Below are 143627 nucleotides of genomic sequence, written 5' to 3' on the forward strand. Positions count from 1 at the left end.
GCAGGGGGAGGACAGTGTGGTGTGCTGTATATGATTGTGGTTAGCGGTGTGTGGGTGGGGGGGGGGGGGGGGGGGGGGGGGGGGGGGGATGGGTGTGGGTGTGGCGGAGTGGGGCAACGGTTCGGCAAGTAGAGTTGTGTTTCGGGAACACACATTGATGAGGCCAAATTTCTGTGATTCGTCATCTAAATAGGTTTTATTCAAAGCACTCACACGCACACTCGCACACACATACGCACACTCACATTGGTGTAAAATTACAACGTATTACATGCACGCACACGCACACTCGCACACACACACACATTGGCACATTGGCATTTGCAATTTCTGGCAGCTGCCGCATAAAATTATTAAATAAATAAAAAAAAAAAAACAAAATGAAGCAAATTTTTAAGAAACTAACAAAAATAGAACTTAAGTATAATAAAAAAAAATACGAATTTTATAATTATTGCTTAAAATTGAGTTAAATAAAATAAATATCTAAGTACATTCAAATAAATTTTTCTATATTTACGTGAATTTAAGAATTAATTATAATCAGATATTTGAAGAGATATCGAACTTGTTCAACGCCCTGAACAAAAAAAATCCTATTTATAAAGACATATTTATATTTTTACTTTTTATACCCTGAACCCATTAAAAATGGGTATAAGGGTATATTGTATTTGTGCAAAATCCAAATGTTTGTAACAGGCAGAAGGAAGCAACTCCGACCCCATAAAGTATATATATTCTTGATCAGCATCAATAGTCGATTCGATCTAGCCATGTCCGTCTGTCTGTCCGTCCGTCCGTCCGTATGTTTGAACGCAAGGATCTCAGAACCTATAAGAGCTAAAGACTTAAGATCCGATAATCGATAACTTACTCCGTTCCAAGAAATCGATAAAAATCGATATCGATATCCTGTTTTTTGGGTAATGTTGGTAAATAATAAAACTTGACATATAGCTTCTAAAATAGAATATATATATGATATAGGATTTTTCTTCATGGTTTTCCCTCTAGATTAATGTGGCATTCAAATCTTAACACAGATTTTTTAGTCGAAATGCATGTCCAAATCTTACCCCAAGATTCGTATATAGACATGGGTCAAAATTTACCACCCCCATAACTCGGTCAAATCTCATCCGATTTTCACGAAGTTTGGCTTTTTCTTCATGGTTTTCCCTCTAGATTAATGTGGCATTCAAATCTCGACACCGATTTTTTGGTCAAAATGCATGTCCAAATCTTACCCCAAGATTCGTATATAGACATGGGTCAAAATTTACCACCCTCATAGCTCGGTCAAATCTCATCCGATTTTTACGAAGTTTGGCTTTTTCTTCATGGTTTTCCCTCTAGATTAATCTGGCATTCAAATCTGAACACCGATTTTTTAGTCGAAATTCATGTCCAAATCTTACCCCAAGATTCGTATATAGACATGGGTCAAAATTTACCACCCCCATATCTCGGCCAAATCTCATCCGATTTTCACGAAGTTTGGCTTTTTCTTCATGGTTTTCCCTCTAGATTAATGTGGCATTCAAATCTCGACACCGATTTTTTGGTCGAAATGCATGTCCAAATCTTACCCCAAGATTCGTATATAGACATGGGTCAAAATTTACCACCCCCATAACTCGGTCAAATCTCATCCGATTTTCACGAAGTTTGGCTTTTTCTTCATGGTTTTCCCTCTAGATTAATCTGGCATTCAAATCTGAACACCGATTTTTTGGTCGAAATTCATGTCCAAATCTTACCCCAAGATTCGTATATAGACATGGGTCAAAATTTACCACCCCCATATATCGGCCAAATCTCATCCGATTTTCACGAAGTTTGGCTTTTTCTTCATGGTTTTCCCTCTAGATTAATGTGGCATTCAAATCTTAACACCGATTATTTGGTCGAATGCATGTCCAAATCTTACCCCAAGATTCGTATATAGACATGGGTCAAAATTTACCACCCCCATAACTCGGTCAAATCTCATCCCATTTTCACGAAGTTTGGCTTTTTCTTCATGGGTTTCCCTCTAGATTAATGTGGCATTCAAATCTCGACACCGATTTTTTAGTCGAAATTCATGTCCAAATCTTACCCCAAGATTCGTATATAGACATGGGTCAAAATTTACCACCCCCATAACTCGGTCAAATCTCATCCGATTTTCACGAAATTTGGCTTTTTCTTCATGGTTTTCCCTCTAGATTAATGTGGCATTCAAATCTCGACACCGATTTTTTGGTCGAAATGCATGTCCAAATCTTACCCCAAGATTCGTATATAGACATGGGTCAAAATTTACCACCCTCATAACTAGGTCAAATCTCATCCGATTTTCACGAAGTTTGACTTTTTCTTCATGGTTTTCCCTCTAGATTAATGTGGCATTCAAATCTGAACACCGATTTTTTAGTCGAAATTCATGTCCAAATCTTACCCCAAGATTCGTATATAGACATGGGTCAAAATTTACCACCCCCATAACTCGGTCAAATCTCATCCGATTTTCACGAAATTTGGCTTTTTCTTCATGGTTTTCCCTCTAGATTAATGTGGCATTCAAATCTCGACACCGATTTTTTGGTCGAAATGCATGTCCAAATCTTACCCCAAGATTCGTATATAGACATGGGTCAAAATTTACCACCCTCATAACTAGGTCAAATCTCATCCGATTTTCACGAAGTTTGGCTTTTTCTTCATGGTTTTCCCTCTAGATTAATCTGGCATTCAAATCTGAACACCGATTTTTTAGTCGAAATTCATGTCCAAATCTTACCCCAAGATTCGTATATAGACATGGGTCAAAATTTACCACCCTCATAACTCGGTCAAATCTCATCCGATTTTCACGAAGTTTGGCTTTTTCTTCATGGTTTTCCCTCTAGATTAATGTGGCATTCAAATCTGAACACCGATTTTTTAGTCGAAATTCATGTCCAAATCTTACCCCAAGATTCGTATATAGACATGGGTCAAAATTTACCACCCCCATAACTCGGTCAAATCTCATCCGATTTTCACGAAGTTTGGCTTTTTCTTCGTGGTTTTCCCTCTAGATTAATCCGGCATTCAAATCTGAACACCAATTTTTTAGTCGAAATTCATGTCCAAATCTTACCCTAAGATTCGTATATAGACATGGGTCAAAATTTACCACCCCCATAACTCGGTCAAATCTCATCCGATTTTCACGAAGTTTGGCTTTTTCTTCATGGTTTTCCCTCTAGATTAATGTGGCATTCAAATCTCGACACCGATTTTTTGGTCGAATGCATGCCCAAATCTTACCCCAAGATTCGTATATAGACATGGGTCAAAATTTACCACCCCCATATCTCGGCCAAATCTCATTCGATTTTCACGAAGTTTGGCTTTTTCTTCATGGTTTTCCCTGTAGATTAATCTGGCATTCAAATCTGAACACCGATTTTTTGGTCGAAATTCATGTCCAAATCTTACTCCAAGATTCGTATATAGATATGGGTCAAAATTTACCACCCCCATATCTCGGCCAAATCTCATCCGATTTTCACGAAGTTTGGCTTTTTCTTCATGGTTTTCCCTCTAGATTAATCTGGCATTCAAATCTGAACACCGATTTTTTGGTCGAAATTCATGTCCAAATCTTACCCCAAGATTCGTATATAGACATGGGTCAAAATTTACCACCCCCATATCTCGGCCAAATCTCATCCGATTTTCACGAAGTTTGGCTTTTTCTTCATGGTTTTCCCTCTAGATTAATGTGGCATTCAAATCTTAACACCGATTATTTGGTCGAATGCATGTCCAAATCTTACCCCAAGATTCGTATATAGACATGGGTCAAAATTTACAACCCCCATAACTCGGTCAAATCTCATCCGATTTTCACGAAATTTGGCTTTTTCTTCATGGTTTTCCCTCTAGATTAATGTGGCATTCAAATCTCGACACCGATTTTTTGGTCGAAATGCATGTCCAAATCTTACCCCAAGATTCGTATATAGACATGGGTCAAAATTTACCACCCTAATAACTAGGTCAAATCTCATCCGATTTTCACGAAGTTTGGCTTTTTCTTCATGGTTTTCCCTCTAGATTAATGTGGCATTCAAATCTGAACACCGATTTTTTAGTCGAAATTCATGTCCAAATCTTACCCCAAGATTCGTATATAGACATGGGTCAAAATTTACCACCCCCATAACTCGGTCAAATCTCATCCGATTTTCACGAAATTTGGCTTTTTCTTCATGGTTTTCCCTCTAGATTAATGTGGCATTCAAATCTCGACACCGATTTTTTGGTCGAAATGCATGTCCAAATCTTACCCCAAGATTCGTATATAGACATGGGTCAAAATTTACCACCCTCATAACTAGGTCAAATCTCATCCGATTTTCACGAAGTTTGGCTTTTTCTTCATGGTTTTCCCTCTAGATTAATCTGGCATTCAAATCTGAACACCGATTTTTTAGTCGAAATTCATGTCCAAATCTTACCCCAAGATTCGTATATAGACATGGGTCAAAATTTACCACCCTCATAACTCGGTCAAATCTCATCCGATTTTCACGAAGTTTGGCTTTTTCTTCATGGTTTTCCCTCTAGATTAATGTGGCATTCAAATCTGAACACCGATTTTTTAGTCGAAATTCATGTCCAAATCTTACCCCAAGATTCGTATATAGACATGGGTCAAAATTTACCACCCCCATAACTCGGTCAAATCTCATCCGATTTTCACGAAGTTTGGCTTTTTCTTCGCGGTTTTCCCTCTAGATTAATCCGGCATTCAAATCTGAACACCGATTTTTTAGTCGAAATTCATGTCCAAATCTTACCCTAAGATTCGTATATAGACATGGGTCAAAATTTACCACCCCCATAACTCGGTCAAATCTCATCCGATTTTCACGAAGTTTGGCTTTTTCTTCATGGTTTTCCCTCTAGATTAATGTGGCATTCAAATCTCGACACCGATTTTTTGGTCGAATGCATGCCCAAATCTTACCCCAAGATTCGTATATAGACATGGGTCAAAATTTACCACCCCCATAACTCGGTCAAATCTCATCCGATTTTCACGAAGTTTGGCTTTTTCTTCATGGTTTTCCCTGTAGATTAATCTGGCATTCAAATCTGAACACCGATTTTTTGGTCGAAATTCATGCCCAAATCTTACCCCAAGATTCGTATATAGATATGGGTCAAAATTTACCACCCCCATATCTCGGTCAAATCTCATCCGATTTTCACGAAGTTTGGCTTTTTCTTCATGGTTTTCCCTCTAGATTAATCTGGCATTCAAATCTGAACACCGATTTTTTGGTCGAAATTCATGTCCAAATCTTACCCCAAGATTCGTATATAGACATGGGTCAAAATTTACCACCCCCATATCTCGGCCAAATCTCATCCGATTTTCACGAAGTTTGGCTTTTTCTTCATGGTTTTCCCTCTAGATTAATGTGGCATTCAAATCTTAACACCGATTATTTGGTCGAATGCATGTCCAAATCTTACCCCAAGATTCGTATATAGACATGGGTCAGAATTTACCACCCCCATAACTCGGTCAAATCTCATCCGATTTTCACGTTGTTTGGCTTTTTCTTCATGGTTTTCCCTCTAGATTAATCTGGCATTCAAATCTGAACACCGATTTTTTAGTCGAAATTCATGTCCAAATCTTACCCCAAGATTCGTATATAGACATGGGTCAAAATTTACCACCCCCATAACTCGGTAAAATCTCATCCGATTTTCACGAAGTTTGGCTTTTTCTTCATGGTTTTCCCTCTAGATTAATGTGGCATTCAAATCTTAACACCGATTATTTGGTCGAAATTCATGTCCAAATCTTACCCCAAGATTCGTATATAGACATGGGTCAAAATTTACCACCGCCATATCTCGGCCATATCTCATCCGATTTTCACGAAGTTTGGCTTTTTCTTCATGGTTTTCCCTCTAGATTAATGTGGCATTCAAATCTTAACACCGATTATTTGGTCGAATGCATGTCCAAATCTTACCCCAAGATTCGTATATAGACATGGGTCAAAATTTACCACCCCCATAACTCGGTCAAATCTCATCCGATTTTCACGAAATTTGGCTTTTTCTTCATGGTTTTCCCTCTAGATTAATGTGGCATTCAAATCTCGACACCGATTTTTTGGTCGAAATGCATGTCCAAATCTTACCCCAAGATTCGTATATAGACATGGGTCAAAATTTACCACCCTCATAACTAGGTCAAATCTCATCCGATTTTCACGAAGTTTGGCTTTTTCTTCATGGTTTTCCCTCTAGATTAATCTGGCATTCAAATCTGAACACCGATTTTTTAGTCGAAATTCATGTCCAAATCTTACCCCAAGATTCGTATATAGACATGGGTCAAAATTTACCACCCTCATAACTCGGTCAAATCTCATCCGATTTTCACGAAGTTTGGCTTTTTCTTCATGGTTTTCCCTCTAGATTAATGTGGCATTCAAATCTGAACACCGATTTTTTAGTCGAAATTCATGTCCAAATCTTACCCCAAGATTCGTATATAGACATGGGTCAAAATTTACCACCCCCATAACTCGGTCAAATCTCATCCGATTTTCACGAAGTTTGGCTTTTTCTTCGTGGTTTTCCCTCTAGATTAATCCGGCATTCAAATCTGAACACCGATTTTTTAGTCGAAATTCATGTCCAAATCTTACCCTAAGATTCGTATATAGACATGGGTCAAAATTTACCACCCCCATAACTCGGTCAAATCTCATCCGATTTTCACGAAGTTTGGCTTTTTCTTCATGGTTTTCCCTCTAGATTAATGTGGCATTCAAATCTCGACACCGATTTTTTGGTCGAATGCATGCCCAAATCTTACCCCAAGATTCGTATATAGACATGGGTCAAAATTTACCACCCCCATAACTCGGTCAAATCTCATCCGATTTTCACGAAGTTTGGCTTTTTCTTCATGGTTTTCCCTGTAGATTAATCTGGCATTCAAATCTGAACACCGATTTTTTGGTCGAAATTCATGTCCAAATCTTACCCCAAGATTCGTATATAGATATGGGTCAAAATTTACCACCCCCATATCTCGGCCAAATCTCATCCGATTTTCACGAAGTTTGGCTTTTTCTTCATGGTTTTCCCTCTAGATTAATCTGGCATTCAAATCTGAACACCGATTTTTTGGTCGAAATTCATGTCCAAATCTTACCCCAAGATTCGTATATAGACATGGGTCAAAATTTACCACCTCCATATCTCGGCCAAATCTCATCCGATTTTCACGAAGTTTGGCTTTTTCTTCATGGTTTTCCCTCTAGATTAATGTGGCATTCAAATCTTAACACCGATTATTTGGTCGAATGCATGTCCAAATCTTACCCCAAGATTCGTATATAGACATGGGTCAGAATTTACCACCCCCATAACTCGGTCAAATCTCATCCGATTTTCACGAAGTTTGGCTTTTTCTTCATGGTTTTCCCTCTAGATTAATCTGGCATTCAAATCTGAACACCGATTTTTTAGTCGAAATTCATGTCCAAATCTTACCCCAAGATTCGTATATAGACATGGGTCAAAATTTACCACCCCCATAACTCGGTAAAATCTCATCCGATTTTCACGAAGTTTGGCTTTTTCTTCATGGTTTTCCCTCTAGATTAATGTGGCATTCAAATCTTAACACCGATTATTTGGTCGAAATTCATGTCCAAATCTTACCCCAAGATTCGTATATAGATATGGGTCAAAATTTACCACCCCCATATCTCGGCCAAATCTCATCCGATTTTCACGAAGTTTGGCTTTTTCTTCATGGTTTTCCCTCTAGATTAATCTGGCATTCAAATCTGAACACCGATTTTTTAGTCGAAATTCATGTCCAAATCTTACCCTAAGATTCGTATATAGACATGGGTCAAAATTTACCACCCCCATAACTCGGTCAAATCTCATCCGATTTTCACGAAGTTTGGCTTTTTCTTCATGGTTTTCCCTCTAGATTAATGTGGCATTCAAATCTCGACACCGATTTTTTGGTTGAATGCATGCCCAAATCTTACCCCAAGATTCGTATATAGACATGGGTCAAAATTTACCACCCCCATAACTCGGTCAAATCTCATCCGATTTTCACGAAGTTTGGCTTTTTCTTCATGGTTTTCCCTGTAGATTAATCTGGCATTCAAATCTGAACACCGATTTTTTGGTCGAAATTCATGTCCAAATCTTACCCCAAGATTCGTATATAGATATGGGTCAAAATTTACCACCCCCATATCTCGGCCAAATCTCATCCGATTTTCACGAAGTTTGGCTTTTTCTTCATGGTTTTCCCTCTAGATTAATCTGGCATTCAAATCTGAACACCGATTTTTTAGTCGAAATTCATGTCCAAATCTTACCCCAAGATTCGTATATAGACATGGGTCAAAATTTACCACCCCATATCTCGGCCAAATCTCATCCGATTTTCACGAAGTTTGGCTTTTTCTTCATGATTTTCCCTCTAGATTAATGTGGCATTCAAATCTTAACACCGATTTTTTAGTCAAAATTCATGTCCAAATCTTACCCCAAGATTCGTATATAGACATGGGTCAAAATTTACCACCCCCATATCTCGGCCAAATCTCATCCGATTTTCACGAAGTTTTGCTTTTTCTTCATGGTTTTCCCTCTAGATTAATGTGGCATTCAAATCTGAACACCGATTTTTTAGTCGAATGCATGCCCAAATCTTACCCCAAGATTCGTATATAGACATGGGTCAAAATTTACCACCCCCATATCTCGGCCAAATCTCATCCGATTTTCACGAAGTTTGGCTTTTTCTTCATGGTTTTCCCTCTAGATTAATGTGGCATTCAAATCTGAACACCGATTTTTTAGTCGAAATTCATGTCCAAATCTTACCCCAAGATTCGTATATAGACATGGGTCAAAATTTACCATCCCCATAACTCGGTCAAATCCCATCCGATTTTCACGAAGTTTGGCTTTTTCTTCATGGTTTTCCCTCTAGATTAAACTGGCATTCAAATCTGAACACCGATTTTTTAGTCGAAATTCATGTCCAAATCTTACCCCAAGATTCGTATATAGACATGGGTCAAAATTTACCACCCTCATAACTCGGTCAAATCTCATCCGATTTTCACGAAGTTTGGCTTTTTCTTCATGGTTTTCCCTCTAGATTAAACTGGCATTCAAATCTCGACACCGATTTTTTGGTCGAAATGCATGTCCAAATCTTACCCCAAGTTTCGTATATAGACATGGGTCAAAAATTACCACCCCCATAACTCGGTCAAATCTCATCCGATTTCCACGAAGTTTCGCTTTTTCTTCATGGGTTTCCCTCTAGATTAATCTGGCATTCAAATCTGAACACCGATTTTTTAGTCGAAATTCATGTCCAAATCTTACCCCAAGATTCGTATATAGATATGGGTCAAAATTTACCACCCCCATATCTCGGCCAAATCTCATCCGATTTTCACGAAGTTTGGCTTTTTATACCCTGAACCCATTAAAAATGGGTATAAGGATAAATTGGATTTGTGCGAAAGCCAAATGTATGTAACAGGCAGAAGGAAGCAACTCCGACCCCATAAAGTATATATATTCTTGATCAGTATAAATAGCTGAGTCGATATAGCCATGTCCGTCTGTCTGTTCGTTAGTATAAGAGCTAGAGAAATTTTATATGAAGATGCTCCTGGCTCCCGCGCAGATCGAGTTTGTTTCCGATAATCGATAACTTACTCCGTTTCCAAGCAATCGATAAAAATCGATATCGATATCCTGTTTTTTGGGCAAATTTGGTAAATAATTGGAGCTAGAGTCACCAAACTTGACATACAGCTTCTAAAATAGAATATATTTATGCATTTGATGTGGGAAGAAGAGGGTTCAGGGTATTCCCTAGTCGGGAGCTCCCGACTAGAACCTCTTACTTGTTCAATATATTGTATTATTTACTTGACTTTTATTATTATACTTCTGTTTCTCAAATGGTCAAAAATTGCTGACAGACATTCGAAATTATTGCAAATTCTTATTACAATTGAAATTTAAATGGCGTTTTCTTATTGGAAATTGTGTAGAATGTGCCCGTTAGATTAATTTGAGGTTTAATTTAAGCCATAGATGGCGCTTTTATCTTATTGGACCGCTTGCAATTCGTTTTTATTAATTGCCGTCAGAGGGCCTTAGCTTATGTATTTTATAGCGTTCGGTTAATTAAATTTAAGTAAATCCAATTATATTAATTGCTTGCTCGAATTTAATTTAAGTGTGTATTACTAGCATAATAGAAGGCTTCGCTTTACTATTTTTTTATACTCTACATTACTTAGCTATAATTTAAATTAAATGGTTTATGAAGGGCATATTAATGTGGCTTTGTTCAAAAACAAAAAACAATAGAAAGAAATAGTTTACAACAATAAATGCGAGGCTTTTGAATTCTAGACATTTCAAAATTTAGATAGCGAATACTGTAGAGGTTGTCGGATATATAAACATGTTTTATAGCAATTAACTAACAACATCAACGTATGCGTGTCAAAGGCTGGCTGATGTATTAAATTATCCAAAACGGAATCATAGTGGAATGACACAATATTTAATGCAATTGTGGAAAACCTAATAGTTTGCCTAGTTAATTAGCAATAAATTTAAATGGAATCAAGTCCTGCTGTATTCCAAACTAAATACAATTTGCCTTAAAGACAATGGAAAAGGTTTCAAATCAGAGACAACAGTTAAAAAGTACAACAGCCAAGTGACTACTGTAGCAGTCAGCAATTGAAACGAGTTTTGTAGCTATGAACTAACGGATCACGTTGTGTCTGCTAAGAGCTGAATGCTATATGGAGATCACTGCGTGCGTGTCAAGAGCTGCCTGCTATATCAACTCACTGCAATCATAAATCGTGGTGGAATGACACCTCAAATATTTTAACGTCCAATGGAAAACCTTATTAATATAAAGATAAATGTATTTAAAATAAAATTAAATTTTTTAAAAATGCGAAAGAATTTTAAAGAAGACAACAAAGTTGAACCAATGAAGTGCGCCTTTTATTTATACAATGGTATAGCTATCATAATCAATGTAGTATTATTGGCGGGCGGCAAAAAAAATAGTCTGTCTGTGTGTGTGTGTGTGTGTGTTTGTGAGTGTTTGTGAGCGTGTGTGTGTGTGTGTGTGGTTGTGTGTGCGCGTGTAAATAATGATGAGGTTATTAAAACTAAATGCATTGAATTGTTTGTTTTCAACTGACAATCGACACAATATCGACAAGCGATGCGAATGTAAGGTAAAACCACATAAGTGTTTATATATATATATATATGGATGCTTATTGCCGTAGACTGCATGCTAATGCTACTCCAGTTACAGTTGCAGTTGCAGTTGCAGTTTCCCAGACCCGGACAGAGACGCGGCGAGCACACAAATGTGTGTGCGTGTGCGACACGGCGGGGCTGTGGGGCGTGCTGCAAGTGCGGCTGCGGATGCGTTGAGGGGATTTGAGGGGAGGATGTGCGTCTGTTATCAGGTCAATTTGGAGCGTTTCTTGGCAATGGCATCCTCGACGGCGCGCAACTGTTTGAGCAGCTCCTCGCGTCTCGATTTCTTGCCATCCTTGTCCTTGTCCTTATCCTTCTCTTTGTCTTTCTCCTTCTCCTTGTCCTTGCCATTGTCCTTCTCCTTGTCGGAGTCTGGCGAATTGGCTGGCGACACAAGCGCCGACACACCCACCATGTTCGATGGTTTCTTAATCTCAATGGAAATGGGTGAACGTTTCTTGGTTGATTGTTCAGTGGCTGCAACAAAAATTGAGGATCGATCAGTTGGCATTTTGCGGTTGATTCGAGCATCACATCCGTCCGGCTTACGTTTTTTGATTAGTTTGCGCTCGTTGAGCGCCTTGTCTGTGGCACGTACACGCTTCTGTGGCGTCTCGTGCGAGCCCGATGAGCTGTCCGATGAGGAGGAACCCGATTCCGAATCCGAATACGAAGTATCTGAGGAATCTGTCCAAGGCAGCGGCGCCTTTAGGTTAGAAGTTGTTCATTTCAATAGCGTAGCATCAACACATACCTGAATCTGATGAGCTGGAGCTACGACGACGACGACTCAATTTGTCAAACTTTTTGGGCGCCGGCGAAAGCTTCTTGCGCTTGGAGGCGGGACTGTGTGCGCCGCCGCCGCCGCCGGCGCTGCGCTTCTCCAGCGCAGTGCGCTTGTATGCAGAGGAGGCGCTGCCCTCTGCAAAGAAAAACCCGAAGATATCCATGAAGAGGGGCTGCCAAATTGGGCAAATCGAATGATCTTCACTTACTGGACGTGCGTCTGGGACGTCGCGGTATTTGGCTGGGCGAACGGGCGCGTCCGGCTGCGTGGCGACGCGTTGCGGAGGCGGTCATCAGCTTGTGCGCATAGCGACGCTTGTGTTCAGAGGCGCTGCTGGAGCGCGATGAATCAGAGCTGGAATCGCTCTGTGAGCTGTTGGAGCTGGAATAGGATGTGTTACTGCTGTAGCTGCGGCGATCGCGGCGTCGTCTGTCGTCGCGCTCGTACGACGGACCACGTCCAATCGATTTGGAGCGCATCCAGGGATCGCTCCACTCATCGCCGCGCCCAACAGCCTCCACACGCTGAACGATTACCTCGCGTGCGGGCCGCAATCGTCGATCATCCTCGTACTGTGGCATTCGATGTGGCGGCAGTTCCCGATAGCGCGCCATGCGACCATAAACGTCCACATCCTCGTATGGGATGGGCGGCATGTACGGGGAACGGTATCGATCTAGCGGCTGGGCGTACATTGTGTACACCGAGGGCAGGAGGGTGCGCGGATTGCCATGGCTGATGGGATTATTGGGCGGCAATTCGCGCACAACGCTGGGTGAACTGCCGCGCTCCTTGAGATAATATGGATCCTTTTCCAGTTCATCGGGCGAGAGGGTTAGATTCATTTTCTTATCCTCAAAGTCCATGTCCTGCTCCTTGCGCTTGTTCGCCTTGCGCATCATCTCCTTGGCGGTGCGCAGGCCACGCTCCCAGGCATTCTCCACCACCACCGGCACCTCGGGCATTATCAGGCCGCTGCGCGCATCATGATGCCCGGCGACACCGGTGCCCGCCGCATAAATGCCGGCATGATGCAGTCCGGCGGCGCTGCGATGATGCAGCGCAGCGGGACGTTCGTTGCGATAATCGTGATAGTCACCGGCAGGCGTGACGCCTGCCATGTGACTGTTATAGGCACTGCCGCTGGCTACTCGCGAGGAGCTGCTGGCCCCGCTGCTGCTTTGCATCGGCACGGAGCGCACCAGGCTCTCGAACATTGTGTAGTTGCCCTTGTCGGTGACGCCCGGATGCAGGAAGCGACAGCTCATGCCCCAGGTGCACTGGCCGCGCGTATAGAAACGACAGACGGGCTTCGGCTCAGTCTCCTCTGGTCGTTTCTCATCCTCATCGGATACCTCGCCTTCCTCCAGCTCCTCATCCTTTTTCTTCTTTTTGGCACTGTCCGAACCAGCCGCCTCGTCCTCCTCACCGTCCTCACCCACCTCGCCATCGCCGTCCAGCTCCACCACTTTGCCATCATCATCGTCATCATCATCATCAGCCTTCGATGGCGGCGACTTTGCCTGTCCGCCTTTTTTATTCACGTCATTCCCATTGCCATTGGCAGACGCATTCGCGGCGCCTTCCGCCTCGCCGTCCGTCTCCTTAATTTCTGGACACTCGCCCTCCTCCGCCTCGAAATCGAGCGCATCGTCGTCGTGAGTCTTGACCAGATCATCCAAGCCGTTGGCGCCCTCCAGATCCTGTGAGCATAAGCCAAAAATGCAAGTATGATTAAATGTCTGCCGGATTCCCGATTGGAAGATTTAATGTGCTTAGCGCCGAGCTGCCGTTAAATATATATATCTCCCAATTACACACACACACACACACACTTTTACATACAAGTTCACCACAAACTTTCAACTCTATGAAGTAGCTCCGCTTCTTCCCTCAGCCTCACACTATGTATATATGGATATTCTTCAGGAACTTCGGAGTTTATAGTCCGATCAATGAAGTTAGCAGGACGTAAATACAGCATCCGAATGTCTGTACATACTAAGTGGCAATGTGCTGCCTTTTTATCGCCCCCAGTTTGGGGAGAATGGAGCGAGGTAGCCAAAGAATGAAATATTCTCAGTAGGTATACGAGAATCTGCAAGCCAAATTAGGTGTCTTTAGCTCTTAAATCCCATCGAGTTTTGTTTAAAAATCGATATTATGGAAATGGAGCGACATAAAAAAAAAAACCGACTCGTTCTGCGTTCTACAAGCGTGTATATATACTTATATCAAAGTTTCTGTCTTTGGTTCATATAGATAGAACGTTGAGCTCATCATTCAGAATAAGGATATATATAATATATATATATCAATATAAGAACACAAGCGATATGTCATATCCGTCTAGTCGACAAAAAATTGATCTACAAATACACATACTCCATCATATAGCTCCATAGAAGGAATCAGTCAAACATTTTGTTTTTCAATATAACTGGACCAAACAAACTTTGGTGTCCTCCCAAAGCGGACTACTCTGTGGCATGGCTCGCACAGTCGGACAGCTTAGACAAGTCTTCAGAGACTTTCCTTGCTCCTTGCGCTGATTTCAATATAGAAACTTTTCTATACTATGCCGAGCGTATGCTGTTATGTATATATAGAGATTGGCATTTTTAGTTACCATTTTATCGTCTGTTGATTGCTGGCTGGAAGATTTGTCCTCCTCGCTGCGATCCTTGCCATTGAGTGTGGGGGAATCTTGGACAGCGGGCAGCGAGTCATTGGAAATGGCGCCCTCCTCATCGTCATCGACGTTTGTCGAGTCCTTGGACGTTGCCTGCTTGTCCATATCAATGTCGCTCACATCGCTGAGATCCTCGTGGCTAATATTAAGATCGACTGCCACCTGATTGTATAATCGCTCTGGGCTATTGCTTCGGCTGCGGCTGCGACTGCGCGCCGAGTTCTGAGGTGATTTGCTGGGCGAAACAGAGACCGCGGTGGCGCCATCTGCGTCCTCATCGGCATGGACATTGGCGTTATCTTTGGCAATGGCAACGGGCACGGCGCGCCCATCGCCGTCGCCATCGCCATCCACAGCAGCTGCGGGCGATGATGCTTTTGCTTTATCGTCGTCGTCGTCGGAGCTGGAGCTGCTGCTGCTGGAGCTGCTGCTACTGCTGCTGCTGCTGCTGCTACTGGAGCTGCTGCTGCTGCTGCTGCTTTTGCCCGGACTCTTCTTCTTTCGCTTGGTGCGCCGCTGACGGCTGCGACTGGATCTGGAGCTGGACCCGGACGAGTTGCTGTTGGAGCGCGTGCGCACGGCCTTCTTGGCACCGCCCTTGGCAGCAGCATTGTCAGCATTGCCACCGACCTTGGCATTGCCATCGCCCCGAGCATTTCCATCGCCATCGCCATCGGCGCTGCCATCGCCACTAACCTCGCCATCGCCACCGGCAGCTTCACTGGCATCGCCATCGCCATCGCCTTCACCATCGCCACTGAGGTCGCCGTCGCCGTCGCCCTGCCCGCCGCCTGGACTGGATTTCATCGTGGAGTCCTCATCGTCGGCTGTTATCTTTGTGGGCGTCGATGGGCGCGAGTTTGACGGCGATTCAGACGACGATCTGGAGCTGCCGCCTGTGTCTTCCGACTCCATGCTGACGCCCATAACTCAAACAGCGCTGCGGGCTGCTTCTCGCCGGTGTTCGCCTTGATTGTCTGCGAAGGATGTCGAAGATTAGATCGGACGAACCAAGCCGAATGCAAATATAGAACATATTTATTCGTTATCTTTGGCAAATATGTTAACGAATTCCTATATAACAAAAAAAAAAAAAAAAAAATTGGACTTCGGCAAACCGAAGTTTTGGGGTTTCTCCTCTTTTTTAATCCTCTTGTAAACAGTTGTGCAACGTTGATCCTTCGGGGGAAATGAGCGAAGGGAAAGAGAGACAGAGACAGAGTGGGAGGGAGAGAGAGAGAGAGAGAGAGAGAGAGAGAGGGATTTTGTATATATACTGAGAATTGCATTGTAGGAATTTGATTCGAGTTTTTAAATTGATTCGTAAGAGGTTAAAGAAGTAGTTACCTCATGTGCCAATACGGGTTTTTGCATAATTCCACCTGCAAATGTGGAACATTGGTGGAAAACGTTTGAATGCAACTATTTTGCTTCTTTTTCTTCTCGAACAGCTAATTTCTAGTTTCTCATTTCTAACGATCTTTGTACAAATAGATTTAAAGGAGTATTCCACACATTCGTTGATTCCACTCTCCTTGGTGGAAAATGGCTGTATTAACACTTATTTTCAAAGCTCTACATTGTAGATTATAATATTCGCCTATTGAGACATATTTAACACACGAATGAAGAGACGCTGCGGCTCTATATTTTCCTCCGATCGACTTTACTCATTTTCAAATATGAAAATAACGCAAAACCTGCTTGGTAAAACGGACAAAATGGGGCAAAATCCACTGATATTATATATGTATATACATATATTATAATGAATTTCATGGGTTGGCTCTCATAGCATTTAGTTGCATTCAATTGCTATTAAAAGATCGATTCGGTGATGAGAGAGTACAAAACAAGACAAAACAAAAAAAAAGTTCTCAAAAAGTGACAGAGCCAGCTAGAAATTCTATTTGACAGCCAGATTGACATTTGGTTACGTTAAAATAAATTCTTTTTAGCATATTTTTTTGATGGTAACCCTTTGCAGACATAAAAGCCAATTGAAACTTATTTTCAAGTTTGAAATGATTTCTTGGTATGATATCATACGATACGATATCAAGCACAAACGCGTACAACGAACCACGTTCGATTGGACACAGCCCCATGAAACTAATCTAGCAAAGGCAACAGATAAATGGAATATGACAGGAACTTGGTTATCAATATAAGACACAACAACAAAATTAAAGAGCCTAACGAAAATATGTTTAGTCTTAACTCAAAGATCTGTTGCAAGTTAGGACTAAAGAGAAAATAAAGAGTCAGCTATTTTCTGGCTAAATTTGATTATTTTGAGGAGTCGTCAGCGGCAAAAAGTTGAGTTTTTAAATGGATTTCGCCTTTTTTGGCTTCTCAGTGAGAAGTACGTACTGGAAATCCTATCTATAGCCAATTTGTGCCAATTCAGCTGTGTTTAGCTATATTTATCAGGGATTTTAGCTACTTTTTTTTTGAGGCGGCATTTGGCAACACTGGTTGTAGTGAGAATTGTGCCAATGCAAGGTCAAGTACGGGGGCTTAATGGGTTAACGGTACATATTTTATATGTGCATGTACAATTTACTAAGTTCTTCTTCTTTACTTGGGTTCCAAATATGCATTTTGTGTGTCGACTATGCATTTATTTTGTTCACTGAAAGGATTTTTTTTTTTGAGGGGGGGAAGAGAAAAGTTTTGAACGTTAAGATTTCTGTTCACTTTGTTGAATTCTTACCTTCATAATTGTACTTTTACTTTTTATATAGTTTATTTAAATAGTTTTTTTTTTTTATGTGTGTGTTGTGATTGTTTACTTTAAACTCGTATATCGACTTTACGCGAACAAAAGACAACAGAGAGTGAGCAATAATTTACTGAATATAACAATTGTTATACGAATCTGAATAATACAAGAACTACGTTTGCTCATGTCTCGGGGCTACAAATAAATACAAGAAACACAAACACACACATATATAAATATAAATATATATATGTATAGCTATATATATATATATATTTAGTATATATACGCACACACACACAGATTACTTGTATATGACATTCGACATCTCATATACGTTTTTAGTGTTGTTGGTATTTTTTTAAATTTTTTTTATTTGCTTCTGCGGTATTTTTTTGTACATTTTTTGTTTCGCACTTTTCGCGACCGACAAAGTTGTTGTTGAAAACATTTAAACAATTGAAACTGAACTGAATCGCATCGCAGGTTTTACTCTCTCAGCGAAAGACAGTAGAGAGACGGAGCATTCCGATTTTCAAGCACAACTTTTTCACAGAATTCACAAGTCTTATACGATTTGTTGAAGCGTTATACATTAGTCTTTTGATTTAATTATACTTTTTTTTTTGTTATTTTTTGATGTGTGTAAACCACTTTTCTTTTTTTTTTTGCACTTACGTAGTGTTGGAGGGGAAAAATAGAATACTTGAAAATATATATATATCAATTGTTGGTTGTAATGCAAATGTGCACAATTTGTTGTTGTTGCTCACCTAAACGCAATTGCCGCAGTTGCAGGCGTCGCTCCTCCTTTCCCTATCACTTCCTCTGTCGCTAGTCGGCGTGTCCAGGCCAAATAATAAAAAAAAAATCTATCAGCAGGCTCCGGCTCCGGCTTCGTGTAAAGTTGTATGCGTGAACGTGCCTCTGTGTTTTATGTGCGTGTGTGTGCGCCGTCGATTGCTTTCGTCAATTTCTCCCTCTTTGCTTTTCCTGCGTGGCCCGCCGTTAAAAGTTTGCAGCTTGGTTTGCAATATTGCTGGCGCTTGGTTAAAGCTTTTACCTGTTCCTTATTGAGTTCTATTAAATTTATTGATATTAGCGTGCGACTCTTTTTAAGCAGAAATTCTTTTGTCACAAACGATGCCGCCGCAACTGCAGAAAATATTAGGGCTGAGCAACATTGCCTAGTGCTGCGCTCGATGGTACTATCGCATGTTCGCCTGTTTGACTATCGATATTTAATGCCAACTGTCGATGAGAGCTGCACTTTTATTTAAACCATTTAACGTCTATTTTTGTTTATTTCAATGCATATATTTATGTATTTAACTTATAGTCTTCTACGTAGCCCATAGCTATGCACATTGCCTGATGATAGACATATATATTATTGTGTTTTTATTAAAACTTTTGTGTGTCGCTAGCTGTGTCATGTCAGTCAAAGTGGCTTTTTGTTTCGTTTCTATATTTGAACTGTGGAACCTACACCTAACAAATACAAAGGCCATTGGTGGTGCCTTCCCATGGCCATTTAAGTTATCGATGCTTGTGCATTTATGGAAATGTAACAATCGCACTATCGATAACTGTTTTGCAACTCTAGCGAAATGCAGCTGTTGAACGGAACGTTACGTTGTTTTCAAGCGCTTCACGCTGCCAAATTCAATCTCAAATGCCTAGTTCGCCCGTACCCAGCAGCTGCACGATGCAACCGCTGTGTGGAACAGCACAGCCGTCATTATGCGAATGTGCCTGCCTTGGCTCTGAGCCACGATCAATTCGATGGACCCACACCCGATGCCAGCCGATCCCCCCTTATCACAATGCACGGCTTGTTTGGCTCCAAGCAGAACTGGCGCAGCGTTAGCAGAGCTCTGGCCAAGCAGACCAATCGTCGCGTAAGCAAGTAAACATCCATGTATTTGCGGAATGCGTAGCCTTAAAATGCACACAATTACAGGTCTATACGGTGGATTTGCGTAATCACGGCGACAGTCCGCACGCGGATACGCACAACTCGGACGGCATGACGGCGGATTTGGTTGCCTTTACGCAGGCCAATTCGATACCCAAAGCCTGTCTGATGGGACACAGCATGGGCGGACGCGCTGCCATGCACTTTGCCTTGAATAATGTGTGTATAAAGATCTTCAAGGACAGGGAGAGGGGGAGAGAGAGAGAGAGAGACGTGGCGACTTACCTTACGTTTCTTTTTGCCTGCAGCCTCAACTATCGGACCGCTTGATTGTGGTGGACATTTCGCCTGTATCCATTCCCAGAACAATTGGCGAAATGGGAAGCATTTTTGGTGCCATGAAGGATGTTTCGCTGCCCGCCGATTTATCATTGTCAAAGGGCCGTCAGGCTGCCAAGGAGATGCTCCTGCAGACCGTTGGCCGTGACTCGGTCGATTTTATTTTATTGAATCTGCGAAAGAGACCACAAACCGGCGAGTATGTCACAAATTGCGTGTGTCTAAGTGTCAGTATTGCTCAATGCTACAAACTCATACAGATTTTACTGGACCTGCAATGTGGATGTCCTGCATAACAGCCTGTCTGGCTTTACCCATTACGGTGCACATATAGCTAATCTGCCGGCATTCACGGGACCCACCACCTTTATCTGTGGCACCCACTCGCCTTATATGAAGTAAGTTCAACACGATCCAATAAAAGTATCAATTTGTATCTCTCTCTCTCTCTCTCTCGCTCGCTCTCTCTCGCTCGCTCTCTCTCTCTCTCTCTCTCTCTCTCTAATTCAGTCCCGACGATTGGCCCGAGGTGCTGAAATTCTTTCCCAATGCCAGCCTGCATTGGCTGGACACGGGCCATTTGGTGCATCTGGAGGAGCCGCACAAGTTCATCGAGATAGTCACACAGTTCCTTAACGAGCCTTAACTAAGAATAAACTTTCTGAAACAATTTGCCAAATTATTATGTCTACACTAATCAGAGCGAGATTGCAATAGAATTTAGAACGAATTCAAAAAAATAGAAGCGAAATGAGTTCAAGTTCCGCCTCTCACCCGACAATGCGATGTGTCTGGGATCTTAATAAAGCAACAACACTTGCACATTTCAAATGTAAATTTAATTCTCTTTCTCATGCTTGGATTTATGTAGTAAAGACGGCTTTTTAAAATATCTATACACATAAAACAATACGTTGAATTAATAATAACGAAATTAGCTAGCATCGCAAAACGTGGCCTGCTTGATGTGTATATGTATTTCAAATATGTGTGTGGCTTAAAGTACAATTAAATAAATACAAATTAGTTAAATAAGTTGAGGGTTACTTGGGAGGGAGGTGTGTTGCGAGAAAATCACATTGCACTTATAAATTAAATTGTTTTCGTTAAGTCAAATATTTTGTTTTGTTTTGTTTTACAGTTTTTGCTTATAAATGAACACAGTTTGCGTGTGGATGTGTGCGTGTGCGCGCATGTGTGTGTGTGTGTGTGTGTGTATTTGTTTATCATAATAAATACATTAAACAGGAATGGTGGGTAAAACATGGTGCTAAGGCTAAAATGGTTTTTATTCCTTTAATTAAATTGTTTTGTTTTGTTTTGTTTTGTTGTTTTTGTTGCTTGCTTTGGTTTTCGCTTCATGTGCGCGTTGTCGTCGTCTTGTGTCTTTTTATATGAGTGTCTGCCTTTTGTTTTAGTATTAGTTTTAGTTTTAGTTTAGGTATGCTCTAGTTTTTAGTCATAGTTTAGCTGCTGCTGTCTGTGGTTAAACAATAAGCCCGCCGTCGTAGGCGTAGTCCGCCTTGTTGTGCATCACGAGTCGATTTTCCACAAAGTAAAAGCTGTCCGAGCGCGTCTCGAAGGGACTTGATATCATTTCAGCAACTGGAAAGGCGACCACAAAAAAGAGTACACATTAATAACGCTGTGACCTAGTTGGATACAGTGCGCATTCGCTATGTTGGATGGGCCAAAATGCGCTTGACTTAATCATCAATTTTTATCATAAATTTCATCAAACATTTCTTTGCTTGGGTTAATTTTGCTGCTCGTCAACTGTTCAGTGGTCATCTGTTCTTCATATCGAATGCGCACTGTGAGCGCGTGTGCACATGGCCTTGACCCGCCGCCTGGCAGCTGGCAGCAGCTGCACTTATATATATATTCTATTGGGCGGGGCTTGGACCGTGGCTGGGCGGGCGAGCCACTGGAAGGCATTACTCACCCAGATCTGGTGGCAGATTGGGAAACTCGTAGATGTGCTCGCACGTATTCTTTGAATATGGAATGCAATAGCCGAACTCAAAGTCGAATGTCTTAAGCAAGCGATCGCGGAAAAAGTGTCGCTCGATCATTCGAAAATTATTCACGGGCTGGCTGCCCACGGTGAACTCCACGCTGAAAGCAAATATATGCATCATATTATATTGGCACATAAATCGAATGTACAGTGAAAGCTCGCTAAAGGCTTGATTCTCTTCGGTGCTTATAGTCCGATCTATTTTACAGCGTCCGAATAGGGCAATCGATATTTATCGATGTTAGAAGTTATCGTTATCGATACAAATAGCGGGACATGGTCAATAGAATATAAATACTTTATACTTGACGCCTTTTAGTCCTTCTCAAAGGGCTTGGAGCATACGAATAGATCACCCTACAGAGCTTTCACTGTACTCCACTAGTTAAGCTTTTTCTAAATCTTGGCTTACGTGGCGCCCACTGTCTTGAGGTTGAGGAACGCCGGCGTGAACTGATAGCGCACATAGCGCCCGGCATTGGGATCGGCAGTGTCATCGAGCGTTAGATCCTCGGCGGCGGCCAGCATGGTGTCCTCGACGGAGAGGCCGTCGGGGAACTGCTCGCTGGGCGGCTTGGCTATCTCAAAGAGGACGGCGCCGCTCTCCAGGTCGCGTATCTTGAAGCGTGTAAAGTCAATTTCGAACACATTGGCATTTGCCGAGCACAGATAGTCGTCCGTGATTTTGTTCAGTCGCAGCACATCCTCGGGCGTTACATTGGACTCCTCCTTGCGCTTGGCATCGCCAGCGGCGGCGGCGGCGACAACTGCTGCGGCAGCATTTGCATTGTTGACCTCGCTGCTGCTGCCCGCCGCGGCGACAGCCGCCGTTGAGTTGGCGACGGCGACGGCGGCAGAGTTTGTTTGCACGGGATTCAGTTGCTTGCCAACGACGCTCATTGCTGCCGCTGCTGCTTCTGCTGCTGGTGCTGCTGTACTGGAGGAAGCGGGTTCAGGTTCACTTATCTACTGGGCACACCTGCGATTCAGGCTGCAAAAGAGAAACACACAAGGAAAATGCCATCATCTTTTGATCAAAACACAATTTTCATGCAAAAATATTGCCCAAGAGACGGGAAACTAACCGAAACATGTGCCCAAAGTTGCCATAACAAATGCCAAATGGCAAAAACAAAAACCAAAGAACTGAAAAAAAAAGAACGCGACCCAATTTCTGGAAAAGCTGCCTTTGTATTTGTTTTTCCTGTGATTGTGTGCGCTTGTGTGTGTGTGTACGTGTGTGTGTGTGTGTGTGTGTGCGTGTGTTTGTCTTTGTTGTTGTTTGAATGCCTTCCAGCAGCAGCTGTCTGCTATTGTTATTGTTGCTGGTTTGTTATTGCTGCTGCCTGCTATACTCGCTCGCTCACTCAGCACCTGTCTATGGCAAAATGCAACAAATTTAAATTGTTGACATTTTGTGGGTGGTTTTTGATTTGGTTTATTGAAGTATTTTCTAGTAAATCAACGCGTTCACACACACACACGCACACACTAATAGCGAGGACAGTGTGTGGAAAATTCGCCAGCTTATCGATAAGTGTTAGAGTTTGCTATCGATAGCTTCAGCTATGCGCATATCGTAGCGCATTTATGCGTTCACATTGCGCACTTTGGAGTTGCATTTGCGCACATGTGTACACACTGATTTTGCGTTTAGGCGCGTCATTTGAATTAAAAGCATTGAGTGCATTATTTTTTTTTTTTTTAACATTTTTATGTGTGTTATTTATAAAGCGCTCTGTGCGCTTATGTTATTTATGCACTTTTAGTTTAGTCGCAGCGGGTAGGGCGAGCAGCAACAAAGGAAATGACCATTAAAGCAAGTGAATTGCTTGATTTGGTTAGGGTTATACTGCTTCTTCGTCTTCTTTTTGCCTGGCTAACTACTTGAGCGCCAGACGTGGCCGCGCCCGCGCTCTTGCCCTCGTCTCACTCAACTCAAAGATATTCTTAGCCTCAAGAGCACAAACCAAGTGCTAAGGGCGCCAAAGTCTGGCTGCCTCCTGGCTGCAGTTGATCTGGCAGCGCGCTGTGTGTGCGTGTGTGTGTGTGTGTGTGTAAGGGTACCACTTACGATTGTTGTTGTTTCTGTTCGTTGTTGTTGGTCTTAAGTGGGTATTTTAATATTCGCAGCCAGGCAACAGTGTTGGGTTTCAGACCACATCATGATGCACTTATGCAGCGTCCGCCCCGCTTCAGCGCCGCACGCCCGTCCCTTCACATTTTCTGTGCCTTTATTTTGTTTTTTTGGCGTCCACGTTTCCTGTATGTTTGCTTGCCTGCTCTCTGTCTGTGTATGTGTGTGTGCGCGCATGTTTGTGTGTGTGTGTAAGTGAGAATGTGTTCATGCTCACTTCTATCTTTAGTACAGTTGACTGTGGCTGCCCGAGAGGCGACCCGATTTCCAACTCCGAGCGACTCGCCCGACTCGCCGGACTCGCCGCGCGACGGCTTCCAGGTTTCTCTTGTTTTTCGCATACGCTATCCTGGAAAGGGTTAACCGCATTTCAGTCGCAGCTTTGACAGCTCCTTTGCGGTTCTTGTTGCCCCCCCCCCCCTCGACTTCCCCGCGCAAAACAGAGCTTCTTGCTAAGCAGGAAATGCAATTAAAGTGAAATTATATTATGCATATGATCCAGATTTTAATTTCAGTGTCTGCTACAGTGGTCGCTCGCAAAGTGAAGCCGTGCAGCCTGGAAGGTCACATTGTTTGAAGGAAACTGTATAATGTTTTTTATATTCATTTTTAAATAAAAATATAGAGAGTTTGCATGAAATAGTGCTTAATTATATATGCATATTTTTTCTTCTTTATTTTTTTTTTATATTTTTTGTAATTTGAATGCATTTTATATTACAAAAGTAGAGCTAAGAAAATAATATTTTTTTTTTAAGAATCTTGAATTAAATTCACATTTCTTCAAGTTCCAATTAGCGAGCGACCACTGCATTTGCGAGCTTGTAACTAGGGACTGCCAGCGTCTAACTATGATATCATTTCGAGATGATTTTACTTTAAAAATAAATAAATTAAATTAAGCTCAAAGTGTCGAAATTGTAGAATGCATGAAAAATTCTCTTGGGAAGTACAAAAAATAATAAATAATGAAAATAATAAAAAAAAAAAAAATTTTTAAAATTTCAAAAAAACGTTAAATGGGAAGTACAAAAAAAATAAATAAATAATAATAATATAAAAAACCATACTTGAAATTTAAAAGAAATTAAATATTTTCTGGGATATTTCCAAAATGAATTTTTAGAATTTTTGCCGTTCTTTGAAAAAAAGTAAATTATTTTAAGGAAATTTCCGAAATTACTTTTAATGAACTCCTCATTTTTAACTTTAACAGAAAACTTAAGGCATAATCTTTAACTATCTTAGATTTCCAATATCTGAATGTTCCAACGAGCGAGTACTGTATTAATATGCGTAATAACGCAATCGAATTGCATTTTGTTCAAATGCTTGGGGATTCGATTGGAAACTTGGACGCGACTGTTTGTCTATGGGGATAGCGCATTGTTGAACGATTAGAGTCAGGGGGAGTGCTGGAAGGGGGGGGGGGGTGGGGGGGGGGGGGGGGGCGATATCGCGGGTGTTGTGTGTGCTGTGGTTGAGCAAACACACACGCATCTGGCACGTTAGTTAGTTAGCTAGTCGAAAGCAAAGCGACAACCCTGCCCCGTTGCCACCCCCCCCCCCCCCCCCCACCACCACCTGATCTTGTTGCTGCTGCGCCTGCAGTTAAGTGGCCCATGTGCAATATATGTGTGTGTGTGTGTGTGTGCGAATGCCAGTTGTTGTTTGTGTATTAGTGGCTAGGGTAGGGTATCAAAAACAAACAAACAAACAAACAACACAAATCGTGGGCGATAAAATTCGTATTCGAGTCGCAGCGTCGTCAAACCAAAAACAAGCAGCTCAGCGGCCAGGGGCGTAAGACCCAAAGGGGTTTGGGGGTTGGGCGGTGTTAGGTGGTGCGAGCACAACACACACAGTGTGTGCGGGTGTGTGTGTGTGTGTGAATGTGTGTGGCACAGCATAAGCAGCCTAAACATTAAGCACCCCCCGTGGTGCACGCCAATGCCCCGCTGCTCCCCCCCCCCCCCCCCCCCCCAATGCTGGCGATGACGTTATGTGACGGCTGTGCGCGCCGAACGGTCTGGCAATGCGCGTCGTTGTCGTCCGCATTGGCAGCGCTGCATATATGCACATGTGCCTGAGTGTGTGTGCGTGCGTGTGTGTGTGTGCGACGTGTATTATGTATTGTAACACCTACCAAGCTGCCGCACAACACGTTGCCCGTTCGTCAAAAGCGCCAACAACAACAACCAAAAAACAAAAAAAACAAAGAACATAATCTAAATGGAATTCTGCCTCGCTTTTGCTTTGGCTTTGGCTTCGCTTTGCTTTGCTTTGCTCTGCGCATTGAAACGATTTCTCAACCAGATACAGCGCTGCGCACTGCCAACTGCGACGCCAACGGCGACGCAAACGACTTGAACAACGCCATCGCCCGTGCGCCGACCCCTCCCACAAATACTGCCCGCCCATGCCCTCGTTTTTCGGCTTGCGCTCTTGTCGCCGTTGTTTTTGTTGTTGTTGTTGCTGTTGTTGCTGCTGTTGCTGTTGCTGCTGCTGCTGTGGTGTGTGTTGCTGTTGTTGTGTGTAGATTTTTCTGGCGACAGACTGTCTGGCTCGACTCTGCCGACTCGGCCTGGGCTGACTGGCTGGCCTGGCCTGGCCTGGCCTGGCGTGGCCCGGCTGGGCATTCGCCGTCGTCGCCTTCGCCTTCGCCGCACGTTTGTTTGCCTTTATATGGCAACTCTGTGCATGCGTTTGCTGGTGTGTGTGTGCTTGAACTTTCATACGTTTGGCAGGGCATAATTGTTGTTCTTGCTGTGGCGTGCTGATATGGATTCTCTTGTACGTATCTTTGTGTTAGTGAGTGTGCGTGTGTGTGTGTGTGTGCATTGTAGGTATCCCAACGACGCCACATGCACAGTCTGTATACATGCATACATGCATATGTACATACATGCATATATGCAATGCATAAACAAACGACGAACGCAGCGGCGACAGCGGCTATGCCTTGCCCGGCAATGCAATGCACACGCACACACACACACACACACACACACACACACACACACGCACACACTCGCATGTAAATATTTACTTTGAATGAAATGCCCAAAGCTGCAGCAAAACTTCCAAGTCGAAGCCAAAATGCTACACACACACACACGCACACACGCATCCCACACACACACACAAATGTCAAACTGTCTGTGCGTTTGGCCAAGTCCGAATCTATTTGTATGCACTTCCAACCCAAAGAGTACAAAGCAAGTACAAACATGGCATTAACAGAAATACATCAATAAATACAGTACCCGCTCGCTGGATAGGACCTGCTATATATACATATATATATATATATATATATATATAGTGGGATGCTTTGGGAATGATCTATACCAAATATCTTGAAAGAAAAGTCAATTAATCAGGAATATCTGATATATCAAATATTCTTATAGGAAGAATATTACTTATAAATGTAATCCGAGCTCTAGATAGAGCATAGAAATAATGTATATGCTCTGCGGAAAGGAAAACTTCGGGTAATTAGGATTGGTTCAGTGTTGGAAAGTGCAAAAAAACGCTTTGCATGTTTAATCTTGAATTGTTATAGGAATATTCTTCAAATATTCTTCCTTTTTAGGTTCAAATAGATACATGAGACAAATTGATAATAGAGGGAAGTAAGATCTTAAATCGTATGCTAGACAAATGTATATACTATATCTCTATAAAATGTATACTTTATGTCCGCTTCTATATATTGAATAAGTGAAAAGTACTGCGATTCATTTGGCAGTTAAGTCGGGTACGCAAAGATAATTCCCTTGGAGGTCGAGCGACAGTGTCTAGGGTGCGACCCTCTAATGGGCACTACTTGAATTTCTACGCTCAAGAAAGCGACGGGCCTGTCATATCCAACTAAAGCGACAACTGTCCGACTCAATTGAGAGTCCGTCGCCATTTGGGATCGCTTGGGCACGTTTTGGTATGCCAGGCAGCCCGTCATATGTCAGATGCTTATAGCTAATCTCTGCCAGCTCTTGGGCAATCGCTCGCATACCCTGTTTTCATTACAGCAGAGCGAAATGGGTGTTTGAGACTTGAAATCGAAAGTATATCTATGTATATATCTATGCTCAGATCGAGCTTAACTTTGCTTTGATTCTCGTACAACTCGAGAACTCTAAACGCTAGACGCACCAAATTTCGTATATAGTCTACAAATATTTTACATATTGCATAACTAATCTCATTTTAGCATTTTTCAAGCTAGCGCCTTGCGCTTTGGTATGCACACACTTGAGTGTGCCATATGAAAGCTCTGAGAATTTTGTGCAGATCGGACAATGAACACCGAAGTTACCTGAGACTGCATTGCCTCTAAATGGCTGGGTCCAGCTCCCAGTCGAGCACGCCCGATTTGTTGTTGTTGCTGATGAACCGATATGGCGGCGATATAACGCCTGCGAAACGGAACCGAGTCTCTGATTTATGGCATTGGACATGGCAATAGATACATTGCATTGGTGGCGCACTCCGACGCCTCGATATATGATATGCATATGCTGCATGCCCGCTAATTAGTATTTCGTCTGCGTGCCCGTTGACACTATTCAGGGGTCGCCCACCTGTCCCCCCTCCCCCCCGCGCCCTCTTCTTTTCTCACCACGATCCGACTAGCATTGAGCGATTTATGGACAGCCGCGTCTGGCTACTGTTCGGGAACCCAAGTCTATATGTTAGACAATAATTGGATATTTCATAATTCTATATGCAGCACGCGTTTGCGGCCGATCCAGGTGGTTGCTACTGATTTTACTTTTAAATTAGCTAAATAATGGACACCTGTCGACGCCGTCGAATGAATTACCAAATTTGGCCCACGTACACACGCACCGGATATGCTTCCATTCATCATCATCATCGCCTGTCGTCGGCAGGGTGGAACGGAATCCCAGAGAGTTCTATCTTTCTTCTTTTGGGTAAAAGAAAAGAAAACAAAAAACAGCTCTGCTAGCCCGAAGGTATGCTATGGCAAAGAAAGTATTAACATATATCCAGATAGTTTTTATTGGACTTTTGCTATAGCTCGGGATTAAAGCAAAGTTGTTTCGGTCCCGGAATTAACATTTTTGTTCTCTTATGAACTGCATTCCAAAAAAAAAAACAGATGAAAGATGTGTATGAGGAAATATATATGCTTCTATACCTCTTTATCGAGAGAAGATCTCGATAAATCCTTGCATTTTCATAATATCGATAAAAATAGATTTTGAGATCAGAGCATAACTCGAAGATTATAAGAGCCAGATGCATCCAACTTGGAAAGAGAGTAGCGCCATATTTCAGGCTAGCTTTCATTGGGTAGTTTTCTTCTAGATTCTTGATATAGCTGCATTCGAAACAAACCAAAATCCCGAACGAACCCCTTTAAAAAAAAACCCTATTTTGTTTGAGTTTTATCCAGCTTTGATCTTTGATCTTTGGTCCCAATTAAAGCATTGAACTAAACACATTCTGTGAATTTCAATTTTGAATAGAGCTCAAATGTTAGCCCACATTTTGTCTATGAAAATCTTTACGTATCGCCATATTTTCTTCTCAATGGGCAATTGTAAATTAAAAACTAAATGCTTAAGTTAAAACTTTCCGGTCTTTCGTAATAATCTTAAGCTTCGGGAAATCGTAAAGAATATACAGATAAAAAGTATTTCACTTTTTGAATGCCTGCTCACAGTGAAAGCTTAAGCCTTCTAATAGATCGGACTTTGAAGACCGATCTATTCAAGCAACTGAGGCAACTGGAAGAACTTTACTCTTGAAGCTTGTTGTTGTATGCTATCTTTATATGCCTATGATCAATTCCGACTTAAATTCTAATTTTTCTAATAGATCGGACTTTGAAGACCGATCACTTCAAGCCTGGAAGAACTTTACTCTTGAAGCTTGTTGTATGCTATGTTTATATGCCTATGATCGATTCCGACTTAAATTCGATTAACATGGGGAATATGTGTGTTACATTAAAAATTCGAGTCCATTTGAGCAAACTATATGCCCAGGAATTTCAACTATGATCAAATGAAAAACCTTGGTACTACAGAAAGTAATTCCATAAAGTATTTTCCCTTGATCAGCATTTCCCTTAATCGATAAGGACTGGATCGTATCACTATATCATATAGCTGACCTAGGAATGATCGCTGGAAAATGAACAACTTTCTTGGTTCTCAAGAACTGAGCTGCTTATATATACATATATTTATATATATATGCAAGCTCCTATCAAGATCGGATCTTTATATCATATAGAAATATTCAGTGCAAAATTTCAACTCTTTGGCTTATCAAGATCTTAACCAGATCTGCCAACATATTTTCAAAAACAACATCTTTATTAAAGGATAAATCGGTTGAATATAGAAACTATATGGAAAATATTTCTTTTTTTTTCCAGATATCTCAATTAGAACTTTATTGTATGGAAATACGAAAGCTTTCGCATTTATAATTTTTGCTCAGCTATATGCCCACAAAGTCTACGTTAACTTTTAACTTGTAGTTAAAGATTTAAAGCGTACTTCAACTTATTTTTCCAGTTCCGCACAGCTTCAAATATATTTGCATGCTCAAGGGCAGCTAACTAACTGTCTTGTAAGGTAATAATACTTTTCAAGATTAAAGACAAATCGAACTGGAACTGTGCCCTAGTCTTATACCAGATAGCGCTGCCAGCGTAAGTCAAGTTCCCGAGAAATGTTTTCTGATTTTGAGATCTAATGATATATTCTTGGCGTCGGCACGTACCAAGCGGCAAAGGTTCCTTACGAAAATGATATATGATATAGTTGGGGGGAGGGCTGTCTCTGACGTTTGTGTTTTGTGTTTTGTTTTTTTTTTTGTATTTTTGTATGCAGCACAGCGACTCGCGGACTCGAACCCGCGGAGTCGGAATCGGACCGCACAAAAAAGGGAAGTGCCCCGAAACGCTTCAGACTCGATCGCATCGCCTCGGATCGGATCGGATCGGAGCGTATCAGATCGTATAGTAATAAGTACATTAATTAAAATGCAAGTGCCGTTCGGCTGGAACTTTTGAAATATTGATCTTTCGGCTAGCTGCGAGCTGCCAGGTTTATGGATCGTAAAGCCAAGTTCTTTGCGGGCCGGTTCATAAAATCTGTTATAACTGGATTACGCTAATATTTGAACCCTAATAAAAAGAAGTGCACGAATGTTGCGTCTGATTGGTTTTTCCCACGATTACAATTAGCGGGCGGGCAGGCAGGCAGGCAGGCAGGCGGGCGGGCGGGCGGACAGACGGGCGGACGGGCGGGCGGACAGACGTTCAGGTCGCGGCTACCTTGAGGCCAAGTGCGGAACTGAAGGAAACAAAACGGCGAATGCTGCGACGGATTGTGCACTAAGTTGCTTAATCCGACGGGAAATCCAAAACAAATGCCGCCGGATGGTGTACGGCTGTGTGTGTACGGGTGTGTGTGCGTGGTGTTATTGAACTGACGAAGAGCCCTGGGCTCGAGCCCAGTTCGCGGCCTGAGCCGCAATTTGGTTGCCTGGCTAAGCCAAAATGTTAGCGGCACAGAGGGCACAATGCGGATTCGTTGCGGGCCAGGTCTGTCCAGATCTACAATATATGGCATCGGAGCACATGTGTTTGGCTGGACGGGAAAGCCCCATACTAAAGCTGGCCAGTGGCCAACACATGTCTTGGGCAATTGCCAGGCCAATTTCGTGGCACAGGTTCAACACACAGTTCAACAGAACTATGGCCAGGCAGCCGCTCCTATATCGTATACCTTTCAAATGAACCCTAACTAAGCACGGATAATGCATTCTGTCTCAATTAACTTCGGCCTATATGCTCCGATCTTAATATTCTTGGCAGGCCTTGAGTATGGCATGCAAAAGGCGCAAAGCTCTATCATTCAAAATGCATCTCATTCGATTCTAAGCAAAATGGGGCGTGGCATACAAAAAGTTATTTATTTTTTTACTATTAAAACTAGTCGAGAGAGCGCACACAAAGTTTGAAGCAGCCAGCTCTCATAATCTTCGAGTTATGCCAGCAAATCATTTCGCATAAAAGTCATTTGAGGATATCAGGAAAATTCGCAGAGATATAGGCGGAAAATAATAGACCTGTTTTGCGTATGATATGGAAGTGTATATATTTCAAATTTCCAGTCTTTGGTTTTTGTAGTTGCCGAGATCAACGGGTTTGCCCAGGCATGGTCATGGGATCGAAAAGATATGTTCCATGAGGTTTGCTGGAAACCGGCCCAATCTAATTTTCTGAACGTTCTCGTTCAAATATCATAAGCACATTTGTAGAAGCATTCAGTTTATCAAGGTTTTTCGATGGTTCAGATATATATAGTCTATAATCTTTCCAAGTGGAAAGCTAGAGAAAGGTGGGAAAGGGGAAAGGAAATCGGAATCTTTTTGGTGTCAGTTTTGTTTAATTCAATTTGAGATATGCAATGTTAAATTTCTGCTTTAAGGCTAGAAAATGTTAAATAGAGTGAAGCTTACCTTCCAAGTTTTCAGCATGCTTAAGTCTTTGCATAGAACCAAACCTCAGAGCTGTAGAAATGTTTCATAATTATGTGCTTTGTTTTTTAGGTGATTAACCTTATTCAGTTACGAAATGCCTGTAAGCATATATATGTGGAATATATATATATATATATAAAAGAATTTCCGATGCAATTATGTCTGATTTGTTGACGTTGCGGAATGAAAAGAAAGTGAACCAAATAATAAGATAAAGAGCAAAAGTAATAATAATAATTACTAACAAGTAGAATGGGCAATGCCCAGCACTCGGATACTTGGCCCCGCCCACATAAAGCTGAATCAGCCAAAAGCCAAAAACCGATTATAAACTGGAATATGAAAACATATTTCGGCAGTTTTTTGCAACGATTTAATGCTGATCGTGTCAAAGTAGACCCAAATACTTGATTACAACGTGGGCGTAGTTACACACACACACACACACACACACACACATATATATATATATATATACTATACGATATTATATATATATAGATCTTTGTGTTGACTGGACAGAATTGCAGCCAGTGCGGATGTTTGAGGCCATAAAACTATGTAGGAAAGTGCCCAAAAATACATTTACTGCAACAGCAGCAATAATTGCAACAAATTCCAGAGTTTCTTTAGAAATATGCAGAGAAGAGACATACACTATATATATATATATATATATATATATATATATATATATATATACCATATACATATGCTATATATATATACTATATAGATAGCCAGCCTTGAGTCGAGACATTTTCACGTCTTCAGTCGATTTCTCGCTTGTATATTCCTTTTCTGGCTTCAACTTTCGTTTTCACCCAACGCAGTGAAATTTGCAAAATGCGTGAATCACGTTTGAAATGTCATTTTATATGTATATATATATATACTTTATGGATATATTATTTATAGCAGCGGGCATTAGCAGGCCGTTCTTGATCATTTTACACTTCTTCAGCCAATTTCTCGCCTGTGTATTCTGTTTTTGCCTAGAATTTCCGTTTTCACTCAACGCAGTGAAATGTTTGAAATAGGTGAATTACGTTTCCAATGGCATTTTACATAGAACTACGTTTGAATTCGATTGGATGCAGACGCCAAAGGTGCCCAGACTTTACGTAGAGCTCTGAGAATAAATTGAAATCAGATCGGCTGACACTAAGGACACATGCACTCATTTTCCACCCAGGAGCGTGGATTGAAAAAAGCGAAACGCTTAAGTTAGGTTAAGGTTAAGAGTTAATTTAGATAATGCAGTTTATTCAGCTATGTTCTACCATAAAACACATCAAAAGCTCACAAAAGCGTTGGCAACATTTTGCATGAGCACAATTCTTCATTTTTTTCGTAAGATTCAAGAAATACACTCGGAATGTTGGACAGATTCAATGGAAGCATTTGAATTTCCTGCTCAAACTGGAAGCTGTACAATAGATCAAAGTTTATAGAACCCAAAGATAATATGCCAGACTAAACACTTGGGTTAATCAATGAGCACGATCACATTCTGATCGATGACTTCATTCAAAGTAAAAGGCGAATTGAATTTCCAATGAAAATTATAACGAAAATCAAGTGTAGATCGTTATCGCGAGCCTTAAGTTCGCATTGGGACAGTCAACTCGGGAAACTATGGGTTATCAGTGCACATTCTGAATGATGACATCATTCTGCCCAACTAAATGAAATTTCATACCATAGCGAAAATAGAAAATAAGATTAGATTTCAAATCGGCAACGAGCGATCAAAGATCACTTGACTTTTGTTGATATTGATCGCCATAGAACCCAAATCTTGAATTGTACATTCAGCTAGGTGAATGATCATTGCCCGGAATGACATTCCGAATGTAGATCGGGCAATTGAGAAATCGGATACAAACGTAATTCAAGAGAATGTCCAGCAATTATTTAAAAGCATAAAGCAGCTAGAGCCTTGCACCTTGGTATATATACACAATTGACTGTCATACTCAAGTTCTGAAAATTTCATAAAGATCGCTCCATAAACACCGAAGTTCCTTAAGACTACATTTCTCCGAGTGTGCGGGGGCTTAGGTCAAGAAGTCCCCCCTCTGCTCTTTGTAACGTGTATGTGTGTGCTTGTGTGTGTGTTTGTGTATATATACATATGTGTGGCTGGAAGCTCGAATGTGGCCTGCGCTAAGCACAGGGCATCTTACAGTCGGGCACTCCCGACTAAAGCACTTTTAGTTGCTTTTCCTCGATTTTCTTCATATTGAAGATTTACGAACATTCCCGAATTCGTCCATAGAGCTTTTGTTGTTGTTGTTGTGATTGGTCAAAAGTGTTGAATATTAGAAATTGAAGGCCGATCGATTCCAGCATGTGTGTGTGTGTGTGTGTGTGTGTGCGTGGAAATTTACTGGGCAGCATTCCAGAATGCACGCGATAGCGTTAGGCTTCTTTATGGAACGAAGTCGATCAGGCCATTTATACTATGTACACATGCATATACATATACACATATACAGTGAAAGCTCCGCTAACGGATCGCGGACATCTTCTTATTCTAAGAGCTGGCAACATATTTATTTTTTTGACATATTTATCGAGCTTAAATAGTTCATTTTGCAAGCATCCATTTTTATTTATCGCGAAAAGCTCATAGGTACACACTTTTTAAGCATAGCTGTGTGTGTGTCAAAAAATGCATACACACATATATATATATATATATGTATATAAGGGAAACTAAAGTCTTTGGTGTCCGCTCCAGACAGCTTTCACTGTATATCTATGCATGTACATATGTATATGAATACACATGTATATACACACATACATATACAGTTTTTAAACATTTTTTGCTGCATTTTCTATTCGAACTCGATAAAAAAATATCTACATATGTATGTACATATATATAGTATATCGCGTTTGTTTATAAGTGCATGTATATGTGCTTATATTTCACTATTTTCTTAGCTTTTGTATCGATCAGTTGCCAAAGTCGAGGTCGCACTGTATACAAGCACAGCACACACATACGCACACACACACACAGACAACATATATACACAAGCATATTCGAAATCGCATCTGTATGTGTGCGTGTGCCCAATTGTCGCTTGGCCGCGAGCAGGGGTGAGGGGGGGCTCCACTGGAGCTTCTGCATATGCTGCTAAGCGAAAAAAAAACAGCAGCAGCAAAAAAAAAATCATTAAAAAAGTGCAGCCTAGTCAGAGGCGGGGCGGGCTGGTCAGCTACAGCAGCGCTCTGCAGCAGCGCTCGCGTTGGTAGGCATTGGGTTAGGGCTATGTCAGCGCCGGCGGGAGGGGAGCGCAGCGTGTGAAATGTGATTTGATGACTGCGGCAATGGCAGCGCCGACAACGGCGAGAGGGCAGCTCGGCAAAGGCAACGGCAACGGCATCGACAGCAGCAACAGCAACAGCGGCAGCGGCAGCAGCAGCAGCAGCAGCAACGGCAGCGGCGACAACAACGACGACAGTATGTCTGGCGGCGTAGCATGAACTGGCGACATTCTGTCTGTGCCGATCGAGTGCGCTGTTGCCGCACTTCTTCAGAGCAGCGCGCACGCTATGCTGTGTGTGAGCGCTATGAGCATGAGCACGAGCTCGCGCACTAGCTGTAGCAGCAGTACCTGTATCTCTGTCTCTGTCTCAGTATGTGAGAGCGAATGAATGAACAAACGGCCCCCACTGCAATACACACACACACACACACACACACACACACACACACACACACACATGCAAATGCTGCAGTGTGTATGGCGAGCGCAGACAGAGCGACGACGACAAATGAATTGCGGATGAATGCTTGGCGAGAGCAGCGCCAGTGAGCGAGTGAGCAAGCGAGCGAGCGAGTTAAGCATTCATTTTGTGTTCATTCTCACACATACTAACTCCCACTCGCATACACACAAACACACACACACACATTGCGTATTGTGTCGGCGACGGCTTTTGGCGCTTGTTCATGTGTCGTCGCTGCCCACGTTCGTTATAGCTGTCGTTGTTGTAGTTGTTGTTGCCGCTGCTGTTGCCGGACTGTTCCACTCGCTCACCTCAGCGTTTGTCACTTGCCCTGGCCGTGTCGCTGTGGCTCCCGTTCCCAAAACCTATGTATGTGTCGGTCGTAATGTGTGCTGCCCCCCCGCCACCATAGTCGTAGCAAATACAAAACGTGTGAATACAAGAATAAATTAAATAACATTAGCTTGAGGTACACCTTGCCGGATCGCCACTGTATGTGCGACAGCAGGCAGCAGCAGCAGTAGCAGCAGCAGCAGCAGCAATAGCAGCAGATCGCTGCGCCGACGTCGCCGCTAACGCAGACGTTAAGGCGCCGTTGGTATCAGCCATTCAAAAGCTTTTATTATGAACGTGGCAAAAGCTTATGAGCTGCTTAATGCTCATAAAAGCTCACGCCATATAGCGCTGGCTCTCTCGCTCTAACGTATTTGAGGCTCATCCTGTACATACTGAAGCTCAAAAGCTTTTCAGGGCGGCATGCAATACGTTTCCCTTTGAGCGCAGCTGAGATTACGTGAGCGCCCCACCACCCGCTGCCCATTACACGTTGCCCGCAGCCCGCTGTCCGCTGCCCATTGCTTACCATGCGCAAAGCTATTTACAACGGAATTTCACACCAGAGGTGTTCGCTTATTTTAACGCGAAATGCGCATAGCATCATCGGGGACCCACAAAAAGCAACAAAATACATATGTACATATATACATGCCTGTGTGTTTGTGTGTGTGGCAAAAACTATTGTGGCGGCGCGGCAGCAAATTGCGCAAGCGGTGCGCGGGTGCCAGCGGGCAGCGCACAGTTTCCTGTGCGGCGCATAGCCCCCACAACCTGTTGGAGATCGGTCATCGGGCATGGACATTGCCAGGGTTGCATGTGCGCCATGTGCGATACGCGACCGACTGGTTTTGCTGTTGTTGTTGTTGGCGCCAGGGCTGCCATGGAAAATTAGTTAAGCTCTGAACTGGCTGCCGCACTGTCTGCTGTCGTCGTCGTCGTCGTCGTCGTCGTTGTCGACGTCTCCCCAATTGAAAATCGACAACAGCTAGCAGCGTTGCAGGCGGAGGCGGCAGCAGCAGCAGCGCAACAGCAGCAACAGAACCGGCATACATACACGCACACATTTACACTCACAAATACACTGTGGCGCTGCGGGCAGCAGGCGACGGCAGCGGGGCAGACAGACGAGTTATTTGCTGCGGTGTAAAAAAACCTGTTTGTTTAAACAACAATCTTGTACTAAAAATACATGTGCCTCACACATACACACACAAAGCCACAAAGCCAGCGCACACTTATACTACAACAGCAGCAGCAGCAAAAGAGAGCGAGAGCGTAAAAAAAAACTCGCTCACTGTACAAACACACACATATGTACTGTGTGGCGCTTTAGCAGCAGCAACGGCTGCCAGTGTGTCTGCCAGTGCGCCAGTCGTTGTCGCTTCGTCGCTGCCCCGCTGCGCTGCCTGTGTTAACCGCAGCAGCAGCAGCAGCAGCGCCATTGCAGTTTACCCGTTTGCTTGCACGTAGGCGTCCGCTGGTCTGGCTTAATGTGTGTGTCTGTGTGTCTGTGTGTGTGTGTGTCTGTGTGTGTTGGCGTTGGAGGGCCCCGTTCCCGGGTTGCCAGCTTCTAAACCGACAGTTGTTGTTGCTGCTGTTGCTTTTGTTGTTTTTGCTTTACGTTATTTATGCGCGTTTCGTTCAGTTTCGTTCGATTCATTTCGTTGCGGCGGCACCGAACAGAAATTGACTCAAATTGACGACGACGACGTTGGACGCAACGGTGGCAACGCCATGCCCCGCATGCCCCTACCCCTTGCTAACGTCAGGTCAGTTGCCAGCGAAAGAATGCTGGGCTGCGGCTGCGACTGCGGCTGCGGCGTTTGCTAACTAGCAAAGAGATGCCAGATCGAAACCCAACAACACCTGAAGCTCACTCGATAATGTGTGCGCGCGCGTGTGTGTGTGTGTGTACTGTGGGTACCTGCATGAGAGAAGAGGAGAAGCGGAGAGCTGAAGCTTCGCATGAGCAGCAGCCGCATTTAAAGTCAGTCGAAGCGATGCGAAACAGCAACAGGCACACAGGATCCAAGAAATTCCAATTCTTGGAAAAGTTAATAAAAGTTTTGCCTTCGCGCGCGCGTTGCCGCCTTTCACACACACACATGCACCAGCATGCGCATATACATACATACATGCATGTATGTGCTTGTGTGTTTGTTTGTGTGCTTGGGCAGCGCATTTTTATACGCCTGCAGCTTCGGCGGCCCAGTGTCTGCCTCTGCCTCTGTCTCTGGCCGCAGCAAGACATACAATTGCCCCCCCCCCCCCCCCCCCACACACACCCCTCGCCACGTCCCTTGCAGCCCATTGGAAACCCTCGTCATGGCTGAGACGCGACTGACCATGGGCCCCGGCCACGTTCCTTTAAGGCAGGCCGCTTTCTTTTCCAAGAAGAACTATCCATTAGGCGCCTGAGATCGCCAAGCAACAGCGGGTCCAGCTCCAGCTACAGCTCCAGCTCTCAGCAGAGTCCGGGCACTGTGTTTACCTGGAATTGGCCAAGATCGTGCTGTAAATGAAACGATCGCCAAATGATCCTTTGGCTCACAACTATGCAGGGCCTTGGCTCTGGCTCTGGCTCTGACTCTGCTTCTGCTTCTGCCTCTCTTTCTGGCTCTGTATTCGGCTTTGGAGCTGCCTTCAGCTCGGTTTTCAAAAATATTTATGTTGCGGAAATTTCCAGGCATTGATCGTAACGATCTATATATTCCATAAATATTCCTTATGCACTGCATTCATGTTTTTATATCTGTTCCCAAATTTAAAATATCGATAATTATCGAGTTGTTAAGCATAGCTTTATGATCCAGATAGATAAAACCTGGTTTCTAGATCTGCTTATAGCATATATATTGCAAAAATATTGCCTTTGCACTGTTCCCATAAGAAAAAAAATAGTTTAAGTGGCTTATAATAGGTTTTCGTTCACGGCTTTACTCAATATCTGTTCCCACTTTCATATTATCGATAAATATCGATGTTGAGATATGTTTTTTAATAACTCTATTATCTTGATAGACCAAACCTGAGTTCTAGATCTTCTTATAGCATATGTATTGCAAAAATATTGTCTAGGCCCATAATAGATTGTATCGATATCTGTTCCCACTTTCATATTATCGATAAATATCGATGTGGAGATATGTTTTTAAGCATAGCTCGAAGACTTTATGAGCTACATAGATCCAACTTGATTTGTTCAGCTTCTTATGGTATACATAGTCAAGGAATACTTCCTTTTTTGGATACGTAAACCCATTACCTACCCGGAAAAACTGGAAAAACTCAAAGCATATACGATTAGCAGGAGGCTAGAATGTGTTAGGCTATCTCCCATACACCTTATAGTATATCTGGCTTTGATTTCAGAATGAAACTAGCAAAAAAGCAAACTGCAACACTTGATCGACACGTTCCGGCGATCTTTGACATGTGGCTAATCAGTTGATGAATTGAAGGCAGTTCAATCTGTAAAGCAGAGGCGAAGCCGCAAGTGAATCACTGAAACCGAATATCTATACAGCTCAGGTGCCATATAATAAGCCAGATTAGCTCAGATTCCAGAAATCAGAAAACATTTTAGTATATATATATATACATGTGATATATATATATACATATGTGTATAGCTAAAGATCTGGCACTTATTTTTGTGCCTCGATTGACTACAATCTGTAAATAATGGGCCACACAAGTTGCTGCTTGTAATTATATAGAAGTTTGGTGTAACCCGGCTTTGCGCGGCTCTAGTGTTTATTTTGTATCAAACTTAAGATGTGATCGTTTAAAAGGGGCTGCAAATATAGGCACTCGATAAACTTGTGTTGAGATAATTGTCAAGTTGATTTGTAAAAAGAAAACGATCACAATCACGAATTTCTACAGTTTCCACGCTTGCGGGTGGAATAGTTCCACGCTTGCGGGTGGAATAGTTCCACGCTTCCACTTAAATTCAGTTCACATTAACAATCAAACAGGGCAAACGTTTTATATATATATATATATATATATATATATAATATAATTAAATAAATAGTTAAATAAGTTGATTAAGTCGATCGGGCGATCTTTGACTTGGGCTTATCAGTTTGAAATTGATGAATTGGATTTGAATCGACGAGACTAAAAAAAAAGTGAATCACAGAAAGCAAAAAAAACGCCACTCAAAACGATTAACATTATCATTTAGATTGTAAATTTTGCCATGGAGCTGATCATATCGTGGCATTGGCATAAATGGAATTAATAAGAAAATGACTGGATCCAGAAACTGGGCATAGATCATAGATCAGAGATTCAATCAAAAAACTCTTAACGAGCCCAAACTCATAATATAACTGGGGGACTTACACACGATCGATTCTTGGATGTTGTGAATATATGAATATCAAAATATTTGTTTAAATGCGATTTGATAGATACGCTCGCTGACTGCACACGCCGTCGATCGTGCTGGGCGATAATCGCATCTGGAGGGGGGCGACGGTTGGGTTGAGAATTAGTCAGAGTCGGGCCTGGAAGCAAATTGGCGTTTTGCGTATTAGGTAGATGGAGTTTTCGGGTGCCTAAACAATTGTGAATAGGCCTTCGACGTGACTCAACCCGGGCGAAACACTCGCCCCAATTACAATGTGCATGAGTTTCTGATATCGTAAGCTAAAAACGTGATTGAGCCACGTGCGGAAGGGGGATCGGTTTGGGGTGCAACAGAAATGGAAACGTGCACGACTGCAAGCTACCCTGTAAACAATTGCGCATTATACGAACTTCTGCCCCATGACAGCTACAATGTGTTCTTGCATAACTTGGAACTCTGTTTATGGATTTTGATGAAATTTTCAGGGCTTTACTAGAACCACGCAAGCTGTGCACATACCAAGGCCCAAGCTTGTCAGTATTTAGGGCAGCGAAATATCGCTCAATTAAATATTTCGCATCTTTCGGCTATGCGAGATAAGAAACTTATCTCTTTCCTGAACTGGGGCTTGATTTTAAAGTAAACTTTAACTCGGATTGATCATAATTAGATATACCCGATAACTTAAGTTGCTAACTAATCTACCCACTTGCAGTCGGTACAGGGTATTCATATCAGTTAGCCATTCAAGGCCCGGCTGAGCTCTTTTATTCGACTTACTCGACATGGCAATACATATATGTACATATAGGTACTACAATCTGTGAACAGAAGAAATCGGATCAGTCGAATGGCATGTTTTGCCATAACATATGTTTCTGTTTAACTGTCATTTAAAACGTTTTGAGAGCGTGGATCGCACGATATTTAGCACTATTTATGCCCCTTTGTGCGATCTTATCGCCCGATAAGCGCCGTCAACTACCCATCGACAGTTCATCCAAGTTTATTTCACAAGCCGTCCACTTGTTTTTATTCCGTTGCAAACTTTGCACAATTAGTCATAAAGTGACATTGTAGAAAGACATCCAGAACGGTGTATATCTATATCTATAAAATAATTTATATTTCCTATAATGTTATTTCCCGAACCAAAAGATGGCATGGGCAGCTTTGCATGGGGCATATTTTTGAACGTATCCTCTTGTGCTTTGGTATTTAGTCACTTTTGGGGGTCCTCTTTGGACACTGCAAATTTCAGAAAGATCGGACTATAAACACCGAAGTTATCTGAGAACACACTAACCATATTTTGTGTGGAGCGAAGGAAAGAGGAAAGAGGAGTTGCTGCATCAATTTTTCCTTCTTTTCTGAGCGGTTTATATTGAATGGATTTATGTAAATATGAATTAAGTTTGTTTTTATATTCGTACAGTTCTCAGTCCTACTTCAATTTCAATTTTGACTCCATTTTACGATTTCTACTCTCTTGATACGACCTCGCCTCATCCAATCTTTTAAATAAATATGCACTGGATATATTATGGTGAAAATACGACAAAGTAGTGTATGATAAATTCCCAGGGTCTTGAACTTGAAAAGTTTGGAGTTCAACATTGGATAACTTGAAAAAAAAGGAAGAACTCTTCAGAACCAAAGTTAATGCTAATTTGCGAATTGGTAAAAAATAGAGCTGTGTTTTAGATTCTACTATATATATTTGATGTGTATATTATAAATATACACTTTACTCTATATATACTCTATATACTCTATATACTCCATACACTCTATATATACGCCATATACTCTATGTACTCTAGATATTCTAGATACTACATGTACTCTATATACTCTATATATACTCCATATACTCTATATACTCTTGTACTCTATATATACTCTAAATAGTCTAGTTACTATATATACTCTATATACTCTATATAATCTAGATATTCTAGTTACCCTATACTCTATATATACTCCTTATACTCCATATACCCTACATATTCTGTATACTCTATATACAGATATGTTCTCTATACTCTATATACTCTTGTACTCTAAATAGTCGAATTACTATATGTACTCCATATACTCTATATACTCTGTATGTTACATATAACAAATTTGTAGTCCAAGATTTCTGGATAATTCCAGCTTGTAAAAGTGCCTATAGACGAACGAGCTGTGTTTATGTGGGTTATATCAGATATATATATATATATATATATATATATATATATATATATATATATATATATATATATATATATATATATATATATATATTATATTAAGGGCTGATCAGCGCTGCGACTTATTGACTTGCTTTCATTTGCGTTGGCTTCGGATTGGTTTTGGGCCAAGTTGAGTTTCGGATTGGGTTACGCGTGCGCGCCGAGTTCTTCGAGTGTGGCTGTCTCCAAGTGTCTCCAAGTGTCGCCCCTGCCCACTCTCAAGCGGCAAGTCCGCAGGCCCCACTTGTTTGTGTATGTATGTATATGTGTATATGTGCACACATATACATATATGCGGCTCGCTGTTTGCGCCTGTGTTTGTGTGTGTGGGCTTATGCTCCGCATTCGAAGGCAGACAGCGCGGCGTCGGCCCGGACCCGGGCCCAATAGCGTTTAGCCCCTGCCCCCTGCACCCCGCCACGGCCCTTTCCTGGCTAGCGAACGTTCGCTCTGTGTCGCTTTTATGTGTGCCTCCCCTCGGCCCCTCTGCCGCTCTGCCCACACGGTGCCCACGACAGCGATCGCACCGCGCCCTTTGTGCTTGAAGACGTTGGCCTCGCCCCGCCCCGCGTCCGCCCCTGGCCCGTTGACCAAATGATTTTTGTTTGATTTTTTTTTATTATTATTTTTCAACTTTTTAATCAATTCATGTGTCTGTCTCTGTCTGCCTCTGTGTGTGTGTGTGTGTGTGTGTGCGTGTGTGTGTGTGTGCATCTATTGTGTGTATAGGTTTTCGATTTTTACGTTACCTTTACCTTTTTTTATATTCAATTTTTATCTCTTTGCCTGCGTCTTTTCCGCTTTTTACTTGAATGTGTTTCTTTTCTTCTTCTTTTTTTTTCGTTTATTTTTTTTTTGTTTTCTTCTTTTTGATAAATCGATTTAGAAGCCGACGGGGCCACAAAAGTGGAATTCTTTTGATTTTATTTTAAACACACACACACACGCACGCACGCACACGTATGCTGCGCTGCCTGTGTAGTTGTTGCTTTTATTGTTGTTGTTTTTTTTTTAAGTTTTCGTTTTTTTTTCCAACTTATTTCTCTGCTGTTTTTGTTGTTTGTTACTTGGAAATGCAATTCAAAAACATTTTCATGTGCATGCGTCGGCGTTTGTCGGTGGGGAGGTGTGTGTGTGTGGGGGGGGTTAGCGCTCAACGTTGCCAGACAACGCGTCGTTCATTTTTGGGGCGTGTTGGGATGCCAGCAAAAACAAGAAGAAGAAGAAGAAGAAGACGAAGATCGCAAAGGCGACGACATGGGAATCTATGCGCGCTGTCCAATGTCCTCTCTTGACTGGAAGCCTCTCTTAACTTCAACTTGCACTCCACTCGTTCACTCGCTCACTCGCTCGCCCCGTCTCCCTCACTCCCAGGCGTGAGCATAGCCGAGTAGCAGCGATCTATCATCGGGCATCATCAGAGCGGCCGTCGCCTTCTGCTTTGACTAGGTGAGTCAATGTTTTTTTTATCTGCATTGTTGTTGTTGTTGCTATTGCTGCTGCCTTTGGTCGAGCAGCTCTAATCGTGTTGCGTGCGTCTTTCGGCTCTTTCGCCTATGTTATGTGCCTCGTTTTGGTCTCTTGCGCCCTCGCTTCAACTGCCGTTCAATATCGCACGCGCAAATGATGCTGCCAGCAGAGACAACAACAACAACAACAACAACGACAGAAAACACATTTTTTATTTGTGAATTTGCATACACACGCAGTCATCACAGCCGCAACAACACCAACAACAAGAATATCAGCAAAGTCACACAAACACATGCATATGTGTTTCATTCATGAATTCCAGTTGACGACGATCGCCGCGACAGATGCAGAAGCAGAAGCAGCGGCAGAGACAGCGACAGCGACAGAAGCAGCGCAGATTTTTGTCTCTGCGCGTTGAGCGCACAGAAAATTTCGTTTGTCATTTGCAACAAGTGCGGCCCACAGTTGCAGTTGTTGTTGTTGCAATTGCTGTCGTTGTTATTTTAGTGCAGTTGCATTTGCCTTTGCTGATGTTGTTGTAGCTATGCCCTTTTGTCTTTGAGCTTAGTCAGGTGGGGGCGACGGCAGCATCGCTAAGCGATAGCAACAGCGACGACTGTAATGCACCCACAGCCAAAAACAATGTATGTCTGTATGTATGTATGTACACACATGCATATGTACACACATCTACAGCAACAACAACGAAGCATACACACGTACGCACACATACAAAACAAATGCATCGCTCTCATAATGGAATAACATGTTATTCCATCGTGAGCCAGCACGGCGCATTACACATTCAACAGTTGATTCTCGATTGTGTACGTAATACACATACACACACACAAACTTAAATGCATGCACAGAGCGTAAGCGCAGAGCGCGAGAGTCAGAGAGGCAATGGCATGGCGTGCACTCAACCCCCCCTTCCGCCTTAAGTCATATACACACACACGCACACACATCATGCGACGGCAAGCGCTCAACAAGTTCATGTGACGATTTGACGCTGCGTCGCCGCGTCGAGGCGACAGAGCAAAAGCAAAAGCACCAAACATGTCGGCCGGGCCGAGCCCTAGTGCCAGAATGTCTGGCAGCCACGACTCACACACACTCGCACACATACACGTGCACCGTACATGCACTCTGCGCTGCATGTGTGTGTGTGTGTGTGTGTGCATGTATCGGTGTAAACTGGCAGAGCTAGCGAAATTGTAGCGCAAGTTGGAAGCGGCCGCCGCAACGTGGTTCGCAGTCGTCGCTGTCGTTGTCGCTGCTGCTCCTTTGGCGCACAGCCACAATAGCAGCAACACAGTGTGGCAAAGCTTTTAATGAATGTGTAATTGTTGGCTAAAATTCATTTTAAAATGATAGCATATACACATTGAATATATACGCCTTGAATTTTTTTTTATAATTAAATAGTTCTGATAAACAGAGAAAATATGCATAGGCATATAGATGTACATACATACGTCAATATGTATTTTAGTTGTGTGATAAAAAATCATTTCATATTACAGCATATACCTGTGATTGTCGATATGTTGTCCCACTGTGCACAGTTTGAGTGGCCAGCACACCACACAGAGTTTGTCAGTTAGTCAGCCTGTGGTGAGGCAGGCGACGGCGGTTCGGGCCTGGGCCGTGCCCGGGGGCAGGGCCAGCAATCGTCGTTCGTGTCCGTCCCCTTCTGTCCGATGCGTCCGACGCGTCGGTTGTCGGTCGTAGCAGAAAATCAACTCTACACCAGCCACACAAAAGCGCCGCGGTCGCAGCAAGCACAACCATGATGGAATAATATATTTATATTCATATTAATATATACATATACATATATATATATACATATATATATATATATATATATATGCAAACAGATATATGTATGTATGCTATTCCATCATGAACACAACAAGAAGTATTCTCACACACACACGCATACAACCATTCAACGTATTCACTCACTCACACACACACGCACACACACACGCACGCACACAAGTGTACATGCTGCATAATACAGGAGCGCAGACACCTCGCCGACGATTGTCGTCAGTTTGTCTGCAGTGCTCAGCGCTGTTGCTGCTGGCTTGGCTGCAAAAGCAACAACAACAAGAGCAACAACAACAACAAGAGCAACAATAGCAATAACAACAACTGGTTTGGTCTGGCGGCGGCAACTCTGGGGCCCGCCAAGTGTCTGACTCGTTCACACTCACACATAGATGCACGCACACTTGCTGCGCTGTCGCTGCTGTTGCTGCTGCTGATGAGCTATTAGAACGCACACAGATACGCGCTGGCACACACATACACACGCACAGGCACACAAACAAGCAGACAGAGCGTCGACTGCACTCACACTCTCAGACTGAGAGGCGCGCGCGCGAGCTGTGCTGTGGCTGCGGCTGTGTTGTTGTTGCGTTCATTCGTTCATTTCAGTTCGTTTCGTTTCGTTTCGTTCTCGCATCGTATCTGTGTGTGTGTGTGTGTGTGTGCGTGTGTGAGCGGCAGCGGCAGCAGCAGCAGCAGCAGCGCCGACAACGACGGGCCAGCCAGTCTAGAACGTAGAACGCAGCAGGCAGAACAATTGTGTTTTGGATTCCTTGCCGTGCGGTTGCGGATCGCGTCGCGTTGCCAAACAAGAGCAACAAATATATATTTTTCTCTGTGTGTTTTTGTGTGTGCAAATGAATTCAAGCTACAAATTTCACATATGTGCATATATACTATATTTTTTTTGTGTTGTGCTCTTGTGTTCTTTCATCTAACATTTAACAACAGTCCAAGCAAAATATCAATATATCAATATCAAAAACAAAAACAGAAACAAAAAACAAATAAAACCAATACAAAAAGCAACAATTTTTGTTACTTCCAAGACGACGGCGTTAACGTGTTTTTGTTGTTGCGCTCACTTGTTTCCAGTGCCAGCGCTGCCAGATCGCGAGTTATGAAAGCGCAAGCGTCGCCAGCGTCGCCAGCAAATAGCAACAACAGCAACAACAGCAACTTTGAAAGCAACATAGATATATGCTAAGAAAACTGTATATATAAATATATATATATATATATATACGTATAGTAAATACTATTTTTGATATACAAAAAACGTTTTACAAACAAAAATGGATAACAGCGAACAAAGTTCGATAAACAATTGCAACAACAATAGCAACAGCGGCAGCGCTGCCGCCGCCGCAGTAGCCATGGCCGCGGCCGCCGCGCTGAGCTTTAATCAACAGGAACAGCAGCAGCAACAGCAGCAGCAACAGCAACAACAACAACCCAAGCGGCCTGCTAAGGACACGACAGCAGCAGCAGCAGCAACAGTTGCTGAGCGCCACAGCAACAGCAACGGCAACAGCAGCGCCTGCAGCCCCAAGATGGGCTCACGTCGCATTTTCACGCCGCAGTTCAAGCTGCAGGTGCTCGAGTCGTATCGCAACGACAACGACTGCAAGGGCAATCAGCGTGCCACGGCCCGCAAGTACAACATACATCGCCGCCAGATACAAAAGTGGCTGCAATGCGAGCCCAACTTGCGCTCTTCGGTGGCCAACAACCAGCACCAGCAGCAGCATCAGCAGCAGCAGCAACAGCAGCAGCAACAGTTGCAGCAGCAGCAGCAGCAACATCATCATCATCAGCAGCAGCAACAGTTGCAGTTGCAGCAGCAACAGCAGCAGCCAGCGCCGGCGCCTTTGAAGCCGCATCAGTTTCATCAGCATCTTTTGGCACATCATCATCACCATCATCATCATCATCATCCGCACGGAGCAGCCGCCGCCGCCTCGATGGCAGCAGCTGTTGCTGCCGCGCGTGCGCATCAGTTGCTGACGAACGGCTTCGCCGCGCCGCATACGCATGCGCATGCGCATCATGTGGCAGCAGCAGCGGCGGCAGCAGCAGCAGCAGCAGCGGCGGGCGCCTTGCCGCCGCTGCAGCACAGCAATGGCACCGCAGCAACAGTTGCTGGTGCGGCAACAACAACAGCAGCAGCAGCTGCGGCGGCCGGCAGCAACAGCAACAACACGTTGTCGGCGGCTAAAATTGCCGCCGTCGTGGCAGCATTTGCCAGCAACAGCAGCAACAGCAACAACAACAACAACAGCAGCAGCAACAACAATTGCCAACACAGCAGCAGCAGCAACAGTTGCAGCAGCGCCACAACGTTGCCATATTGCACAACAACACAGCAGCAACAAGTGCCAAATGCCGTGCCACTGAACAGCAGCAACAGCCAGCACATTCCTCAGCCCGCAACACAGCAGCAACATGCCACACAGCAGCAGCAGCAACAACAGCAGCAGCCGCCGCCGCCTTTGGTTTATGGTTATGCGCCTGCCGCCTATTTGCCGCTGCACGCGCCCATGGATCTGTCGCTGAGCAGCGCGGCGCGGCGACAACGTGAGCAGCAGCAACAGTTGCAGCTCGAGCAACAGCAACAGTTGCCGCTGGGCTGTCGCAAGCGCGCGGCGCAATCGCCCTGGCTGGGCGGCAGCACGCCGGCGGACAAGCTGAGCAAACTGGAGGCCATCAAATGCGAGCCCAGCGACAACGAGGCGGAGGACGATGTGGATATCGATGTCGATGTCGAGGCCGAGGCCGACACGGAGGCAGCAACTGTTGCTGAGCGCAAGCTGCCCGCCAAGCAGGTCAAGCTCTTCAAGCCCTATCTGCTGGACGAGAGTGCGGCGGAGTCACAATGGGAGCCGGAGCCGGAGCCGGAACGGGAGCCGGAGCGGGAGCGGGAACAGCAGCTGGAGCTGCGCGTTGAGGATGAACGCGCCGCCGATGCCGATGATGAGGAGCATGCCACGCTCAACGGCGGCAGCAAGAAGAAGAAGCGCGTGGCGCCCAAGCAACGGGAGCCAATCATCTGGAGCAATCATCCCTTTGCCAGCGGCAGCAGCAGCAGCAGCTGCTTTCAGTCGCCGCCGCTGCTGATGCCGTACGCTGCCGCCGCCGCGCCGCTGCCGCCGTTTCACGCCGGGAGTCCTCAGCAACAGCAGCAGCAGTTTCAAGGCGGCGGCAGCAACAGCAGCAGCAGCAGCAACAGCAGCAATTGCGGCGGCAGCAAGCCAGCCACGCCCACTATTAATGTGCTCAGCCCCTTCTCGGCGCCGGCGCTGTCGCCCATCGGCTTCTGCTGCCCCAAAGGCTCGCCAGTCTCCGGCTACGAGAGCAGCTCCTCCACCTACAGCGACAGCCCCAGCGCCAGCTCTACGCACAGCTACAGCCTCAATCTGCAGCTCCATGCCGCCGTCTACAACGACAACTTGATGCAACAGCAACAGCAGCAGCAACAGCAGCAGCAACAGCAACAGCAGCAACAGTTGCTGCAGCGCTGGCTGGATCACGAGGCGCTGGCACGCCTTAACTCGGCCGCAGCGGGCGGTGCGGCGGTTGCGGTCGCTGCCACGCCCACAAGCAGTACCAGGGCAGCGCCCATAACGCTGCTGGCCTAAGCCAACGCAGCAGCAACAGTTGCTGATGGCAGCGGCAACAACCATAACAAACAAACAAAAAACCCACCTAACAAGCGGGCGGCTAGAGGGAAGGGGGCGTGGCCTAGGGCCTGGTCTAGGGCCTTGTAAGTTAATTAACGAAAAAGGGAAAACAAAAAAACAACAACAAGCAAAAGTCTAAAAAGCAATTTACTTTTCGGGTGTTTTAACTGTTACGTTTAATTTAATTAATTACTAATCAATTACTTCCAAAAACAACAACAACCACATATCAAAACCATCCCCCCCCCCACGCACACACACACACACACACATAATTATTACAGCGTACAATTATTTTCATATTAATTAATTAATTGTAATTAAAAATTAAATTTAGTTACGCGCCATCTTTTTTTTTTGCTAAATTCTAGCTACAAATTAATCGTAATTAATTTTAGTTGCCTTTTTTTTGTTTAATTTTAATTAATTATCTAAATATTGTAATTATTTTAATTATTTTAAGTACCCTTTTTTTTGCTATATTTTACTTTTTATTGCGTAAGTTTTGTTTTTGTAAATAACTAATTTTAGTGTGTACAAAAAAAAAAAGAAGAAGCAAATTGGCATAAAAATAATCAAGCAGAAAATTTAATTTACTAAAGAATTTTAACGCTAAATTAAAAGCAACAACAACAGTTAACAGGAGCTGAAATTGTTTGGCTCGGCGCGCCGACGCATTGAATACCCTTGCCGAAAATTGTTATATGCAGCGATTGTTCCAATATGAACGCTATATATGCTATATATATGCCGAGAAATTAGAACCAATTCCCAGGCAACATTTCAATTGGCTTCAAACTGATTAAAGTCTTCTTTTTTAACTGATATCTGTAGAATCCGATCAAGTATATATATATATATGCGTTACATATTGGCTGACATAGCTGGCATGCCCGCAGCAAGGGTATTAAAGATGAAGAAGAAGAAGCAACAACTCAGAAGTAAATGAAAACAAACGAAATTCAGACGATTGTAAGAGAAAGCTTTAAAAACAAAAACAACCCACACACACACACACACAGATGAATTTGTTGTCATGGCCAAAAAAATATATATATATAACTGCAAACTGGGCGTGGCCAGCCCACAGAATTGAGTTAACAAACGGGAACTAATCAAATGTGTAATTCTTTTTATATACATATATTTAGCTCATAAATTTATGCCTAAAACATTTAATCTATAAACTAGTTATAGCAATTAATTATACACACACACACACACGTATATATATACATAATGTTTTTTTTTTTTTTTGGGAAATTGAAAATTCTTGTGATATGAAAAAACAAAATTTTAATAAATTGTTAAAAACTGCTGATCGCATATAAAGAATTATATATATATATATAGCTATATAGATATGCATATATATATATATAAATATATATTATGTAGTATATTTACAAGAACAACAACAACAATTATATCTATACACAATATACATATATACAATATATTTATGTACAAGAGATGTTTTTTTCTTCGTGCAAACGATTTGCAAGCAAAACTTTACAGATATATAGATATATATATTTATATATATATATATATATATATATATATATATATGCACGAGCCCCCAAATATGTATGTATATATATATACATATACATATATGTGCAGATATATACATATATATATATATATTTAAAACAGTATTTTTATATATTGAAGGAAAAGAAAACGTGAAAAAAAAAAAACAAAACAAAAGTAAAACTGAACAAGAAATAAAAAGTTTATTCAATTAACATGAAAATTGCACTGTTTTCTTTTTTTGTTACCCCTCAAAATGGGCTAAAAGGGTATATTGGTTTTGTGCAGACGCATGCAACTGGCGGCAGGCAGGACGAGAAGCTGTTGTGAACTCGGCAACTTCAAAAGCTAAAAGGCCGGAAAGTAAAAATCTATATACCATGCGCAGAAGTTCATATCTGAACCGATTTTCTTGCTATCGATAAATATCGATTTGGAGATTTGACTCTCTCGAGGATTACATGAGCTTGACAAGCTGCTTCAAGCTTAGAAGCTACGCGAACTAGAGGCTTAAAAGCTAAAATAATTCCATTTGGATGTTATCGATAAGTATCGATTTTAAGATATGGTTGTTTGGGCATATTTCGAGGATTAGCTCACGTAGATAAGTTCATTCGAAGACGGAAACAACAAGAGTTAGAAGCATAGTCGTTAAAATCTATTTACCAACCGCAGAGGTTCTTATCTAAACCCATTTTCATGCTATCGATAATTATCGATTTTTAGTTTTGATTTGTAAGCCATAATTCGAGAATTGGAAGAACTCAATGAGCTCATTTGAAATCGAAGACTACGAAACCTAGAAGCTTGAATGTTAAAATGATGCCATTATTATGTTATCGATAAATATCGATTTTGAGATTTGATTCGTTAAGCATAACTCGAGAATAAAACAAACTAAATGGGCTCATTTAAACTCGCATACTTCAGGGACGTGAAACGAACGAGTTTTAATCAAAACTTATTTTCATGATATCGATAAAAATCGATTTGGGAATATCGATAGGAGGTAGATGCACTTTAATTCGTATGCAGATTCACGTTTAGTATATGTGGCAGAGGAATGTCTTACTTCTTGGATTCATTCCATTCCATTTCAGCCGAAAGTGGAGAAGAAAACAATTTTGGAGGTATCGCCACTTGTCTGGGGCTAGGACAAGAGGAAGCGAGAAAGAGGAAGCTGCAGTCGTGAAATGTTTTTTTACCCTGAACCCAATAAAAATGGGTGTAAATGGGTATATTGTATTTGAGCAAAAATATATGTAACAGGCAGAAGGAAGCATCTCCGACCCCATAAAGTATATATATTCTTGATCAGCATCAATAGCCGAGTCGATCTAGCCATGTCCGTCTGTCCGTCTGTCTGTATGTATGAACGCAAGGATCTCAGAACCTATAAGAGCTAGAGATGAAATTTTAGATGTAGGTGCTCCTAGTGCCCGCGCAGATCGAGTTTGCTTCCGATAATCGATAACTTACTCCGTTTCCAAGCAATCGATGAAAATCGATATCGATATCCTGTTTTTTGGGCAATTTTGGTAAATAATAGGAGCTAGAGTCACCAAACTTGACATATAGCTTCTAAAATAGAATATATATATGCATTTGATGTTGGAAGAAGAGGGTTCAGGGTATGCCCTAGTCGGGAGCTCCCGACTAGAAGCTCTTACTTGTTATTTTTTGTTGTTTAACACTTTTTCTTATTTGTCTTTTGCACTGGTTCGTAAACGTTCTCGCATGCAGTTCGGCCATTTTGTTGGACAGTGTGCGGGGCCCCGTTAATCATTTGGCACTTGTACAACAAGTCAACAGCTCGCTTGGCCCTTATGCAATTGCCAATCGGCTGATCGCGCCGATCACGCTACTCAACAGGTATTATGTGATCAGATCAAACAGATCGCTGCGCTGTGTTACACAGTTTTATATACATTTTTGTTTCTTTCATTCCGTTATACAATCTAGCTAGAAAATAGCAAATCGGAAAGCAATGCAAAACAAACTCTGCGGCCATAAAGACGTCCGACTTCGGGCTGTCCGCTTGAACGCGGCTATGGGAAGAGCTCGACTCGAAAGTTTTGGTATGTGCCTTCTCTTGGCCCTTGGGTATTACGACCAACCAAGTTTCTGGCCGTAAATGTTGAGTAACTTATTCTATATGCTCGAATGTGGTCTTCTTAAGCTAGTTATAGAGACCCGACCCGAACTCAATGCCTAGAAGAACTAAAGCTACAAAATTGGTCACACATGAGATATGTACATACGATCTAGTCTAGACTAGTCCGATATATGATCGTATCCAAGCCGACCTTCAAAGAGGAAGGCTTACAGAAAAGATTATAATTTGAAATAAAGTTATATGAAATAAGGAATAGATCTTAATAAACTCGTAACTGGAAAGTTTGATCAACATATCTGCGGTATATAACATATTTCTTATGCATAAGATTTTCTTCTTTCTGTTCATACCGTTTGAGAATATATAGTATACATATATACTACTCTACCTTTGAATCGTGCCTTACCTAAGATAGGGATTATTTTCCTTAGAAATAATGGTTATATTCACGTCAGATCAGACCAAGATACTTGATATGATATATTTGATAGCTTTGTTTGGGGTATTATAGTTTTGGCATCGATCGTGTGACGCATAAAAGAAGTTGCCTTCAAAAAGGTATAATTTGTGTATTCTTGATCATAATCAAGAGGGTACTTATATATATAATATATATAACATATCTGCAAAGTCATATGAAATTGAGATATCGTATGTCTGCTTTAGGATTGATCAATGCAGCTGTAGAACATTATTTTACTAGGGTTATATATATATATATATATATATATAATATATCTCATATCAAATCACACTTTTATACGATATGGATGCTATAGGAAAAGTCGGTGCACTTCTAAGCCATAATTCTACAAGCCTATATATATCTAGTATAGCTACAAAGTCGAGTCAAATCGTGCTATTATATGATATGGCTGCTGTAGGAACAATTCAAAAAGGCCATATATATATATATATATATATATAACATATCTGCACAGTCCATATAAAATTGGGATATTTTATAAGGATTAATCGCGTTCTACTCAAGCTATATATATATATAAAACATAACTGCCAAGTCATATCAAATCGTGTTATTATATCATGTGTCTGTTCTGGAAACAATCGCTGCATTCCTTAGCCATAATTTCGGTAGAGTATTTAATCTTCGGCTTGGCGTGTGTAGAATTTCTGCTCTTCTGTTTGTTTTATGATCTTTTGTTCTGTTGAAAACTTGTCAGCTACCGCTTGGTGCCCCTCCCTCTCTTCGCTTCACCTACGCTCCACCAAGAAAGGCTTTTTGGCTTTGGCTGTGCAATTTATCTATCTATCTATCTATCTATCTACCTATGTATCTACCTATGTATCTATCTATTTGTCTATGATGGATCTGTTGCTCTGATCTTGTGATCTTGTGCTTATTGCGTGTGTCATTTTGGCCAGCTCATCGCACTTCAGCTGCGGTCTGTGTGCGTGTGTGTGTGTGTGCGTGTGTGTGCGTGTTTAGTTTTCCTTTTCGTTTCGTTTCGTTTGGCTTTGCTTCTGGTTCTGTGTCTCAGTTCTGGTCAATTCGCATGGCATATTTTTCGTAAATTTTATTTATTTTTTTTTTTTAGTTTTTTTCTTTCTTCTTCTTCTTTTTGTCGGTTATCGCGCAGCGTTCTGCGCTATGACTAAGCCGCTAAATTCTATAATGCTTGTATTTTTAAAACGTTTAAAAATAAAGTGCTCTCGCCGACGTCGACGTCGCTGCCGCTGCGATGTGCACGTCAACGGGTGGGGCGTGGCAGGCGGGGCGGAGCGGGGCGGGCTGCGACGTTCAATGCGGCAGTCACTCATTGTGCATAGTTGATATTTTTGCAAAGCACACACGCACACACACACACTTTAACTAACTGTGTGTGTGTGTGTGTGTGTGTGTGTGTGTGTGTATGTGTTGTTGTGATTGCTGCCAAAGAATGTTTCGACGTGCAAGAAGTTTCGTCAAAAGAGACCAACAAATGCCCTACGAATATACTCACATACATAGGGACACACACACGCACACACACACACACACACACACATGCGCACACTTATATATCCTTTATTTGAGGGCAACTAAGAAACTTCCTTTGTTTTGCTTTTATCGCACATTTATCGCCTACTTATCTTCCAGCGCACAAAACTTTCGGTTCACAGAAAACGAGAGAGCTCGTCCTGCAAACGGATTTGAACCGCAACGGTTCGAGTTCAACATATAGTCTATCTATTCTATTCCTTTCTTTTACACCCTGAATCCAGCCTCGAGCCAAAGCGCACCCAAATCAGAACCAATCCTCATGTTTTTATTAAGATAAAGTGGCAGGAAAATGGGTTTGAACCAGCGAACATATTTTCTCTGCTCCTGTTAGCTGGCATTCAGACAGTAAGTATCGCCTGGGAGTTATATTTGCGATAGTAAATGCATTTGTTAAGATATTTTAAGAATTGTTCTCGCCTGGACGATAAAATTGCGATAGCAAGAAAACCAATTGCTGCCGACAAAGAGCAGGCAGATTTAAGCTGCCCATGTACCCTGGAGGCAACGAAAATCTATCGCCTAGCAGATACATTTGCGATACTCACGAAAAGACTTGAATTGTTTGTGTGTTCAGGTCTTGCCTATCACCAAGCTATCCGCAAACTATCTTCCTGGCGATAGGGCAACACACTCACACATGCACACGCTACACCTGTGACTATTGGCCTGGCTGTATACGCTTTTAAATCTGGGCAGCATCTAAATTCAATACACCAATGACCGACCCCCCGCCCCCTCCCACCGCTCCCACACACACAAGACGATTTTCTTTGATTTATTTCGTGTTGCTGAGCAGCAAATTTTCTTGTGACTTTTGTGCTGCCACGTGACAAACATTGGCGCAAGACAACACAACCACCAAATGACAACACCAACCGCCCCGCCCCCGCGCCCGCCCCGCCCCTTAGCTGCTGCACCCCGTTGATCATGTGCATCGCCGGGTGAGCGTTGATTTTCCTTTCTTTTTTTTCTCGTTGCACTTGCATCAAATGCAGCCAATTGCAAAGTTAACAAACAGCCAAGTCTAGGCGCTGAGAAGGGGGGGGGGGGGGGGGGGGGGGGGGGGGTGACGAGATGATGGGGTAGGTTCTGCTAAGGGGTGCGGCAAAAGCACACCTGAGTGCATTTGGCAAGGTCATTGATATTATGCACACGAGTTTAATTTGCTTATATTAGTTGATTTTCATTTTAAAACAAAAATATATATTACTAGTGTGTATTGCCCGGCTTTGCTCGGTTGCCCATGCTAGACTGTAACCCCATTGACGTACTTGTAGAGACTAGGGAAGGGTACGGGGATCAATTGATCAATCAATCCCTATCCGTAAACTTCTTCCCTTTGCCCCACACTATATACCATATGTATGCAAAATGAATTCTTGACTTGGCTTTTTATTATCAGATTTTCACCAAAGCGGGTGAAATGGGAAACGGGCGAAACTGGAAACGAACGGAACTTTAAACGGGTGGAAAAGGGAAACGGGTGAAATCGGAAATGGCTGGAAATGCAGCGAGCTATAGATTAGTTGATCTTCTCTAAAATGCGAAAGATTCATTTTCTCAAATACATCTTAAACTGAGCGAATAAGAGACAATCATGATTCCTTTCCACCAATCTTTCACCTTCACGAGTGGAACTCTCCATAACTGGGACTTAGCCACCCAGCTCTTAGAGTCTAAGTCAAACAATTGGTGATGAATGAGTATTGCTTATGTCATATGTGACACTGAATATCAGATTACTATTGGGGAGGATCAGTGATCAGTATTGAACAGTTTCAGTGATCATCTAAAAGCGAATTACATTTGGCTATTCTTATAAAATGAATATCAGAAACATAGAGAGGATCAGTGTTCAGTATTAAAGAGCATCAGTAATCAGTATCAAAGAGGATCAATGATCATTACTTATCATATGTTAATTTAAAAAAGCATGTTAGAAGATTACTGATCAGTATTAAAGAGAATCCTTATTGAAAAGGATCATTGATTAGCTTATCAATATTATAGAGGATCAGGGATCAGCTGATCAGTATCAAAGAGGATCACTGATAAACTGAGTAGGTATAACCTTTCTTTATTCCTATAAAGTGATAGATAGATAGTTAGAGAGGATCAGTGATCAGTATTAAAGAGAGAATTATAAGCTGAATGAAATTCCGCATGTTAATTCTTATCAAAAAGTTATCAGAAAAAGAGCGAGAGCGAGTATGATCAGTATCAGTGATCAGCTGAATGAAAATGACTTCTTAATTTAAACTGTCTTATAAGAGGATCACTAATCTGTATTACAGAGGATCCTTATTAAAAATGCTCAGTCATTTGTGTGTCATTTGGAAAATTTAAATATGAGAAGGAGAAGATCAGTGATCAGTATTTAAGAGGATCGGTGATCAGCTGAAAATGAAATGTGTCTCTATCGATATCTTGGGCCATGCTCCCCTAACAGCACGCATAGCTGATGATTCAGTTATATATGTGTATATACATATATATTTATAGATAAAGATATGCACTTGTAGCTATCGGGCAGACTGATCAGCACTCGACGAGGATCGTTTCGCGGATGATGCATGGCCCGGCTCATGGTAATTGGCAAATAAATCGATTGTTTATTGTGCGTTTTATGGTATAAGAGTTATTGGTTCCACTTGAGTATGTCTCCCGCTGATCAACTGGCTGTGTCCGGGCCTATTTGGACAGAGCAAAGTGAGCGGATCGATCAATGACCAAATGGACAAATATATGCTCCATCGATGTCGACTTCGCTCCAGGAATCTATATATAAATATGTGTGCGTGTCCGGGAGCATGCAAAACCCGATCGCACAGATCCATCAATGTGGCGATAATGTCCATATCTGAACAATAAGTGGTTTGTCATAAACGATTTGCTAACGTTTCGTGAGTCCAAACAATAAATTCTCAAGAATTTGTGCTTCTTTTTTTATTGGATGGCACTTCTATGCCATTTCCCCTAACGACCTAGATAAATAATGATAATCGTATATATATATGCATGTATATATAATCATAATCGTATTAATCATTCTCAAGTGGCGTTCACTAATTTTGGTGAGCCGAGCGCTCTGTGACATATTTTTTAAATCGATGCTCTTCAAATAATTAATGAAAATAAAAACTGAACAAAAAGTAAAAGGAAAATCAAACAAAGACACTAATATATATATATAGTATCTGGAGCTGGTTGAAATATTGTGTAAGGTCGCCGTTATCTTGACAGCGGATAAAAATCGCGAGTGTTCTAATCAATGAACCCAGCCAAATGGTACGATTCTGTTGTACTTTTTTAGTATACCCTGTGCTCCGACGACGTAGGGCTATGATGTGCTTATACTAATGTATGCCAAAGCTTGGGCAGAAAGCTGTTCTCAACTGTATTCTATGTTTGAAAAGTGTTTTTTTCTTTTAAGCAATTCGATTTTGCTATATACTATAAATATATATATATATATATATATAAAGCTCAAAGAGAATTATATTTCGACCGACTTTTAGATGAAAATAATATAATGCTTGCGTTAAGTTTACTGAATAATATAATATAATAATTATGATGAACTAATATCAATTATTTACGAAAATATAATATCTATAGTGATATAATTTTAACTATGCCTGAATAATATAGAAACTATAATGATATGACATAATCTATCCCTGAATAATAACTTTCAAGATCTAACATCAAGTAATCCTGATTAACATAATAACTATAATGAAATGATATAATTTATCCCTGAATAGTAACTATAATACATAATATTATAACTATAATGATATAATATCAACTTAAGCACATTCAAGAGATTATATTTCCTAGCTACCAGACGAGAAAGTACTTACTATATAAAATTTCAGGATATTTTTAGATGTTAACTCACCACTTTATGAACACACATCCTCCCATCGCAATGCGTTCCTGTAATATTATTATATTATTGGCTATCCCGAACAGATATTCCATTCGATTTCAAGATCTCCAACTTTGATTGAGTGTAGAGGGTAATACGTATTCGTGGCGTATTTCTGCCTGTGGCTTTTCCTTTGAAATTGATAACCATTTATGGCACGATTTTCGCCACGTTGTACTTGGGGCCCGTTCGAGCTTAGGGCCCGTTGAGGGGACTTATAAATAGCTTGGCACGAACTGTTTGTCGGAGAGAAATAATGCGAGAATAAATAGTACGAATCGAAATGATCGATGAATTGACGTGCAAATCTATTTGCGTTACGTAGTACAAAAGCTAAGTCAAGCTAGATATATATATATATATATATATCTATATATATTATTGCATAAATATGTATTGTACATTGAACTTAATAAATAAATTATAGGCTATAGTTATCGATAAGTGTATATCGATCCGTGTATAGATCGGCCCTGGATTAAAGCATGGAATCGCTCACTGTGAGCTCTTATACGTTCTTATAGTCGACCGATAAATGCAGAAAGTTGTCGGGATAGCTCAGATGCTCGGACATCCATTGCAGCTGCGTCTCCTCGTGCAGTTCGATTCCATGGGTGCGAAAGCCAACTGATGTCGATAGATTGAAATAGACGAAACAGAGCCAGTATTATAAATTGAACAGCTTCAACTGTGATATATTATGATATTATTACTAATTCCTAAATTATGCTTATTTTGAATTTATTAACCATATACATTGCAATTCTAGTTCAATTTCGATGTCTGTCAGTTGTCGGTTATCGATATGCCTGAAGAACACGCTGATTTATCGATTAGCGATAAACTATTTAAGCTTTTAATCAACATTGGCGCCCACTTGGCTTAATCTGCGACTATATATAGCCTATATATGAGTATTTCCTGCCATCTGATTGCCATATAAATCACAGCACACTCATTATCGGCCACATGGGCCAAAGACTTTCGGTTACCGATAATCGATAAGCAACAAGCAACAAAAGCAACAACAACAATCTGAAGTGGCCCGATCATTGGGTTGACTTTCGTCATTTATAATTATAGCTAGGTATATTATAATTATAGACTGCCGCCGCACAGTGTGCCAAGATCGTCGATTTGTGTGGCCCCAACAACATTCCAGCTCTCTTCACAAAGCCGATCACACTCGAAAAGGCGATCCTTTGCGGGCTGCGATCCTCAAAGACTCCATCGCCAGGAGTTTATTAAAGAGCGCGAGAAAGCAGTCAACTTAAGGCCCAAATAAACGCTGTGCCTGATCAATTTGGTAAGTGCGATCGGTAAGTGGATTCTCCCAGAGAACCCACAAACCGCTAGAAAGAACAGTGTTAAGCAATGCCAAAACTCGCCCGTTATCATTTTAGAGTCCAGAAGTTCGTTACGATCCGCACAGCCCTTCGTCAAGTGAAGAGTTTGCAGCTGCCGATCAGCAAAAGTATTGCCAAGGGGCTTCACTTCAAGCACTTCCAAAGAAATTTTAAAGCAAAAATATATCACGATCGTTGTGAAGCAACGCATGCATACCAAAAATCCAAGGTATATCTCTGAGGGATCCGATAGAAGCCATCTAAAGCCAAGAAACCGAATGTTCAATACATAAATAGATAGAGCTGGTCCAGTAATCGGTCACAACTCTACTATACCCAATACTGCCCCGCTACAGGGTATAAAAGCATGCTCATATACATACATCTATGCCCAAGCAAATAAGTGGCACACACAGACACACACACACACACACACCATATCGCACCCAATATATATATATATATGTATATATATAGTGTGTGTCGCTCTGATAATGCCCGATTACATACAGTGGGAAGCGGGCGATTGAGCGAGTGAGTGTGACCAGAGATAAGATTTGTGCAACGGGCCCGAGTTCAAGTAGGACGCATACGTATTAAATGCACGATACGATTCCATTTCTGATTCCGATTTATAAAAGGTCCGCCCACCCGCCAATTGCCCCCGAAATGGAAATGCCTCCGATCCACCAATGATGATGATATATGAGCTATAATGCATTAGACTTCATGTACGCCAACACACACTAATATATATATATATATTATATAGTTAATCCAATGTATGGAAAAATGTGTGTCAAGTGAAGCTGTCCCAAGATCGAGCAGGAGCTTGAGTTAGGGGCTAGATGACAGATAGATGTGTGGATAGTATGCTGCGTAATATATATTATATATAAGACCAACGGGAAGAACTGACAAATTGAGAACAGGTAAAAATTGAAAAGTTCTTTCGGAGAACAAAAGATTTATTATATAAGTAGTCGAAAGAGCAATAGTTAAAGAAATATCATAATTATTTAAGATCCATGACTTGTCGAGGTCAAGCTTGATTCACATTTAAAGTAAACTTCGCCTGATAGATCAAGAAAACTTAGACAAAAATGGGCTTACAAAAAAATAAATCTTATATAGTAATGTCTTCTGGCAATAAAAGATTATAAAACAAATACAGAATATCTGTGTGATATCCAACTATTCATCAATTCTTGATTCGAGAATTTGTTTGAATTCATGATTCTAATATTCGAGAATTTTGGATTGTTGATTTTATTATTTCGAAAATATTCTTCGTAGACTCTATTTAATTTATCTAAGCAGATCATTCTATATAATCTAAAATTTAATTCTGATTTCCATATACATAATTTCAGCTTGCCGAAGTTTTAAATACCTTTCCTATAGTTCCGATAGTTCCTATGAGGACAATTTTTTAAGTCATGCAACTGTTTGTGTCCAACATAGATCTATAGATCTAAAGACCTATATGATATGGTAATTGAGCTAGGGAAATTGGAATATTATGAGAATTATACTCATGACCTATAGATCTATAGACCTATATGATATAGTAGTTGGACTGGGGAAATCGGAATATTATCAGAATTATATTGAAACCATGCACAATAGATCTATAGATCTAAACGATATAGTAAATGAATTGGGGAAATTGGAATATTAACAGAACTTTATTCATTCAATGCAAGTGTTTCGTTTCAATATAGATACATATATAACCGATAGAGCTATATAATAAAGTTGTTAGACTGGTAAAATGGGAATATTATGCGAATATAGATTTATAGTAATTGAACTGAGGGAATCGGAATCAAAATCGAAACATCTATAGACCTAAAATATATATATATAGTAATTGAACTGGCGAAATTGGAATATTATGCGTATTATATTCTAGTCCTGCGCCTGTTTGATTCTAATTTCTAATCGATTGCGGTAAATGCCGCGTTTTGGATAGTTTGCCATTATAGATTATGGCATGCGATGCGATTTGGCGACTGGCACATGAACTCTCAACATTTCCCACACACATTGCCGACTTTCCGAGTGGTATACACACACACACACACACACACACACACACACACACACACACACACACACACACACACACATGTACAAATATATAAAGAGAACTCGCAGCATTTATGACCCCAGCGACACGTGATTAGCGACAACAACAACGACAACAACAACAACAGCTGCCAAAGGCAATAAAAAGCGCAACAACAACAAGAATAATAATACTAATTAAAATGAAAAACATTGAGAATATTGCGAGCGCCTCCACGGCAGAGAGAATGGCGCCAAACAGTCTTATTATCGGCAACAACAATGAGTAGGCGTGCTCTAGCAGAAAATGACCGACTAGGAGATACCCAGCGCCAAGCTAACATTCAAACATTCTACTAGACACACACACACGCACACACACACACACAGACACAAGCACATATATACACACTTATGCATATCGCAAGCTGCGCTTCTGCTTCGCTTCGACCCATGCCACACATATGGGGAAATGCAGTGTTCGGTGTTTATTGTCCGATCTACATGAAATTTTCAGAGCTTCCACGTGACACACAAAAGTGTGTGCATACCGAAGCGCAAAGTAAATGTGGAGTAGGCAAAAAGTGTAATATTTTAGTATAATATACATATAATAGCATAATATATATATAATCTGTAATATGTATATACTAAAGCAGAATCTGCGTGCCACGTTTGATGTAACTAGGCAAAAGGCGATATGGAAGAAGAAATATGGAAAATTATTATATATTCGAGTCTCTGGCTTTTGAAGCTCCTAAAATTGGATAGCCTATATCGACGCAGCTCTGGCCCAATAAAGAATGTGTATATATAATTTATGGAATCTATAACAGCTACGACATTATACCCTCTTAAACCAATTTTAACCGGTTCGGGCTATAACAATAACAACAACAACAACTGACTCATAATTGACTAAACGACAGCAACTGTTGCTGCTGTTGTTGTTGCTGTTGTTGTTGTTGCTGCTGCTGCTCCTCGCCACGAGTCAGTTGGCTTTGGGGCGTGGAGCGTTGGAGGCGCATAGCTCACGCCTAAAAATAAACCATTGCAGCGCGAATGTTGTACGTACGTATATCTGATAAGAAAGTCAATCATCATAATAATTTCATAGATTGTGCTCTATAAACCAATAAAATCCAACAATATAGCCATGCACTATCAAACGTTTCACTCTCTCACTCTCTCTCGCTTCACCTCTCTCTCTCTCTCTTTCGTTCTCCCTCTATCTGTCTGAATGTAGCTGTTAATGGTTCTCGATCTAATTGATTGTTAAGTTTGTCAGTTAGACTCTATGTGAAAACTGCTAGAAAATGCTCCAAGGCAGATCTTTTGATTGGAAAGCCAGCTAACTGTATTTTATGCCTTTGCAGAGGGTTCTATGAGAACCCTATAGATCATATATATATATATATATATATATATATATATATATATATATATATATATAGATATATCTTTCCCCGTCGCGGCAAGTCTAGAATATTCGGCATTGCTTGGCATCGATTCATTTGGTCACACGGCAAAGACTATCTATTTTTGTTTCTAAAATGGGGTATACTGAATATAGCGCGAATCTAGCTCTCTCTCTCTCTCTCTCTCTTTCGATTGTATAATATCGATATTTATCGATCTTGAGACAGGGTTCTTTCCTTTTCGGCAATTTAAAGGGATATTTACATTAAAGCAAGAAGAAGCAGAGGAATAGGAATGCGGCAGCTTGGCGCTGCGTTTAGGGTATCTGCTAGTCGGTAACTTCTGACTATAAACATCCCCATTTCATTTGTGCAATACCCAGCGATCGCCACTCGAAAGATATATCGATTGCATATTTCCATTTCGCAGTTCAGTGACGCCATTAAAAAACTGCTAATCAATTGCTTTTTACTGTGCTTTATGGTTTTTCACTTCTCCGTGTTGTTGTTGTTGTTGTTTGTTATTGTCGCATTGCTTGTTGTTGTTTTTATTACTGTTCGAGTTCTCCTACGCCATCGAATTCCTGCAAATTGCAGTCCATTTGTTTTGATGGAGAAACAAAGTTGACAACCAGAAAGCAGAGCTTGCTCAGACGCTGAGATACCCTAACCGATAGCACAACACTTGTGCAGCATAATAAGCTCAACAGCAGCAACATTCTGCCAGGTATGCAACGACTTTAACAGATTAATCAAGAATATTTATATATATTATATATAAATACATATTATATATGTTACGAATGTCGCCACGATGTGAACATACCCTTGCGAATGTTTACAAAAGCTGTTGACTGGGCGATTTTTTTTTCGGCAGATTGCGCCAATAAATACATAAACAAAATGTAGCACAGGAAATGGAGGTGAGCGAGAGAGGGAGAAGGACAGAGAGAGAGAGAGAGAGAGAGAGAGAGAGAGAGAGAGAGAGAGAGAGCTGGACATACATACACATATGTATACATATACACAGACAGATTGATTGAAAACAATTTTCGGATGTGGCCGCTGTAAGCCGCTAATGTAAACAGTTACAAATTATTAAACAGTGTGAAAATCAACGAAGAGCAAAAGTAGCGAAGAGTAAATGAAAAGACAAAAGCCCAGCTTAATGGCAAGAGAGCGCGCGCGAGAGAAAGAGAGAGGGAGAGAGAGAGAGCTTAAAGCAGCTGCGGTAGCAAGCTTTTCAGGCAATTTGTGTGTGTGTGTGTGTGTGTGTGTGTGTGTGTGTGTGCGTGTGTGTGTGTGTGTGTGTGCGTGTGTGTGTGTGTGCGTGTGTGCGTGTGTGTGTGCACTGTTCCAATGGAAACAACGTCAAATTTTTAAGCGGATTTCGTTTGTGAGCCACAAAATGAATTCAAAGGACCAACTTGTTGCTTGAGTTTCTTTTTTTTTGCAGCTGCCTGGCCACGCAGCCCACCCAAAATGCCAGGGCGTGGCGCACACAATTGTCAAACAAACACACAGACACACGTGCATCGAGGGCGAGGGTCGTCCTGATTGCATTGTGCATTGTTTGTCTGATTGACGAAATGCAAACGAAAATGTGTCGAAATGGAACTAAGCAAATGCAAAGGTGGCAAATGCAACACAGCAACAAGCAGCAGCAGCACCTACAATAACAACAACAACAGCAAAGGGAGGCAGCAGCAGCAGCCGCCAGAAATGCTGACCATAAAAGATATGGTGCAGCAGCAGCGACGCGGCGACGGGGCGACGGGGCAATGTGATAAATACACAAGCGCTGACTGTTAGCGTGAGGTGCGATTTCCGACGGGCAAGGTGGAGTTGAAGTTGCCCGCGGAGGTGGAGGTGTAAATACAAATAAGCGGAGGTGATATCTCAGAACTTCCTTTTCACACATTCGAGAGCAGCCTACACAAATACAAGCGCAAATATAGCAACAACACTAATGCAAGCTGGCACGCACGTACGCGCACAAATTGGGAGAGCGTTAAGCTAGATAGAGAGAGCGAGTGAGAGAGAGCGGCAGAGAGGGAGAGCAATTGGCTGCCGTACGTATGTGTGTGTGCGTGTGTGCGCATTCAAAAAGCCAAAACGCCGCCGCCAACGCCGACGCTGACGCTGCTTTCCGGTGAACGCCAGATCCGCCACTCACAGCCGGCGGCAAATCATGAAAGCGCCTGTGCTACGGGCTCCCGCTAGCCGCTCCCCCTGCCGCTGCGCACACTGCACAAAAAACAAAAACAAAGCAACAGCAACAACACCGAACAAAAACCAAAGCAAAAAAAAAGTAGACAGCAGTGGCAGCGGCGCAGCAGCGCAGTCGCAACGAAATGCGTTTTCTTTATTTTTGACGCGTCTTAGATTCTCGGGCCGCCTTTGGCTGCTGCTGTTGTTGTTGTTGCTTGGTTTTTTTGATTTCTCGGAATGGCATCTACTTTGAACCGCCACGACGACTGCATTGTATATTTGAAAATCATTTCAATTTAAATACAAATTTTCTATGAAAATGCACGCATTACACATACGCGCGCGCGCACACACACAAGCACGCACGCACGCACGCACATGTTAGACGTACGTGCGTGCAAGTGCCCCACACCCCCCGTGCACCCACAGACAGTTGTTGACCACGTTTTCAATGTGATTTGTGGGTGTTTCATGGCGGATGCGGATGCAAAGGCAGCGCGCGGTAAAAATGTTCTTTCTTCTTTTACACAAAACTGCAATTGGCAAGCGGCTGGCAGCTTAGCGGTGCGGCGCAGGGGAGTTGGTGGGCGGGTGTGGGTGTTGAGGGGCGGGCACACTAAACGGATCATCATTACAAGCAATGTTAGACGCACTGCGCACAGCAAAACCCCAACTATAAACAACTCATGCCACAACCAAAGGGGGGCTGTCTAGCAGGGAGAGGGGGCGAGCGGGCGGCAATGCTGGGGGTGGGGGCAGGGTTGAGCAAAGGACTGGCACACGCATAAACATGTCCATCGAATGCGTTTCGGTTTATGCTGGCAGCGCATGGAGCATGGGGCATGGGGCAGGGGGCACGGGGCATGGGGCATGGGGCATGGGGCATGGGGCAGGGATCGCGAGGCATACTCCCGCTCTTGGGGTTCTATGTTGATATTCATTGAAACTTTGCACAAAATCAAAGAGTTTTTTTTTATGACACTTGGAAATAGGAAAATCGATCGGAATTGAAGTTATTTTTCTGGTGCTTAGAGTATCGAGAAACTTAGTTTAATACTATTTGAATTGTTTTCATATTTTCAAACAAATTTGGATCTTGCATTTGCCGCTTTAATTTTTCCAATAGAAATAATTTAGCTTAACTATATATACGATACAGTTACATCGGGTTTTCTATATGATCTTGAAAAATCTGTACAAGATTTCGACCATTGTGATTTGTATTTGTATGTATTTGTTAGGGGTATTCAATTCGTACAACTGGGTTTTCTGCAATTTCAGTATTCTTCTTTTTTGTTAGTTTTTTTTTTTTTTTAAGTTTTACTTAATACATATATAAATAGATTAATATATTTTGTAATTTATTTATATTACATTGTATTTTTAAAAAATTACTCGTTTAAAAAGTTGAATATCTTTTATTAATTCCCATTAGCGCTTCTTTTTAGAAGAATGATCGGACTTAAAAAAAAGTATGTATATGGAAAAAGGAAAATATAAAATATTTTAAGAAAAAAGTTATTTAATTTTTTTTAGTTTGGCTGAAAACAATTTTTACCCCACATTTCAGACAATCAAAAAAAAAAAAAAAAAGACTAACAAAATAATCCCCAATTTTTTTTTTTTAATTTCAGACTATTTTATTGTTTTTGGAAAATGGGAGAAAGAACAGGAAAATGTTATGAAATAATAATAAAAAAATAAAAATATTTTACTTCAATTAAAAAATTATTTAAATAAATAATAACAATAAAAAAAATACTAATAATAAAAATATATATGTGTATAAAATTAAAATAAAATAATAATAATGTATATATTTAAATGAAAAATAAATTTATTATAATAATAATCAATAAATAATGATAATAATAATATTCTAGCAAATGATTAAAGCTGATTTCTACCGGAATTCGCTGCGATTCGATTCTTTAGCCTTTTTGTTGGGCCCTCAATTGACCTAAACGGGAATTAACTTGTGCCTGGACTGATCCATTGGCCCAATTTAAGCCAGACTTAAGAGCTGGCAAAGGAATTTGTGTGCAGCAGTAATATTGTGTGTGCGTGTGTGTGTGTGTGTGTGTGTGTGTGTGTGTGTGTGTGTGTGTGTGTGTGTGTGTGTGTGTGTGTGTGTGTGTGTGTGTGTGTGTGTGTGTGTGTGTGTGTGTCCGGCATCAAGGACAAGAAAATCGAATGCAACTGTCACGTTGGATGACCTTTGGGAAAATACGTGTTACGGCCAGAAATTGTTGGCATCCATTCGTCGCAAAAAGGATCGGTTTTTGTTCTCGACCAAATCTCTCACCTTTCAAATGGGAATTACCGAAACAAGATGGCAAGAAGAAGATGACGAAGAAGAATATGGCCAGAAGAAGTATTTTTGGGCGAAGCATGCAAATAAAAATTTCACACCTTGGACAACGGGGAAATACCCGCTGGAAAATAGAAAAACTGGCCAACCTGCTGTTCTCTGGCAAAAACAGATGCAAACGGCAGATACCCTGCCATAAGGAGCATGAGCATAATATTGGGCTTAAGGACAAAGACAGACAGGGAGAGAGAGAGAGAGAGAGAGAGAGAGAGCACTCGAGGCATTCGAGTGTTGCGAGGCTTCTCAATGAAAGCAATTGTAGTTGTTGCCAGTCGAGGGAGTGTTTCGTACAGAGATGCACATACACACACACACACACACACATACCTGAACACACACACAGAGAGATAGAGAGCGACGCGCAGCAGCTCTTCACGAGGTAATTCGTAAATCCCAGCCGCAGGTATTTAGTTCCGCCTTTTGTTTAGCTATGGAATTCCCAATGCTATTATTGCACCTAAGCCACTGCGACACGACACGGCCAACACACACACACACACGCACACCTTGCCTAGCTATGCGCTCGCTCGCTCGCACTTGCGTCTGTCGCCGGCGCCGCAGGTCGCGTTGGAATCCAGCGGCGTCGCTTGCAACGTTCGCTTGCCATGAAAAATCCACACGCACAATCTTTTCATAGTTTTTGTTGAAAATAGACAGACACACACAAACACACACATGCACGCACACTTGCAGCGGGGTTTTGTCTGTGCGGCTGAATGGCCCGAAGAAACACTTGGCCAAAAAGTCTAACAGGCAAACCCTGCACGGCTCTCTTGGGTCGCTCCGGGTACTGGCCCGGGGCTATTGTTCAATAATTTTTCAGTTTTTTTTTGTTAGTGACATTGATGAATTGAAGAATGATTGGCAGTGCCGCAGGGACATCGGCCGCGGCAGTGGCAGCGACGTCGGCAGCGGCTTTTGCCTCGCTTCAATAGAAAAATAAATAAGTCAGCGCGCCGACGTTTGGGCCAGACTGACTGGCACCTTTTCGGGCCGCCTTTCAGCTGAACGCCGCACAGTGCAGAGCGAGCGAGACGGCGCATGCGACCGGGATGAGGCATGTACACTTCAGGATGCCGCTGCCGCTATAAGAATGAGCGTCACAATTTGTTGTGCCCCATTGCCCAAAATTGTGCGTCCGGCTAATTGATGGCCGGCAAATCGCCCGGCCGTGTCCAACTAATGTCCTTACACATACATATATATGTATTCTGTATTCTATAGATTATGTGAAATGGAGCCAACTCACCTGCTTTGCGAACAGGTGTCGATAATTCGACCATCAGGTCGGCCAGATTCTTCTTTTGTCCGCTCTCGTTGAGCGGCGTTATCAGCTTTTGCATGTACGTGAAATCCTATTGAATATAATAATTAACAATACATATAATAATTATAAACATTATGCGTACAGATTAGCCCAAGATTAAGTGCAGCACGCGTCAGATAACGACGCTCTGATATAAGCTCAAGCATGTGATAATAAAAATAAAACAAGAAAGTAAATCTATCTGCGGCGCGCCGAAAATCAAATACCCTTACAGACATATGGCTTCTGCTCTTGGTTGCAATCGGAGCTGGGCGCGGGCCGGGTTTTTACAAAAAAAAAACGCCCAAACACAAAGTTAACCCTTTCATGGAAAATGCAATATTTATTTTACGCCCCTTTTCAACTTTTGGCACTTGTTGGAATATTCGCAATTGAGAAGTATCCCAAGTATATACAAGACCTCTTTGTTTTAATCAAAGTCAGGCTCTATAGATCGTGATCCTTGTCTTGGTGAGATTTGCATGAAATGGGGATTTTGCGAATACACGACCCATGCCCATACTGCCTGTCCACATCTAGAGTTAATTGGCGCCCGCATCTAACATCAATTGCTCAGATACTGTGATTCGATTGTATGTTTCGCCTTGGCCTTTCGCCAGAGACCTATCAAGAAGCTCTTATAGCTTATAATACGAACTGGATGAACAAAGCAAGTGTAATCCCAAATGTAACTACAAAAAGTCAAGGATTGCTGGTGAGAAGAGTTAAAGGATTGCGAATTAATGTCAACCTACAGACAGATGCAATGGCGAAGGACCTGCTTATGGTTACAGTGTGTAGCTATTATTATTATTATTTGATCAAAACGCAGCAAATGTGCTCAGCAAGCCACAAAGGGCTATAGCATGGAGAGCCGTGCTGCCAGATTAGTCCTCTGGTTAGAGCTGATACCCTGAGAGGCTGCTGGTAATCACGGACAACACGAAGGACAGTGAGGTTCACACTCTATACATTATAATTATATGGGTTGAGATTTTATGAGACAAGCATGCCAAGATAATAAGCCTTTTTTGGCGAGAACTGAGGAATTAGTTTACTTAGAAATAGCCAGACGGACATGCGTTTGATATAGTTGAAGAGGATACAAAATAAATATAACACGAGCACACATGAAGATTGTGTCAGATATTAAGGAATACTTAACAATTCAGCTTCATTTAGGAGCGGCAAAGGGCAACCTGATCTATAAAGGAGACCTCACAATAGAGAAGGCGCGGCACTGCGAGCTGAATGTGCTCGGGAGTCCCTAAAGTGAGCAGCTGAGTTGCTCGAGCGACATCTGAGCTGAGAGCACAAACTGAGTACAGCTTACACATATGTCTTATAAATAATAACTGAATTACAGTGGCAAATATTGTCGGTTATATGGAAGATGTTTCAAGTTGGCTTCGGTTTTGGGAACTTACATCATCGTGATAGAAACGCACTGGAATATTTTTGAATGACTCCTGATCGCTGTAGGGCTCCATGAGGCGTCTGTTGACCGCCCAGAACTGATCGAACTTGTCGTTAATCAGGCCAAGCCACAGCTGATTGTGATCCTTCTTTTGCATGGCAGAGATGACCAAGCCTCTGTGCTTAAGCACATCGGCCTCCTTCAGGCAGGACAGATAATGCGACTCCAGCAGTTCCCTAGAAATGTTAAGCGTGCGCATTAGCTGCTGCTCGCATATATATATATATATATATATTGAATGTATATGCATGCATTTTGTATACTTTGTGTTCAATTTGACGAGCGTCTCTTCGGGAAATTTGGAAAAGTGTATCGTAATGCACCAGGGTGTGCTGTCGTCATCCGGATGCAGCAGATCGTAAAGCACACCTGTGCATGAAACATAAAACCGCAGCAATATTAGATAATGAACATTTAATAGAAGTTGCCACGCCCACTATACCGCCCACTGTAGGTACCTATTGGAAAATGCAAGCGCAGCGGCGTCCCGTTGAAATCGAACCAGGCGGCGCCATCCTGGTGCTCGGCAGCAATATAGCGGGTGAAATACTTGCGCACCTGTAGGCATAAGTTAATGCAGCTGTTTTTAGCAAATAACTAACAAGTTTTCTTTGTTTTTTCTTTTCAAAGGAATTTACCTTGTCTGTGACGAGGGGCAAGTAGCTGAGGCGCGAGACCATCAGATAGAAGGGCTCCGGGCGGATGCCGACAATTTCTTCGTTGTCGGCTTGAAAACAAATGCCAATTTGACCTTCCCATATCATGCGCAGCACCTCCCGATCGTGTGCCATGTTTAATTTATTTATATTTTGCACAAAATATACTTTTGCAGATCCACCGTATGTTATTGTTTTCTGCCATTCACCGCGAAATACGTAACAGGTTGGCAGTCCCATTCATTGCATTGAGCTGGCGGAGCCACTTGTTTAGTATATCGATATATCGTCTGTTCGTGCTTAGATTTTTTGCAAATGCATCATCTATCGCAATGACTGTGACCACTTAATAACTAAAGGCGGCAACATGTATTATTTAAAATTATGTAGCGTGGCCGAATGCAATCCATTGCTTATTTTTATATCGTATTTATTGCGCTACAAACATGCAAGATCTTTGCGCATATCGCTCGCTCCAACTATCGCAAAGCTTATCACACGTATATCCACTCAAATTGCTATCGATGTTTTCGTGGCCAGCACGATCGCTACCGATCCAAGTATTCGATAACGTAAGTCGGTGTGCAGGTTCGATTTCGATTGCAGCATACAGAATGCAGCTCTGGGAGCGCATAAATAAATAAAGTTGCTCGAATTGTTGGCCAGCGGCTGCGTTTATTTTTGTTGCGGTCAAATGTAAATATGAAGTGTGAATCTCCAATTGCATATACCAAGCAATACAAATCGTTAAACATTTATGAAAATTGACAAGATCGCGTTTTGTTACTGGCCAATTGAATACGCAAACGAGAAGCATCGGCAACGGGCCTCAACAGAATGGATGTTGAAATACCTGTTTTGGCTGGATATCTTAATGTTCCAACGCAAACTGGATTTTCGCTAAATCGTATCTCGAAAAAGGTAAGAGCCTGGCAAAGAACATGCAGATTTCGCAATTAAACAGCAACAATTGCACAAATGTGCAATGCCAAATGCCAAATATATTCGAAATGCAACTTTCCTTATTTTGGCAAATGCGTATTAAAACAGGACCTCGCCATGTGCATTTGTGTGTGTGCACTTGTATGCTTGTGTGCGCATAGCCATACGTGTGTGTGTGTATGCATATGTGTGTGTCTAGATATCTCCATCTGCATACTTGTTGCATACAAATGAGAAGCATAAGGTGGGAGAAAGAAAGAAACATGCCAAACAGCGAGCCGAACATATTTTCGATTTGCGTGTGCGCGCCTGAGACGTACACACACACACACACACACACACTCATGCTCGTACACACAATAAACGTATGTATGTATGTATGCGTGCGTGTATGCTCGCGATGACGGCTGTTTTGGGGATTCATCCATGCTTCATGGTGCCGTTGTCTCCATATACATATACATATACATATGCATACACATATATAGATATATATGCATATATACATATATACATATATGTATACACTTCCATATGTCAGGGAATTCTTAAGTGCCTTTTGAGGATTGGGGCCGTGCCCAGTTGAAATGAATGTATGTGTCGTTTTGTTATGTAAGTCCGAATTTTCGTTGGAAATTTGATTAGCACAAACATTAAAACCCGATCTTACAACACCAAATTAATAAAGCCAACCTTCGAGATGTATTCGAGAAGTTGTCCAAACAAAAGCCTTGATATTAGAAGAAATTACCCAGAGTTGCCCGGATCTATTCGGATTATTCGACTTTAATTCTTTGTATATACTCTATAACCCAAACTGGAACTTTTTTTTATAGTTAATTTTGATATTTTTTGATTAGATTAATGATTAGATGCTTATGGTCTCTTATATATTCCAGAAATCATGCAGTCGCTATTGCCTCCTATTCAAGGCCAGTCGCCATGGCATCGCACGCCTGGAGATTTGCGAGAATAAAGATGACAAGAATCCAAAGATCTTCACACTGGAGAATTGTGTTAAGATCACACAGGAACCGCCGCCAGCGAATCTCATACAGATTGTCAAGCGGAATGGTCAGCTAACCCTCAATACGAACAGCGATGAAGAACTCAAGGATTGGGTGACTGCACTGCAAACGGTCGCGTTTTGCGACAATAGCGGCCTACATGCCGCCCACGGTGCCATCGAGGAGGACAATGATCTATATTGCAGCTCATTTGTAAGTCCAAGAACTACATTAAACTAACAAAGCTGTGAGCTTACACATCCGAAAGGTATTTAGGAGCAGACTTTGAAACCCAGAACTGAACGAGGGGCAGGTATTAGTTTACATAAAGTTCTTAATAGAGCAGCAGAAAATGGAGCTCAACGCGAGATGTTCTCGATAAGTTCTTAGTTCAAATAAGTTGCAGTTCCTTGAGAGCTCTTTAGAAATTATGACCTTGATGACCTTTCAACCTTTGATGTCGTGCCATGTTGATTCGGTGCGAGGAGAGTTTATTGAGAAGAACACAAATAATATGAGATATAGCTTATATCAGCAAAAGCAAAGTCTCACATAGATTCAAACAGTTGCAAGACTTTCTACTTTTAATATAATCACCGAACCTTTTCATAATGCTCAGAATGCTTTGCTCGTATCTAAGAAGCACAGGGAAAATAGCTTGAGTTTGAGATATCTTGAAAAACCAAAAAGTTTTCCATACAAAAACCCGGCTCAACTGTTGATCAGGAATATATAAACTTAATGAATTCGGATATGTCACCTTCTATGCGTTACACATTTCGAAACCCGCAAGGGTATAAAAGTGAAAATGTCTTAAATAATAAGATAAGTATTGGGATAAGATTCTAGGGAGCCGGGGCATATTATTCTTCCTTAGGCTGGGATCAATAACACTTCTAGAAAATGCTTGAGATTTTTGTGTCTCTTGAACTACTCTTGAGCTGTGATATAATGATTCTCCTTTTTAAAACTTGTTGCTTACTGTGCTAACTTTGAGAGGTGTCTCATACTTTTCGCAAAATCCACAACTCCGGGTAGGCAAAGCTTTCCGAGCAAGGTTTAAGGAAACAGTCATACGATCGGGCTACAAATATTTGCGAATAAATGAATTAAATGATGTTAAATATCCAAGGGGGCAGGAAAAGGGACGTCTTAAAGCTTAAGGCAAAACATCTTGCCCGGGCAAAGCCGGATTTTACCTGCAAGTAATAAGGATGGAATTCGTTTGGGAGAGTGGATAAAGGAAAGGCAACAAAGATCGTTTGTAAAAAAGTATATTCCTTTAAATATTTTGGTCGTGTTCTCCATTAAAAATCCATTTGACTTAACAACAGACAATGTCATTGTCAGTGTAGCGTTTGATTCGATTGCCGTTCGAATTGCCAGATCTTTGCACCCATTGAAGGTAGCTGGAGAACTCGTTGAAGGTCGCATAACGCACCATGTTGCACATGTGGCCGTGATGATAGGGACAGGACGGATCGTAGATCCAGTCGCGCGGACAGCTTCCGTTGCCACCAACATGCCTGTCCGGTTTTAAGCGTCTAACAGATGGGCGGAGCGGGCTGTGACTTAGCATATCTGATACAGGCAATACCCTGTAGGCATACTCACAGATCGGCGAGTCCATCGAATATGAATTTGCGCACTTTGAGCGTCTCCCTCAAGTACTTCATCGCTGGTGGGCCGTCCTTGCGCCGATCGAAGGTGATTAAGAACACAAAAGGCATCACATCGAACCGTATAACACGCATCAGATCCACAGCATAACGTTTCCGGAGCGGCCAATCCCCATCCAGCCAGAGTATGGCCGTGTATAGCACCTGTTAAATTGGAAGCAGATAGGTAGACAATGGAGGCCAAATATTCTTGCAATACTCACTTCCATTTCCGTATTGACCGACAGATTGTCCAATTGCAGCAGACGTCGCACTTTGCTAAACTCCAGATTCATAAACTCCCGACTGGCCGCATAGGACATCCAAACGCGTCCCACATAGGGCGTTATGATCTTCTCGATGTTGACGCACACGCGCTGCGATACGATATACATGGTCAGGACACGATCTGTGGTCTTTAGCACATCGTGGGCGAGTCGCCAGCATTGTTTGGTCAGCTCCTCGATGGCCAGGAACTGTGAGGCACGCATTAGCTCGATCAGCTGGGTGAGCGTTATCGAATTAATGGGCTCCAGCAACCAGCGATAGATGTTAACAAAACTGCGCGACGCTATCTTGGATGCGGGCAGATACAGCACCTGCGAAAAGTTGCGATCGTTAAAGAAGGCGGACGTTAGGCCCAACAGCATGGAATGGCAATAGAATTGTTTGCCCTCGACCACAACGGCCAGCGTGGGTCCAATATTCTGGCGAAATAGATGGCACAGCTCTTCGACCAGGTCTGGTTTCTTGGGCAACATGTTCGACTCCCAGCTGAGCAGCGGCTCGGTGAGCAGCTCATCCAAAAAGATTTTCGGTACTCTCTGGGCCACCAGCTTATTGAGATCCGACATGGTCGCGAGCGATTCATCGCATGTATGCATGCTCGTATGGCATTCCGTGATGGGTATGGGATTCTTAAGCTTATGATCGTACACCTGCTCGCGCTTGAGATCGTTGAGCAAGTGCAGTTCGTTTTGCATATCCTTTTCCCATTTCGCTTGGCGCACGCGCTGTTGCTCTTTGATACCGTCTGCGATTAGCTGCTGTCGTTGGGCTTCTTTCTCAGCATTTATGCGCTCCTCCTCTTTATTTGCGTCTGCATTTTGATCCTGTTCATCGTCGGCGTCAGAGTCGCCAGCTCCCAGCTCCCTTTGATGGCTTATGAATTCTACAATCCGATCATGTTGCTCTTTTTGCGAGTTCTTCGACTCGCTAGTAGTCTTCCAATCTTCTCGGAGTGCGCGTATTGGTGTCCAAACAGTGTCCGAGGCCTTAGCATCCTTTTCTTCCAATTCTTTTTTGGCATTTTTGGCACGTTTCAAATCCATTCTGCATACGTTGAATTTCGAATTTGCTTAACCAAATCTTCAGGGCGCTACACGCAAGTTCTATAATATACAATGTTTAATGTTATAAATGTACAAAAAAAAAAAAAAAACCAGACCAGCTTCAAATTTAACTTTGCATTCGGCCACAAGGCCAGCTTGTTCGTTCTCAAAAGCGGTACTGATCGCAAAGCTTACTAAGTTATTTGCTGGAGACCGAGGTCTAGGTAGGTTATATACAAAAAAAATAGGAAGTATACAGAAAACGAGCCGAAAAGAGCATAAAACAATGAGTTAAAGGAACGAAAGGAAGCAAAACTCAATTGATATAAACTGGACTGGACAAACGTTAACGTGAATGGGGAAGAAAGAGACAAATTAGCGTAACATTTGCGAATGCAAAATGAAAAAGAACTGTTAAATGGAATAGAAGATGTATTTTTGAAATGCTGTAAGAGCTGTAACAGATGATTATGCAACGTTTAAGAATGAAGCGCAAAGAAGAATTGCGAACTATAAAAGCAATGCGTGTATGGGAAAAGATATGGAAAGGGAGAGCGAAAGCGAGAGAGTAAGAGAGACAAAGAGATTAAAAGGGAGAGAGAGAGTAAGAGAGAGAGAATGCTCTTGAAAATGACATATTTTGCAACATTTGCAAATGTGACTCGAAAATGCAAAGCCAAAAAAAAAGCAGAAAAACAAGCCAATCTTGTCTTGATCATCAAAATTGATATAAGAAGTGCGTAGTTAGAAGCGATACGTAGAATTTTGCTTGGAAATAGAAGCCAAGCTGCGATAAGAAATGTAAGGCAACTGTTTTTCCAACCAGTTGCATAAACAATATGTAAATAATATGTGAATGTAATCGCGTTATCGTTAAGAAAACAAACACGAACCGTGCCTCCCTCCAAACGGAAGCTCCAATTTCTAACAACAACAGCAACAACAAAAAAAAGCAGCCTAATTGTGGCAACAGCTGCAGCTGGCTGCCACACGATATCCACACACACACATACACACAATTAGGCGCAACTGATGCTGATCATATTTTGTTTTATCAACAGGACGGATTGTTTATTATCACGCTGATACCCTCGGAGGCGTCGATACGGTGCAACATCGAGCCGCGCACATATATGCTGCAGATGACGCCAACGGAACTGCAGCTGAAATCGGAGGATCTGAATGTGACAATTGCCATGTGGCCGTATCGATTCATACGCAAATATGGCTATCGGGATGGCAAATTTCAGTTTGAGGCAGGACGCAAGTGTACAACGGGCGAGGGTGTCTTTACGCTGGATCATACCAATCCGCAGGAGGTCTTCCGCTGCATGTCCGCCAAAATGAAGTCCATGAAGAAGCTGATCAGCGGCGACAGCCTGAGCAGCATCGAATGCGGCGAGAATCAGTTCAGTGCCGCCGCCTGCATGGAGCCCGGCTCGCGCAGTCCGCTGCCCCCATCGCCATCGAGTAATCCGCATGCCGGCGAATTTGAGATCAATTCCACGCAGAGCTGCATATCGCTGCGCGGCTTCATTAGCTCAAATGATTCGCTCAATAATTTTTCGGCCAACGGCAGCGCCGGCGCCGGCACCGCAGCTGGCAACAGCATCAGCCTCTCCGTCTCATCGCAGGCCGCCGCCGCCGCCGCTGTCGCAGGCAAACACATTCCCAATAAGCCGCCGCGCAAGCTGCCAACGCCGCTGGAGAAGCTGAATGTGGTGAGCCCGGCGGCGACGGGTCTGCTCAGTGGCGGCGGCCAAGCTCAATGTGATAAATATAAGAATCTTGTGAAATATGAACCGGTTGCCATAACAACATCATCGCCCTCGGACGCCAACAGCAAGAACAGCGGCTCGGCTGTGATACTGAAGCCCGCCTCGCCGGATCCGTTGCGCGGCAGTCCGCCGGACTTGCCGCTGCGCAACGAGAGCTGCGGCAAGCAGTTGGCGCTGGAGCGCGACTACGAGTCCATTGAGAACATAACTGATGCCTGGAAGACGCGCGGCGTTGGCGATGTGCGCCACTGTGAGCGCATACCCGCCCTCAGCTGTGACAGCGATTTTGTGCGCCAGCGTTCGCTCTCGCAGCGCGACAAGCGCAAGGATCTGGCCACCAACACCTGCAGCAGCAGCAGCAGCACGCCCAAAATAATAGACATTGATATTGGCGAGGGTGTCGGTGTGGGCGTCGGTGTGGGCGTGGGTGTACTGATCTCGCCGGATGCCAATTACGATCGATTGGACTTTCTGTCGCCAAACAATAAAACCTCCAGCGGCTACAAGACGATTGTGAATTTAACGCTGCCCACGAAGCGCTGCAGTCCGCCGCCGCCGAACGAATATGAACTGATTGCTAGTCCCGATACGGAAAGTTTTCGCAAGGCCGATGACAGTCATCTTGGCTATGGGGTCCTGCGCAAGTCCAGCAATAATACTGCCACCAGCAACAACAACAACAACAGCAATAACAATAATAATCTAATTAACAATAATAATAATAACAACAACAACAACAACAACAACACACTGCCCGCCACTAACAACAACAACAGCAACAATGCAGCTGGCACTGGCCAATGTGCCACGCCCACAACGAACAAGAGCAACAACGATGCCGCCCTCGATCATCGCAATTACAACGGACTCAACTACACGATTGTCAGCAAGCCCAAGCGCGTATGAGAGCGAGACGGCAAGCGTCAGCGAAAGAGACAGCGAGAGCGAGCGAGAGAGAGAGAGAGAGAACACAGACAGATACATAGATAGTTAGACAGAGAAAGCGAGAGACGCAGAGAGAGAGAGAGAGAGAGAGAGAGAGAGAGAGAGAGAGAGAGAGAGAGAGAGAGAGAGAGAGAGAGAGAGAGAGAGAGAGAGAGAGAGAGAGAGAGAGAGAGAGAGAGAGAGAGAGAGAGAGAGAGAGAGAGAGAGAGAGAGAGAGAGAGAGAGCGAACAGAGCACAAGAATTCTCATTTGGAAAACGAACAAAAATTATATTAAAAAGCACAGAGAGCGTGAGAGAAAGAGAGAGAGAGAGAGAAAGAGAGGGAGCAGAGAGCATTTGTAGGCAATAAATTGAACACAACCCGTGGATGATCTCCAGAGCTCTCGCTGCATTTACAGCACCGAAACAGGATAAGATGAAGAGGCGAAGTTATTTTGCCAAACAGTAGAAAGCACTTACAGATCCGATCGTTAATCGTTTAAAGCGTATTCCCCTTTTACTGGCCAACATTCTATATAGAATTAAGACGCTTTACAATAGGGAGTCGGCAGCGGGATTAGACTAGGTGAATCCAATCCTAGCCATGGGTTCCTGATTAGGCGTAGCTCATGGATCACTGGACTCAATTTGCTGATCATTGCGCAGTCTTCCATAGCTCCTCAAATAATTCCTATATACAGTCGAGCTACTCTATACAAAACTCCACAATTCGTGTCTGCCAAATCTTTATTTGTCTAATAAGTGTATTTGTAATATATCTTTTTCTATTCAAAAAATGTCACATATCAATCCAATAACTTTTATCAAAGCTCTTTGTGCTAGTTGGTGCAATATTTATTTAATGTCCAAAGTACTTATTTCTTATTATTCATTCCGTGTCGTAGTTCACCTTGTCATAAGTATCTGGGCCATATTCGAATCTCAGTTTCGATCGAACCGAATTGTATCATTTCGAAGGAATCAACTCAAATTAAGTCCAATTAAAAACATGCAAGAAATTCAATTTTGATTTGAAAGAAGGCCACGCCTTAATCTCTTAGTTTGATCAATTTATTGTAAAGAAAGCTAATGCATTTTTATATATAATATATATGTATATATATAATAAGCAAAATGTAAGCCAAATCCATTAAAAACCCATCTTAATCCGGTTTAAGTTAAAATATCAGATATTCGGCTTTGAATCGATTTGGAACTAAACTTGTTTTCAATATCATAGGTATGTTATTGCTATATGCTACGATTTGGTTCTTATTCGAAACTATTTGCAAACAAATTCTTTATATATTGTTGATAAAATGTTTTTACTTAAAATGTGATTCTACTGTTGAGCGTAAAAGTTCTTCAGCCAGCTCTCGCAGCAGCTGCAACAAACAACAACATACATTTACTTGCGTGTACATGTACATATTTAATTGATGCGATTTCTAATATATATCTATATATATATACTGTTGGGGTGATTTTGATCTGTGGCGCGCCATTGTTGTCTGTCGTTGTAAACGCCATTTGGTTATTCGATTTGTGCATATACCAAAATTGTGGCCAGTTTTTCCCATGTTCTTTGATTACTTTTAATATACTTGCAGTATATTATTTTTTTATGCTTATATATATATATATATATATACATACTATTTTTTTTTTATTGTCGTCCCTATTAAATGTGTAAATAAATCAAACAAGATATTTTAATAAAAATTATAAAATTACAATAAAAAACCATTATATATTAGCTTTTCATATGTTGCTGCTCTTGATCTATGTATATGTCTATATCCTATCTATGTGAACTCGGTCTCTATAAGACTTGTAGACATGAAATTTGTTATGTGGATGCATGAATACCACATTATTCATAATTTTCAATACCGAGTTCTTTAAATTGATTATAAGCTTCAAATTAAAGACAGTTTTGGTTGAGTTAGGTCTAGAAATTCTGATCATTTCGTGTATAAGGATTGGTAAAGCCATTCCCAAAAGGCGCAAAGAGAAGCAATTATATTTCTAGTTCCAATATCCAACTTGTGGCTATTTAAGACTTGTTAACATGATATCTCTTGTCCTGTATAGTACAGTTCTTAAGGTTCTTAAGCTTTTTAGCCGAACCGGTTCGATTTCGGTGGTTCAACTAATTCTTTGCCATAAACGAAACCTTAAAGAAACTGAAACCAGAAATTAACCTTGTTTTTTTGGATAAAGTTTTGGTTTTAATAAAACCCGTTGACTCAGCCCCAAGTCTTAATTTGTATTGAATTTTGAAACGAATCGAACCATTGGTTGGTTCAAACCGTGAACTGAGCCAACTGGAAACTGTTTTTTTTTCATTTGGGCTTGCAGCCCTGTTGCGAACACAGTAAGCCTTGAGAATTGTGTGAAATAAAAGTGGATATGAGTTAATTTAATTGTTTTTGTTGCATTGAAGTTCGACAAATCATTTGACTGAGCATCGAGAAACGAGAAAACATTTGGGATACTTTTGGAAAATGTTGTCACTGAGACGCTTGCAAAGATTTCAATGGCGCCCGTTGGTGCGTCTCTGTTCGGCTGAGCTAGTACACAAAGTGAGTGCTGCCCAATTCAAGTATCTATACATAGATATATATATATATATATATATATATATATATATATATATATTACTCAAAACGAATTGAATGTTTAACCCTCCTGTATCCACCCACGAATAGGACACTTTTATAGAGAAACTGAGGAACAGCTTCATCGAGGACGAGCGAAATCATTTTGTCGTGCCGACGTTTAAGAAGGCCATGCTCTTTCCAGACGAGATTGCGGTTAAGGATCTTAATGGCGAATTTACCTACTTTCAGCTCTACATAACCGCAAAAAAGCTGGCCATTCAAATATCCAATTTTTGTGGTAAAACAACAAAGCATACAGACAAAAGTCGGCAGTGCCCGACTAGAAGATACTCATTATCCAGCGCCGCGCTGTCCTCTTCTCTTCTCCGACCCACTTTGTGGCAAGTTCAGTCTCGAATAACTTCGGTGCTTGTTGTCCGATCAATTTGAAACTTTCAGTGCATAAATATGCCATGCAAATATGTGCATATACCAAAGCCCAAGACCATGTTTGTCTTCTTTTACATTTTGATGGAACTGGGAGAGGTATTCAAAAAGTTACCATACCCAAGTCCAAGCTCTAAAATGGGGATATCGATTTCTTACCGAAACGTAAGCTTGATCCTAGTCCTGTCCATACGGACAGACTACAGGAAATGGCTAGATCGACTCGGTTGTGGGAATATATACATAATTTATAGGCTTGCAATCGATTGTTTTACAGGCAGCGCCTCGCAGTCGAATGTGGCATTCTTGTGCTCGACAAATGCCCTGTGGATAGTTATACAGTGGGGCTGCTGGATCTCTGGGCAGGTGGCCGTGCCGCTGGAGCCGAATCAGGCGCCGGATGAGCTGCTCAGCCAGGCGACGGACTGCAAGGCCAAGCTGCTGATTGGAACACCCGAGTGCGAGGGCATTACACAGGATCTGGCGACAAAGCTGCAGACGGCCAGCATTGTGCTGGACCACAGCTTTGTGCCCACATCGGAGAGTGTCGCCTCGACGGCAATGTATGCCAAGCAGCTGGTGGGCCTCAATGGCGCTCTCATACCGGAGAGCACGCTGCCCAATGACTACTATGCCAATGCGCCGGCATTGCTGCTCTATACGCCGGGCTCATCGAACGGCCGGAACGGTGTGGTGCTCACCCATCGGAATATCGAGGCGCAAATGCGGTGCCTGGTGACCAGCTGGCATCTGAATGCCAGCGACTCGATGCTGCCGCTTATCTCCATGAATCGCATGCATGCGGCAATTGGAGCCCTGCTCGGCGTCGGCGGCAATATATTGCTGCAGCAGAAATTTGATAGCCATACCGCGTGGAGCTCCCTGCTGGGCATCAATAGCCCCTCCAAGCAGCGCGTGAATATCTTTCTGGCCATGCCCATCATATACAAACGTCTGATTGCCGAATATGACAAGATGTTTGCCCAGGACTCGCGCATGGTTGAGTACATTGTCAATCATTGCAAGCAAAAGATTCGCCTGATGGCCACCGCCTTTGGCCTGCTGCCGGAATCGGTTTTCTATCGCTGGCGCGAGATAACGGGCCAGAATATCTATGAATACTATGGCATGCTGGAGACGGGCCTGGTGCTGGGGCCCACGCTCGAAGAGCAGTCGCCCAACAGCAATACGGACTATCGTCCGGGCACGTTGGGCGCACCCCTTGTTGGCGTGTCGGCGCGTCTGGTGAATAGCAATGGGGATCAGCTGGTCAGCTGTAATAGTGAATTGTTACCAGCCGCTGGAATCGGCACAGATCCGCCGGAGCAGAAGGATCCGCCAAAGAGCACACTGCTGCTCAACACGGTAGTGGGCGAACTGGAAATAGCTGGCAATAATCTTTTCCCGCAGAAGGTGAGCGGCACGCTGCCACAGAAATCGACGCCAGAAGAGGAACAGCAGCAGCAGCAGCAGGAGCCGCAGCCGCAGCAGCAGCAGCAGCAGCTGCAGGAGCAGCATGAGGAGCCGCCCATCGAAAAGTATTTGAAGACGGGTGACATTTGCGCCTATCGTAATGGCAGCTTTCACTTTCTGAGCAAGTCGACGGACGTATTCAATGTGGGCGGCTATAAGATTTATGGATCCGAAATCAAAAAGGCCCTTATCTCGCATCCGGGTATCAATGATGTTGCCGTTCTGGGCATACCCAATAAATTGTGGGGACATCGGTTGGGCGTCATCTGCATATTGTCACCCGATTCGGATGTCGATCTGGAAACGATCAAGTCCTATTGCTATAGCCAATTGCCCGCCCACAAGCGTCCCACTGTCTTTAAGACAATCGTTGCCAAGTAATTACCAATCAATCAATCTATCCAATTCATCCATTGATCCATGGACCGACCGATCGTAAAAGAAAAATTTATGTGTTTATTGTTTAAGAAAAAAAGAAAATGACAAAAAAAAAAAAAAAAAAAAAAAAACAAAGGGAAACGGAAAAAGAATTCGTTCTTTTTACAGACGATTGCAATAGATTAAAACTTGTTTCCAGTGGGCTCAACAAATGTAATACAGACAAGCTTGATTAAATTTTAGGATATTGATACCCTTTCGTGAATATAAATATCGGACAGATAATAACCATTTATTTATTAACGAAATTTCTGTATAATCTATAACAGCTTGTTATACTCACAAAGTACAATTAAAACTTGGAATTTTATTAATATACTCGTCGGCTCTTCCATATTATTCCATACCAAAAACAAAACGCGATTCTATATATGTTTTGCATGTTGACCTGGCAAAATAAGTTTGAAGCCAATCCAAAGAACCCCCCTTTTTCCACGCAGGGAAGTGAATTTTCAAAGGTTTCACACTCTCGTCTCAAAAAAATATTTTGAAATATAAGTCCAAAGTATATATGTTTGTCACAAGAAAGAGTTATACAACCAATTTCAGTAACTCAGGAATATGAATTGTTAATTCGGTATTCATGAAATCCTAGATTTCATATCGAAATATAAGTATGTGTACTCCCCGTTCTCCAAACAGAAAATGTTTATAAGTTTAAAGGCGATTGCTTTCGAAACTTTTTTTTGAACCCCCCTTTTTCCACATTGGAAAGTGGATTCTCAGTTAGAGTGCAAAGCACGTCTTCAATCGATTTTCCAAAAAATCTTGGAAAATTAGTTGAAATGTGATTAAATGATAAACAAAAAAAAAAAAAGTCCTACAACTGTTTTCGGATTCCTGCACAGCTTTCGGTGGATTGCAGTAACTCAGGAGGTATTCCAACATGAATTGTGGATTTCAGTTACGTGTCCAACAAATAATAAGGCAAATAACATAATATGCTCATCTGTTTAATACATTTATATAAATATGGGAACATGAAATATTGCCCGATTTCGAAGACTGTCAAATATTATGCCGATGGATCGTTAAAGTTGTAGTCCACATCTTCGCTGCTGGAGCACAGAGCGGAGTCCTTGGGATTGGTGCCACTTTTGCATGCTTCAGCGGGCTGCGAGCACGACTTATAAATGGGAAAGCCAATAAAGTTGGTTGCCGCATAATTACATGCGACTAGATACGTGTTGAAGCCGTCGTCCAGATAGTTGGAGATGGCACAGCCGACGGCGACGTTGCGCTCGTTAACCATGACCGTAAAGTGGCCAATGGTGCTATTGATGGAATCAGTAACGGTGCATGGCTAAGAACAGGCTTTACTTACGGTCCATTGTAGTTGTCGGGATACTCGGCTAGATGATCGGCATTGATGTGCTCAGCTTCCGTTGCCCAATCCGCGACAGCATCACGCAAAATGCTGGCCGCATCCGGTTCACCCGAGCCCGTGGTGCCGACGATGTAGAGATTCTGCCCGGAGTTCTTGTAAATCTGCGTATTATGACAGTCGTCGTGTTCCATGTGGCACTGCTTCACATTCAACTCGGCCAGACGCGCCAGCTCCGGATCCCAGCTAATTGTGGCCATGTTGCAGGCACTCACCCTGACCCTGCCCTGCCCACTGGCCCATTGCTGTCGCAGGTCATTGTGTGCCACGACGACCGCATTCTGCGCCGTTTTATCCACAGCCAGCAGCTTGGCAGCCGCCGGACAACTGCTGGCGAAGCTCTGCAAGCAACGGTTGCAGTCAGCTGTATGTTAAGGTGGAGCAGCCGCTAGCCAAACGCTTACCCCATCGTTGCCGCAAGCTATGTGCTTCTCGCCGGAACAGGATTCTAACTGGCAATAGTCAGTCGCCAGGCTACCCGCCGTTAGCAGGCCGAGCACTGCGATAGCTTGGATCATCAGCCAGCTGGAGCTGCCTTTGGTTCTAGCCGTTTCCATGGTGGGACTGTCTGTGTTCCGTTCGCTGACGGCGTTCCTTATAGCGGCAACTCGCATGGAAATCGTGAGCTATTATCGTGCTTACGAAATTAGAAATGCACGGCTCGCTGATAAGCTAAAGATTCGCACGAAAACCAATTAAGTAACGAGAGTTCGACTCACAGGTGGAACAGGTACTCAAAAAAAGTTTATTAAAATTTATATGTAGCTGGAATTCCTGAGCGAGTTGCAGATTTTATGAACAATACTTGACAAAGAAAGACTTTTTACGAAAAAGGGGGCTAAGGGGTAAGGGGATTTTCGGAGTTAAGAGTACTTCTGGGGATTATATAATTTATTTTATTATTTAAATTATGCATATTAGAGATACAGCTTAAACGAAAGGAATTTTTGTTGAAGAAGGGCAAAGGACTTACAAATCCAAAATACGTGCTCAAGTATTAAAACATTTACGATTTCTTTGGGCATTTTCTTGAAATAGTACTAAGTATTAAGACTTTAATTGGCAGAACTTGAATCACATTAAATTATAACACATCTAATCAAGCCAAATTCTAAACATCACCTGATTTCATGAGAATTGCATAGAAGGGCAAGAGTCATAAATACTTTTCCTTTATTATGTAGCGCATCGGAAGGTTTAATTGGCCTGCGATTTGTATGCATACATAAAACACACATGTAAATTTCAATCTACTCAAAGCATGCCAAATTCTCTGGCTTACATGTGTTTATGATAATCGTATGGAAATGACCACATTTAAACATATTTTCATACACACACATAAAAACACTTATATATAAAATAAACTCAACCTTTTAATAAAACCCATCGAATTAAAGCAAGCCAAAGTGTAAGGCGTACATGGGCTCATGAGAATCGGATAGAAGGGCAACATTCACAGATACGGCTTAGGGATTTTTAGGAACCCCAAAAGGAACCCCTCATGTTTTTCAGTTGTTAATAAGACCTAAAGGCTTGCTATTGGAAAGATTTTGGAATTATTTAAGTTTCTTCAGTGGTTTTTGATTTTTTTGTTTTTACCTGATCAGAGTAAACTTTGCGCATTTTTTTTCGGTTGAAATCTAGCCTGCTTTATTGGAACTTTAGAATTTTGTCTGGTTTATGTGTCACTGGTTTTCGGACGCAAACTCAATTCGAAATTCCAAAAATTGACTGGGGTCCAGTTGGCGACCGAACCGAGTCGACGGCTGCAATAATGACGGTTACCTATTTGATACCAATATATCCGCCCGATAACAGATTCGTACTGGATTGGGATGACAATGTGGAGGCGTCGCTGTTGCTGGCACTTGGCTTCTTAGTTCTGATGCAGCTGATGCTCCTGATTTATATAGTGCTAGCCCATTTTCAGCCCTGCACACTCTATCGCCAGCAGCTGAACGAGAGCTATCGTCGGCGCTATAAGAATTTTATATTTCGCCGACTGCTGGCACAACTGGATCGGGCCCTGAGGCAGCGGCCAGGTGCTGGTCAGGAGCTGAGCTCATGTCTAGAAGCGAAACGCATGGCACAGTTGGCGATACGTTTGTTCTGTCGGGACACCACCAAGGTACTCTATCCGGAATACGAACTTGACTCATCGGCGGCCAGTGATGCTTATTTTGTGCTTGACGACGAGGAGGCCGAACTGAATTCCGCAGGCTATGCCAGCGTTAATTTTGATGTCACGGATGCTTTCCTAGAGAGCCTATTGTATCCGAAACGCGCTGACATCCCCAGTAAAAACAAAACAAAGTTGTGAAACTGTTCAAACACATTATCACTAAGTTCGTTTATTGTGCTGACATCGCTGAGGACTATCTGAATTACGATTTATTCCCGTAAGTTTTGCTCATTTTCTGGTCACTAGTCACAATACTTACTCGCTGATTCAATATATATACTCGCTGAAGTTTCTACTCGCTGAAGACTTAACTCGCCAAATCACTTGCCCATGTCCGCTGAACCTGACTCGCTGAAACATTTATTCGCTGAAAGTATTTGCTCGCTCAAGAACTTTTTCGCCGAGTCACGACTCGTTGAAGCACTTACTCGCTGGATTACTTACATCCTTGCTTGCTGAAGCCTAATTCGCTGGAAAAAAAAATAACTGAAGCAGACTCGCTGAAGTTAAGATTCGGAGATGCATGCATTAAGTGAAAGTTCCAATTCGCTTAAGACTGAAAAAATCTACTCGCTGAAGTCTTTGCTGAGCTATTGAACTGAACTATTGAAAATTTGTATTAAATATATGTTTATATTTTGCAAACAACTCGAAGTTTTCACTCGCACACAAAAACCAACTAGAAACATAACATAAAAGCATATATATAAATAGAAATAATTGTTTATACTAAACATTAGCAACCTGTCGATATACTTATGTATGGACTTGTATACCTACAGTTATATACAATTTACAATACAAATTATGACAAACAAACAAAAAAAAAAGCGCGAACAAAACTACATTCGAAGGAAGGAAGGAAGCTGCACGAACAATCGATGGAGAGGAAATCACTTCTTGAAACAGATCTTGAGTACGCGTATGACTGGCGCCTCGAACAGGGCGGATATGACAAAGGCCGAGCCGAAGGAGACAACAGCATTGCCCAGAAATGTGGTCAATATCATCGGATTGTTCAGATGCACGGTGCCGCTCATGTGCGATGAGCAGATGAACATGATGATCGGATGGATGAGATACGCACAGTAGGTGAGGCGCGATAGTGGCCAGAGCACGCGGTAGGAGAGTATCGCATTGACGGTGGGCGCCAGGCCCCAGCAGCAGGAGAGCACAATCCAGACGAGGCCGCAGCCGAAGGCGGTGTGTCCGATGCCCACATAGAAGGCCGTGTTCACGACGCTCAGCTCGCCCGGCCAAACGCCAAAGATGACAAGGAATAATATGCCCAGACTGCAGGCCCACAGACTAAGATTGAGCCGCCTCGAGATCTGCGGCGGCGTCTTCACCCTATACAGCGCATAGCCGGCGAACATGCCTGCGGATCGATCAGGGCATTAATGATTGTCTCTCATGCCAGGGATTTGGTTGTAGAGGACTTACCCACGATGTAGGCGCCCACACGCTGCCAGGGCTTGTCGTAGAGAAAGTCAAAGGACTCAAAGGGCAGCGCCACCTTATGAGTATACTGATGCTGCATGGAGATGATGCCCGCAATGCTCCACGAGCTGACCAGAAACACAATCAGCGTCAGAGCCACAGCCTTGAAGTATCTGTAAGTGACAAGCCAAAAGATTGGGAATCGTTGATAATGGAGATCGACTGCACACTCACTTTCGGGAGAGGGCCAGCAGTAGGCATGCCATGCAATAGAACTGCATATCATTGGCCATATACCAGCTCCACATCATGCACATCTCGTGCTGGGGAAAGAAGTTGTTGATATAGAGTATGTTGCGCCACCAATAGATGCGGCAGGTGTTGTGCTCGATTTTGGCCGGCTGGAAAACGGACGAGTCCAGGCCCTGCCGCACGGCAAAGTCATTGAACAACACCACAAAGAGGTAGACGGGCGTGAGGCGCAAATAGCGATAGAGAAGCATCATCAGCGTGTCCTGGCAGCTGCGCTTCACGAAGCTGCACGGCGGCCCCGGCGGCTTGCGCTCCTGCTTCACATAGAGCAGAGTCACCAGCAGGCCGCTGATGAAGAAGAACGAGTCCACGGAGAAGGTCGCATTGCCAATGATCTGGTACCAAAACGAACGCTCCGTAATCACGCGTTCGAACTGGCCGTTAGAAATGCAGACAGTTAAAAAGAAATTGGACTACGTGCCAGAGCCTACCTTATTCTCGCCTATGGCAAACATCTGCAGATACGTGTGCACCATCATGGTCCAGAGCACCGAGAAGACACGCAGGCCGTGCAAGCAGGATGTGTGCGTCTGCAATGGGATTTGCAGTAAGAGGAAGAGGAAGAAGTTAGGCTTAAACTTACCTCCTTGGTCTTGTCTATGTTCAATATGGCCTTGGCGTTCGTTTGCAGTGCAAAGCACAGCAACAGCTGCTGGTGCAGAGCTGCAAGGATTGGTTGCAGTTTATATATCAGTTATATATGGGCAATACCAAGTGCAGCCTGGCTTTGCGCGGCTTACATATTTGTCATTTAATTTATCTCAATTAAAATAACTTCCCACTTAGTTGGAAAGCACGTCTCTAAAACCATTTGAAAGCCAATCGGTGTTAAGCCAAAAGATTCACAAAAGCGACTTTCACTAATTTTCCACTTTCCCGTGTGAAAGCGCCCAAAAATGCCCTGCATTTACATCCCAAAGGGTTCAAACAAATAATAAATTTTTACCTCTAAGGGGTTTGCTCTAAGTGATCATCATCAGTCAGTCGGTCAGTCAATCAGTCAATCAATTAACTATATATATATATATTGCTTATATTGTTAAGTGTAAACACCTACCTATGGGCTGTTCGGCCTCGTAGGTGCCCTGTACGCCCGCACAGCTGCCCGTTTCCACCTGGTAGTCCGTCATCTCGGTCTTTTCCGACTGTTTGCCCGTCACGCCCACGCCCACGGCCAAGGCCACGCCTACCGAGGTAGATGCTGTGCCCTCGCCAGGCATTGCCTCAGTTAAATTAGCAGCAGCATCCATGACATGACGCTGCCTGTTGCCATTCATATCCATGTGTGCGTCCAGGGCCGTCTCGCTGGCCACAATCCCATTGCTGCCCAGCGGACGCATCTGGAACAGCTCAAAGGGCTTGCCATAGTAGGCGGTCTCGTAGTCGCCGCCCTTGTTGGCCGCATCGCATTTGGCGCTTATCGCTGGTATCGGGGCCGCAACCAGGCGACGCTTATCGATTTTTAGCTGGCAATAGGTGGCCACAATCATCACCAGCAGCAGGGTAAGCAGAAAGCTTCTGCAGGCAGAAAGGGAGAGAGAGAGAGTGAGAGGGAGAGGAAGAAAGAGGGAGTTGGGGCATTGTGCATGGCCTCTGCTACTCACATGAACACCTGGAACTTTAGCTGCCGCCAGTGGCTGTAGGGGCCGGGCACGGTGCGCACGCGCAGCACCTGCAACGCCGGTTGCTGGACGCTGGCATTGTGTGCAGCCAACATGGTCAGCATGCGGGCGTAGGGATCCAGCGAGAGTATGGCCTGGACATCGTGCGCCGAGCAGGACTTGGGTAGGCACTCGCCCAGGCTTAGCATCTGCTGCTGTGTGTGGACACACGCTATAGTTGGGCTAACGCTCATCTTGTTTCACTTACCGTTCGATTGAGCCGTGGCAATTGCAGGGACACATCTGCCACATAGAACTCCAGCTCAAAGTGCTTGCGCTCCCCGCTACCCGACAGCTGTCGGTTGAGCTCAAGGCAGAATTGCAGCTGACCCAGCCACTTGTCATTGCCGAACAGCAGCTGCCCACGATATCGTCCGGATGCATCATATGCTGCAATCAAAGATCAGTAAAGTTATCTCAATGAGATAAAACTCATAATGTTTCTCCCAAGATCAGTTATATACCCCTAAATATCGCTGATGATCTGCTAAGGTTTGCCAACTGATCTTTAGCTGATCCTTAATTTTTAAAATTAGTCAAATTCTCGTGATCATATTTACAATAATTAATAAATTGCATCGATCAGTGATCGCAGCTACAAGTTTGCACATTTCTAAGATCACAGATCACAGTCATGGGCTATGGAAAGATCCAAAAAGTAGTGTTCATTCATACATTAATTTCTCAGTAAAGATTCCTTAGAAATCTGTAAGTAGATCGGCAGACTTTAAAAATACCAAGGCTTTGCTGATCCGTTTTTATCTTCTATCTATCTTCGAAATCATCACGATCCTATATAAATAATAAATTATTTATTATTCTGATCTCTATTAAGCGAATAACTAAGGGAAGAATGTAGTATATAGAAGCCTTAATTTCAAGATCAGTAAAGCTCGATAGGGTATTAAAAAAAAAACATCTTAGGTTTGTAGGTAGTTCTACGGGAAGCAGTAGAGCTCTCGATTAGGAAGAAGATCATATGTATACGTAGAATGTCATATGTATTCGTATGCCCTTGCAGTGGGTATGACAATTTTCCCAAAAACTGTGTGTGTATCATATAGCTCTATAAAAAAAATGGAGTGGAAAGACTTTTCTCTATTTTAAGATATATTGATATCTTCCTAAATTATCTGCAAAAGCTCATCAAATCGGACTAAAATTTTATATAGCCTATTCTTAAGGACATTTCCAAGGTGCCTGTCTGCAAGGCCATTTAACGTTCAGCGTGCTTGCTTTGTGGTTTTATCTTTTAATACACTACACCCATTGAAAATTATTAAAAAGGGATGAATGCTTTCGTGCGAATGTATGTAACAGACAGAAGAAAGCAACAGTTTACTCACCTTTCTGTGCCCACTCGTAGCTGGAGTGGAGTGCGGTCAGGTATGCCTGCATTTCGAGGCCACAGCCGGTGCGCACACTGGTGCGTATCTCGGAGATCTGCCAGTAGAAGTGATCGTAGAGGTTGGTCACGATCTGAAAGTAGTTAGCCGAGCCGTAGAGGCTCTCGGCCATGCTGCTGTTGGTATTGCCTGAGCTATTGCTGCCCAGATAGCGGCTGATGCTGTTGATGGTGCTGCCCAGGGTCTTCAGCTGCATGTCGTCGTCGCTCTGCTTGAGCAGCTCGCGACCCTTCTTCGTGGATGGCTTGTTCCGCAGTATTTTCAAGATGTGTGTGCCGGGTGTGGTTGTGGTGCTCGTTGTTGTGCCTGCAGTTGCTGTTGTCGTTGTTGTTGTGGTTGTGGGAGCTGTGGTGGGCAGCGCGTAACCAGACTCGGGCAGCGCTGATATATCCACATCGACAGGATCGGTGTCATCGGGATTTGTGGGCTTGTAGCTGAGGTCGGGCGCATTGCCATTGCTGAGCACGTGCTGCTCCTCGCTGCTGAGATCACCCTTCTTGATGACCTCATGCTCGAGATCCTCCAGATCGCCCAAGTTGAAATCGAACGTAACCGGATGCAGTTCGTACTCCTTCAGCGGATGCGGCTTAACATAATCAATGGCCGGCAACAGCTTGTCCAGCGGCAGGTATGGCTTCTTCTTGGTCGGCTTCTGCGGCGGCAGCACCTCGTGTATGTTGAGCGTTAGCGGTGGCTCCGCCAGCTCCTCCTCGGGCGTGACCTCATGCAGTATGGTTATGTTGTTCCGGCTGCTAAAACGATGCGCCGTGGAGGCCAAGGTCTTGGCCGGCGCCGAGCCGCCAGCTCCAGTTACGGCATGCAGCTCGGTTTGATTGGGCGCGGCAACAGCTCGGCTGGCGCACAGGATGACAGTCAGCAAAATGGTCCATTGTCCAACAGTTGCTTTGCCGCTGCCTGGCCAGAGCCTCGATGTCCTTGACATATCGTCCGGCTGCTGCTCCAACTGCTTCACCTTGGTCTTACTGCTGCGCTGTGGCCTGGACTTTGGCTTGATGTCTCGTTGCAGTCGAGTTTGTTTTTTTTTTTAATCGCTTGACTGCATTTTTTTTTGTTTTTGATTTTTTTGGTTGCTCAGTTTTCACGTGTTATTTTGCTTCTGCTCCAAGTTGCGATTCTCACTTCGCGCTGTCATCGTTCACGTGGCGTGCACAATGGGCATCTAGATGTTATGTATATATATATATATAGATTATTGAAAGAGTTCAGTGTACGTTTACCCCATATATTATTGCGCTTTATGGGCTGCCAGCCAAAGTTATGAGCCGATTTGTTGTTCGCTTTTATCTATATATATTTTTATGGTTTTAATTGTTTCTAGGCGGGCGCAGGTTGCACGGATTGCCAAAGCCTGCCGCAGCTGCTGCTTTCACAGGCAGCAAAGAGGAAAATTACAAAATTTCCTGGTTAAACTTGTTAAACGTGTTGCAAGCACCGAGCAACGCCGAGTGGCCCGTTCGCAGTTGGATGTTGGCCAAAGCCAAAGCCGATCGGGCCGATGCCTATGCCGAATGCTGCCTGCTGCCTGCTGTTTGAGGGGAAAAATGCTGCTGATGTCTCGAGTTAGCCTTTCTTACATAACTTCCGCATCGCGCCATCAATTCGCACTGCTGCGATGATGATGATGATCTTTGGCACCGCATTCGCAGTTTTCACCTGATTATGCAATTTCTATGTGGTCTAAATTGATCGCTCAATATCGTTGGCCACAGCTAGTCATTAGCCTATTATCGCTCTCTTAGCTTTTATGATCTCAGTAACTGTTTTGAGAACTGAGAAATATAAAGGAATCAAGCATGAATTAACTTCTGCTGTACTAAGACACAATTCCTTTCTGCCTTAGTACCTTAGTACCTGTATCTCTTAAATAACATGCGAAGTCCTCGGTATCCCCTCTCTCTAATCTCTTGAAACTAGCTCCTAAATCCTCTCAATTTCAACTGTAGCTAAGCATTTACAGAATACCCCCATTTAACTAAAAGAAAACTTAAGCCCATAAATCATACAAATATCTTATCATTCTTCAATAGATTCTTCTATTGGGTAACTAGTAAGAAATCCTTACAAAAAGTGTAAAGATTCTACAAATTGATCCTATTTATATCTTCTTTGCTTTAACATAATGTGAACCATTATTCTTAATATTATTCTTACGAAAGCCATTATCATATTAAAGAGCACTTGGTACTATGGCACACCCTGAGGAAATGGATTCCCGCATCCATGCACTTGCCACTTGCCAGGCACTGAAATCCGTTTCCTGAAAGTATTCAGGAAACTATTCTACAGTCATTTAGAGGATTCATATTTTTCTATGGAAAGTAAAAGATCTAGCTCAAATACTGCTTATATAACCGAAAGCCTTAACAATCTGTACTAGGCCTTTTAACTAGAGCAGAGCAGACATATTTTAAGAAATATTTTGAGGTTTTTCCCTTTGAATTCCTTCTTGTGAGCATTTTTTCTTCCTTCCTCAGCTGGAACTTTAATCTAACATTTGCAACATGCCATTTCTGTCAGCCTTTTTGGTGGTTTTTCCATATGCTCTTATTGGTAGAAAGTAATTCCAACGCATAAGCTACTACCATATAGTACTCCCAAATAGAAGGTATAGCTATGGTTGGCAGCGATAGATCCCAAAGGAAATAGGTTTCAAGACAATGGAATTTAGTTTTGAAAAGATCCCAACAGGTGTCAAAGAGATGTGACCGTGTCTAGCCTTAACAAAGCTAGGTCTAAGACCTATTTCTTCTAAATATCTTCCAAATAGTAATATCTGTTTCTCAAGATTTTTGTAAAACTATTAATCTTGATCTTGAGAAAAAGCTATTACTTCTTCTTCCGCTTTCTAAAGCAGATGTGGAATTGCGCATCTTTAATTAAAATTCCATTGTAATTTCCTTTGCAAAACCTTAAGCCAACCGGAACCGAACCCAACTTCAATCAAACAGACCTCTATCTAGCCCCTAGTATAGCCCAAGTCTAATGGAATGACATCAACTGAAGATCTGTTTGGGCCTGTTAATTAATGTTGAGCCACTGAATACACTCATTCGCATACTGGACTCATTTGCCACATTCACATAAGTTGTGGGCGGTAGGGGGTGGGGGACGGGTGTTGGCAAGCAAGCAAAGTGGTGCAACATATTGCAATTCAATTGTTTGCCAATCGTAATAACAACAACAACAATAAAACCCACGCAATGTCGTGTGGAGACGGGTGCAATGGGTGCGCGCTGGGTGGTAATTGGAGAGGTAAACAACAATAGCAACAAAAATAAAAGTAAAAAAAATGGAAACAACACGAGAAAAAAAAAGCGGCACAAAACTGTAAAACTGGACACGACGGCCACTTTTTGGTTAATTTTTGCTGACAACCGATGCTCAACCGTTGCGATGAAAGTAAAAACCGCGACTGATCAGGCGCCGCTAGAGCTGGCAGCGCTGAAAGCCAATGGACGGCCGAGGCTACTCACGAGCCGCGCCGAAGCCGAGCCGAAGACGAGCCGAAGCTCAGTCGAGCCAATACAGGCAAAAGCACGCGCAGAAAATGTGTGAGGGGAAGGGGTGGGCAGCTGAAGACAGAGACACAAATGCAATTGCAAGTGCAAGAGTCCGCCTTTGTGTAACTGGGTGTGCGTGCGTAAAGCTGTGTGCGTGTGTGTGTATGTTTGTGTGTGTGGTAAAGCGCAATAAAGCAAACAAGCAAAAGTCATAATGTGCACTAAAAACCAGGCGAATGCAATTGCCATGGAGGCCACAACTTGGTCCATAGCTGGCTCTTTGCCCGCTATCCCAAATGAAATCGAATGTATGGGATTCAGTTAAATCAAGACAGAGTGAGAGGGAGAGAGACTGGGCGAAAGAGAGGGTGGAGGGGAGTGAAACAGGCATTACAGCGTGATAGACATGCTGCAGACGCAAAAAAACAACCAATAAGCGTGCTCTAGTCGGGAGAGCTCGACTGGTAGATGCCCTCCCTACACCCAGTGCCAAGCTTCCTCTTAGAGATTCCCTCAATCTTCCCCTTTTGCCTTTTAAAATACATATACTTGATTAACTTCGATGCTTATGCTTATATGTGGCAAGCTCAAGGCTGTACCCTTAAAAAGATGTTGATCTTTTCCAATTTGAGTAGGTGTCCAAAATCGGTATATATTAGACAAGAACCTACATACCAAGTTTGGTGTATTTAACTCTTACAATTTTCGATTTATTAATAAACCAATATGCTCTCCTCACTGAAGCGAGCATAAATATGTAAGTGCAAGCCATGAACTGAGCGCACTGACCAGCTACCAGGTGAAACGAACCAGTAGTAGCCTCCGCTGCTGCCCTGCGCTCGCCGTTGCCTCATGATATGCAACTGGCAGAACTAGCTCGGGTTCAGCCACGGCAATAACAACAACAACAAATTGTCGCATTGCAACAAAAATGGTAACAAAAACATCACGAATTTTCGCACAGAAAAGAGTTCAGTGGCAGCCGCACAATAAAAACAACTGTGACCAGCCGCACCCTCCCAACTCTGAAGGCGAGTGAATTGCGAATGATTTGTGAATGTGCTTCAAGTCTCAAGTATTTGATTGCTAAAGCCAAAAGATCCTAGTCCCAATCTCAGCCTAAGCTCAGGTCAATGAAGGGGAATGTGCTGTACATGTATGAAGAATTGTATTATTGGATATGTGTTTATATTAACATATAATAATATTATTGGAAACATATTGTCCCAGCCCCAATCTAAAACTTGCAAATGATTTCTAAACGATTTGCGAGGAGATTGTTTTCAAACTTTATAAGATATTATTTTGTGAATTTCTATTGTCAGCACAAGCTTTCGTTTATAGAGCCAAAAGAGTTGCAATTATTATTGATATGCAAATTTCAACACCAGCTCCAGTTAATAAAGCAAACGAGCTGTAAATGATTCGAAATAAGTCGTAAATGTCATTTGCAAGCCATTTGACATTATGATAATAATTTTAAATGTTGCTTCTATGCGATTCTCATTAATTCAAGTCAGCTTTACTAGTTTGCATGCCTTGTTTTGAAGTGTCATATTAGCAACTCTGTATGAACAAAAATATCTTATATTATCTATATATGTTTATATGTTATCTATATTTGTGTGTATGTGTGTGCATATGTGTTTGTATACATGTATGTATGCATATTTGTATGATGGTGATTTCGAATGTAGATATTTATATTTATGTTTTATATTGACTTTTTAGAATTTTTATATCGCCCTACTATGCGATTCTCAGCAATTCCAATGGGTCTTACTGCTATTCGTGCTTTCAATATTATTTGAACAAGCACCAGGTAACAATCTATTAAATTTATTCTCACTTCTCGCACTTTAAAATACTCTCTTCCTGTCTATCACTCACTCTGTCTTTCTTTACTTTTGTCTTTTTAGGGAAGTGGATAAGTCTCCTTCCCACTAATAGATGACAATGACTTAATTGTTCGTTTGTGTCTGCGAACTTTTGGGTAAGTACATGTTTCTTTTACATTTTTATAAGTATAGAATATCCAAGCTTAATTTAAAGCCCTGCTATTGGATACGAGTGAGCTGCAATGATTTGCAAATGTGCAGAAAATGTTAGTCATAAAATAGCTTAAAAATATATCTTTGCCTAACGTCCCATGCTCAAGTCAAGCGATGGTGTTGCATGCGAGTAGAACCTTGAAAACTGACGTGTTAAGATCGCGTAGAAAAACTTGTTCATGTATTTGCAGAAGCTTGTGCATTGAATGTGCATTGGACTTAGATGCAGAATCCGAATTAGATACTGATAGAGATGCAGATACAGATACAGATACATTTACAGATACAGATACAGATACAGATACAGGTACAGGTACAGGTACAGGTACAGATACAGATACAGATACAGATACAGATACAGATACAGATACAGATACAGATACAGATACAGATACAGATACAGATACAGATACAGATACAGATACAGATACAGATACAGATACAGATACAGATACAGATACAGATACAGATACAGATACAGATACAGATACAGATACAGATACAGATACAGATACAGATACAGATACAGATACAGATACAGATACAGATACAGATACAGATACAGATACAGATACAGATACAGATACAGATACAGATACAGATACAGATACAGATACAGATACAGATACAGATACAGATACAGATACAGATACAGATACAGATACAGATACAGATACAGATACAGATACAGATACAGATACAGATACAGATACAGATACAGATACAGATACAGATACAGATACAGATACAGATACAGATACAGATACAGATACAGATACAGATACAGATACAGATACAGATACAGATACAGATACAGATACAGATACAGATACAGATACAGATACAGATACAGATACAGATACAGATACAGATACAGATACAGATACAGACTTTGTCACAGCTATAAATCTTGGCCTCGTTGAGTTCACATCCGTTCAGGATAGGCACAAGCAAAATCTGGCTAGAGTAGCAAAAAGTAAATATTTAAAGAAAGCGACTTGCTTGTGGGCAAACACGCGTGGCAAGCACTGCCAGGGGCAAAGCAGGCAGTGGGGTGGGACGGTGCGGACAAATTTTATGCTACACTCAGAGAAAAACATAGTAATGACAAATCAAACCTTTTCTTAAACAAACCGAAACTCATTTTCGCTTAAAGCAAATTAATAAAATTCTTAAATATGAGCTCAAAAGGCTCTAGTTTTTTCTCTGAGTGTAGCCTTGTAGCTGGCAGCCCTATGGCTCACGCCTCTGCTTGATGTGGCACGAGGCACAGCCAGGCTGCCGTTGCTTATTTTATTTTGTGGCAAGCGCCGCCGTTTCGGTGACTGGCCACAACGGGCGACGGGGCAAGTGATAGTTATTCGTCGTCGCGAAGTGAGTGTGCCAGCGCCAAAGTGTGTGTATGGGTGTATGTGTGTGTGTGTGTACGCTGAAGTGTGTGCTGAGTGTTGGCTAACCAGCATTGTGATGCAATTCGGCACTCAGCGATTACGCTAGCCAGCCTGGTAGCCAGTTAGCCAGTTAGCCGGTTGTTAGCCAAATAGCCAGCCATAGCCAGTTGGCCAGGCGCTGCTGGCTGGGAACAATGCGCATATTGAATGCCGCAAACAGTTGGCTCCATTGCCGATTGCCCCAATGCGCAGACGACATGCGTTCCGCTGGGCTCTCCAGCTGCTGCCACTTTGGCTGGCCGCCCAGTTGAGCGATTGTCAGCCAAATGCACTCGCACATGTCATGCAACTGCATTTTGCAATGTTTTGTGTGGCAGCGGCAGCGTTTGTCAAGTGCTTCGCAGTTGACGAGCGCCACTCAAATATTCACATATAATTCATGTGTCTTTTATTTGCTTAACAAAAAGCTTAGCATACTTTTCAGCGGCATGTTAAGGCAATTCTTCAACAGACTTTCAGGCGAAGCCATTGGCAATAGATTATTTTGTTGTGCGCTTTTGTGAGTTGACTTTAGATTGTTTTAATTCATTTAAGCATAATTTATGTGTGCTCTAACTACTCTGGGCCCCAACACCTTTCTTGCCTTACAAACGTTCTTACTTTTTTCTATCCATATGTTATAGGATCTATAATTCTTTTTATGGCAAATAGCTTACGACCAAAGCGTAAGGCTCTGCCCTTAAAAGTGAGATACCGCTTCCCAGAAAGTCGAAGTCACTCTACAGCTAAAACGGCCCTTTTTAAAGTCTTTTGATCCTAGCTGTTCAAGTCAGGAATCTAGAAAGAAAGGAATTCTAGGTATAGAGGCTAATCTAGGTTACTTTGAGCTGGCCCAGCCCGCATTGTTCTATGCTATCTAAAACGTTCAAAGGAGGCTCTGCTGCTTTAAAACTATTTTACATCAACGCCTAAAAGTAGACTTGTTGCATTGTTCTATTCTGCCTGTAAAGAAATCGACGAAAGCAATGCAATTGCGTTCCTTATGCTCAGCCTATCAAATGTTCACATGCGGATGTCTTTCCGGTTAAGCTACTATTGAAAATTGAAAAAAATTCTAAAAATGTCTGCGTGTGTGTGTGTGTTGTTGGTGCCTCTGGCTGTGGCCACACTTAGATGTCGAACTGCGGGCGCAGGCGAATTATGATCGCTTTAGCGCCTAACGACTAACGGTACATGGGCCATTAGCAATACGGCGAGGGCAATCATCATCAGGCCAAAACATACGCAAAACTACTTACACATCATCTAACCGCCAGTCGTTGGCGAGGGCGGCGAGGGGGCCGGGGTGTGCCCGCGAGTGCTCGCAAATGAACTGCGAAAATAATCAAGAATCTTAATGACAAGAATTTTTGATTCCATCATGTTGAATTTGCGGCAGTTGACCCAGAAGCAGTCCGTGCCACAATGGCTCTTAATATAATATAGTTATGGTCGGGGTTAACAGGTCAATGGCCAATGCGGTTGGTAAACCCTCCAGAGGCTGTGCAATTAACTGTAATACAATTTGCAGTTTGCAATAAAAATGAACTAAATCTTTGGACTGGGCAACTTATATATATTTGAGTATAGGTAAAATTTCGACAGTTTCCACTTTCCTTTGCAAGCTGCGCTTTTTCTACATTTGTTAGACTTTTTATACCCTGAACCCACTAAAAATGGGTATAAGGGTATATTGTATTTGTACAAAATCTAAATGTATGTAACAGGCAGAAGGAAGCATCTTAGACATGGGTCAAAATTTACCACCCCCATATCTCGGCCAAATCTCATCCGATTTTCACGAAGTTTGGCTTTTTCTTCATGGTTTTACCTGTAGATTAATCTGGCATTCAAATCTGAACACCGATTTTTGGGTCGAAATTCATGTCCAAATCTTACCCCAAGATTCGTATATAGACATGGGTCAAAATGTACCACCCCCATATCTCGGCCAAATCTCATCCGATTTTCACGAAGTTTGGCTATTTCTTCATGGTTTTCGCTCTAGATTAATCTGGCATTCAAATCTGAACACCGATTTTTTAGTCGAAATTCATGTCCAAATCTTACCCCAAGATTCGTATATAGACATGGGTCAAAATGTACCACCCCCATATCTCGGCCAAATCTCATCCGATTTTCACGAAGTTTGGCTTTTTCTTCATGGTTTTCCCTGTAGATTAATCTGGCATTCAAATCTGAACACCTATTTTTTAGTCGAAATGCATGTCCAAATCTTACCCCAAGATTCGTATATAAACATGGGTCAAAATGTACCACCCCCATATCTCGGCCAAATCTCATCCGATTTTCACGAAGTTTGGCTTTTTCTTCATGGTTTTCCCTCTAGATTAATGTGGCATTCAAATCTGAACACCGATTTTTGGGTCGAAATTCATGTCCAAATCTTACCCCAAGATTCGTATATAGACATGGGTCAAAATGTACCACCCCCATATCTCGGCCAAATCTCATCCGATTTTCACGAAGTTTGGCTTTTTCGTCATGGTTTTCCCTCTAGATTAATGTGGCATTCAAATCTCGACACCGATTTTTTGGTCGAAATTCATGTCCAAATCTTACCCCAAGATTCGTATATAGACATGGGTCAAAATTTACCAGCCCCATATCTCGGCCAAATCTCATCCGATTTTCACGAAGTTTGGCTTTTTCTTCATGGTTTTCCCTCTAGATTAATCTGGCATTCAAATCTGAACACCGATTTTTGGGTCGAAATTCATGTCCAAATCTTACCCCAAGATTCGTATATAGACATGGGTCAAAATGTACCACCCCCATATCTCGGCCAAATCTCATCCGATTTTCACGAAGTTTGGCTTTTTCTTCATGGTTTTCCCTCTAGATTAATGTGGCATTCAAATCTCGACACCGATTTTTTGGTCGAAATTCATGTCCAAATCTTACCCGAAGATTCGTATATAGACATGGGTCAAAATTTACCACCCCCATATCTCGGCCAAATCTCATCCCATTTTCACGAAGTTTGGCTTTTTCTTCATGGTTTTTCCTCTAGATTAATCTGGCATTCAAATCTGAACACCGATTTTTGGGTCGAAATTCATGTCCAAATCTTACCCCAAGATTCGTATATAGACATGGGTCAACATTTACCACCCCCATATCTCGGCCAAATCTCATCCGATTTTCACGAAGTTTGGCTATTTCTTCATGGTTTTCGCTCTAGATTAATCTGGCATTCAAATCTGAACACCGATTTTTGGGTCGAAATTCATGTCCAAATCTTACCCCAAGATTCGTATATAGACATGGGTCAAAATGTGCCACCCCCATATCTCGGCCAAATCTCATCCGATTTTCACGAAGTTTGGCTTTTTCTTCATGGTTTTTCCTCTAGATTAATGTGGCATTCAAATCTCGACACCGATTTTTTGGTCGAAATTCATGTCCAAATCTTACCCCAAGATTCGTATATAGACATGGGTCAAAATGTACCACCCCCATATCTCGGCCAAATCTCATCCGATTTTCACGAAGTTTGGCTTTTTCTTCATGGGTTTCCCTTTAGATTAATCTGGCATTCAAATCTGAACACCGATTTTGGGGTCGAAATGCATGTCCAAATCTTACCCCAAGATTCGTATATAGACATGGGTCAAAATGTACCACCCCCATATCTCGGCCAAATCTCATCCGATTTTCACGAAGTTTGGCTTTTTCTTCATGGTTTTCCCTCTAGATTAATCTGGCATTCAAATCTGAACACCGATTTTTGGGTCGAAATTCATGTCCAAATCTTACCCCAAGATTCGTATATAGACATGGGTCAAAATGTGCCACCCCCATATCTCGGCCAAATCTCATCCGATTTTCACGAAGTTTGGCTTTTTCTTCATGGTTTTTCCTCTAGATTAATGTGGCATTCAAATCTCGACACCGATTTTTTGGTCGAAATTCATGTCCAAATCTTACCCCAAGATTCGTATATAGACATGGGTCAAAATGTACCACCCCCATATCTCGGCCAAATCTCATCCGATTTTCACGAAGTTTGGCTTTTTCTTCATGGTTTTACCTGTAGATTAATCTGGCATTCAAATCTGAACACCGATTTTTGGGTCGAAATTCATGTCCAAATCTTACCCCAAGATTCGTATATAGACATGGGTCAAAATGTACCACCCCCATATCTCGGCCAAATCTCATCCGATTTTCACGAAGTTTGGCTTTTTCTTCATGGTTTTACCTGTAGATTAATCTGGCATTCAAATCTGAACACCGATTTTTGGGTCGAAATTCATGTCCAAATCTTACCCCAAGATTCGTATATAGACATGGGTCAAAATGTACCACCCCCATATCTCGGCCAAATCTCATCCGATTTTCACGAAGTTTGGCTTTTTCTTCATGGTTTTACCTGTAGATTAATCTGGCATTCAAATCTGAACACCGATTTTTGGGTCGAAATTCACGTCCAAATCTTACCCCAAGATTCGTATATAGACATCGTTCAAAATGTACCACCCCCATATCTCGGCCAAATCTCATCCGATTTTCACGAAGTTTGGCTTTTTCTTTATGGTTTTCCCTCTAGATTAATGTGGCATTCAAATCTCGACACCGATTTTTTGGTCGAAATTCATGTCCAAATCTTACCCCAAGATTCGTATATAGACATGGGTCAAAATGTACCACCCCCATATCTCGGCCAAATCTCATCCGATTTTCACGAAGTTTGGCTTTTTCTTCATGGTTTTACCTGTAGATTAATCTGGCATTCAAATCTGAACACCGATTTTTGGGTCGAAATTCATGTCCAAATCTTACCCCAAGATTCGTATATAGACATGGGTCAAAATGTACCACCCCCATATCTCGGCCAAATCTCATCCGATTTTCACGAAGTTTGGCTATTTCTTCATGGTTTTCGCTCTAGATTAATCTGGCATTCAAATCTGAACACCGATTTTTTAGTCGAAATTCATGTCCAAATCTTACCCCAAGATTCGTATATAGACATGGGTCAAAATGTACCACCCCCATATCTCGGCCAAATCTCATCCGATTTTCACGAAGTTTGGCTTTTTCTTTATGGTTTTCCCTCTAGATTAATGTGGCATTCAAATCTCGACACCGATTTTTTGGTCGAAATTCATGTCCAAATCTTACCCCAAGATTCGTATATAGACATGGGTCAAAATTTACCACCCCCATATCTCGGCCAAATCTCATCCGATTTTCACGAAGTTTGGCTTTTTCTTCATGGTTTTCCCTCTAGATTAATGTGGCATTCAAATCTGAACACCGATTTTTTAGTCGAAATTCATGTCCAAATCTTACCCCAAGATTCGTATATAGACATGGGTCAAAATGTACCACCCCCATATCTCGGCCAAATCTCATCCGATTTTCACGAAGTTTGGCTTTTTCTTTATGGTTTTCCCTCTAGATTAATGTGGCATTCAAATCTCGACACCGATTTTTTGGTCGAAATTCATGTCCAAATCTTACCCCAAGATTCGTATATAGACATGGGTCAAAATTTACCACCCCCATATCTCGGCCAAATCTCATCCGATTTTCACGAAGTTTGGCTTTTTCTTCATGGTTTTCCCTCTAGATTAATCTGGCATTCAAATCTGAACACCGATTTTTGGGTCGAAATTCATGTCCAAATCTTACCCCAAGATTCGTATATAGACATGGGTCAAAATGTACCACCCCCATATCTCGGCCAAATCTCATCCGATTTTCACGAAGTTTGGCTATTTCTTCATGGTTTTCGCTCTAGATTAATCTGGCATTCAAATCTGAACACCGATTTTTTAGTCGAAATTCATGTCCAAATCTTACCCCAAGATTCGTATATAGACATGGGTCAAAATGTACCACCCCCATATCTCGGCCAAATCTCATCCGATTTTCACGAAGTTTGGCTTTTTCTTCATGGTTTTACCTGTAGATTAATCTGGCATTCAAATCTGAACACCGATTTTTGGGTCGAAATTCATGTCCAAATCTTACCCCAAGATTCGTATATAGACATGGGTCAAAATGTACCACCCCCATATCTCGGCCAAATCTCATCCGATTTTCACGAAGTTTGGCTTTTTCTTCATGGTTTTCCCTCTAGATTAATCTGGCATTCAAATCTGAACACCGATTTTTGGGTCGAAATTCATGTCCAAATCTTACCCCAAGATTCGTATATAGACATGGGTCAAAATGTACCACCCCCATATCTCGGCCAAATCTCATCCGATTTTCACGAAGTTTGGCTATTTCTTCATGGTTTTCGCTCTAGATTAATCTGGCATTCAAATCTGAACACCGATTTTTTAGTCGAAATTCATGTCCAAATCTTACCCCAAGATTCGTATATAGACATGGGTCAAAATGTACCACCCCCATATCTCGGCCAAATTTCATCCGATTTTCACGAAGTTTGGCTTTTTCTTCATGGTTTTACCTGTAGATTAATCTGGCATTCAAATCTGAACACCGATTTTTGGGTCGAAATTCATGTCCAAATCTTACCCCAAGATTCGTATATAGACATGGGTCAAAATGTACCACCCCCATATCTCGGCCAAATCTCATCCGATTTTCACGAAGTTTGGCTTTTTCTTCATGGGTTTCCCTTTAGATTAATCTGGCATTCAAATCTGAACACCGATTTTGGGGTCGAAATGCATGTCCAAATCTTACCCCAAGATTCGTATATAGACATGGGTCAAAATGTACCACCCCCATATCTCGGCCAAATCTCATCCGATTTTCACGAAGTTTGGCTTTTTCTTCATGGTTTTCCCTCTAGATTAATCTGGCATTCAAATCTGAACACCGATTTTTGGGTCGAAATTCATGTCCAAATCTTACCCCAAGATTCGTATATAGACATCGGTCAAAATGTACCACCCCCATATCTCGGCCAAATCTCATCCGATTTTCACGAAGTTTGGCTTTTTCTTTATGGTTTTCCCTCTAGATTAATCTGGCATTTAAATCTGAAAACCGATTTTTTGGTCGAAATTCATGTCCAAATCTTACCCCAAGATTCGTATATAGACATGGGTCAAAAATTACCACCCCCATAACTCGGTCAAATCTCATCCGATTTTCACGAAGTTTGGCTTTTTCTTCATGGTTTTCCCTGTAGATTAATCTGGCATTCAAATCTCGACACCGATTTTTTGGTCGAAATTCATGTCCAAATCTTACCCCAAGATTCGTATATAGACATGGGTCAAAATGTACCACCCCCATATCTCGGCCAAATCTCATCCGATTTTCACGAAGTTTGGCTTTTTCTTCATGGTTTTCCCTGTAGATTAATCTGGCATTCAAATCTGAACACCTATTTTTTAGTCGAAATGCATGTCCAAATCTTACCCCAAGATTCGTATATAGACATGGGTCAAAATGTACCACCCCCATATCTCGGCCAAATCTCATCCGATTTTCACGAAGTTTGGCTTTTTCTTTATGGTTTTCCCTCTAGATTAATGTGGCATTCAAATCTCGACACCGATTTTTTGGTCGAAATTCATGTCCAAATCTTACCCCAAGATTCGTATATAGACATGGGTCAAAATTTACCACCCCCATATCTCGGCCAAATCTCATCCGATTTTCACGAAGTTTGGCTTTTTCTTCATGGTTTTCCCTCTAGATTAATGTGGCATTCAAATCTTGACACCGATTTTTTGGTCGAAATTCATGTCCAAATCTTACCCCAAGATTCGTATATACACATGGGTCAAAATGTACCAACCCCATATCTCGGCCAAATCTCATCCGATTTTCACGAAATTTGGCTTTTTCTTCATGGTTTTCCCTCTAGATTAATGTGGCATTCAAATCTCGACACCGATTTTTTGGTCGAAATTCATGTCCAAATCTTACCCCAAGATTCGTATATAGACATGGGTCAAAATGTACCACCCTCATATCTCGGCCAAATCTCATCCGATTTTCACGATGTTTGGCTTTTTCTTCATGGTTTTCCCTGTAGTTTAATCTGGCATTCAAATCTGAACACCGATTTTGGGGTCGAAATTCATGTCCAAATCTTACCCCAAGATTCGTATATAGACATAGGTCAAAATGTACCACCCCCATATCTCGGCCAAATCTCACCCGATTTTCACGAAGTTTGGCTTTTTCTTCATGGTTTTCCTTCTAGATTAATGTGGCATTCAAATCTCGACACCGGTTTTTTGGTCGAAATTCATATCCAAATCTTACCCCAAGATTCGTATATAGACATGGGTCAAAATTTACCACCCCCATATCTCGGCCAAATCTCATCCGATTTTCCCGAAGTTTGGCTTTTTCTTCATGGTTTTCCCTCTAGATTAATCTGGCATTTAAATCTGAAAACCGATTTTTTGGTCGAAATTCATGTCCAAATCTTACCCCAAGATTCGTATATAGACATGGGTCAAAAATTACCACCCCCATAACTCGGTCAAATCTCATCCGACTTTCACGAAGTTTGGCTTTTTATACCCTGAACCCATTAAAAATGGGTATATTGTATTGTATTTGTGCGAAAGCCAAATGTATGTAACAGGCAGAAGGAAGCAACTCCGACCCCATAAAGTATATATATTCTTAATCAGTATAAATAGCTGAGTCGATTTAGCCATGTCCGTCTGTCTGTCCGTCCGTCCGTCCGTATGTATGAACGCAAGGATCTCAGAACCTATAAGAGCTAGAGAAATATAAAATAGAATATATATATGCATTTGATGTTGGAAGAAGAGGGTTCAGGGTAACCCCTAGTCGGTAGCTCCCGACTAGAAACTCTTACTTGTGTTTTACTGAATTCATTGAAGACGTGTTTCCACATTTTCAGAAGCTCCCTCATGAAGCTTTTGCTTCGAAACCAAAAAAATAGTTGTATAAACATTTTTAATGGTGATATGCAAAATCCACTCACACTGTCGAAAAATGGACGGAAAACTAACCGATTAAATGGTATAAAGAAAGAAGAAAGAATCTATAATGTCTGGTGCGTGAAATCTGAAATCACAAGCATGTTCAAATATTCGATATAGACAAATATCCTATACATTTCCCACCCCCATAACTCGTCAAAAGTCAACCGTTTTTCATAAGGTTAGGCTTTTTGTTTTTGGTTTGGCCTCAGGTTAATTGTATTCTCTAATTCTTTGTCAAAATTCATGAAAAATGGTTCTCTCAAATACCGCTAGTATATATATATATATATATATATATATATATATATATATATATATATATATATATTAATTTGATTTTGGCCAAGCATTATTGTTCCTGGTGGCAGCTATGTACATTAGAGCCAAGAACGGCGACACGAATTGATAGGAAGCCGCATGGAACGATGCAATCGTGTGCTGTGATCATGTCCAGCCCGTGTGTGTCTGTGCTCACAATGGCCATTTGCATTTTGGCCAAGCCGCGCAGGGCCAAAAAGACAACAAACAAACAAACAAGTACTCGTACTTGGGCTTGGACTTGGGCCCAGGCAATCGCAGCATTTCAACTTTTCAGCTGATGTAAAAGGTCAATTCGTCAATGGGAAAAGAATTGGGAAAAACTATTTTTTGTTGTTTCTGTTGGCTTTTATGGTAACATAACGGTTCTATTCTTGTTCCTTGACCAGAAATGCACATGAGTTCGTTTGTGGGCTTTTTTATACCCTCAACTCATCGAAAATGGAAAAAAAACGGGTATAATGTTTTTGCGCATGTGTATGGAACGAGCATATAAAAGCATCTTCGATCCTATTAAGTGTTCGTATATTCCTGAGCAGGATGACGAGCTGAGTTTGTCTGTCTGATCGTCTGACAGACTGTCTATAAGTATGAATTATCGCATCGAACTTGGCAAATAAAAGAGCTAGGGATTGAAATTTTAAATATTGATTCTTTTATATTAATCGTAAAACCAGTTCATTTTTAATTTAATTTATTTATTTCCCCATGCTCAAGATATCGGTCTTGAGACGAGGTTTTTTTTAAAGCATAGCTCGAAAATCATATGAGCTAGATATGCCAAGCTTAGTATGTAGAATCTCGTTTGGTATATATAGATTAGATTAGATTATATTAGTTTATATATATGTATATATATATATGATTAGATTAGTATGTATAGTTTAGTATATATAACTAGGATTGGTATATATAGAAGAGATATATACCGTATTGGAGAGATATATACTTGGGATTAGGTATATAAATAATTTTGTATACCATAATAAATCTCTGAAAATTTAATAGGGATCGGAATATAAGCACCGAAGTTATTAAAGACTGCATTTCCTATAAATAGAGAGAAGAAGAAGAAGTGACTAGCTTGCGGCGTTTTGGTAGAATTCTTTCTATGCAGCTGGAATCCTTGGCTCGATAGTTTGTATCTGCATTTAGGGTATCTGGAGGTCGTGCACTCTCGCCTGGAGCACTCTTACTTGTTATTTTTTGTGGCTCGTTTAACGAGCAACGGCAGTTGGCTCAGATACAGCAATTTGTAGCCATGGATTGTCCCTACGGTTCTTTGGATACCACCAGCCACAATTAGTGGCAATTGAAAACGATGCGAAGATGATCGCTTGCGACACACGTGTTCGTTCCACACACACACACACACACATAAACAGTCATCTCTGGCTGTCATAAAGCTGTTCCGGCTAGTGGCTAACCGACCTTATCGAATGGACGGCTGTCATTATACCCTAGGCAGAGAGTGCCTGTCACGCAGTTCGTAAGCATCAAAGTAGACAGGTGCAATCATATAAAGAGTATACATTCGTGATCAGCTAAGTAAGTCGAGCAGATCGAGCTACTACATCTCGAGAATATAATTTTGCAATGAAGAACCTCTTTTCAGGGTATTTAGTCGTCGTCATCCCATAGAAAATTTGTTATGTTTTTCAATTTCTAATTGATTTTCCGATAGATTCAGCAGCCAACAGCTTTTCAATTATAATTGTGTCTACCTTAGCTATAAGAGTTGCTTTTTGTAGATACAACATTTTTCTAACAGATTATGAGCTCTGGTTTTTGTGGCTTGCAGATTTCGCTTGGGCATTTAACTTTTACTTTCTCCTTGAGTACTTAAATGTAGCTTGAGCTAAATAACAAATTACGTCTGCAGAACCTTTACCGTGTGTGTTCTTCTAACCCACATTTGAGTATTAGGGTTTTATTTTTCTTGATATGTTTGCAAGAATTTTGAGCACTTCATTTCCGAAAAGCTGATTTCATTTCAACAAAAAGCCAACAATTTGCAGCTGATTGCGCTCGGCGGCCAACTGCCCCCATCATCATCATTTTGGAGCAATTGGCATAGATCTCGTCAGGCTGCCAACTATCCACATGATTGCGTACATAATGTGATCGTATTCTTGGTGGGAAACGATGGTTTATTTTTTTTTTTTTCAAGAACTGGGAGATAAATATCGGCTACCTACAGACAGCTCTTTACGATTTGTGGGTCATTAGAACAACTGAACTCTCTAAACGCTCTTTAATTTATATAATTATGCCCCGGCCACAGCATTTTGATGTTTCAATCATGCCAAATGGAAAGCCCCCCAACAGCAGCCCACTAAATGCAACCCAAGGCTGTGTGTTGCGATCTCAATCTACAGCTCCCCCTCTCTCTCGCTCTCACTCCCCATCTCTCTCTCCCTCTCTCTCTCTCTCTCTCTCTCTCTCTCTCTCTCTCTTTTACTATCCATTGCGAATTGGTTAGCGCAAATAAGCTTCGGGACATTAAACTCTGATGAGGCTCAAATGGGAAAATTTCCACAAAGGTTTTTGTTTAACAAATGTTTAAGCATTCAAATGCCAAGGCATACTGATCGCAATTGGGTTCTACTTATGGGGGTCGGCTTAGTTTTGAGAAAAGAGTTAAGTCCGGAAGGCTTACCAGCTCACTCTAGCAGGGGTGAGTCGTGAGTGCCCGACTGGGAGATACACAGAATCCAAAAACAAACAAAGATATGCGTCTTTCTTCTTTCCGCGCATACAGCGGCTGTGCTGCTTCTTCTTCTCTCTGTCCCATAATAGCTATGGAAAATCTTGTCGTGAATAACTAGGCTTCTTATAGTCCGATCTTTATGAAATTATCAGGGCTTTAATATGGCAACCATCAGTGTGTATATAACAAAGCGCAAGGCTAGGCCTAGCCTCTTCCTAATTATTAAATACATCAAATTATGAAAATTAAATGATGAATGCTATACGAAAACCTAACAAGTTTGATGTATAATTTTCCAGCTTGCCTCATAACCGATATTTATCGATATTGAAAAAAATGAAAAGCTCGTTGTGCGTAAGGTATTCGTTATAAAAGAATATAACTCAAATCTCTCTCTAGCTCTTGTAGTTCCTGAGATTGGCTCAGCTTATCGTTCTAATCAAATGAAAATAATTAAACCATATTTTTATAAGAATATAAATATGAGTAGAAGTTGAAATTGTAAACAAGATTAACAATTTATTAAGTAACTTTTAATGTTACCAATTTCTCGATTATGTGTCTGAGAGAGAGAGAGAGAGAGAGAGGGAGTTGGAATGCCTGGACATTATATTTGATAGGCATTAACAAGCACGTGGAGCGAGCAGCGCTAAGTAAACAGAAATAATAATTAAATTAAAGAGCTGCTCTGATCAGCGACCCTAGACTTTCGATGCTCCGTTGTGGGTTTTCGGACTCTTGTATATTTATGTTTTGCTTTTTTCTTTTTGGTTCTGGTTTTGTGGGTTCTTCTGCCGGCAGCACGCCATTTATCTTTGACCTTTTTATTTATTTATATACATATATATATTTTTTTTTTTTTTTTTTTTTTTGGTGTGTGTGTTTTGGTATTGTGGCTAAATGGGTCATTCGTCAAGGTAACTTTCATTTAGACTGGAAAACTCAGCGAACGTGGAGCACTTAATCATAATTTCATTCTCTCGCTTTGCTACGTTTTGTTCTTGTCATTGTTTGCCGTTTTTCTACGGGTGGTTAAAACGATGAATTCACTAACAAGCCTCCCCGAGGAGAAACAAAGAAACGGGGCTAACTAATTGGATCGCAGCTACATCTTTGCCTCGGCCCATGATGATCCAGCTGCAGCTTCTGGGCTGGGCTTAGCTTGGGCTTTTGGGGCATTTTTCTTTTATTTCTATTTTCATTTATTTTTGTTTGGTGGTTATATGCCAACTGGCGACTGACAACTGGCAACTGGGCGTCCGAGTGTGCCCCATCTTGTCAAAGGATGTGGAGCTGCCAGTTAACAACGGTAAATTGAGGCTGGCACCTTTTGGCCGGCGGCCTATTAGCCAGCCAAATGCCCAACAGGGTCAATGCTAATTTCAACCTTTTGACAACTCAACCAGCTTAGGCCCCCCTCCCACTCTCCTAGTCACACACTCGACTCGATGATGAGTGTGGAAATTGCGAGTCAAGCGCTTGCTGTGACTGCAGGCCATTCATTCTTGCCCGGCGAATCACTTTCTTGGCTTTAAGATTGTAATTTGGCTTAATTGAATATTCGTGCTGGTCAAAGCAAAACGATGCGACGCCTCATCCCCACATTCATTCCGCAACAGCCATCCGCGGCCAGCTCTAATGAGCCTTGCTGCCAAGCCACATCCGTCGGCGATGGTTGGTGGTGCTGTTGTTCGGTGGTGCGGTTGTTCGGTGGTGCTGCTTTGCTTAGCTTTCCTAGCCGATCATTATTAAAACTGCAATCCCGCCATCTCTTGCATTTCACCAATTCATTTCAATTACTTAATTTTAATGATTCGGCAAAATGCTAAAAATAACCAAATATGCCAAAGCAAAAAAAAAAAAAAGAAAAAAAAAACGGTTGCAAAATGTTTTCTCTTCTTAAATGATTTCTGCTTAATTTGGGTACACGCAAGATCTGTGCGCCAAGTCGAAAGGCAATCTAATTTTGGCTTATAGTTTTTATCATAATTATGAATAGCTGCGCTCGTTACATACCCTGTAAAAAGCAATTTTCACTTAGACTAAATTCTAGTTGATGTGAGATAAAGAGCAAAGGAAGCACATCCAACCCCATACGGTATTTGAGTCCTTCTTCTTCTTTTTGAAAATTTCAATCTTGAAATATATGTAGAACTCGAAAAATGTCAGAGCCAAATATAACAGGCTTGACCTTCTCGCATAATATATGTATATAGCTTGGGAATATTTCACATCTTGAATCTCTTCTGATTACCTTCAAAATAATTTCAAAAGGTGAGGCCTTGTACTTTGGTATATGTACATTTTTGTATGACATCTTCTAGCTTCGAAAATTCCTTTAAGATCGGACTATTAGCAGCGAAGTAAATCAAGACTGCATTTCCTATGCATAGTGTGTGAGTTAAAGGAAAGAAGAAGAAGCATAGTGACTGTCAAAGGAAAGAAGAAGGAGAAGCACAGTCACAGTTTAGAAGGAAGCTGGGTATCTCTAGACGGGCACTCCCGACCATAAACTCTTTTATTTGTTTTACACTTGTGCTAATTGGGCCTATTCAGAATATGCCTAATTATTGGATCGTCTTTACGTCTGCCTGGCTTGTGAATTGATCAATAAAGCAGACCTTGTAAATGGCTTCAGTCTTCAGTTGCGTTGAGGCGGAGCAGCTCACCTGCAAGCCAAGTGCGAATGGGGCAGGAAATTGCCGCCCATCGATGAGGCTGGGCTGCCAGCAGCCAATACCGAGTGCGTGGGCCGAGCCCTGGATGTGCTGTTGTTGTTGGTTTTATTGTTGATGCAGTGATTCAGCATTTGAGGCGTTTGTTAGTTGATTGTTGTTGGCGTCTTTCGTCACGCCGCCAGCGCCTGCTTGAGCCCAGTCAACATGTTAATCATTTCGCGCGTCAAGCGCTGTCAAATAGCTGAGCTGCCTGTTTGCCCAGGCCCAGGCCCAGGCGCAGGCACACACCCCGATACAGATGCAGAGCCAGGCCCCAGCCCAGATCTAGTTGGCCAAGCCCAGCAACGAGAGTGCGCCGCGGGCGCTTGTTACAAATTTTGATGGACGTCTTGGGCCCAGAATTGATTGGCTTTAATGGTAATGGCAAATGCCGTGGCCACCAGATGAAGATGGTGCAGCAGGTCCCAATGGAAGTGCGTGTGGAGTGTGAGCCTCGCCAGCTGACAGCATCCGAAACAATCAAATGCATTTGGATGGGCAGGCAATTTGCCTCACAGTAGTCCACCAGATCACAGATGATGTTGATGACCATGATTGAGTTGCAGTCGCAGTCGCAGTCGCAGTTGCAGTCGCGGTTGCTGAGAGATGATTCCTTTTGGGGTCGAGTTCAAGGCCAAGTTCAAAATTGTTGACACTTTGACAAGCTCAACTCAAATAGCGATGCCCCATAAAAAAAGAGGGTCAGAAGCGACAACAACAATAAGTGTTGCCACTCAAAATCAGAAATAACAAGTTGTAGGCGGGGGCTAACCACTGTCAGATACTCTGTTCCCAGACCGAAAATTAGCATCAAATTGTTGAAAATTAGTAAGAAAGAAAGGTCTTGAAAGGTTGAATATCTTTCAATTAACTTAAATCAAATCTTTAAATTTGGTGCACCATTACCCTACTGAAATGGTATAAAAGGGTATATTGTTTTTGTGCAACTATTTGCTACAGACAGAAGAATGCCGGAAGAATCCGGATCAGCTAAGTTATATGTGCCATATATATGTCATGTTCGTCTGCCTGTTCGTTTGTGTAAGGCCGGAAACTACAAAGGTTGGAGAAATGAAATTGTAATTAATATTTTATTTATATATTCCTCTATATTATATGCAATATATATATTGTCTTTATACTCTCCCATCTAAGATCTGGGTAACTAGTTTTTGTGTGGTATGCACAGATTGCAAATATTTTATTTTATAGATATATTCCTTTCCATTCCCCTTTAAGTTGGAAATGAAAAAGCAGGTATATGCACATTTTTGTATGTCACATTCAAGTGCAAAAAGTCTCATGAAGATCGGATTGCAAACATCGAAGTTATTAAAGAATTCATTTCCCAGACATAGTGTAGGGCAATGGGAAGAAGAAGAAGCGCACTGCGTAAGGAGCTCATCAAACAAATCATAAGACTTAATATTTATTATGGGGCAGACATACGAACATATGCTGAAGTCTAGCGATAGATATTACCGTCACCCAACTAAACCCCTTCTCCCTTCAAGACTTGACAAACAATATGGCAAACATATATACCTCATTTCCCGTTGGGCACAGGGTATGCAGTGTTCGGGATGGATATTAATGCAAACCAATATACACTTTCTTCTATTGGAAACAGAGTGCAATTTTTTCCCAGCAGCTGTCATGGCTTATGACTATGATTATGACCATGATTATATATATATATATAAAATATATTTATATATTATATATATATATATATATATGTGTGCATGTGCAGGTGTATATAGTTATGATGACTGCGCTCAACTGACTTTGATGAAGTATGCCCAAATGCCACAAAATGCAATTTCTTTTGTTTGCCGTTGTTGTTGTTGTTGTTGTTGTTGGCATAACGAGCATTTTTATGGGTCGACATGGTCAGGTTTTCTCTCTCTCCCACATGCTGGTCAGAGATGTGGCTGCCGCTGACGTCTTGTGATGTCGTCAATGTCCATTTCCTGGGCCACTCACAGAGACCGCAATCTGTTGCGTTTATCTATGTCTTGGGCCAGGTTTCTACCGCTTGGGTGTGTGTTTGTCTGTCTGTCTGTGTGTGTGTGTGCCTGTGTGTGTTTGTGTGTGCGTGAATGTTTCTGCATAATTTGCAAAATTATGGGAATCGAAATTCAAGTGCGCCAGAGCCAACCGTCTGCAAATGCCAGTTATCCAGTGAAGCCGCAACGTCGCATCGCCAGCCCCATCCCCCCCAGCACCTGGCACCCCTTCCGCACGCCCCTTTTGCCGTCTGACCCGCAGGCGGAATGGCAATGTCTAGCGACTCCTACTCTAGGGTAAACACGATTGCCCAGCCAACTTGATCTGCGGTTTTAGACTTTCACAAACGGCCAACAACTGGCAACTGGCAACTGGCTAAAGAATTTACTTGCAACGCAGTTGCTGCTACCAATGACAATGAGCCGCACAGAATGCTCATCATGAGATTGTTTTTGTTGTTGTTGTTGCCATTTTATGCTTCATTAGGCCAAAAATTATATCGTGGCATCAAAAGCCTCACTGCTAGCCAAGTGACAGACAAGCAACAGCCACTCTGCAGCTAAACTGGCAACTAAATGACCCAAGAACCAGCAACAACAACAACAACAATCACACAATGTTCCTTGGAGAGGGACGCGTGGGGACACAATTGAAAAATGGTTTGCTTTTCAGGAGGAAAGGGAGAGGGGGATACTATGGGGGTTCCTGCTGCACTAGACTGGGCGCTGGCAGCTTAATGCTTAGATTTTTACTTCAACAATTTGGCCAGCTCCATCAACAACATCATCAACGGCCCCCGCAGCCCTCCTTCCCCCGCGCCCCGCGCTCCAAGTGCGACTCTTCTGCGGGAGGTTTTCAATTTTAAAATTGATGAGCTTGCTGATGGAAATCTGTCCAGCGGTTGTCCAGGTGTTAACGCCGCATGCAACAGCAAATTAATCACAGAGGAAGAAGAAGAAAAAATAGGCAGGGAAAAACTATACTTTCGAGATTTTCTTTAATAGAGTCAAGCAGCTAATTGTAAAATTCCTTAAGCCAACTTTACAATCATTATTTACAAAAAAAAATACAAGCAATTATAATAATAATGAAGTTTTCGTATGTTTTTTAAAAAATTTGCCACTTTGTCATTCACGTGTAAACGTTGTTATCTAGAGAATGTTTTGAATGACCCCGCTACCACATGTGCATTTCTCGCATAAATCAATGTCTCATTCTGAATGTGTGTGTGCGTGTGTGTGTGTGTGTGCGGGCAAGGAACGCGTTTGTTAAATTGTCATTCACATGTTTACGTTGTCAATGTTAGAATGTATTTAATGACGTTAATTCCATTGGTATGCACATTGATGCATGTGTCATTCCAATTGAATTTATTAGTTGTTGTCTCATTGGTAATTTGTCAATCAAATGTTAACGCTGGCATTTCATCAACATCATTCGAATGACTTGAATGTTGTGCAGTGGAACTCTGCTAACAGCTATTTGGTGCTTGTATGTTAAAAAACGAGAACTTTTCAGTACAGGGTATTAAAGACTTCGTTTTGCTACTCTTTGGACTCTTTATGTTAGTCTTTACTTGACTCGCCTTTGGTTATCTTCGCCCGCAGAGCATCTTGGAATGCTTTGGCCTGGTAGACTCCGCCCGCACCCGTGCACCCGTGCACCCGCATGGTTCGAGCCAAGTCATCCACGTAGCTGGCAGCTGTGCTCTGCTTTGCTATGCTTTGCCTTGGACTGTGGTAATCTATGTAGATCTTGTAGAATGTTCACGCGCTCTGCATTGGCGTGTAGCTGGTCGGGTAGCTGGCGCGATAGAGCTGCTAAAGATTTGATCGTTTGCAAATGAAGCCAGAAAAGAAGAAGTCTTGTATCTATGAGTGCATACACTAAACGCCTCTGGCTGCAGTCTGGCTGACTGGCTGACTGACTGACTGACTGACTGATGGACAGATTGATGCACTGATTCAAGTGTGAGCACAATCGCTGTCGGAATCGCAATGCTCGCCGCCTGTCAGCGAACATCAGCGAAGCGACAAATGAGCAAACGAGACGAGAAATGCGGACGAGCAAACATGCTGCAGATCAACTTGGATGGAAATGGGTTTACTTCGGCTGCGGCATGGTATGGGATGGGAACCACAGCACGGCCTCCGCACTCCGTTGCCACTAAACAGCAACAAATCGGATTGGAATCTATCGCAAAAATGGAACCGCAGTTGCCTGACTCTGTGCCGCTCAAGTGGCACCGAGCCTCGTCCACGCTCGAGTGTGCAACATGATTTTCCAAAGCATCAGCCGAGTGCCAAGTGCCAAGTGCCGAGTTGCCTTCTTCAAGTACTTCACGTACTTATCGCACATATTTCAATTTTATTCCATATCCGCATTTAGCAGAACTGCAGCAGAATGCACCAATGCAAATTATTGGAAAGTTCATCAAACCCACCGACCTACTGGGCCTACGACTCCAGAGTTACATCAGAGATATAATAAACTACCTATATTGATAATTAAAAATTAATTTTATTTATTTAATTATTTCCTTGCTGATGAATAATATAACGTATTAGTTATTTCGTCAATCAACTCAAATTTAAAATGTCTTCTTGAACATAATGTTTCAATACACTCATCAGTTAGAACTTCCCGAAATTAGAGTTGACGGGAAATATGAATTGTCCATGCGCGGAAAATATATATTTTGTATGTATGTTTGCATGTGTGCTTGCATGTATATATGGATGAATATGTGTGTGTGTGTGTGTGTGTGTGTGTGTGTGTGTGTGTGTGTGTGTGTATGTGTGTGTTTATGTATGTATGTATGTTTCATCATAAATATGTACATATATGCCTGTATGAACATTTGCTTACATACGACTCTGTGAATGTATGTATGTATAAATTAGTGTATGTAAGCATGAATGTGTGCATGCATGCATATATGTTTACATGCTTGCATGTATGAGTCAATGTATGTATGAGTGCAGGTATGTAAGTTTGTTAGTTTGTATGCAATAATGTATATATGAGTGTGTGTATGTTTGTTAAGTGTGTGTGTAATATGTACATTGGTATTTATTTAAGTGTGTATGTAAATATGTTCATTGGTATGTAAGTATGTCCTATACCAAATTGAACTCAGGCATACCTCCTGCTGCGAACGAATTTCCTTACACAGTGCTCTACTATGCGATTCTCATAAATTCAAGTAAGCCTGGCTGGTTTTCATGCCTTGAATAGAAGTGTTCTATTAACAAACCTATTAAAATATATCTCAGGTTAGAACCGCACTCTAATTAACTCTCTTGCACTTTACTGCTCTCTCGCTGTCCTTTCTCTCTCTCTCTCTCTCTCTCTTTTGGTTGCTCTTACTTTTATGCTCTTTCTGCTTGTGTCTTTTCAGTGATGTGTTACAAGTCTACCTTCGACTAATGGATGGCAATAAAATTAATCGTGCGTATATATGTGAATTTTTGGGTAAGTACATAATTCCATATAAATTAACATACAAATAAAAATATATGTCATGGTACTTTAGATCCGGGCACAAGTTATCTTCTACTGAACCATATTTAATTAATTTTTAATTATTTTAAATGGTAATATTTATTATTACAGCTAGAAAAAATGATAACAAAACAAGTAAATTAATGAATAAAAATGTGCTTGAGATAAAATTGAATAGAATGTAGGGCTCATAGTTCTCAAAGAATGATACAGTACATGCACCTATTTTAGATTGTCTAAGTTCTTATTGTCATTGCGACTCGCTCCGTTAAAATAAGCAAGAGTTAAGTGCTCTCTAGTATTAACTATTTGCGATGTATTTATGCCAGATGTAGGTCGTGGGCTTCGCGTGTGTGTGGCAGCTGCCGCTGCTTAATATGAGTCGCATCATGAATGATGCACGAGTGCCACAGTTAACGGTTCACCTAAAGCACTTGAAAGAGCGGGCTGCGAGTTGCCCTCGAGTACCTGTGACTGGGGTTGCATAAGGAAACATTTACGAGTTGTTTGGCCTCTAACTAACTATTTAGAATGATTTCATCAGAGCTGGGCACCAAATCAGCGCATCAACCTAACAATCACAATTACAATCAGAATCAGAATCAGAAACAACGACATCGTCGTTTGTCACGCCTGCGCCCCACTCTCTCCCCCTCTTCCTCTCTCCCTCTTCCCCTCCCTCTCCCACTCGTACTGACTATCTCACTCTTACTGGCTACTCGAGCTTTGTTTCTGGCCTGGGCTTATGTCATTTGCTTGTTGCTGTTGTGCTCCATTTCTGTCACGCTTGAAGACTGCAATTGAGCCAATTGACTCCACCAACTGTAGTTGCGGTTGAAGATGCTCTCAAGCCTTTGCGTCGGCGGCTACACGCAGAAAAATATATGGGTCGAAAGCTTTAAATAGCCAAAATTCATTATTTATCAGTGAAGATCTGGGAAGCATCTCTCAAATTCACATTCACAAAGATTTTCCAAAATGGGTTTGAAGCAGCATACAATTTCAATCTAACCGTTTGTCGCGAATTTTCCACATTTGCGGGTGGAATTCACCAAATTACTGTAATTCAATTTGCTTAGTTTTTATTTTTTATGAAGCGTTGAGAATAAATTTGAAGCCGATCGGCCTAAACTACATATAAGCTTCTTCCACAAAAAGGTTTACCTTTTTATGTATTGTATTTTGCGAAAAGTGTGATAGCACTACTTAAATGAATTTTCACAAAAATCTTCAGCAATGACTTTGAGGACGAACGAAAATGTATTGATACAAGCGTTTTCCACGAATTTTCCACCGTTGCGGGTGGAATAAAGTTATGAAGATAACTTTAGCTAAAATTTCAGCTGTGTAGCTTTTGTGGTTTGACCCAAGCATTGATCATCAATCAATCAGTCAGTCAATCAGTTAGGACAGACAGATAAGAAATGGTTTTTAATATTAGCGAAAAAATCCTTTAGTTAACATTTGGCCATACAATTTTTTCTCTGAGTGGACTTCAGTCAGCAAAGGGGGCGTGCGAAGTTTAGAATTGAGCTGGAAAACTAAGCACAACGAGCTGCACGTAGAGTAGAATAAGTCCAATATCAAAACGAGAACGAGACCGAGAACGACAAACGGCGACAACAATGGCGCGGGCGGCGCTCCAGGAAAATGACTAATTATGCAGCAGGCGGACAGCCGCTGGAGAGGGGCAGGCGGCAGTCGGCGGCCGGCGGCCGGCGGGCGGCGGGCGACTGTCGGAAGGCGGAAGGCGGAGCTGCCAGCAACCACATTAGCGGCAACGGGGCACGCTTTGCGTTGGTAGCGGTGAATGGTAATTGCGAACCGTTATAATGCGAGAGCGCGCATAATAAGAGCAAATGGAGACGGTCTGGAAGTGGGGCTCAACAGTGGCCGACGGGCTGATGGGCGGACGTACGGACGGGAAGTGAGGGGAACTGCTTGTCAGCGGGCAGGTTCGCAGTGGCAGCTGCCCTAACGCGCACATTTGCTCCAATTTCGCGAGGCAAATGTGACACTCGTTCACGCGCACTGAAGCCAACACACACACGCACACTTACACAGGCACACACACACGCACACACACAGGCACACACACTTTAGCAAGTGCATTTGCCTAGGCCGCAGATCAGGCATTGATGTAATGATGATGAGGATGGCGACGGCGACGGCGACGGCGACAGCGTTGACCTAGTTGCGTGTTAGCCGCAAACCTTTGTGCCGCACGCTGCATCCAGGCTCTGGATATGTTGGCAGCAACGCGCGCATCTTTTGTTGCACATAACTGTGTCAGTGGTGGATGCCACAGTGGTGTCGATTCCACACAATGCGCCCATTGCGCTGCCACATACAATGCCAAGCGCTGCACTGGCATAGTTGCAACTAATGCCGCTTGCCGCAAAAGGTGTCGCAGACATTTGCCATATTTGGTTACCACACAGCCAGGCAACCGTGCAACTTGGTGTTGCAATTGAACTTGTCGTTGCCCCAAGCGCTGCATTTGACTGCATTCGAATATGGACAAATTGCAGGAACTAGCCCATTTCGGTGCCCTGACAATGTCTAATGATTCGCTTCCCTTATTGGCCCAGCGCTAGGCCCCACTCCCGCCCCCCACATCCACATGCTGCATGATTGATGGGGCCAACTGTCGAGTTATTGTACCTATTTCTAAGCACTTAACTCTCTTTTGGCTAATACCAAATCTGGTAATGCAAATCCTGGAGCAAAACTCTTCTCTCTATTTCCTATTCTAGAAATAAGCAGAGCTCAGTCTAAGAAAAAGGTAGCTAATGCCTTAAAGGCACAGCTGAAAAAAAAAAAACGGCAAATATCTTTAGATTCAGTCCTTACCCACACTCTGAGCTTTTATTTTCGTGATCGTTGTCATTCGAAGAATGTGTTAAAACTCCATTCCGAAGAAATGTATCCTTTTATATATATATTTTCATATTATTCATTCGTTAAGAAGCCTATCTATTCGTTCCATTCTTCTTTTAGATTTCTTCAAAGTATTGACTAAATGCCATTACCATGTTAACGTTATACGTTTTCATTTTATTCCATTTTCCCTATATTGATCCTCATGGTAGCCATTGGCTTTCTCTAAATTGACTATATTGACTGAAATGCCATTCACATGTCAACGTGATTTTCAACATTTTCTCAATCATATGTGTATAATTCTTAACGAATGTTGCTCCATTCGTTCCATTCCATTTTTTTTCAAAATGAAAAACGCATTCCGTGACAATGTAGCCTTAGTTAGTTTTAAAATATTCGGTAATTTGTCAGTCACATTCGAATTTTTGTTATGAACCGAGAGTTAAGGGCCTTAAAATTCAATTTAAGCATGCAACATATGAGTTCTTGGGAAGGTTTTGTTAGCCATCTTTTAAGCCATTGGCATGAACTCGTAAAGCTCTTAACGAGCAGTCGTTTATCCAATTCATAATTATATATGAGCGCGTAAGTTGATTGTCTTTAGATTTGATCGGCTGAGCACGGGAATTGGTTCCAGAACCCTGCTCTAAGTAAACTGAACAGATGTACAACAGAGCTTTGTCGCTCCGATTTAGTTAGTTAACTCTAACAGTTAATGAACACGTACTGCAAACAACAGACAGCAGATATACAGATATACAAAATACGGCATACACTATATGTTATTGTATATAGTCGTGCAGTGTATATGGATTGTTCATCTTCATGCTTGGCAGCCAGATAAGTGTATTCGATGTCAATGTCTTTTTATGCGCCCGATGAGGGTATTAGAAATTTCTCAAGCAATGTCTAACGGAGACAACTTCAACGCCATATACATATATATATATTCCAGTATGCAAATATTTATGTTGATGGATCGAACCCTCATATATATTCCTAATCAATATCGAGAGAATGGTGGAAATAGCCGCATCTTTCTGTTGACGGATCGAACCCATACATCATCTACTTGTAGGGTTCTTTTGACATATCATCTTGTTTGATCTCGCATATCTGCAAAAACTTATTCGAAAAGGGTATTTAATCTTCGGCGTGGTTTTGGTTTGTTTTTGGTCTTGCTGTTAATCGCAGATCCCGCACGGTTTCGAGTCAAGGCCTACGAAAATTGCCCGAGTATGTGAGCCAAAGCCGATGACAATCCGCAGATGTTTGTTGTACTCTATATATACGAGTAAGTTCTGGCTCTGGGCTTGATGACATCATAATGTCAGTTGCCGGGTTGCAGGTTGCTGTGCCAACTGCCGGCAGCTTATTTCTAACAGAACAAAACGCATCTAACTGTCAATTGTCACAGCACGTTCCCTGGATTTGCTCGCTTGGTTCCGCTGCTGTTCCGCTGCCACAGAACTCAAATCAAATGCCCGAAAGCCCCTACAAACGATGATTGACTGCGTGCCGCAGTTGCAGTAGCAGTAGCAGTAGCAATTGCAGTTGCAGTTGCAGTTACATTAGCCTCGTCTTTGGGCGCACTTTCCTATTTCGCTTAGAACAGTTCCTAAGTGCAAAATCCCCCACAAATTTAAAAATAAAACAAAAATATGGTTAACTCAGTTCGCGTTTGGGCCAGCGCGAGCTTTCACTGTCCGCTTGTCGCCGCCCAATTATTAGGAATCACTTTCTTCCCTCGGGAGGCAGATGATCTAGTCGGCTGTGGCTCACATCCAGGGTCCAACTTAGTCACAGGCTCAAGTTGTGCCCATTCTGTGTGTTGGGAAAATGCACGTAATGGTATGCCCAAATGAGCTTGGAACAGTTAAGAATGCTGTAGTCATAAGCGATCGACTAACAGATACCCCTTAGTCTCCACTACAAATTGAAATAAGAAAATTATACAATTTAGAAAAAGTCAAGAAACATGCTCTAAAACTCCAGACTTAAACTCGCCCAATTCTTTAGCTTGACCATGTCCAAACGATGGAGTGATAACACCTAATTGGATCTAATAAGAATATATGCCTAATGCCGTGCGTTACATACACTTGATTAGCTCACGCATACCCTGGCCCATGTCAAGTCTTAGAAACATAGGGTATAGGAAATGGAAAACACAAGAAACGTGAGCCCCACAGCCATCAATCGAACTGTGGAAAAACCATAACGAAAATCGAAAACTATTTTTCACAGCCTTTTTCGCCAGGGCCAAGTCAAAGATGCCTGAGCCCGCCAACGGCGACAAATGCATTTAGAATCATTTTGTTTTTTCGGTTTTTTTTTTAGACTCTTTTATTTTTCTTCATTTTTTCTTTTTTTGTTCATTTTTACCGAAGAAAGTTTTGTGCCAGCCCCCACAATCTTGAACCATTTTCGGATGGTTTTAGGGCTCTTTTTTTGTGAGTGTGTATTTTTTCGGGGTTTTGTTTAGCGTTTTGCTTCGTTTGGTTTTTAGCGTCTTTATTCGTGTCTGGGTATGTCTTGGCTTTTGGGTTTTCGGTCGTTTGTTCTAGCTGCTGTATGTGGAAAATGCTATCTAACGGCATCAGTTACACTACATAACTGTTCTCACTTTCTTGACTGCGTCGCCGCCTCGGATTTATTGTTGTTTTGTCTCTCTTTCCGCATATCCGGTGCCGGTGCCGGTGCCGGCGCAGATGGTGTCCGCGGCCATTACGATTACTTAGAGCGCATTACAAGAATGAATCCGGGGGAGCTGAAACTGAGACAGCAATAGAACCAGCAACAGACAAGAACCAGAACCAGAGCCAGAACCAGAAATATCATCAAAATTAAAACTAGAATTACAATTACAATTTGAGACGTGAATGTTCCAAATTCAAAGATAGCGCCACAGATTGCATATCATTTGCCGGGAGTAAGAGAGAGAGAGTGGGCGAGGAAGAAGCGGCGGGGGGCTTGCTTATCTTTTAGTTTAGTAGTTCCATTAGCTGTTCCATTCGATTGCGCTGCCTAATTTATAGCCCGACAGGCGGCTGTTTATTAGAGACTCTGCCATTTGCATAATGTCTCTATTTGTTAGCCCCCGCTCTGTGGTAAGGGTATTAAGACCAGGTCATTTAGCTAGTGCAGCCAAGTTCTATTTATAGCTGCAATAATGCAACTAGTTTAATAGTTTGTTCGCTTTGCTTCTTTTCGTTGCTTTGCGCTAGCAATTCCCAACAAGTTGAAGCGTTTCCTTATGTCTATAGCAAAGGCTGCTGATGATATGATCGATAGGTTCTTAAAAACACCATCGATATTTAAATATTTTTTAAGTTTGGACCTTGCCTCTCAGTTCATCTGCTACCCTCTATCCTCGCGAATCTCTTGATATCCCTTTCATAGCTTTTCCAGATGCCTTTCCGAGCACTCACATAGTGTACTCGTACATCGACTTTAACCAAACGAGACACCATTATTTGATTCTAAAGTGAATAATAACCTGTCGCTTGGGGCACACGACGTCGAAAATCGAAACCGAGGCCAATGCCGAATCGGGTATTCGAATTCGTTGTCATTTGTCTACGGCTTACCACTTTCACCTATTGAACTAGATTGGGGTCCAGCGAGTTGCATGGCATTGTCCGGTCCTGGCTTCAGACCGTCTGCAGACAGAATAAATCAATAGAGTAAATCAAATTGAATACGGCTATTCATAGGGCGATTGGCTCTTTTTAAATGCATAATTTATGATATGTACTCTTTGTTTAATACGAAAACATGCTAAGAATTTCCAATTAATAAAAGTTGTGGGGGTTAGTCACAGAGTAAGCCGAAGTGAAAACCTTAAATGACTTTCTGTGTCTAAAACTCTCTCATAAAGATCTGGCTGCCAATAGATATTCGAATTTTCAAACAATACATTAAGGTGAGAAAATTAATTGGGAAAAAGTCATAGCTGTGCGCAGTAGATAGATGAACTCTTCAATTCTAAGCCGTATAATCAGGAGGAGAAGAAACTAGATAAGTTAATCTGATGATTACAAAAGCAGCAAAACAGCCTTTAGTCTAATTTTAATGGAAGATAACTAAGCGATAGGAATGCGATACCTGTTGAAAAAGCTTCATGCTGCATGCAGTTAGCTGAGTCGACGACCTTTCACCTTCTTGAGTTGTCTGCTATCCTTAGCAAGAAGCACCTGGCCCTGGCACCTGGATTTGATAGGGAGCGTACTTGGTTCAAATTTTAGTTGTGTAAATTGTGAATTGTCTCACTGGGGACGGCGAGTGAAATCAACGACAGTAGCAACAACTCGCTGTGGACAGACAAAATTGTAATGAAAGTAAAACCCATTAGATTCAATGAGCGGCGATGACCATGACAAGAAAGCAGACGTGCGACACGTGCAGAGACCTAAACCTGACAGCTTTACGAGCATGTACTGTGCACATTGTGTGTGCATGTGTGTGTGTGTGTGTGTGTGTATGCTTTGTGGTATAAACAATGCCCGAAAAACTTGGCCAGATATGCGTCTGGTTGGCTTTGAGCACTTGTTGACGCTGCAACGGGCAGACATTCAAATAAAATCAACTTAACACGAAAATTGTAAAAATGTAACGAGACGTACTGAAGTATAAATAAGAGTGCTCGACTAGAAGATACCCCTCAACCAGCAAAAAGCATTCTGCACTCCTTCCATCTAAAATACAAAAAAAAAAAAATCGTTGCTTCACTTTACGTATAAGGAATGCATTCTTAAGAATATTCGAAACTTGTGGTCCGATGGCGAGCAGAACTTTGTGAAGGTATCCCATAGGTGAAATAGTCTTTATCTATTGTGAGAACCATTATTCCATGTTTGCTGTGTCAAGCTCTCATAATTTTCGAGTTATATTACAAAATAATCTAAAAATCGATGGGAAATCGAGTGGGATAATTCGTTTTGAGTAGGGCATGGGAGTATATACATATATATTTTAAATTTCAAATTTTTGTAAAACCCAAGATTGATGAGTTTATGAATGAGGACAGGCAGACCTGGCTAGATCGACTCCCCTGTCAGGGGATGGGGGAAAGGAGATGCTTTCTTCTGCCTGTCATACACATTGGCAACGAAACATTATACCCTGTAATACCCATTTACAGTGTGTATCAAAAACGAAAGAAAGGCAGCGTCTAAATATAAAAGTCGGTGTAAAGCTAAATAATAGAAACACAGAGCCAAAGTCCAAATCTAAGTTTTATTTCCACTCAGCTCGGCTGAGTTCAGTTTGCCATCGAGATCGGAAGTGTCGTTATGGCGACTTTTTGTGCTCTTTCTGTGAAGTGAAATTTTTGCCTCAATGCCACAAAGTCTACAATGCGCCACATGAAAAGCGAGCAACATGTCCAAGAAACGTGAAAACCAAATTATTGAGCACCAGGCACAGCGACGCTTGAATACCCTCTCTAAGAAGAAGCTGTGCAATGTGTTGTCTCGTTTATTTCTATGGAGGTTCACATTCAAATATAAATAAAATAATTAACTTAGTATATTTCGATTGCCCATTGTACTTTTCATAGGCGAAATTCGGGCTTAATTTGATTTCAGGTGTTTAAAAGGCTTAACGATATATTTTTTAAGCATAAATATTGAAATAGCTTTTAGATAAACTCTTTAAGGACAAGTTTATATGCTTTATATATGGTGTATACATTCCCATATATTATATATTGAATTGTAGTTAATGAAAAGGGGCCAAGCTCAATGCCATAGTCAATGGACTTTTGGAATTTAATAAAGATGACAGACAGGGGACAGGGGATAATGGCAGGGACTGAGGCACGGACAGACAACGGGTCGGACACGGGTAATGAAAAGTGCGTAGATCATTACTTGTTTTCCGCTTTTATCATATATTCATTCTATGCGGTCTGGGCAGTGCTTCTTCTTTGTAGAGCGCACCTGTGTACGGTCGGGCCAGCGACTGGTTACTGCCGGTGGGGAAAGGTGAGGAGAGGGGGGGGGGGGTCTCATTGTTGTTGACTGCATCTTAAAACACAATTTATTTTGCGTTTAATTGCTATAATTGTGAAATTAATTTCGTTTTCATTTTCGTTGGCCAGTGAAATCTTCTATTGTGGTTGTTGTAGTCGGCTCTTTATGAAGTTGAATGATTGGGATCACCCAGGCGGGCCAGTACTTATCTTCCTTCATATGTAGCCGAACCCCCTGCGGCCAGAGAAACTTAACATGAAATGCATTTGACCATTAGAGAAGAAAGAAGAGAATTCTCAAGAGTTTAACTTTGTCTATTGGAAAGAAGCTTATGAAGAAAAGAATTTTTACTTGAAAAACTTTACACATTCCGAAAAAAATGTGGAACAAAACGTATTTGAATAATAAATCAATTACGAAAAACTTGTGATGTACCTTAAGTTTTATATGCTATTTATTTTATTTTATATTTTACTAAGCGAAATGCAAAATTACCAAGTTGGCTGAGAATTGTTATTGTTGTTTAATACCAACTAGGCTTTGCCTATGTTATCACATTCACAAATACGTAAACATTGAATTCATATCAGGAATTTCTAAATTTTCCCTATTGCTATGGCTAATGTGAACAATCGGGAGAATCGCCTAATGCAGTTGCAGTGCGTTAAGGAGAATGTTCTTAATATTCTACAGGAGCATCGAGTTTTGGGGCAGCGTTATATTAGGCGAAATGTGCCACAGAGTCAGGCCGACATATTGAATACCCTGGACATTGGCATACAAATGGATCAGCTGAGAATGCGGGTCTTTCAAATAATCCTCAATACGGTGCCGGATCTAGTTGTGAGCGATGAGGAAATTGGCCTCGTCTCTGAAATGATAGAATTATTGGTGGCGGCTTCTAATGAATTCAATCCAGAGCAAATATACCGCGGTATATAGAATCGATATGAACTTGGCAGAAAGCGCCCGGCATACATATGTATGCAGTTTTCAATGAACTTTATCCGTTATGTTAACGCTGTACCAAAGAGATAGATCCAATTAATGAAGAAGCACTTAATTAGCTTTATCAATTTTTTTCTGTGATTTTTTTTTATGATTAGTTATTTAACAGGGAGATTTCAGCTGAAAAGGCATAGTTTACTTTGGGCTTTCACCTTTACTTCGATTTTGCTAAATTTAAATGTTTGCACGGTTATCGATACATGATCAAAGTTATCGATAACAACAAATGTCAATGTTTTCACTTGGGAACCTACATTTCCAATATCTTCAACAGTTTGCTGCGTTCGGAGTTTTCTTTGTAAATGATCGATATTTCGATTAACAGTCATTTACAGCTATCGATAACACAAAGGCAATTTGCTAGTCTATTTAAGCTTTTTCTCTGATTTTTTTCAGTTCTTTACCAGAGGGATTTCAGATGGAAAGGCAAAGTTTACTTTGGGCTTACACTTTTACTTTGATTTTGCTAAATTTGAGTATTCGCACGGTTATCGATGATCACAGTTATCGATAACAACAAATGTCAATGTTTTCACTTGGAAACCTTCATTTCAAATACAACAATTTGCTGCATTCGGAGTTCACTTTGTAAATGATCGATATATCGATACACAGACATTCCCAGTTATCGATAACACAAAAGCTGACCGTGCTATTGCACTTAGCATATTTAAAGTTGACAGTAATGAGTGCAACTACCAAACAGCACCTGACGTGTTATCACTGAACTCAATCAGGAATTATTTGCACTCGCAATTGTCCCAAAATTGGCAAATAAAAAACGCGAAAGACTTGCACAAACAGGCAGCGAATCGCTCATTCAATATTAACTGACTAAACATGGCCAAGAGAAGCGACAGCTGAAGAACTGGCCGTAAGCCAAAGCCAGCATCGAGTCGAATGGTAGCTGCCTCCTAGTCAAAAATAAAAAAAAAAACACTAGTAAGTGTTCCCTATGCGAGAGTTTCCGACTAGAAGATACCCTTAATCCGCCGTCAAGCTACAATCACAAATATTCTAGCTATGGTTTTGCTTCTTCTATGGGAAATGCTGTCTTTATAATCCAAAAGTCTTTGTCTAGTATACGAGCAGCAACTTCTTACCCAATTAGATGAATCTATCTCTAAAAATAGCTCATCGATATAATACGAATGGGAGGCAATATCCTAACATTATTCTCGTTAAGATTTCTTAGTTATCGGTGCTTTCCACTCGCCTGTTACATTCACGCGCTCGAAACGATATACCCTTTCTAGCCATTTTCAACGGGTATATAAACAAACTCTAGCGAAAAACTTGGCTAACCGAAAATTATGCGCGTAAATGGCGTGCGACGGTTGTTCGGGCAAATGGGTTGGCTGAAGGGGGGATTCTAGGGGAAGCCAGTTGTGGCAGAGACACAACGTGAGGCAGATTTGAGTTTCAAATCAAAAAGCTAATGAAAAGGTTATAAATGCCGTTATGGCGCACACACACATGGGCACTGGCATGAAAGCCAGAAATTATGCCAATGCAAATACAAATACAAAACTATACGAATAGAATTAGGAATACAAATGCACTGAGAGAAAACCTACAAATGTGAAGAACATAGTTTGCTTGAACGAAAAATAAAAATTCTTATTTCAAGAGCAAGGAAGAAAATTAGAAGGATTTTAGACTAATCTTTGAGCTTTGTGAAAACTTGAAGAAAAGGGTTTGGATTTTAAGCGAATTATGCACAGAGCTTTTCTCTAAGTGTAATTGTGGCTGTCTCTGAGCGTGGTCTCTTTTAATTTCTAGCATAAGAGCCCGAAACAAACCAAACGAAATGAATCTGAATTTGAGTCTGTCGCTGCTGTTGCATGTTTAGCATTCCACTGCAGCAGCAGCAGCAGCAGCTAGTTGCAGCAGCAACAGCTAGTTGCAGTTTGCTTCACACGCTGCCTGGCGATGCATCAAGCAGCGAATTGATGCCGCCGATGATGAGGTGCCACTGCCAGAGTGTCAGTCAGGCCCGGCCAGGCATAATGAGACTTACCAACGACTGCGATGGCGACGGCGACGGCGACTGCGCTGCCAACTGCAGCTGCGATGGCTGAGATTATGCTAATAAGTTGGCGCTGAAGTTGCCAGCAAACGGTATTGGTAACCAAAGTGCTGCAAGCGACGACACATAAAACAGAGAATAGAACACAGAATGGAACAGCAGCAACAGCAGCAGCGACAGCAGTTGGCAAGACGGCAACGGAACGGGCAGAGACAACAGTAAAAGCTAAGGCTGCATTCTAGGTCAGCGACTAGCACTAGGAGCGATGCTGCTCCTCGGTTGGTTATGGTGTTGGCCAACGTCTCATTCATTTATCAGCGGGCCAGCGTGGACCAGGAGCAGGCCATGGAAATCGGTCAATTGTTGCCTGGTCAACTGTCAGCAGCTGCTTGTTTTTTGTTTTTCTGTTCTGCCATGTTAGTTTTTTGCTTTCGAGCATACGTTGGCCTAAATGGCCATTCAGGCTTGGCAATTGATATGGGCTAGTGGGAGGTGGAGTATGCTAAATGCAGCTCAACTATGTACAAATGGCGCCTACGCCAAATGACCTTCAGACAGCCGAACTGACCGATTGACTGAAACATTTGTTCGGGCCAACTTTCTATAAACAAATAAAAACCTGATGATTTTTTACGCTTTAAAACCGCTTTAAAACCGGAAAAGATTTCCAGCTCAGCTGGCAATTAGCTAAAGAAGACGATAATTTATTAATTAAACTAATATAGAGTCGACATTTGCAATGAAAGTTTGAACCAGCGCGGCTCAAACACGCTCTGCCTATGCAATATGCTCTATAGAACAGAACACGTTCCGTAAAGAATGAGAACTGCGCAATGCAGAACTCAAGCTCGATGGATAATTGGACCTATATGAACTTAAAATAGCTGCCTATCCGTTAGGATTGACAAAAACCACTTCTATTCAGAAGAGTCTACGTTTTCTCAGCAAGATTAGATCACACTCTTAGCTGCTTGCAAAATAAACCAAGAAACGGCAAGTAAGAGTGCTCCAGAAGGGACTACCTGACTAGAAGATACCCTGCAGCCTGCGTCGAGCTGCTGTTACAATCTCTTGACCAACCTTCCATACACACGCACACACTCCGAGACTTCTTCTCCCAGACCTTTTCTATGGTTAATACAGTCTTCAATAGCTTCGTTGATTCTTATCCGATCTTTTTGCAACTTTCAAGGATTTCATATGATATGAATTGTGTGTGAACATAGCTTTTTAATATTGAATTTCTTGCAATTTTGAAGGTAATATTCCCAAGCGGATCGAAATATATCTGCGAATAGATAGAATATATATTTCAAACTTCAAGTCACGAGCCTGGCGACCAGGAATATATATCTGCTGCCTGTTACATACATTTGCACAAATCCAATATACCCTTGCTTTTAACCATTTACAGTGTGTTTGGGGTATATGAAAAACAAAGCAATAGAGCTGCTGGAAAGTCAACGTCTGCGTCTGTTCATTCATGGAAATACTTAGCCGAGTATCTGTTACTCGAAATTTAGCTGTATCTGTATCTGTATCTGTATCTGCTGAGCTTTACAGTTGTTTTTGCGCCGTTGTCGTGATCGTTGTTGTTCTTGTCGTTGTCGTTGTTTTCGTCGCGCTTTTGTTGCTCAGCCAATGCCAATGCTAATGCTAATGCTAATGATAATGATGATAATGATAATGGCCGCTCGCAAGCGATAATAATGGCCAACAGACAACTGTCCAATAACTGAACTGACTAAAACAGTCTAACCGACTCACAGACTGTGCGATGAACCCGGGCAATGCGGCGCGTCTCATAGATACTAAAAGAAAATTACAGTAAAATTAGTGACAATTATTTGATTAACATAATGGGAATTATAGCTTAACAATATGTTAGCGTAAGCATGCGACCTCCCAAGACAAAAGGCAGCGGAAAATGATTCAAATGAAATCAAATTGAAATCTGTTTGGCAAGAGCTTAGCAGCTTTCTTTGTTAATTTGGGAGAACCAATATTGAATATCTTGTGCATTAGACACACTGACTCATAGCCAGTGCTGTCGATTTAGCTATTTTCTCGCTAAATGCAGCTATTTTCAGACCTATTGTCAGCTGACAACTATTGCAGGCTATTTTTAAACTGATTTAGCTTTCTATTTAGCTATATATATTGGCAAAAGTGACAGCTCTTTTCCCAATTGACTTAATTATTTTTGGCTATTCTTAGCATTAGATTTAGCTGCCTTTTGGCAGCACTGACTCACCCAAAACGCACCCACAACATCTGGCTCGGCCTGCGCTTTTGGAAATTAATTAGCTTCGTTTTGGACTCTCGATTTGGTTTTGAAGGTGGGCGAGGTCGTGTAGCTGGGTGCTCTGTGTGGGTCTCTGGGTCGCGTATCACTTTCATATTGATAATCGCAATAAATCACAATGTGCTTTTATTTTTATTTTTATGGCATTTTGATGCCAGTTGCTTGCAGCCGTCGAGACATCACATAGAGTTCTTTGATTCGATTTGACTGTTATTTGTTTTTATTGTCGTTGTTGTCGTCGTTGTTATTGTTGTTTCTGGCAAGCGAAAAGGCCAACAGCAGAATTAGAAACAGCAACAACAACAAAAAGTTGACCCAGTAAAAGAAAAAGTTTATTTTTATAAATTTTGCTGCCCCTTCCTCTGCACGTTTTTTATTTGCCTGCTGTTGTTGCTGTTGTTCCGCAAATTTGTTGGCCAAAAACTTTGTATAGTTATTAATTCTTAACGGTTTTTACTTTCACGTTAGAACAATATGGACACAGGCGATAATTATTTCTAAAGATGCCGCAACCTCAAGCATCCGTCGCAGCGTCTCGCCTCGCCTTGTCTCGCCTCGCGTTCGTTGCCTAAGTCTTTTGTTTGCTCTTCCGCTGGTCGCTTTATCTGCCCCTGCTTTGCCCCGCTGCACGCCGCCCACCGCCTGCCGCTCGGTCGCGTCTAGCCCAAATATGTTATTTAGATATACTTATATGTGGCCAACTAACGGTCCGAGAATGACGAGCAAACTTTGCACTATTTGTAGAAGTTTAAAGTCATTTTATCTTTTTTTTATTACAAATTTGTTTTTGTGTGTGTTTTTTTTTTTTGATTCGAAACAAAGGCAAATAGAAAATTCCAAAGGCTAAAACGAAAAGCAAAAGCAAATATGCACATAAATGGAAACTAGAACATCATGCAAATTACGCTGGACAACGGCCAAAGAGGTTACTTTGGGCCCGGCCAAAAAGGTAAGGTGAAACCTCAAGATCGAACAAACAGAATTGCAAAAAACAAAAACCAAAAACAACAAATAAGCAAACAAAAGAGGCATACACACTGTTTGTTTGATATATGAGTGCGCGTAAGCAAATACATTTAGGATCAGGGTACGCTACAAATACTTGGCACACTTTTATATTTGAGGATGTAAGCCTTTTCAAGCATTTAGAGCACGCTTCTGTTAACATTACGACTTTACCTAACTAACATTTGGTGTTACATAAGCAGTTGCTGCTAAATTTGCTGTTAAGCTAACATTTGTTAACATTTTTTGTTACAAAAAGACTTGCTGTTAAGTTTTCTGTAAATTTAACATTTGCAAGCATTTGGAACACACTTTTGTTAATATTACGGCATTTCTTTACTAGCATTAGTTGATTCATTGACAGAATTCGGCATCTAATGGGTGTACGTCATATTATCACGTACACACGAACATTTACATTTAAATTTTCCTCCTACATGAAAAGCTACAGGTAATATATGAGCATGTATGTTTACACGAAGAGCGTGCTGTTACTTACATGCTAGTATGATTAAATGCATAATCAGCTTGCTGTGTTCTCTAACGGTAACAGTAACAGCGTGCTCTAACTAACATGCACTCAAAGACTTAACATTTGCTGGTATATATTAACAGCGTGCCTTTTACAGCTCATCCCTAACATTTGCGTTAGGCTAACATTAAGATTAACATTACCCTAAATACAAAATGGACATTAACAGTAATATTAACAATAACCTGGTCATTACCATTAACATAAAACTGTACATAACAATTAACATTAACATTTTGTTACCTATAACAGCCTGACATGACAATCACAAGCAACAAGTGCTTTAACAATTTCATTTTTATTGCCCACAAAAACATCGGAAAATGATGTGTAGGATATTTTCGTGTAGGATAGCTGTCGCTCATTTGTGTGGCCTACTCTTATTTGATGGCGGCTCTGCCGGCTAGCTGAAGTATTTGGGTCAGCCTGATAGTGCCATCATCATTATCAGCCATAATAACAAGCGGCACATGACATGATCTTTAGAGATGAGCATGCAAGCGATCGACAGGCGCGTTTTCTTCTGCTGCTGCTTCTTCCTCTTTCTGTTTTCTGTTTCGTTTTTATTTATTTTAGTTTTGTTTTTGTATCTTCTGTTTTTGTTTAAGCTCGGTAATTTTTCTTGTTTTCGTACAACTTTCACATGTGAATGCGATGTCTGACGACTGCCGTCATCAGCTGCGCGCCCGCCCCCGCCACCGCCCCCCGCAGCCGCCCACGCTCGAAGCCTGCCAGTACACCTTTCCAACTGCTACCACGCCGCCACGCCCCCTGTGGCCCCCTTGGGGCAGCGCTTTGAGTTAATGGCTCGAGCGCTACGTTTATTATGTTCGCGAATATATTTCTTCTTTCTTTTAGCTGTTTTATTTTTCCTCTACATTTTTTTCCTTGCAATTTTTGCTGCTTTTCTTCTAATGGCTGCGAATGTTGTTGTTGTTGTTGGCGTCTTCTTCTTTGGCTGTTGCTGCGCCAAGCTATAAATTTAATTTCGATGCAAAGTTACAGCTTAATTCTAATGTCCAGCAACGATGGACACGACCGAGCCGCAGACGAAGACGTTCATCATCATCAGCAGCGGCAGCGAGAAAATCAGAATTCCAGCGTTTGTGTGACCGGCGGGGCCACAGCCCCGACTGTTGCGGTGCCCCACAGTGCCCCGCAGTGTCCCAGCACCCGCCTTGTTGCAGGCATTTCACTTTTTTCGTGCCGCAAATGATGATCGATGTGCGCGTCGCATGTCGCTGTCGCTGTCGCTGTTGAGCTCGAACATTTGTGCCTTTTGTGGCTCTTGTGGCTGGCAGCATTTAAATTGGCAAAAATGCACATGGCTCAACGCCAGGCCGTGGACGGGCTATGCCAAAAATTATTAAGATAAATGTCACGAATGTGTTAGAATTGCTGAAAAATTAATTAGATACTAAACGGGCTCGCCTGCCAACTGCCAGCTGGCAACTGCCAACTGCAACTGCGGCCGGCTGCAATCCGCGGCAATCCGCGCTAATCACCGAAACAGCTCGGCTCAGCTCGCGTTTCGCTGCAATCAACAGCATCAGCCGCAGTCTAATAAATGACCACGTTCAAATGTTTCACTCTGCTTCGCTGTCGCCGTCGCCGTCGCAGTTGGCGTCGCAGTCAGCATCGCATCTTGTTAGCCGTATCAACGGGCCAGCCAAGTCGCTAATTAGCCTTGGCTTTGGACCTGACAAACGAATCGCTGCCAACTCTTTGACTGCCTGACCAGACCTGGCGAATCTGAAGCTGAAAACCTTGCCTGTGCCGCAATGATGACAACAGATGGGCCGCCCTATAGCCGAGCAAGTGCTGTGGAGGCTGGGCGGATTCGACTCAAGTGAAAGCCAAAAAGAGGCACCCGCATTTTAGCAGCTCCACGCCATCTAATGAGCTTCCCCTCCCCCCCCCCCCCCCCTACCTGGGCAGCAACCAGCATCAGTTAACAAAAAAAAAAGAAGAAAAGAGCAGAGAACCTTCCTTGACTGCCACAGCTACCTGTAACTAACTGCGCTCTGCTCATTAACAACGCGAGCCTCAGATCTTTAGCATAGCCACATAGCAAAATCATCAGCATTACACAAATTTTTCAGCAGATAAGCCCACATTCTAAGCTGACATGATCAACACCCTCTATAGAGCTTTTAAGAGTGGTTAGTTAATCTAACAATTTCAGGGTATTAACATTTGAGAAGAAGAAAGGAGAGTGACAGAGAGGGGGGGAGAGTCGAATGATATAGTAGGCCGATGTATATAAGATTTTTCTTTTAGTATATAAGGACTATGGTAGAGAGAGTGAGAAAGAGGAAGACAGAGAAGGAAACAGAGAGAGGGTAAAGGAGAGAGAAAAAGGGAGAGAAAGGTAGAGGCGAATGATATAGTGGGCCAATGTTGATAAGAGTCTCCTTTTAGTATATAAACGGCATGGTAGAGAGAGAGAGACGGAGAGAGAGAGAAGGAGAGTAAGAGAGAACAGGAGTGAGAGCACGAGAGAGAGAGAGATATATAGAGGGTAAAGCTGGCTAAAAACTAGATTTAACAAATGTATCTTTACAAATCAGATGATTGTCTAACGGGATTTTCCTCTACTCTTCCAGAATACTTGACAAAAAAAAGTAATTCAACATTTTTTACTAAGTAATTAGCTATATGAATTACTTAAATGCCGTTTAAATACAAATTTGTGCAACTTATGAAAAACGGACAAGAAACCCAGTTTACCTCTCAAAATAAGATTATTCCCAAGGAAATAATTTTCATATCAAGTATTTCAGTTAGCCCATATTTCCTTCAATTTTCTGAATCATATTCGTGAATAGCTTAATTAGTTTCCATATTGCATACGAAAAGAATGCAAGATCTTCCTGTTTCAGTTCACCTTTCGTGCTTTCTTTAAATTAAATTCCGTTTTATAAAGGTACTTGATGGGATCACACCTGTGACTGAGACTGAGGCTGAGGGGGCTGAGGCCCGCCCGCTACCTGCCCGCAGGGCCAGACATCGCTTCAGATCTTTAGGGTTTGGGGGAATTAGTGTAATAGCTAGACGCCTGGCTATTATGAATTCCATGCTGAACACTACAAAAAATTCTAAAAAAAATAAAAGACTAAAAAAAAACCAATTCGTCTTTAGAATCTGTTCAGATGATCAGCGGCTGCGCCGACGACTTCCGGCCACATGAAAATTTGTGAAGAGCTTTGTCTGGAGTTGGCTTTTGGTTTGCTGGCCAAATCGAAAACTCGTTGGTCGCATTGGAAAGCTAACGGTTAATGGCTGCCTGTCCGTGATTAACTGGCGTGTATGATAACAACTAATTAACTAGAAATCAAATCGAATCAACAAACAAACAAACAGACAAACAAACAGGCAGACAGACAGACAGACAGACAAGACTGAGTATTCGCCCAGGGAAGTGAAAGGTTATGCGGACTTTTGCCGCGGCCATGTTTTGTCGCCGGCACAGCTGATGGACAAGACCGGAGCGAGGCCCAGCTGAACCGATCCGAACGCAGTTCGTCTAAGGCAAAGCTGAGCTCAGCTGAAAAAGTAAAAGCCGGCGAAGAGAAAAGAACAGAACAGAACCACGCCAAAATTGAGCAAAAAAGAAAGGCTGTCCCGGCCACAGAATGACCAAAGCCGTGCAAATATTTAGAACAGAACCAAAAAAAAAAGAAAAAACAGGCATGTGTGTGCGTGGTGTGTGTGCGTGTGTATGTGTGTTGGAAAACTGGTCAAAAGCGCTGTGTCAGCTGTGAGTTAAGACTGTCATAACAGCTGCTTGGAATGCCAGGCTATTGCAGGAGACTCTGCACCAACAGCTAGAGATGAGCGCGTGACACGTGCATGCACTAAAGTGTTTGCGCAGCAAGTTCTGTAAGCTCACAAAGTAGTTAGAGATGTGCGCGTGATACAAGCAGAGACTCGCCAGTTATATGCCGATATGCGTGACACGAGCAATCACGACTGAGAAAAAAGCTGGTGACACGAAGTAGCACGATGCAGCATTTACCAGAAGAAATTAACAGGCGTTGTCCGGCTAAAATACATGCTTTTGAAAATGCCAAAATGCTCTCGAAATTGTTCTTGTAATTCGAAGTGCAGACAACGACAAACCCGCTCAAATTGTCAAAATTTTCGAACTAATTTTTATAACTTAAATTTTTTTAAATATATTTATTTATTTTGCCTTTCGCTCTACACCCCACATGTACTATCTACATGCCGCATATGACGGATTTGCTATGCTCATTTGTCACGTGTCACGCGCCCATCTCTGGCATATGAGGTAACTGATAGCTGGCGCCCGAAACACGGCCGTTACTGCAATGGGGAGCAATTGCAGTGGAGAACAACGGTGCTTTTGGATTTTTGTAGCTGACTTAGAACATGTCCCTAGTGGTTTCGGTGGGTGGTGGGTGGTGGGCGGTGTGAGTGGGACGGTTGGGTGTGCTAAGCAGGCGGCAGCTTAAATAAGCGGAACCCAAAGCGTCAAGCAATTTTCTTGTTTTAAGTGATTTCTTTACGCTTTCGCGGCGGCAGCTCCAACTGCAACAACAACAGCAACTGCGACTGCGGCGGCCGCGCGTTTGCCATTCGTTCCGATCCTAATTATTGTCGCTTGCAGTCGCAGTCGATGCAGCTCTAAGCCAAATCCAAGTCTCCAGCTCCATTTTCATTTGCTGTTATGTCAAGGCGAGCTGCTGCTCAATTGATGCCGCGCTCTAATGAATTATGATTACATTTGCTGGCAACTCTACAAGGCTGCAGCGTTTACTGCGCTGTTAACGCCGCTGTTAAGGTTGCTGTTTAACATTTTTCGCTGGCAGCATGGCAATGACCTGCGACTGCGTAGAGTTTACTTCACTAAGTTCTCATTACCCGGTCGCAGTCGCCGTCGCCGTCGCCGTCGCTGTTGCCTTCGCCTTTGCCTTGGCAACTTTAATATTTGTTTTCTTTATTTCCAGCTAGTTTATATTGTTGTTGTTTATTTTCGCCCTGCCCGGCAGCTCCGTTAATGTTTAATGCAAATACTTTGTGCTTCAGCTGATTTTCTACATATTTTCACATTTTTTCTTAAACAAATTTCCAACGTAACGGCCGCAGAATTTGTCACCCTTTGCTTTAATTGGCATAATATCAACAAAATGCGCTGCACCCCAACCACTTTCTATCCGCAAAGACCGCGAGAAAACTAAACAAAACTGTCAGAAAAAAGAAAAGAAACAGAAACGACCTCTACTTAAAAAATTAACAATTCGCATCTACATGCAAAAAATATAATATCAAATTCTTTTTATATTTCTTTTTTTTTAAGTACTGCAGCTTTCTCAAATCGCAGATGGGATCAAAAAAAAATATGGATAATAATCCAGCTAAGAATTACAACCAACTGTAGAATCACAATAGGGAAAATAGTGCTGGAAGAAATGACAACGAAAACTAAACAACTCAACTAAAGTGGAACTATTCTATAGTAAAAAATTCCCTATTCACTTGTAGTTAAATTATTTGACTCTTCCAAGTAGAAGCATTCTTTTATCAGAAACTTGCAAGAATTCTTGAAAATCTCAACTTCAATCTGTGTACAGTTAGAAACTGAATACCTCTACCATATAACATATGTATACATATATAGATAGCATGTCAATTGTGGATATTTGTTCATTACATTTGGCACGCCCATATTTATCATTGGGCAGCATCGCGCTGATTACACAACATGCCAGAGTTGCCGCAGTGACTGCGCATAATTCATTAGCATATTTATCGGTCAATAGTAGATCAACAACAGCTACCACAGATGCTGACAAGATTACAAGCGATCTGGCTCGCCCTTCACCCCGCCTCTGGAAACCCTCAAACAGTAGCCATGCAAATCGATGCGCTGCAGCAGGTGCCGTTGTCTCAACATGTAACAGCTTGTCGGAGCGGGGCAGCGTGTGTCAAAGTCAAGCTCACTGGAGAGCCACTGTTGGCGCTCTGTTGTTCAAGTTCAATGCTACGAGCAGCGAGTGCTGTTAAAGTTGTTGCTGCTGTTAAGCTTGGGGTCGCGGCTGAGACCAACTCTCCGTGGAGACTGTATGTGTGTGTGTGTGTGTAGTAGTAGTTGTTGTAAGTTTGGAGAGCGCGCTCTTGCGTTCTCAGTTTGGGCTCTTTTTTGTTCTGCAGAAGAGGCGCAACGATCGTTCGAGCGTGTCTGTGTGAGTGTGTGTGTATGTGTGCAAAGTAGAAATGGGCTCGCGCTTTTCTTCGCTTCTACTTCGTGCGTTTGCATTGCTGCCGTTGCCGCTGCTGCTGCTGCTGGTGCTGGTGATGCCGAAGACGACGACGTCGTCACTGCATAGCTTTCTTATAATAATGACGACGACGTCGCAGTCACCGTCGCCGTCACCGTCGCTTTCTCTGCCGCTGTTCTTGTGCGCTCTCCCGGCTGGTTCTTCTTCGCCGTGGAGACCTCTGGGAAAAGCATAAAAGTGGCGCACTCGCTGGCCCACCAGCCATTGCGCGTAATGCAATTGAAGTGCCAACAGCGCCGTCGAGTCAGCAGCAGCAGCAGCAGCAGCAGTAGCAGTAGCAGCAGCATTAGCAGCAGCAGCAGCAGCAGCAGCAGCATTAGCAGCAGCAGCGTGGACATATAAAACACTTCTTTTTTTTTTGAAAACAACTCTGTGTGTGCTCTCCTAGTGAACTTGGCAGTGTGCAACTTTGCAGCATTGCAACATTTGGTGGCATTCGGATTCGAGAACGAGCTCAAGTGCAAGACTCCTGCTTGTGCTCCACACAGCCCCACAAAGTGTCAAAAAGTGCGGAAGTGCAATCATTTTTTTCTGTTCATTTTACAAAAAACAAAACACACGCGACAGGATTTTCGTAGCCAACACACAAAAAGCGAATCGAAGCTCAGCAAAAGTTAAAAGCAAAACCTTTTAACCAAACGCAACAAAAGAACAAACTTTTAACTAAAATTATTGTGCATTATAAACAAAAACGAAGGTAAGCAAAAATTCCAAAATATTTGTGAGGAGAGCCGAATACAAAAGTGCTGCGAAAATTGCA

At 42.1% G+C, this 143627-nt stretch overlaps 11 protein-coding genes across 12 annotated transcripts; 5 read left to right on the forward strand and 6 right to left on the reverse strand.

Annotated features, from left to right (window-relative positions):
- Positions 1-11236: 11236 nt before the first annotated feature.
- Positions 11237-18810, reverse strand: LOC115767205 (zinc finger CCCH domain-containing protein 18). 2 transcript variants are annotated; one of them, XM_030711398.1, is made up of 7 exons: positions 18644-18810; positions 18354-18573; positions 14793-15832; positions 12372-13866; positions 12131-12298; positions 11926-12063; positions 11237-11853 (listed from the first exon to the last, which is right to left on the reverse strand). In XM_030711398.1, the coding sequence occupies exons 3-7, from the start codon at positions 15780-15782 to the stop codon at positions 11582-11584; spliced, it is 3063 nt and encodes a 1020-aa protein (XP_030567258.1). In that variant the 5' UTR covers positions 15783-15832; positions 18354-18573; positions 18644-18810; the 3' UTR covers positions 11237-11581. The 2 variants fall into 2 exon arrangements, with proteins under 2 accessions (XP_030567258.1, XP_030567257.1); XM_030711397.1 differs by having other exon boundaries at positions 18354-18810.
- Positions 18811-19035: 225 nt separating this feature from the next.
- Positions 19036-20668, forward strand: LOC115767234 (protein ABHD11). The gene is made up of 5 exons (XM_030711435.1): positions 19036-19481; positions 19544-19717; positions 19807-20036; positions 20098-20235; positions 20348-20668. Exons 1-5 carry the CDS (start codon positions 19191-19193, stop codon positions 20481-20483), a joined length of 969 nt encoding a protein of 322 aa, XP_030567295.1. The 5' UTR covers positions 19036-19190; the 3' UTR covers positions 20484-20668.
- A 131-nt stretch (positions 20669-20799) lies between these two features.
- On the reverse strand, positions 20800-23110 carry LOC115767235 (protein unc-119 homolog). The gene is made up of 4 exons (XM_030711436.1): positions 22943-23110; positions 22270-22848; positions 21783-21955; positions 20800-21442 (listed from the first exon to the last, which is right to left on the reverse strand). Exons 2-4 carry the CDS (start codon positions 22755-22757, stop codon positions 21324-21326), a joined length of 780 nt encoding a protein of 259 aa, XP_030567296.1. The 5' UTR covers positions 22758-22848; positions 22943-23110; the 3' UTR covers positions 20800-21323.
- A 24709-nt stretch (positions 23111-47819) lies between these two features.
- On the forward strand, positions 47820-50431 carry LOC115767193 (myb-like protein AA). The gene is made up of 5 exons (XM_030711384.1): positions 47820-47838; positions 48007-48575; positions 48696-48851; positions 48981-49628; positions 49755-50431. Exons 1-5 carry the CDS (start codon positions 47820-47822, stop codon positions 50160-50162), a joined length of 1800 nt encoding a protein of 599 aa, XP_030567244.1. The 3' UTR covers positions 50163-50431.
- A 9744-nt stretch (positions 50432-60175) lies between these two features.
- LOC115767209 (autophagy protein 5) lies at positions 60176-72850 on the reverse strand. Its single transcript, XM_030711403.1, has 6 exons — positions 72633-72850; positions 72453-72552; positions 72258-72363; positions 71945-72170; positions 70461-70566; positions 60176-60422 (listed from the first exon to the last, which is right to left on the reverse strand). Exons 1-6 carry the CDS (start codon positions 72783-72785, stop codon positions 60304-60306), a joined length of 810 nt encoding a protein of 269 aa, XP_030567263.1. The 5' UTR covers positions 72786-72850; the 3' UTR covers positions 60176-60303.
- A 459-nt stretch (positions 72851-73309) lies between these two features.
- On the forward strand, positions 73310-80353 carry LOC115767241 (putative uncharacterized protein DDB_G0277255). The gene is made up of 3 exons (XM_030711441.1): positions 73310-73571; positions 74492-74812; positions 78650-80353. Exons 1-3 carry the CDS (start codon positions 73488-73490, stop codon positions 80270-80272), a joined length of 2028 nt encoding a protein of 675 aa, XP_030567301.1. The 5' UTR covers positions 73310-73487; the 3' UTR covers positions 80273-80353.
- On the reverse strand, positions 75870-77763 carry LOC115767242. The gene is made up of 4 exons (XM_030711442.1): positions 77705-77763; positions 76482-77648; positions 76214-76422; positions 75870-76143 (listed from the first exon to the last, which is right to left on the reverse strand). The coding sequence occupies exons 2-4, from the start codon at positions 77586-77588 to the stop codon at positions 75924-75926; spliced, it is 1536 nt and encodes a 511-aa protein (XP_030567302.1). The 5' UTR covers positions 77589-77648; positions 77705-77763; the 3' UTR covers positions 75870-75923.
- A 2363-nt stretch (positions 80354-82716) lies between the features above and the next one.
- Positions 82717-85406, forward strand: LOC115767226 (malonate--CoA ligase ACSF3, mitochondrial). The gene is made up of 3 exons (XM_030711423.1): positions 82717-82876; positions 83003-83192; positions 83619-85406. The coding sequence occupies exons 1-3, from the start codon at positions 82799-82801 to the stop codon at positions 85193-85195; spliced, it is 1845 nt and encodes a 614-aa protein (XP_030567283.1). The 5' UTR covers positions 82717-82798; the 3' UTR covers positions 85196-85406.
- A 795-nt stretch (positions 85407-86201) lies between these two features.
- LOC115767237 (venom allergen 5) lies at positions 86202-87265 on the reverse strand. The gene is made up of 3 exons (XM_030711438.1): positions 87041-87265; positions 86577-86977; positions 86202-86526 (listed from the first exon to the last, which is right to left on the reverse strand). The coding sequence occupies exons 1-3, from the start codon at positions 87248-87250 to the stop codon at positions 86268-86270; spliced, it is 870 nt and encodes a 289-aa protein (XP_030567298.1). The 5' UTR covers positions 87251-87265; the 3' UTR covers positions 86202-86267.
- Positions 87266-88307: 1042 nt separating this feature from the next.
- LOC115767238 lies at positions 88308-89436 on the forward strand. The gene is made up of 2 exons (XM_030711439.1): positions 88308-89038; positions 89111-89436. Exon 1 carries the CDS (start codon positions 88414-88416, stop codon positions 88957-88959), a length of 546 nt encoding a protein of 181 aa, XP_030567299.1. The 5' UTR covers positions 88308-88413; the 3' UTR covers positions 88960-89038; positions 89111-89436.
- Positions 89437-89678: 242 nt separating this feature from the next.
- On the reverse strand, positions 89679-118991 carry LOC115767194. The gene is made up of 10 exons (XM_030711385.1): positions 118898-118991; positions 93581-94657; positions 92443-92624; positions 92178-92386; positions 91631-92091; positions 91157-91236; positions 91005-91103; positions 90496-90947; positions 90265-90434; positions 89679-90199 (listed from the first exon to the last, which is right to left on the reverse strand). Exons 1-10 carry the CDS (start codon positions 118989-118991, stop codon positions 89715-89717), a joined length of 3309 nt encoding a protein of 1102 aa, XP_030567245.1. The 3' UTR covers positions 89679-89714.
- Positions 118992-143627: the final 24636 nt, after the last annotated feature.

The sequence above is a fragment of the Drosophila novamexicana genome, unplaced genomic scaffold, assembly GCF_003285875.2.
Source record: "Drosophila novamexicana strain 15010-1031.04,08,12 unplaced genomic scaffold, DnovRS2.1 tig00001353-arrow-arrow-pilon, whole genome shotgun sequence".
Taxonomy (NCBI): Eukaryota; Metazoa; Arthropoda; class Insecta; order Diptera; family Drosophilidae; genus Drosophila; species Drosophila novamexicana.

Coding starts and splice junctions, on each gene's coding strand:
- LOC115767205 (XM_030711398.1), bottom strand. CDS start 15,782: ATGGGCGTCAGCATGGAGTCGGAAGACACAGGCGGCAGCTCCAGATCG. Junction 13,867..14,792: donor AATCAACAGACGATAAAATG/GTAACTAAAAAT, acceptor TTATGCTCACAG/GATCTGGAGGGCGCCAACGG. Junction 12,064..12,130: donor CTCCAGCTCATCAGATTCAG/GTATGTGTTGAT, acceptor TGCCTTGGACAG/ATTCCTCAGATACTTCGTAT.
- LOC115767234 (XM_030711435.1), top strand. CDS start 19,191: ATGCAGCTGTTGAACGGAACGTTACGTTGTTTTCAAGCGCTTCACGCT. Junction 19,718..19,806: donor TGCACTTTGCCTTGAATAAT/GTGTGTATAAAG, acceptor TTTTGCCTGCAG/CCTCAACTATCGGACCGCTT. Junction 20,236..20,347: donor ACCCACTCGCCTTATATGAA/GTAAGTTCAACA, acceptor TCTCTAATTCAG/TCCCGACGATTGGCCCGAGG.
- LOC115767235 (XM_030711436.1), bottom strand. CDS start 22,757: ATGAGCGTCGTTGGCAAGCAACTGAATCCCGTGCAAACAAACTCTGCC. Junction 21,956..22,269: donor CTCAAGACAGTGGGCGCCAC/GTAAGCCAAGAT, acceptor ATTTGCTTTCAG/CGTGGAGTTCACCGTGGGCA. Junction 21,443..21,782: donor CAATCTGCCACCAGATCTGG/GTGAGTAATGCC, acceptor TCGCCTTTCCAG/TTGCTGAAATGATATCAAGT.
- LOC115767193 (XM_030711384.1), top strand. Junction 48,852..48,980: donor GCAGCAGCAGCAACAGTTGC/AGCAGCGCCACA, acceptor CATGCCACACAG/CAGCAGCAGCAACAACAGCA. Junction 49,629..49,754: donor GCAGCAGCTGCTTTCAGTCG/CCGCCGCTGCTG, acceptor AGCAGCAACAGC/AGCAATTGCGGCGGCAGCAA.
- LOC115767209 (XM_030711403.1), bottom strand. CDS start 72,785: ATGGCACACGATCGGGAGGTGCTGCGCATGATATGGGAAGGTCAAATT. Junction 70,567..71,944: donor TGCGTTTCTATCACGATGAT/GTAAGTTCCCAA, acceptor TATATTCAATAG/GATTTCACGTACATGCAAAA. Junction 60,423..70,460: donor GACACCTGTTCGCAAAGCAG/GTGAGTTGGCTC, acceptor TATCGACATCAG/TTGGCTTTCGCACCCATGGA.
- LOC115767241 (XM_030711441.1), top strand. CDS start 73,488: ATGGATGTTGAAATACCTGTTTTGGCTGGATATCTTAATGTTCCAACG. Junction 73,572..74,491: donor TAAATCGTATCTCGAAAAAG/GTAAGAGCCTGG, acceptor TATATATTCCAG/AAATCATGCAGTCGCTATTG. Junction 74,813..78,649: donor ATCTATATTGCAGCTCATTT/GTAAGTCCAAGA, acceptor TTTTATCAACAG/GACGGATTGTTTATTATCAC.
- LOC115767242 (XM_030711442.1), bottom strand. CDS start 77,588: ATGGATTTGAAACGTGCCAAAAATGCCAAAAAAGAATTGGAAGAAAAG. Junction 76,423..76,481: donor CGGTCAATACGGAAATGGAA/GTGAGTATTGCA, acceptor CCAATTTAACAG/GTGCTATACACGGCCATACT. Junction 76,144..76,213: donor TTCGATGGACTCGCCGATCT/GTGAGTATGCCT, acceptor CCCATCTGTTAG/ACGCTTAAAACCGGACAGGC.
- LOC115767226 (XM_030711423.1), top strand. CDS start 82,799: ATGTTGTCACTGAGACGCTTGCAAAGATTTCAATGGCGCCCGTTGGTG. Junction 82,877..83,002: donor CGGCTGAGCTAGTACACAAA/GTGAGTGCTGCC, acceptor ACCCACGAATAG/GACACTTTTATAGAGAAACT. Junction 83,193..83,618: donor TCAAATATCCAATTTTTGTG/GTAAAACAACAA, acceptor ATTGTTTTACAG/GCAGCGCCTCGCAGTCGAAT.
- LOC115767237 (XM_030711438.1), bottom strand. CDS start 87,250: ATGCGAGTTGCCGCTATAAGGAACGCCGTCAGCGAACGGAACACAGAC. Junction 86,978..87,040: donor TAGCTTGCGGCAACGATGGG/GTAAGCGTTTGG, acceptor CGTTGCTTGCAG/AGCTTCGCCAGCAGTTGTCC. Junction 86,527..86,576: donor CCCGACAACTACAATGGACC/GTAAGTAAAGCC, acceptor TTCCATCAATAG/CACCATTGGCCACTTTACGG.
- LOC115767238 (XM_030711439.1), top strand. CDS start 88,414: ATGACGGTTACCTATTTGATACCAATATATCCGCCCGATAACAGATTC.
- LOC115767194 (XM_030711385.1), bottom strand. CDS start 118,991: ATGCGGGTGCACGGGTGCACGGGTGCGGGCGGAGTCTACCAGGCCAAA. Junction 94,658..118,897: donor GATAACCAAAGGCGAGTCAA/GTAAAGACTAAC, acceptor GACTGCAACGAG/ACATCAAGCCAAAGTCCAGG. Junction 90,200..90,264: donor TGTGGGCGCCTACATCGTGG/GTAAGTCCTCTA, acceptor ATCGATCCGCAG/GCATGTTCGCCGGCTATGCG.